General features: G+C 39.8%; 7 protein-coding genes across 8 annotated transcripts in view; 5 read left to right on the top strand and 2 right to left on the bottom strand.

Moving 5' to 3' along the window:
* Positions 1–1,286, bottom strand: part of poglut3 (protein O-glucosyltransferase 3) — a 7,641-nt gene extending 6,355 nt beyond the window's left edge. Inside the window, exons 1-2 of the mRNA XM_052588517.1 lie at positions 823–1,286; positions 1–43 (exon numbers count right to left, since the gene is read on the bottom strand). The exon at positions 1–43 is cut by the window's left edge and continues 152 nt beyond it. Of these exons, the coding sequence (XP_052444477.1) occupies positions 1–43; positions 823–1,045 (266 nt within the window). The 5' untranslated portion in view covers positions 1,046–1,286. The remainder of the gene's footprint in view (positions 44–822) is intronic.
* A 5,084-nt stretch (positions 1,287–6,370) lies between these two features.
* LOC127986523 (lipase member H) lies at positions 6,371–16,439 on the top strand. Its single transcript, XM_052588803.1, has 11 exons — positions 6,371–6,625; positions 7,987–8,047; positions 10,379–10,749; positions 13,519–13,627; positions 13,715–13,816; positions 13,896–13,985; positions 14,834–15,001; positions 15,080–15,169; positions 15,305–15,413; positions 15,499–15,672; positions 16,246–16,439. The coding sequence occupies exons 1-11, from the start codon at positions 6,386–6,388 to the stop codon at positions 16,328–16,330; spliced, it is 1,599 nt and encodes a 532-aa protein (XP_052444763.1). The 5' UTR covers positions 6,371–6,385; the 3' UTR covers positions 16,331–16,439.
* Positions 16,440–28,526: 12,087 nt separating this feature from the next.
* Positions 28,527–133,748, bottom strand: cdc23 (CDC23 (cell division cycle 23, yeast, homolog)). 2 transcript variants are annotated; one of them, XM_052587664.1, is made up of 16 exons: positions 38,720–38,894; positions 37,967–38,039; positions 37,748–37,885; positions 37,609–37,651; positions 37,424–37,529; positions 36,215–36,347; positions 35,928–36,105; positions 33,190–33,287; positions 32,923–33,004; positions 31,934–32,087; positions 31,629–31,748; positions 31,436–31,511; positions 31,280–31,341; positions 31,121–31,199; positions 30,330–30,449; positions 28,527–28,759 (listed from the first exon to the last, which is right to left on the bottom strand). In XM_052587664.1, the coding sequence occupies exons 1-16, from the start codon at positions 38,827–38,829 to the stop codon at positions 28,592–28,594; spliced, it is 1,740 nt and encodes a 579-aa protein (XP_052443624.1). In that variant the 5' UTR covers positions 38,830–38,894; the 3' UTR covers positions 28,527–28,591. The 2 variants fall into 2 exon arrangements, with proteins under 2 accessions (XP_052443624.1, XP_052443625.1); XM_052587665.1 differs by lacking the exons at positions 37,609–37,651; positions 37,748–37,885; positions 37,967–38,039; positions 38,720–38,894 and adding an exon at positions 133,600–133,748 and having other exon boundaries at positions 37,424–37,530.
* LOC127985635 (15-hydroxyprostaglandin dehydrogenase [NAD(+)]) lies at positions 40,202–47,611 on the top strand. Its single transcript, XM_052587666.1, has 7 exons — positions 40,202–40,426; positions 41,226–41,349; positions 41,515–41,621; positions 44,821–44,917; positions 46,489–46,565; positions 46,755–46,918; positions 47,026–47,611. Exons 1-7 carry the CDS (start codon positions 40,334–40,336, stop codon positions 47,174–47,176), a joined length of 813 nt encoding a protein of 270 aa, XP_052443626.1. The 5' UTR covers positions 40,202–40,333; the 3' UTR covers positions 47,177–47,611.
* LOC127985638 (uncharacterized) lies at positions 56,931–64,772 on the top strand. Its single transcript, XM_052587669.1, has 2 exons — positions 56,931–58,089; positions 61,863–64,772. Exon 2 carries the CDS (start codon positions 62,155–62,157, stop codon positions 62,824–62,826), a length of 672 nt encoding a protein of 223 aa, XP_052443629.1. The 5' UTR covers positions 56,931–58,089; positions 61,863–62,154; the 3' UTR covers positions 62,827–64,772.
* On the top strand, positions 73,246–108,210 carry LOC127985637 (15-hydroxyprostaglandin dehydrogenase [NAD(+)]-like). The gene is made up of 8 exons (XM_052587668.1): positions 73,246–73,390; positions 104,254–104,358; positions 105,086–105,209; positions 105,375–105,481; positions 105,651–105,747; positions 107,231–107,307; positions 107,388–107,551; positions 107,659–108,210. The coding sequence occupies exons 2-8, from the start codon at positions 104,266–104,268 to the stop codon at positions 107,807–107,809; spliced, it is 813 nt and encodes a 270-aa protein (XP_052443628.1). The 5' UTR covers positions 73,246–73,390; positions 104,254–104,265; the 3' UTR covers positions 107,810–108,210.
* Positions 73,281–83,764, top strand: LOC127985636 (15-hydroxyprostaglandin dehydrogenase [NAD(+)]-like). The gene is made up of 7 exons (XM_052587667.1): positions 73,281–73,495; positions 78,735–78,858; positions 79,024–79,130; positions 79,404–79,500; positions 82,434–82,510; positions 82,601–82,764; positions 82,872–83,764. The coding sequence occupies exons 1-7, from the start codon at positions 73,403–73,405 to the stop codon at positions 83,020–83,022; spliced, it is 813 nt and encodes a 270-aa protein (XP_052443627.1). The 5' UTR covers positions 73,281–73,402; the 3' UTR covers positions 83,023–83,764.
* Positions 133,749–144,179: the final 10,431 nt, after the last annotated feature.

Genomic DNA, 144,179 nt, shown 5'->3' with positions numbered 1-144,179 from the left:
TCCTTCTCCAGAGACCAGACCTTCACTCTGAACGAGTCTGGAGCTGAAACCAACACACACACACACAACACACACACACAACACACACACACAACACAACACACACAAACACAACACACAGAGGAATAAAGAAACAGCAACTAAACACTGCTATAAACTTTCACAAACTATATATATATATATATATATATATATATATATATATATTCTACAACATTTATTTATTTATTATTATTATTTTTTTTTTTCAAATATACTTTTAAATACATATAAAAAATGGACAAAAATATTTTGGATAAAAAATGCTTCAAAATTAATTTGCATAAATATATTTTCTACCAATATATTGTTTAAGTATGTTTATTAAGTTATTAATATATGTATATTAAATTCATACAACATTCAATTAAAATTGAAAAAAATATATATTTAGGGGTATATAGTTTTCTTGAATAAAAAAAGATATATATAATACCAAATACCCCAAAATATATTTGTTACATTTTAATTTTTTTTTTGTATAAAATCATGAAAAAATATTATAATATTATAATAATAATAAATATATATTATGTTAACCATATGTATATATTATTTTTATTTAGTTTTATTTATTTGACCTCTTGGCTATTCCATCCACAGTTGCAACTAGCCTAGAAATGTATTTTCTTGTCCCTGAAATACATTTTAAAATATATTTTTATTTATTATTTATACATTTTATTTATTATTTGTATTTGAGAGTTGAAACTAAATATATTTTCAATATTAACAATATACTTAATTGCGCTCCACAGTATATTTGTCACATGTTTCTCTCACCGGGAGACGCGCTGATGTTGTGTCCCTGGGAGTCCACGCTCTGGATGTAGAAGTATCTGACCGGAAGTACAGCATCGGGACTCAGTCCAGGACCCCAAACTAAACATTTCTGCGCGTCAATCTCTACACTCCCACTAAAGCCCACACTTACACAGACTGCAGCGACGAGCGAGGCGAAGACAACATTTGAGAAAGCGTTTCTGATCTTTAAACGAGGGACCATTTTCACTGCAGCTCCCGTCGATCAGAGCAACGGGGGACTGAACAAATACTAAACTACAGCTAAAGTTCGCTGCACAACTGCTAATGATTTGTTGACATAACTAATACAGACGTGTTTTGCTTTTTCGAGCGTTATAGAACGGGACTTGATGCATCAAAGTAGGAAGTAACACTTTAAGAGTAATTAGGGTGGATTTTGAGTGAGGCGCTTGTGCCGCGGTGCGCCTCAAAAATAAATCCGGCGAGTTTCAAAAAGTATTCAAGAGTTCCGGATCTTCTGTTCCGAATCAGCCAGTCGGAGCCGATTCATTTCAATGGTTCGTGAATCTGTGAACGCCTTTTGGTTTTAACTATTGCTGGGTCAGTTTTACAATTTAGGTTTGTTTTTAAATTACTTTAACTTACATGTTAATAGTTATGCGTGATTAACATAAAGCCAAGCTCCACCCACAACAAGGACTAGAAAAAATAAAAAATAAAATAAACACACAAATTTTACAGAACCATCATTAATTGATGGCTTAATTTATGGTACTTCATTGTTATATTACACATTAATTTAAACATGTATAGCTTAGTATGTAAAAGGTATCAACCATATAAAATGCATGTTGCGTATGTATTATTATTATTTTTTTTTTCATTGTTTTTGAAAGGTTTTAAGCAGCTGTTTTAATTTGTAATTTGTTAATGTAATTCAGCTTTTCGAAAAACTTTGTTTTAATGCAATAATGCAATTATTTGAATGGTTTTTAATGAAAAAAATGCATGTGCCTATCTTTTAATTATTTTTGTTTTAGAAAATTTTGTTTTTTATTTAGTTCATAGGTAAAATGTGACATGGACTGAACACATTCTTGAAAAGTTTGTTATTGGGTGAGAAATGCACTGCTTGATCTGTCTTTTGTTCATTAATTGTGAAAAGTTGTGCATTTTTTTACTCAAAGCTCAAAAGTTCTCAAACATTACAAAAATAAGACTTTAATAAAGTCTTAATTGATTATGCACTGTTAAACAACTGTATTTTACAGTGAATAATTAATCTAATTAAGTTGACAGAATTAACCGATGCACTGTCCATTCTGTTACACTATGACACATTGATACTCTACCTTGGTAACAGAGTTTGATGGTAACAGATTTGACAATTTTATTTAATTTTTTGCCAGAAACTCCACTTGCTAGCATAAATGTTAAGAGCACATGGCACTAATGTAATCATGATTAAAATACCTTTAAATAATTCAATGTGTGATCAGTAATACATTTTGTTTCCCTTTTGATATTGTGGTAACAGCGTTGACGTTCTTCAAAATAACTCCTGGTGTAAGAACTTTCTAGATTTAAATATTTTCTCAGAGAGAGCTCACAGACTGTTCAGTGCTTCAGGTCTTATCAGTGAGGGAGAGTGACATCATTTCCTGTATCCTACTGTATCCTATTAAAGACCTTTTTTACACAATTTTTTATCTTGTTATTGACTGTAGAAACTTGTAATTCATAACAATATGTAACAAATTTAAAAAAAAAAATGTGCCTGCAATTATAGAATCATCCGTATATACTGAAGTGTTCATCTGTTCATGCTTTTCTAGCAAAATATGACCCACAAACAGTGTTGGGGAGAAACTAGTTACATGTATCGGCGTTACGTAATTTAATTACAAAATAAATGTAACTGTAATCAGTTAATGTTACTATGAATAAAAATGTGTCATTAAATTACAGTTACTTATGAAAATGTAAACGATTACAAAGGGGATTACACTTGAGTCACTTCAAGAGCATTTGACTTATTTTGAGAAAACTATCATCATATTATATACAAAGAGACAGCAGTTTCAAGAAAAAACACCAATGTTTCAGGAGTTCAGTACAAAAAAATAGGACACATGCTATTTAGATAACTTTATTTGAGATGTATATGCTTTTATTTGTTGTCATTTTTAATTAAATATTTTATCCAAACCATTGTTAGATGCAGTGTTTCCTGTAGTTATGCAAAGATCAGTAAACTATTTATTATGATTTTAAATCTGCGTTGAACTCCAGATCAATCTAAAAGTGAAAGGCAGAACTAAAGTCTAATGGGGATGTGTCCAAATGTGATCATCTGAATTCAAGTGATGAAGGATTGTCAAACTCTGACAGTGTTGAGCACTACTGTAAGGTTAACCCTGCATACTGTAAATGTTTGACAATGATTAACAGTTGAAAATAAACATTCATTAGAAATTTAGAAAAGTAAAGTAATCAGTAACATTAATAAAGTAATTGAAATAGTTACACTACTATAACATTTTAAACAGGGTAACCTGTAATCTGTAACCTATTACAGTTACACAGTAAGCTTCCCAGCACTGGACACAGAGCAACAGAAGAGGTGAGTCTTGGTGAATGAATTTAAAGCAATGATTAGAGGTACTCTGGGGAAGCAAGACCCCAGTTTATGACCTCTGAATATGAACATTATGAACATTATTAACAGAACAACTGTTGTGTTTTTGTAATCTGACACACCTGTCTGCTATCAGTCCTGTCCCCGTGTGGTATGCAAACACCTCATTTCTACGATATCATGCATCTAAAAATGGATGTTGAAGATAATGCACAAACACATATTTGATATCCTCTGGTTTGCTGCTGTGACCTGATTGGTTGCCCATAGAGCCACATCCATACCGTCCCTCTCTGAATATACTCACCTCGTCGACTGGACCAGATATGAAAATATGGGTTTGGAGAGAGAATCACACATTACACATTTAAACAGAAAAATATATATATATTATATTTATTTTTAACAGACCCTCATAGCGTGCTTTGAGCTTGCTTTCTTTGTATAAAAATTATTTATATTTGTATCTGTATTTATATGTATTTATATATATCTGTCAAGAACTTGTTGTTGAGTTTTATAATTTTGAAAGTTACATTTTAATAAAATGAAATAACCAGGGGGGGGGGGGTATTTCAAATGAGAGGAAGCAATGCCTCCATCACGATATTCGTATGTGATTGGTCCATGCAATATAGTGTTTATATAGTCTGAATGAAATATATTATAGCGTTGATGGTAAGACTTACTTAAAAAACTAAGTAAACAACTCACACACTTAGATTTGACCACCTTGTTACGTCAAATAAAGACTTGAGACAGCCTGAGAACATTATCTGTGTGAGTTTTTAGTGAGTAATCATCTTGGTGAAATTTAAAGTAAATCTCTGTGTCTGTGAACAATAGTTACCCAGCTTTGATGACTGATGAAACGAAAAATTCAATTATTAAAAAGTATAGCTGAACATTTAAATTGTTACTGCGTGGAGTTATTATTTCAGAATAGACGTAAATAATTAGGACCCAGCTAACAGAATTTTGTTACAAGAATGTTCTATAAATATTCAGTGTTGGTTCTAGGAACATGAAAATGTCCAGTTTCCTTAATGTTAGTAGAATGTTATTTAAAGGTTAGGATGATGTTCCTGAAACGTTCAATCATTCAAACACCTGCTGTGAACAAGCTCTGAAAGAAAGAGAAATAAGAAAACAAACTTTCTTCAGCCACAGCCTTAGATGAACTGAAGATACAAGACTTTAAACCAAGATCTGAAAAAAATCTCCACAAACAGCATCACCAGCTTCAGTTTCTGTTAACTGTCTACAGAAGAATTGACAGGTTTAGATGTTGACGTCTGAATGAAAATGTTATTTAAAGTCACCATCACAGAGATCAGTGTTTGATTTAGTTTAAGGTGGGAGCCCTGAATGTGTTTTGTGTGCTGGTGTGAAGTATGTCACCATTGTTGTGATTCATACGCTTAATGTTGATGTCAGTGAGTGTATTAATGATGCAAAACATCTTTTAAACAAAAAGTTAACAAAGACCATATTTACACACTCCCAAGCATCAACATTCAGCATCTGAATTGCAATAAGAGCATAACAAGGTTTTTTTTTCACATTGTTTGAGCAACTCAACCTACTTTAATGCAGTCATTTGTCTGTCACTAAATCAGACATGGTAAGCTGATTTATCAACAAAGAGATGTTTTCTGAAGATATCTGCAACTGTTGCAAAAGAAGCAACTCAATAAAAGTCAAGGGTCAAGAACACAACTAAATCAAACACTGATCCCCATGATGGTGATGTCAAACATTTTCAATAAGACGTCAACATCTAAACCTCTGTTTACTCACAATAAGGAATTTTTATCGAATGTTTCAGGAACGCCATACTAACCTTTAAATAACATTCTACTAACATTAAGGAAACTGGACATTTTTATGTTATTGGAATATTACAAATCAATGTTCCTAGAATGCTGAATTTTAAGTCAAATTTAAGTTGAAATAATGTTTGAAGAACAACATACCTTTTAAAAACGTTCATTTTTATGTTCCTAGAACCAACACTGAATATTTTGGGGAATGTTCTTGTAACAAAATTCTGTTAGCTGGGGAGGTGTTTTGCTAGTGGAACATGTTCATAGTTTGTGATGAACTGCACCTGTTGTGGCTCTGATAAATCTCCAGTGTGAATTTATTGACAACAACTTTGAAAAAGCGAGAGGAGAAGACAAAGATGAGGGAGGGTGTCCGGACCTCTTTTATATGACTTCAGAACAAAACATCTTGTGATCTGAGCTGAAGCCACGTCTCAATATAGATAAGGGACATCGATCAAAAGGAACTAGACTTTACAAAAATAACCAGATATGCTTTTCAGTCCAGTTTCGCTTTCTCTTTCAGAAGGCCGAAACGTTTTATGACTGCCAATACTTGGAATTAAGTTCCCTATATGGAACAGGATCAGTTGAATACATGGTCACAAATACATACAAAGCATGTGCTTTTCTTTACAAACCAGACATAGCAAAAGAATAAATAACTGAATGTAACAGACATTTTGGAGCAAATACAGATCTACTGTCTAAGCTGTCTTCCATCACGTGGCTGCAGTGGTCTACAGAGACCTCAGGAAGGAAACTATTATTGAAGCAAGGTATATTTGAACACGTAGCAGGTTAACACGTGGCAGAAGTCAGAAGTTAATACACCAACATGTAACTTGAAAATGTAAAGTACAATAAAAGTCAACAGACGTCCCGAGTCGAATCCCGACTCCCGCCTCTCATCGCTCTCTCACTTCACTTCCGGTCAGTTATGATCAGCACTATAGTCATAAAAAGGCGAAAATAAAATAAAATAAATAAAAATACAATGCAGTAAAAAATGTATTAATTACATTTTAATTTGAATGCTATTGCATAATTGTATAAATGTGTACCTATATTAAGAATATTTTAACTGGATAGTTCTTTAAAGCTCTGCTGGTCCTGCATGCAGTGCATCTGTGCCTCCACAGTCCCCTGCTGTCACCAGTTTGAGCTTTTGTCTGGTCTTGCTGTTCCTCAGTGCAGGAATGTGACACCTGTAGGCGGATGTTTGTGGACGTGGTGGGTGGAGCTGTGTAAGTGTGTCATCTTACTATTTCCTGGAGTCTTCAGAGGAATTGTCAGCAACCCTGACAGAATAAAGCCTCACTGTCAGACAGAAACCTCCCCTCACTCGTCCAACATGGTAAGACGTCTCTCTTGTAAACTGTGTCTTGTAGCAGATAGTTGTAACATGTGCTCTTTGTCTGAGTGTGTGTTTAAGTCTGTTGGTCGTATGAGTGAATGGCTGGCTGTGTGTGTTTGTGTGATTGTTCACATGAGTGGTCAGTCAGGTTCACTGCGTGCTGTTTCGTGTTTGAGGTCATGGTAGAGGTAAATGTTGGTGGGATTTCTTCTGCCTGTTTTAATGAAAGCACATTCTTATTCCCTTCACGTGACAGCAGCTTCAAACCAGTTTGTCTTCTTTTCAGCTTTTCAGACTCCCTATAATGTCCCTTTACACAACCACACAATAACTCTCCAAAAACAAACACACACACACACACACACACACACAGAGGGAGAGACGGTTTGTGTGTGTTACTGTTCAGTATGTGCCATTTCTATTCAATTCAATCTTTTAATCGTAAGATAATAATACTGAGTCTGTTATCCCTTAAACTGTGTCTTCAGACAAACCTTGCTTTTTTTATGTTTTAATGAAAACATTATTCAGCAGTATTTAAAGTAAACATTGTTTATATTTAGTAAGCTGTTTTCATCATAGGAATTTTTTTTTAGTTGTAATACATTTGGTCTCCAGAATCCAAAATGTAAGCAAAACCTGAGACATACACGTGAGAGTAAAACTGAAACCACCTAAATAAATTTATAAATAAACAAGCGAAAGACATTTTTCATGTCTATTCAGTTTAAGAACAAAATCAACTAATGAAATCAACAATCTGAATGAACGAAATAAACTTAATGAAAAAGATACAGACGTATGTAAAAACAAACCATAAACTAAACACATCAAAATTACTAAATCAAAGAGTAGAAAAATTAATGAAAATATTAACAAAAACAATTATTGTATATCAATGATGCCAAAACATTACACACCCTATTATTCTACAGTAATGAGCTTCACGGAAACTGTGTGTGTGTGCGTGTGTGTGTGTGTGTGTGTGTGTGTGTGTGTGTGTGTGTCGGCAGGGGTCTTTAGAAACTTGTGGTTTCATCATGAGCAAAATGTGATATGTGGCTTTCCAAAAACTGCTTAATAGTTTTATTGAATATGAAAGCAAAGGGTTATTTTTTTCTTCTTTTCACTGCTGCTCTATAAAAGCATATAAAGTGAGAGAAAAGGCTGCTAGATGAGAAGTGTGTGATATCCGCTGTACAAACTTTCACACTTTCTGAGGTTCCCCTCTCTCTCTCTCTCTCCCTCTCTCTCTCTCTCTCCCTCTCTCTCTCTCTCTCTCTCTCTCTCTCTCCCTCTCTCTGTCTCTCTGTCTCTCTCTCTCTCTCTCTCTCTCTCTCTCTCTCTCTCTCTCTCTGCAGGTCTGCAGGACGTTGTTTTGGAGGCTTGTGTTTGTGACGTTGATGTTTGAAGCTCACAGAGGTAATGTTGATCTAAATCCACATCCACTGCCTTTCATATCACTTTTTTTGCAATTTGTAATAATCTGTTTATTTTAATTAGCGAGTTAGAAGAAACCACCTGACATTATTCCCAATGCTTACACTTCATTGTGTTTACCCATTGTGGTGTGAATGCAGACGCAGTCTCATTTAATGTGGGTGTTACTGTAGAATTTCTCTTGAAATGTTAACATAACCCCCACAGATGGAGCATTAGTCCCCCTTTTCCTGTAAAATCCAAAACACACACACACACACATATTTTTTTCACCTAGTGTAGATGTAATTATCATGTATGTTAGGTGCTTTCAAGTGTTGGGGAAAGTAACTTAAAAAAAATGATGCATTATCTGTGTTACTCGCTTAAAATTTTACAAATTCTGTTACTTGGTTATTTTTTTATTTTTTTCAACCACTGTACACAGAAATCTTTACTCCTCCACAAGCTCAGTGTCCCTTCCGTGTATTACAGTAGTAGAGACAGAAATAGCAAACTTTTCAGAGTCTATAATCATGTCTTTGCTCTTAGCTATATTTAAGTTACGCAACGAGAAACAAAATCCTCCACCACAGATCCAAGAGATGGCTTTTTTCTTTACTTTTATCCTTTTAAAAGCCCTAGTCACTGTAAGAGCATCAATATCAAATGCTGCATTATTTTGAATTAGTGATAGACCGATATTGATTTTATATAACAGATACCGATACCAATTATTTGCGTGTTTATGTAACCGATAACCGATATGCAGAACCGATATTTATTTACCGTTATTACGTAAATAAATGACTGAGTGAAGGAAGAACTTACTTCACTTTGGTTTTTCCTCTTTTCAGTTCTTTTCAACTTTTTTTTTTTTTTAATTGTTGGAAATTAGCAGTCTTTCATGTTAAATTTAATCTTCAAATTTTAATTATAAAAAGCATCAACAGCAGCAAAACTCTTAACAATAAGCAGAATAAATGGAGAACATAAATAAATGACAGTCATATCAGTAGGTAGGTCAGTAGGTTTATAGGTTTATTTATATATATATATATATATATATATATATATATATATATATATATATATATATATATATATATATATATTAGTAGGTTAATAAGCTGTTTAATAGCTGCAGAGTCTAGGGAATATTGGAATATAGCAAACAAAACAGTATTGTATTGCATTTCTCAAATTAAATGTCATATAAGAATTATTAATAATGTTTGTGTCCTTTTAGATTGTGCATTTACACAAAACTATACACTCAAACTACGATCACTCACTAAGGTAAAAAAATAGGCTTATTAATTTTCATTGAGTTGTATTTATTTAGATGTTTATTAGCAAAATAATGGTTATATAGGAAATGTTAATACAATTTAGGGTGTTTTAAACAAGTTAATCTTGTTAAAAGTTACATGCGGTGGCCGTGCTGGAGCATTTCCTGAGCATCAACCACGTCATTAACATGAAAGTGGCTTCACGAGACTAATGATGACCACAGACAACAGAGAGAGAATTAAATTAAGCACTTTTATTTACAACATGCGCTCATTCATGGCTGTATTATTTAACATAACTCATACAAAGTTCCGTCTTGGGACAGGATTTGACGGATTATTTTACATGACTCTGTGAGTTGGTCTCTATTTCTGAAAGCCAAGCTGCATAAACTACATATCAAGCATTCATGTAATGCATCTAATTTGTGTATAAATGGCTTTTATGTTAAATACAGTTGACTAACTATGTAATATTAAGTACCTGCACACCGTTGTTGTTGTCTGGTCTCCCCTCAGTAATGGCGATCCCCACAAGATGGCACTTTTATCGGTAAACCCGCTATTACAAAACCGATATCCGATTTTGGAAAAATGCTTAAAAATTAGGGAAAATATCGGTAAACCGATATATCGGTTGAACTCTACTTTTAATCATATTTAAAGTTATCGTGAATGGAAAAAACTGTGGAACTCTAGTACTCTCTATTCTAATTCTATTCTTAAAAAGAATAAGACTTGCACTATATTTATTTACTGTTTGTTTTCTTTAAAAAAAACGAACCCCAGCTTCTCTAATCTTTTTGTATTCTGTTTTCTTTTTATTTGTTTTATAACAAAAACATGTACACTGTGTTAAGCTAATTGAGACTTGTTATAGCACTTGTATATCATTGCTCTTTTGTCGATTTTGATTGCTTCTGTTGCCTTCATTTGTGATTGGCTTTGGATAAAAACATCTGCTGAATGACTGAATGTGGATACCTCTGTGAGGGATGTGTGCGAGCGGCAGTGAAGAGCTGTGTTTGTGGTCTCCCTGCAGCTGAGGAGTGTAAGGAGATGACAGACCTGGACCTGAAGCACTCTCTGACCGGGACGTCTTTGAAAGTGAGGTTACTGCTCTACACTCGGCTCAATGTGTCCTGTGGTCAGCTGCTGTCCCACCAAGAGCCCTTCAGCAACCCTGGCTTCAACCTCAGCTCCCCGACGACCTTCCTCATCCACGGCTACCGGCCCACCGGCTCGCCCCCCGTCTGGCTCACAGAGTTCGTGAAGCTCCTCCTGGTGCGTCGCGACATGAACGTCATCGTGGTGGACTGGAACCATGGAGCCACCAACATCAACTACTGGAAAGTGGTGGATAACACACGCAAGGTTGCTGCAAACCTTACAGACCTCATCCAGAAGATGAAGGTAAGAGGAAAACTACTCAGTGCCATCGAGTCACCTTCATCTCAACAGCAGAGAGCAGCCTTTGTAGAATATTACTATCAATATAATACACAGAACTATAGATCTACATCAGAGTATTCTATTATTAATACATAAGAGGATACTATTATTAATTCAAAGCTTGAAAAACACTCATAAATTAAAGGAATCTGTTCAGGAGCTTGAAATACAAACATGATAGTTACTGATCATCCTTCAATAACTCATAGTTATTGAAGGATGCACAGTAGCACAGGTGTATCTGTAGCAATAGACAACAATACATTGTTTGGGTCAAAATTATACATTTCTCTTTTATGCCAAAAATCATTAGGATATTAAGTAAAGATCATGTTCCATGAAGATATTATGTTGATTTTCAACTGTAAATACATAAAAACGTAATGTTTGTTTAGTAATATTCATTGCTAAGAACTTCATTTGAAAAACTTTAAAGATGATTTTCTCATTATTTAGAGTTTTTTGCTCCCTCAGATTCCAGATTTTCAAATAGTTGTATCCCAATGGTCCTTGAAATCCTTGAAAATTTGTGAACCTGAACATTTTTTTTCAAGGTCCTGAAAAGTTTTTGAAAATGAACATACATTGATGCAGGACCTTGAAAGTGCCTGAATTTATTTTGTGCAAGAAGTTTTCTGGAAAAAAATCCATATTATTCCCTCTGGTCTGTTAATGTGTAATTTTGTGGCCTATGCTTATAAGCTTGCTTGATTTACATTAATTACGTGCATTTACGTGTTAAGTGTTTTGTGCATGAGGTACTTTGTGTTATACATTGCCATGACGTAAGAGTGAACAAATTTCCTCTTTTTGGACCAAAAAAAAAAAATGGCCGGGATTTCTGAATTGCCCAAAATGTGGAATTCTTCTTTTTCTTTCTACAGTCTCCAGTGCATTTTTGGTAGTAGAGCGCTGCGAGGTACTGTTTTCTTAATCCCGCTCTTACTGAATTTCTGACCATTATTGCCTGCTCCCATGATTTTTGTGTCCAAACCCTAATGTTGCATAATTTTCGCACATCAGGAAACCTCTATCAATCTGCAGAGTATTTAAATCTCTTTTAAATCAGCCATCTCTCCCTCCTCATCAAATCTGATTCCAACTCATGTTATATGTAGGGTTGCCAAATCCACCTTTGTCCTGTGGCTACTTTTAAACTGTTAATGGGTTGATTTTCCCCGCAGGTTAAAGGTTTGAAATGTTGCTTAATTACATTTGACTAAAATATAAAAAGAAAAACTTAAAAGCATATTCATATATCTTTAAACATCTGGTTACATGAGCCTAAGCTCTTTTCAATAAAATCAGAAGTCAAAAGTGACCCTGCTCAAAAGTTTACACCCCCTTGATTTTGAATTTGCATCAATGTTTTGAATTGAAGATCAGGCTAAATTTAACTTTTTTTTCTTTTGGGAAACAAGCAACGCGCGTGTGTGTGTGTGTTATGTAACAGTTTTTATTTTGTTATTTTAGTACTTCAACTTAAAGTAAACTAAATGGAAATGAGAAATGTTGCATGGGCACCTAGCTGAAATAAAATGTTTTTAATATCTTAAGTAATTTTACTTATTTGTTTATTTATTTCTTACAATTTCTATTTATTTATATAGTAGTTTTAGTTACAGTAATGATGTTGAAGGTGTGCTGCTTCTCCAGGACAGGTGTCAGGTTTGTCTGTGCACAGGTGAAGTATGCAGATAAAGTGTAAAACATTAACTTCTTCAGGTGGAGACCTGAACAAACAGCAGGTGACCGTCTTCTTTAAGGTCAGCATGAAACAGAACTGTGAGCGACCGTGAGATGTATATTTGAGAGAAAGCTGAGGCTTCTTGAATGAGGAGAGGGATTGAGTACAGGGCCTGATTTGGTTAATCAGGAATCAATTGAGTCATAGTGTTTTTGTGTTTCCCGTTCATTTTATATGTTCTGACCGTGAAGAGCAAAGTGTGTTTTTTATTCGACCCTTTGACATATTTCCGGATTGTGTCCATGATTTGTTTGTGTGTGTTCACAGCGCTAATGCCACAGATATATATATATATATATATATATATATGAAAAAATAATAATATTTTGGTCAAAAGTGACTGAAGAGGCCCAAAGACTCAAAGAAGATACCGGCACTGCATGTTTGTTTAATATGTGCATGCATGAACCATTTACATTTTCATGAAACGTTAGAATGATTCATTGTTATTTTTCATGATGTCTTCAGGGGGTTAATTAGCAGAATCAGAGTCCCATTCGTTTGTCGTATCATCTTCTGTGAACAGTTCACCACAGTGTTTCCTGTGACTGACTTTCTGAAGCTTTCTCTCATATTCATCTGTGAAGTAAACGTGTGTGTATGTGTGTGTTTATATCAGTGAGTGTGTGTGTGTGTAAGCTAGTTTCTGTGGTTAATGAGGAAACAAATTTGTATAATGACATGGGTATGACACAGGTATTACAATGAGGAGGTGGTTTATGAGGACATTTTTAGTGTCCCTGTAATTCAAAATGCTTATAAATCACACAGAATTAGTTATTTTGAAAATCCAAAAATGCACAAAGTTTCCTGTGAGGGTTAGGGTTAGGTGTAGGGTTGGGGTAGGGCCATAGAATATACAGTTTGTACAGAATTAAACCCATTACACCTATGGAGAGCCCCCATAAACCGCATATACCAACATGCGTGTGTGTGTGTGTGTGTGTGTGTGTGTGTGTGTGTGTGTGTGTTTGACATCACAGGAGAAAGGGGCAGATCTGGGCTCCATACACATGATTGGTGTCAGTCTAGGGGCCCACATCTCAGGGTTCACGGGGGCCAATTTTAACGGCAGCATTGGCAGGATAACAGGTGAGACTGATCCGTTCTCCTGAAGCTCGAGGCGAGTGTTTCAGTGTGTGATGGTGATGTGTGTGTGTGTGTGTGTGTGTGTGTCAGCGCTGGATCCGGCGGGGCCCCAGTTTAACGGTCGGCCCGTCAGCGAGCGTCTCGACCCGTCTGATGCACAGTTCGTGGAGGCGCTGCACACAGACATGGACGGTGTGTTTCTCTCACACATGACACTCTATATCACACCAGTCTCTAGACGAGGTTAACTCTGGCTGGTGTTTCCTCGCAGCGCTGGGCTACCGTGATGTCCTGGGTCACATCGATTATTACGCCAACGGTGGAGCGGATCAGCCTGGATGCCCCAGAACCATCTTTTCAGGTCAGCCTTAACCATTTTAATCTAACATCAGTTAAAAACAGAATTACACAAAACACACACTGTGTGTTAAAGTGTAATGTATTTCTGTGATGCTCCGCTGTATTTTCAGCATCATTCCTCCAGTCTTCGGTGTCACATGATCTTCAGAAATCAGAATAATATGATGATTCACTGCTCAAGAAACATTTCTAAAACAGTTTATTTCAAATAGAAATATTTTGTAACGATGTAAGTCTTTACTAGTCTTTGCTGAAGTATAAAAAGTATTAATTATATTAAAGGAAAAAAGATTGACTAACTCCAAACTGTTAAACTATTGTATTATTGTAAGATATAAATTATATATATATATATATATATATATATATATATATATATATATATATATATATATATATATATATATATATATAATATTTTTTTATTTTATTATTTTTTTATTTATCAAATAAATGCAGCCTTAATGAGCAGAAAAGACTTTAAAAAACATAAAAAATAACTTAACTTTTGAATGGCGGTGTGTATTTTTGTGTACTCTTTAAACTTAAAAATGCTTGTCAAATGAAATAAATACTGAAAGATATTAAATCAGTGTTTATTCTTTAAGTTTTTACTTGCTTTCAAACAATATCTCTCATAATTTTTAAATGCATGGCATATTAAAGGGTAAGCAATTCCATCATAATTACTTGCAAGAGACTACTCGCGCTCTTAAAGTATCATACTGAATATATGTGTGTGTGTGTGTGTGTGTGTGTGTGTGTGTGTGTGTGTGTGTGTGTGTGTGTGTGTGTGTGTGTGTGTGTGTGTGTGTGTGTTGTCCTGAACTCCTCTCTGGTCCTCCACAGGCTCGCAGTATTTCAAGTGTGACCATCAGAGGTCCGTGTTCCTCTACATGAGCTCACTGAACGGCTCGTGTCCCATCACTGCGTACCCCTGTGACTCCTACACACTCTTCCAGGACGGGAAGTGCATGGACTGTGGGAGGTTCGCTCCGGACGGATGCCCTGTTTTCGGTAAACTCTGAACACTGAGTGAACTCTGTGTGATCAGGGGCTTGTTCTGAGACAGACGTGTTTCACTGCTGTGTGCAGGTTATGATGCTGTGCGCTGGAGAGACCGTCTGCTGCAGCTGGGACAAACCAGGACGTACTTCCAGACTAATAAAGATTTGCCGTTCTGCAGTGAGCATCTCTTTATTATATGTATTGTTGTCTATTTCTACAAATACACCTGTGCTACTGATGACTGCTTCTGTGCTCACAGATCTATATGTATATAATGTAACAGCTTATTCATGTAATCTTTGACTCCGCTAGAGTTCGGTTACAAGGTTGATATTATCACATGGAACCAGAAAACACACTGGGGATATTTAACCATTAAATTGAGCGATGGACAGGAAGAGGCACGAGTTGAGCTCAATCAGTAAGTGTGTGAGCGTCTCCGTCTCGTATCAGGAGTATTCCCAGATCGATCTTCTGGATGCTGATGTTGGTGCTCTCTCTTCCAGTAAGACCCTGATGTTTGAGAGGTTTGTGGAGAGCAGTATTCTGGCTCAGTTTGAGCGAGACGTCCAGCCTGTGAAAGAGATCACGCTCCGGTTCTGTACGGGGAAAGGACTCCGGCCGCGGACGAAACTCCGGATCCTGAGCATCCGGCTCACTCCTCTCCAGAACCAGCTCAGGTCTGTGTGCCTTCATCTGAGGGAACAGTTCACGTCTGAGCTCTTCTCTTACACACTTTTATTCATCTAGACTGCATTATATTGATCAGAAGTGACATTAATGACATGTGTAATGTTAGAAAACCTTCTGCATTTCAAATAAATGCAATATTAATCTGATTTCTGAAGATCATGTGACACTGAAGACTGGAGGAATGATGCTGGAAATAAACCGGAGCATCACAGAAATAAATTACACTTTAACACAGATTCACACAGAAAAAAGATGTTTTAAATAGTAAAAATATTTCACATTTTTTCCTGTTTTTTTTTGTCCTTGCTGAGCAGAAGGGACGTCTTTGAGAAACACTAAAGTATCTTACAGACCCCAGACTTTTAGACTGAAACATTCATCAATGTACATGAGATTGGGAAATGCCACAGGCTAGATTCTGTGTGAATTAAATCAGCGGTACGCTCAAAACAGTTCTTCAGACATAGAGGTTAAACGGATGCTCGTCAGGACACGTCTCAGAGACTTTCCCAGGATGCACCTGCAGCGAGTCACTGAACGCTTGTCTTGTGTTTCTTCAGGCCTCTGTGTCGCTATGATCTTCTGCTGAAGGAAAATAAAGACGTGACGTTCAGACCGATTCCCTGTGAAGACTCCAACTTCTGATCGTCTCTCAGAAATGTGATTTACAGTCTGTTGCTTGAGTCTCTTCGTGATGACACAGCTACACTTTCTTAGATTTTATGTCATGTAAATAAATATTTTTTTGTAAATATTTATTTGTCTTGTTTTTGCCTCAGCGATATTATTTATGGTATTGCTTTAGTTTTCTTAGTATTTTTCTTACAGGAACTTATGCCTTGCCTTTCTGCTCACTGCATATACAAATGAAATTGTGATATACCCATTCATATATAAATATAATAGCATTGTTAATACATTTCATCACATCCTACTTTTTAAAAGTTGGTTGTCCAGTAACATTTTTTTTTAAGATGTTTTTTTTTTTAATTGATCGAAAGAGATATTTGTATTGTGACAAAAATTATATTTTAAAAAATGCTAGTTCTTCTAAACAAACCTGAATAAACATGACAGTTTCCACAAAAACATTAATTGTTTTCAATAGTATTAATAATAAGTAAATGCAGTAATAAATGCAGTAAATCATCATATTATTCTGATTTCTGAAGATCATGTGACACTGAAGACTGGAGGAATGATGCTGAAAATACAGCGGAGCATCACATGAATACATTACACTTTAACACAGATTCACACAGAAAACAGATGATTTACATTATAATAATATTTCACAAATGTTACTGTATTTTTGAACAAATAAATGCAGCCCTGATGAGCAGAAGAGACGCCTGATCCCAAACTGAACAGCAGTGTGTGTTTTGTGTAATACTGTTTCACACAAATTCTTTTTTTTTTACGAAAAACTGACCCTAACATTATTCTTCGAGCTTTAGAATCCTCTTTGTAAATGGCTGTTATATATAAAGATTAAATTAAATATAAGGTCTGATGTTAAGTCTAAGTAATCAATGCATGTGATTGAAACTCTACACTGTTAAAAAAAAAGAAAAGAAAAAAAAAAGGTTGCGTTAACTTAAAAAATAAGGCAACTTATCGCAGGCGCTTTTTTTAATAAACTTAACAAATGAGGACTAAAGTCCACCCAACTTTAAATAATAACTTAATATCACAAGTTGTTACAACATTAATAATCAAATTAACCTAAAAAATATCAGAACAAAAAAAAAAATTTGTTAACTGAACACAAGGCGTATTATCTGTAAGCATACACAATTTTAAAGTGACGTGACATTCAGCCAAATATGGTGACTTCTACTCAGAATTCATGCTTTGCATTTAACCCATCCAACGTGCACACACACACACACACACACACACACACACACACTGTGAACACAAGAAGTAACTGGACCAAAATCCCAACTAAACACTGATCACCACAACGGTGACTTCAAATGAATCAAGTATCAACATTTAAACCTCTGTTAATTCTCAATAAGAGCTTCTCTAGATGTCTGACAGAAATAAAGTCACAGAGCCTTGTAAGGAGGAGCTGTGAACGTCTATATCGAAAATAAAAAAACATAATAATAAAACATAATAAATAAAAAATAATAAGACATAATAAAAACATTCTGTCACCTCAGTGGACGTCTTTTCAACGCCTGCAAAGACATAAAAAGATGTCCACTGGACGTAACTTTGCCCAGGGGACCAACTAGTATTGACTTGATATTATTACTCAACACAGCATGAAAAACAGGTCTTTGGATGGAGAAGCATGAGGGGACATCCTTTCTGTGTGTTTTAGATCAGTCTGCATAGGAACTGCTGATAAATGGTCAGTCTAATCTTTCTGAGCATCTGTCTTCATATTTTTATCAATGCAACATGCCTCACCCTTACACAAGGAAAATATATTTACCAATATATTTCTTAAAATATATTGTGATATATTGTAATATATTATTTTCCCTTTTATTTTCTAATATTTTATATATTTGAGTACATTTTGATAATATATTGATGATACATATACCTAATATATTACATGATATTTTCCAATATAGTGCAATATATTTTTGTTTCATAAGGGCAGACTCTGAAGGTCATAAACGTGAAAGGAAACTCACATGCAGGCGTCAAACCAAACACTCTTTTGTGATTTATTCAGCCTTAATGCCTTAATCATTTGTGCTTGGAAACCACATCGTTTATTTTCACAAAATATCCGACATCAAAACTGGTGTAACTTGAGACTCAGGTAATGCCAGACAAGCTTGGCAAACACACACACACACACACACACACACACACACACACATGAACAATAGGAAATGGTCATATAGGCCATCATTACTTCACTTTCACACACAGAAACATGAGCTATTGCCCTTATGAACATCAACCATGGATTTATGATAGAAAAAGTGCTGTAACCATGTTTTTTTTATTTTATTTTTTTACTTTTAAGCTATGGTTAGCAGTTTTGGGAAAAAATACTTTTAAAGATAATGCATTACAATACTGCATTACTTCCTAAAAATAACTGATACTTTTTCTCGTCTGGCATTGGGCTTGCGTTACAATAAGTCCTAATAGAATATGTCTCAAAACACACTACTGAAAAGCATTTTTAATGGTTTTAATGGTTAAAAGTATTACTATTGTATAGTATAGTATATAAATAAGGCAGGGTTAACCTCATAGTAAAACTCAACACTGATTAGTAGTAGTGAGCACTGTTATAGCCATTAATCATAATGCTTTACTGTTCTACTAATAACCATAAAAGCTACAGCTGTCATAAAACCAGAGAGAAATGATGCATGGCTAGAAAACCACTGATCAACTGAACGGGCAAGTAGCAACTGTTAAAATGTTTGGGCAAATTTTGGGCACGATACTTTAAATATAGTTGGTTGTAGACTATTTTTTGTTTATTTGATTGTTTAAATTCCATTTTTATTTTTGGACTAATAATCAGTCATATATAGATCAGTGGATGCAATGATACGATTTCTTTCAGAACCAATGCTAACTCATTATTGACCTGATCATCACTCGTGTTATGTGTTAAACATAAATTAATCACGACATAATCACAATCCATGACAAAAAATATATATAGTATATTATAAACTAGGTTAATAGATAATTCAGCAGCAAACGTTATTCTAGAAAAATCATGAGTGCTCAATAATTTTAAAAAAATATTAAAGTAAACATTTGGTGAAACAACATTATTCTGTGTATGAATAAATCTGGAGAAATGTTACATATTGCTCTTTATATTTTTGAAAAATACATTCATGTAAAACAAGCGTGTGTGTGTGTGTGTGTATGTATGTATATATATATATATATATTAGGGCCGGGACTTGATTAAAAAAATTAATCTAATTAATTAGAGGCTTTGTAATTAATTAATCGAAATTAATCGCATTTTAATCGCATATTAATATTTGACCTGAGAACAGTGAGAAGTAATTTTTTTCACATGGATTTATAGTATACCATTGAATAATGACTGAATACATAAGCTTAAGCAACAAAATATTGTTTATTTTTGTTCAACCAAGTCTAGCAGACCAGTGCAATTTTTGCCATGAAGTGTAGCAATAGCATATTTAGAAACAATTTAGAAATATTACATTTCAGAAATTCAGGAAGCTTATAGGTGCTGGAACCTTCTGTAAAGTGTTTTTTTTTTTTTTTTTTTTAAGTAAAACACAATACTGTCAAGTACATTCAGAACAAACAAAACATCGCTCAGTTGCTTCAGAGGCCATAAAATAACAAGTCCAACTCTCAATAACCTTGGCCAAAACAATAAAGAGTTCAACATAAAGTGCCAGTTGCACCAACAAAATAATACATAGTTCAACATAAAGTGTACCATTTAAAATAAAATAAAGTGCCAGTGATTGACCTCAGTCCCCATTCTTCCAATATCCTGATGAAAAATAAATCTCTGTTGCTTTAATCAACATTTCAGTAACAACAACCCCATTGGCCTCAGGATACCTCTATGACTATTTCTTGTACTTTTTGTGTGATTTCCCAGGCCTCTGCCACAGACTCAAAATCTCCTGCCACGTTTTCAGCAAAGTGCCTAGTGGTGGTCTTCTGGATAGTTAAGGCAAATGAGTGAAGACGCTACTTGACGTCAATAAAGTGTGCCGTCACACCGAAGTAATTTGAATTGCTTACCGAGGTCCAATGATCCCCAGTCAGGGCAACAAACTCGGCTTTCTCCAATAAATTCTCTTTATCTTCCTTTTCATTGTCATAAAGCTGCTGGACTCTTTTTGTCACTGTCTTTCTGGATGGCAGCTCGTATGTTGTGTCAGACGACGCAATCTGTAGTACATTTTGCAGGCCCTTATCTTCTACCACTCCAAGTGGTCTACAGTCGAGTGCAATCCAGTGAGCCAGGGCGTTGGTTATTTTTTCCGAAGTGGACTTAGTTACCCTGGTCCTTAAACCAGTCATCTGGTGGAGTGTGGGTTGGGTGTGTCAACGCTAGCTGCTATGTGTTTTGCGTTGAGGTGATACTTAAGGCTCGACGTGCTGCGGTGATATGCGAATTCCTTGTTGCATAGCTTGCAGACAACCATGCTCTTATCGACGCTTCCATCCGTCCGTCTTTTAAACAAAATTTCCCCTGCAAGGGGCCAACCAAAGCGGTCTCGTCTGCTTCCTCGTTCATGTTCACTGTGGTTTGTTGTTGTCTGAAGTCATGAACGCTAGATGGTGCTCCAGTATAATCGGTCCGCAGAAACTCATCCAGTGAGAAACGTTCCTCGGTGCAAAAATAAGTTATTCAAAATGCAGATTTTTTTTTATTTATTAATTAATCTTAATTAACGCGTTATTTTTGTGTAAATAATTAATCTCAATTAACGTGTTAAAGTCCCGGCCCTAATATATATATATATATATATATATATATATATATATTTATATACAGTATATACTATAAAATGTAAATATAGAGCATAGATGTATCCTTCGCTGTCTTTGATTTCCCACAATCCTGTGCATTCCATTCTGTGACAGTTAAGCCCAAAAATAAATTTGCTGCAGTGACTGAACTCCAGCTATGGTCATTTTGCTTTATGAAACCAAATCAAGTGAAAATAAGTCAGACTAACTGAAATAAGCCTGGTTTATTTGGCAAACTTGTTTCATGAAACAGCCCCAAGATCAATAAAATAAACTGTTATTCTGTCAAAATACTGTTAATTTGTTCTCACATCGTTTAACGACCTGCAAAAAACAGTGCCCTTGAACTGAAACGCAGCTATCTAACCGAATGACTCGTGTTTAGTAACGTTAGTTCATTCAGAAACGTCCTGACAGTAAATAATGTGTGTTTTCAGGTGTTTATATTTGTTTGTTGAAGGATATAAATGCATAATCTAATATTGAAATATTGTGATTTAAAGGCTTCGAGGATTAATGAGGTTAATTAGGCAAGCCATTGAATAACAGTGGTCTGCTCTGTAGCCAATCAAACAGTTCATTTCTTAAGAGGAATAACAATATTGACTTTAGCAGCTTTTTAAATTTTTACATAATTATTATATTCCAGGCAAATTGATATAAATACATTTTTCTCCAGATTAAAAATGTAATAAGAAATACTGTTAAAATTCCTTGCTCTGTTAAACATCACTTGGGAAATATCTGAAAACGAACTGATATTTCACATGGGGGGGGGGGGTGATTTTGTCACATGCTAGAATCTAATGTAAGTGATAGAGACTAGAGCTTATTCAGTCCTCATTATAGAAATAAGAGGCTGAAGGTTTTCCTTTTCCTTTTTTGATAATGTCGTGGTTAAAACTATGATATTATCACGGACCCACACACCCCTAGCATCCACCGTGAAGGAGATCATCAATAGTGAAAAGGCTCTTGAAGTTATTCTTACTGAGGAGCTTCACTCTGAGATGCAGCGGCACGCTTTGCTCAAAGAGGTAAAGAGAGAGTAGTGTTTAATGGTTTACAGATTACAAGTTACTCTAGTTAAAATGTAAGAAGTAGTCCCAGCTAACAGAATCATTCAAACACCTGCTGTGAACAAGCTCTGAAAGAAAGAGAAATAAGAAATAAACTACAACTTTCTTCAGCCACAGCCTTAGATGAACTGAAGATACAAGACTTTAAATCTCTCAAGATCTGATTAAACATCTCCACAAACAGCATCAGCAGCTTCAGTTATTACTAACCAGATTGACTTTATTTCTGTTAACCGTCTACAGAAGATCTTATTGAGAATTAATAGAGGATTAGATGTTGACCGCTTGTTGAAAATGTTTTATTTGTTTAAAGTCAGAGTTGTTCGGTTGGACTCTTGACCCTTGACTTATACTGTTGCTTTTTTTCCAGCATTTGCAGGTGTTTTCAGAAAATATTTATGTGTTGAAAAAGCAGACATGTCTGTTTTAATAACAGGCAAAATGACAGCTTTAAAGTAGTTTAGACAACAGTTATTTTGCTTTATTTTGGAATTGAAATGTTAAATGGGAAGAAAACATTAAACTCAAATGTGGAAAAAAAATAATTTATACACACTTAAGTGATTATTATGATTATAATGATTATTTTTATTGCAACAATGCATGCTGAACAAAAGTCAAGGATCAAGAGCACAACTAAATCAAACACTGATCTCCATGATGGTGATGACAAACATTTTCAATGAGACGTCAACATCTAAATCTCTATTAATTCTCAATAAGATCTTCTGTAGATGTTTAACAGAAATAAAGTCAGTCTGGTTAGTAATAACTGAAGCTGGTGATGCTGTTTGTGGAGATGTTTAATCAGATCTTGAGAGATTTAAAGCCTTGTATCTTCAGTTCATCTAAGTGAGCAGCGCATAAAAACTATAGAGCAGTAAATACTTCCAATGCACTTTTTTTCATCTACATTAGCATTTCAGAAAAATTTAGATTAATAATTGGATTTTTTTTTTTTTTTTTTTGATGTTAAGGAAAGACAAGTTACCAGTTTTTTTTTTTTTTTTTTTTTTAATGATACAACTTTAGTAATTGTAACCAAAACGTAAAAAAAATTGATGTATGCATATTTGTATTATTAAAAATGTAGAGAATTATGAGCAGGTGGTGATTCTTGAGACATTATTGGACATGTTTCTATAAAAATCACTTGGAATAATACTAGTTATTGTCCTTTACTGAGTCCGTTTTGTCCCTCAGGAGTTTCAGGTTGTTTTTGGCCATCTCTGAGTGTCTCTGTGATGTCCAGGAGGAAAGCACGTCTCGGCTGACAGCGGGTTCATCCTGGGACAGCGATGTCAGTGGACTCTCAGTGAAACAACACAGCTGGACGGCGAGGAGATATACGACATCCAGCCTGGGAATTATTCACACTCGGCCCAGACTTCACTTGAACTGAATACTGATGTTAGGACACAACAAAGAGACTGCCTTTCTGATTATAAAAAGTGTTTAAGATTCATTTAATGTCCACATCTCAAAATCCTGCCCTAGAACTAAAATCCTTGTCCTACACTTTCTTTCTTTTCTAATGATCTGTAAGAGTCAGATGCACATCATTAAGCAGAAGAACAGATGACTTTAGCTTCAAGCTGCTGACACATTTACCATTGTTCTGAGAAGTTCAGTCATTTCAATGTGAATCCACACAACTAATAATAATAATAATAATAATACATTTTATTTGTAATACCTCTTTCTTAATACTCAAAGCGCTATAATTGGACATAGATTTAGTCAGGATCAGTGAATGATTTTCTTTTGTCCTTTGATTAACATTAGTAAGGCAGTGTGTTTATCAGACTGCCGTCTCTTTAACACCGAACACACACAGATCTAAAAATACTGTACACAAGTGTTTTCTTTCTCATGTTTAAGCTCAACTTGAGATTAAATGTCTTTGTTTTTGAATATATACTGATGTAGTTTTCTGCTCACTGGTTGTTAAAGATGAAATAAGTCACTCTCTGTGCTTAAATAGTTTTAAATCACATAAAGATGAACGCTGGGATCGTTAAGCAGAATGATATGCACACGTCTCTGATGGATAAATTAGATGGCAAACACACTTTAGGACCAAACTCATTTATCACATTGATTTAACTTTGAATACTCTTGTACGAGAAAGAGAGAGTTGTTATTAACAGCATTAAACATTGCATTATGTCAAGGTTTCTCAAATGGGTTCATGAAAGAACTGCTAATGAATTACACAACAATATCAAATCAAAATAAGTCATTTTATAATGATAACAATCAAAATAAAGTGCTTAATAAAAAAGATGAAAAACTGTATTTGTTTACCTGCATGTCATGTGACCATAAACCATCGTTTAATATATTAGGTGAAAGAAGTTTGAGAATCCCTGCATTACATTGAATTTGAGCATTTAAATCTTTCTGAAAGACAAAAGCTTCCCAAAGACGTGATGATACATGGTTAAATAACCCATAATTCTGTTAAACATGAATGTGTTCGTCAGTAGCTGATGCAATGCTGAGAAAACACTTCTTATGTGGAGGATTTGTGTAAATCCAGTGCTCAGATGCTGTGTGGCGTCTGTTTTCTGTGTAATTACATCCGTCTGACAAGTGACTGGTCTCTGTGTGAATGTTCACGAAGCTGGAAGACTTTCTGAGTGTGTGTGTGTGTGTGTGTGTGTGAGAGAGAGAGTTGTATGATATTTTAGAAAGGAACATGTAAATAAAGAATTAGGTAGAATCAATACATTACAATTAAATTATTACTATGGTGTGAATATGTAATCATCAAATCAATAAAGATTACAAAATATTTAAAAATGCAGTTTAATCTAATTACAAGTGCTTCATTTTTGGAATCTGACTGTCATTAACCACCTGTAATCAGTCAGGACCCAGAGATTGTGTGATTGATCAGCAAGTGTGAAGATGTGGAACTGTGCTGTGTTCAAAGCTGAATATCCAGCATCATATATCTCATCTCTTTACTAACTCTATTCTTTAAAAAGAAAAGAAAAAAACGTGCTACTTTTAGTCTTGCACTCTTTTTATCAATTGCTTGTTTTCTAAAAAAAAAAAAAAAAAAATCATCTAACACTAGCTTCTCTAGTTATTGACCATTATTTCAATATTCTAGTGTTTTCAAACCTTATGCTATTGTTTGTGCGATGAAGTAATGGTGATTGGTTGGAACTATTTCAAATAAAAACTGCTAATACAAGAGACAGTGTTCCTTAAGGTTTCTTTGCTTAAAAAGGTCTTCCCCGACTGGATGGAGATGTTAGTTTGAGTGTGAGATGAAGATCCTGTTTGCTCCTCCGGGGGGCGCTTGATGGCACAGAGTCAGACCTGATCTCCAGCAATGAGCTTGTTTCCTGACACTGACTGTGTGTGTGTGTGTGTGTGTGTGTGTGTGTGTGTGTGTGTTGTAGAAGCTGAAGGAGCTCCTGATGCTGGGTGTGTAGCTGCAGTCTGGAGAGCGAGCGTGCGGTCGAAACACTGATTCATCTAAATGTGATCTCACATTTTCACAGATTTCATCTGTGTCTGATTTGAAGCAGGCAGAATGCTAAAGCTAACGAGTCGTAGCTGACCCTTCCAGTCTTACGTTTCACTGTAAACATCATTATCAGTGCTGACAAGTGACCATGGTATAATCGCAATAATCCACGGTTAGCTGTGCGTTAAATTATTTTAGTGTGCGTCGGATGGATCTTTGCTCTTAAAATTGTTTCATTGTGCAACTGTCATTTGAAGAGCAAAAGCTATAGCACTATTCGGATGGGACTAGTTTTCTAAACTACGTTTGAGTTTCAATTCTTATCACCTGACGTCTGTGATTTTCATGTACCAATTCAGACGGGACTAGTATCTCCGTGTTTATTACAGAGGTGGGAGGGTCTGATTTGTGCATCTGGGCGTCACAGAGATCACGCGCTCTGTATGCGTGCATTGCATTCATTCAGAATGATTGCCTTAGTATTATTACACAATAAATACTAAATGGCTAGTATAACAAAACCATGTTAATGTGTGGTTCCTTTAGTTTCACTTGTTTTCCTTTTTTTATTATTATTAAATGTAATTAAAACATTATGTAACTGAACGTGAGTAATCTTACCTGATGCTGACATTACAATAGCCGGTATTAACAGTTTACGCGATCTTGCTCTTGATTTTATTATTTGTATTATTTTTTTTATTATTATTTATTTGCCGCTAAGCAAATATATCAAACATGCGCGCGTAAGAGCATCTACGGTAATTCACGTTGGCCAAAACACACAAGGAGACGCGTTGTGAAATAAAATATCACCGGCAATCACAGACATTCGCATTCGGACGGGATTAGTTTTCTCAGAGGATCACTGAGTTTGCTGAAAAACGGTAGGTAATTTGCTCTGGAATTATCACAGAGGTTGTGTGAGAAAACACAGACGTGGCAGATTCGGACGGGATTAAAATCACCGAGTACGTCTGTGAAACGCAGATTTCTCTAACGACCCCCTGTAAAACTTGTCCCGTCCGAATAGGGCTTATTACCGGTTTTATTTTCCTTACATGTTGATTGTTTATTATTATTATTAGGGGCCAAGCACCGAAGGCCCATAGAACCGATTGCGGGAAAATGTATAATTTGGCACACAGATAGAAGACAGTCCCAACATTAACTATAGCAAATTTGAAGTCTCTAAATCCAACTCTCTAGCGCCACCACTTGTCCAAATTTCAATATTTTTTATGCTAATAACTTTTGAACTGTAAGCCAGAAAATGTTAATTATTTCTTCCTCTGAATCCTTGGCTTATGCCAAATCGATTTAACCCCAAAATTTAAAAAAATCACAAGGTTTAGTTGTTCTATTTTACATTTTTCGAAAAACCTACATTTTCGAACTCGTGGTTAGTCCGATTTTCACGAAAATTGGCTCAGATCATTTTCAGACCATGCTGGCAAGAAGTTATGGAATTCAAGTTGATTTTTCCAACCGTTCTTGAATGACACATGAACAAATTTGACGAAAAGCACGCAAAAATGCATGCGAGGCTATATTTCAGCAACGGTTTGGCATATTGAGACCAAACTTGGTGTGTGTTAAAATAAGCATGACCTGAGACTACCTGCAGTGTTTCGACACAGCTCCACCTAGTGGTCAGGAGATATGAAAAATGCATATTTTGGCTTATAACTTCTAAATGGTTCGGCCAAAAATCACACAACTGGTCTCTTTAGATTCAGTGAGTCAGGTTGAGTCGAATGATATCCAGATTTCCCGTATCAGCCATTCTAGGCGTTGGCCATTTTAAATTATGATTTAAAATGCTGTATTTTTTTAACGCATTATCGTATCAATATGAAAATAATTACAAAAATATTCGGCTCCATGACACCATAGTATGTTACTAGACACCAAATATGCCAGAGTAAGCAGAACTTCTGGTCCGCCATATTGATCCATGTTGAAAACCTACTTTTTCAAACTCCTCATCAACTGTTGGTCTGATTTTCACCAATTCTAATCAGATGATCTTCGTACTGTGCTGACACAAAGATACGGATTTTGTGTCGATAGACAAAACCATTTTCACATACCTCCGCGACGAATTTGAGGCATCATGCCAAAATGACACTTGAGGCTGTATCGCTGCAATGCTTTGGCATATTGACACCAAACTTTGTGTGTGCCATTGTCATCTCTCACAGAACACGCCAAAATGATTTGATAACAGCGCCACCTCTTGGTCAAAAGTGAGAAGCCATTTAATCATATTACTAGTGGTTCTGTTATGATTTTTTTAGCCATTTCAATTACAATCATCCTAAAATTGCTGTAATTGCTCACTGTTGCATTTGGTGTGGTCCTTCATGCCATGCTTAGCTCCTTAATTTACCGGTGGAGTGCTTGGCCCCGTAATTGCTGCTTGCAGCTATAATTTTGTATGTTATGCAAAATAAATCAAAAAAGAAGCAAGATAGAAGTATTGATTCCAAATAGTAACCTACATTCCATTTGTCTTCCAAAAATGTAGCCTGTAAAACTCTTTGATGGTTGCCGCTTTATCAGTTTCAAAATGTTTGAGAATGAGTAAGTGTTATTACCAAACACACACACACACGTCTTGTTCTTTGATGTGTTTGTAAATGGTCAAATGCAGATTTTAGCACTACATTCTTGCTTTGGCTCCTCTTTTGCACATTTTGCATGCGTTTGGGAAAGTCTCTGTGGTCGGAGATGTTGGTTTGTCACTTCTGGATGTCTTTCCACTGTACAATATGGGTGAGATTTGTAATCAAACACTCAACTGTCAATGTTGGACCAGTTTATTTGTTATAGCAGGCAGCGGTGTTATTTACAGTGTGTAGAGGAGTGTCAGGGTGTGACGGAGGACAGGTCAAGCGGAGACACCCTCCTGACGGGTGTGGTGTTGTTAGACAGCGGGTTGAAGACGCAGGGCACAGTCAGGTCTGTGGAGGAAGGCTCTCCTTGCTCACGCACCGCAGAGATCTGCCTCAACAAAGCCTTGCCTTCCTCTCGCGCCTGAAAACCACAGGTTACACAGGTTACACCACTAATTATCACAAGTGCCTCTTTATTCCATGGTGCAGTGATTCTATCAAAGTAGTACACACTCAAATCTAAACACACACAAGTAATCTGTTCTGCCTTTAACCTAGCTGTCTGTCAAAGATATGCTAACGTGTTAAAACATGTTACCGTACTACCAACTTCTTAAAAAAAAAAAAAAAAAAACGGTAACAATCTTAATACAACCCAGCAACTCCTAAAAAAATTATACCAATTTATTACACCTGCTAACAACATGATAGCATACTATTAACTTAGAGAAAAAAAACTACAACTACATCCTAAAAACACGTTTACAACAGTGTATCAACTTTAAAAAAGGTTAAAACATGATCATCTAAAAACAACCTGAAATACGGTAACGATATTAAAACATGCGAGCGACATCTTTATACGTTTACATTCCATCAACTTATAGAAAAATGTTAAAACATGTTCAAACATAGTAAAACGTCAACAACTTGATGTTAAAACATGCTAACGATATGTTAGTTAACCAAATGCTAAATCATCTTAAAAAAAAGTTAAATTACATCAACTTTTAGAAAAATACTAAAACATGCCGTCATCTACGTACATCCTAAAATTATGTAACGATGTTAAAACATGCTAGCAGCACGTGTAATTATACTAGCCAAATTCTGAAACATGCTAATGACATGATAACTAATGCTAACCAAGTGCTAAAATATTCTGGCAATATTAAAGCATGCTAGCAACACTAAACTAATTTAGCTCAAAGGTTCCGACGACATGCTGGATGTTAACAACCTTCAACTATATGCTGAAAACACGTTCCTCTGCAAATTCTACTAGATCTAGTTAGTGTTGATCAGAAATATTTAATATGCAGTAAACCTTCCTGTCATCAGTTTTAGTTCTCAGAGATGCAAACTCATCAGGAGATGAAGAAAGTGATGGATTCTGACTAACATACAGTAAACACCTCTGATTGGTCAATGCTTTCCAGAGACGCCTGTGATTGGCTGTGATACTCAACATTAAGGTTTAAAGCATAAATAGAAACTTCTGCATCTGTAATTCTAAACCGGAGCACACACACAAATACACAATTGGACTGCTTCTATACGGTTCCTGCTGGTGTAATGCAATTCCACCCGATGTGGAACATCCTGGAAAGAGGCTTAGGGTCCACTGGATCATGATTTTGGCGCAATCTGGATAGCCAATTTACCCAGGAACGTGATTAGGCCAGTTTTGAGTAGCACTTCAGCTGAATTTGTTACACAGTCCTGGAAACCCAGTTTGAAATCACTTGTATTTGAGCGGGAACAGAACTGATTTGGTACTTCATTTGACTGATAATACAGCTAGGCTGACGCACACTGGCCGATATTATCGGTGCCGATTACTCCGCAGAACCGATTAATCGGTCGACCTCTAGTGGAAAGAGTCACCAGATCTGCACGAATCACCTGTTCTGGATTCAAAATGACAATTGTTCTGAAAGGTGACAAGTTTGCATCCCTGAGTTGTGAGTGGATGATGAAGAGGAACTCACGTCGTTATAATCGCAGCAGCGCTGAGCGCAGAGAGACGCCTCGTCGTACAGCTTGTTCTTGAAGTAGTACTGACCCAGATACCTGAGAGCGGTGCTGACCTCGGCGTGCTCCAGCTGCTCCTGACACACACACACACACACACACACACCTTTACTCAGCAGATCACACAAGTCTTCCCAGTTTTACATGCATTCATGTTTTTTTCTGCTGGATTACACAGTATTTTTTTCTCAACATAAGGGTATACTTACAATTCAAGATCTTTATAAAGAAGGAACATTTAGTACTTTCGAACTAAAACAATACTATGCGCTCGTATGGAGTTTATTATATGACAAAACTATTTTCTATTTCTATTGTATAAATTTGAATTATTGACAAGTGGCATTTATCAAAACTGAATTTTGTGTGGCATTTAACATAGTTCTGAATTATGATGATTTTTAGCTTGAATACTTGAAATTTTACACAACTGATTTTTTATATAGCAGAGTTTTGTATCTTCGATTCTGAATTCTTAGACTGCAGATAATCGTGTAGATCTTGAACTGCACACGCATGCAAGAAAAATACTAAGTGCCCAAAACACTTCGTTTGACTTTTCGGCGATAATCTGCTCTTCCCTGTGGTTTATCTCTGATATAAAGGAATGTTAGATTAACGTTCAAATAATATTCTATAAAATAAAAACTAAGGTTCTGGGAAGTGAACGTTGTCAGCTGTGAATAAGTCTTCCTACAGAACATTCACTAGTCAAACGCTGCTGCAGTGTGAGGTTTCAGGTACTTACTCCACATGAGAAAATGTCCTGGATGTAGATGATGTAGCATTGTGCAGCGTCGTCAGATTCATTCAGCTGCTCGTGAAGCCTGAAAACACACACACACAGGGTTTCAGTGAAAGCATCATCAGCACTAACACAACACACTCCTGAGGAAAACACACTCACTTGGCCAGCTTCAGAAGGGCCATTCTCTCCACATCGCCCACCGAATACGCCCTCCAGTAACACTGAAGACGCCAGAGCAGAGCGTTAGCATTACTACACACACACACACACACACACACATACACTCTGCAGAAAAATCAAGAGTCACCACTTTACCTTTTTGGCCTCCACTTGCTGAGACAGTTTCTCGTAACATTCCCCGAGAGCGACGAGCATTCGCGAGTCATTAGGCCTGAAACCATCACACACACACACACACACACACACACACACACACACACACACACACACACAGTAAGCCAGCAGATCCTGAGGAACACACACTGAACGATCCTCGAGACCTCTTCACCTCAGCTGATGAGCTTTTCTGTAGTAGTAGAGCGAGTAGAAGGGCATTTTGAGGATCTCGTAGGTCTGTCCGAGTCCGTACCAGGCTCTGTAGTCTCTCTTGTTCACTTCAATCGCATGTCTATCACACAAGAAGGAAACGAGTAATAGATTCATATTATTTATTATGAGAAAGCTGACTAATGTGACGTGCGTTGGACTGAAAGTCTTAGTGAAGCAGTCCGGAGTTAAATGTGCTCCAGTGTGCTGATGGGAATGATGCACAGCACTGATCTGGTTCGTCTCTGAGCTGCGAGCGGATGATACCTGTAGGCCTGGATGGCAGCGGAGGTGTTCTTCATCTCCATGTACTCGTGACCCATGAGGGTCCAGGCCCCCAGACAGCGTGGATTCAGCTTCAGAGCCCGCTGGAAATACAGAGCGGCCTTCTCGTGCTGAGACCGCAGGCTGTAGTAGTTTCCTGCCAGTGGACACAAAACACAGATTAAATGATTACAGAGATACGTTATTTTACAGTTTCCTCAACAAACTGGATTTTCTAGTTTGTTTGATTTTCTCACACCCCTGTTATGAAATCAAACACGTGCTAACTGGAAGCCAGACTGTTTTGAGCACATGCACTTGTGCTGTGGGCCATTATGTTTTGGCACAGTATCTGTCAAATGAAATAAAACTGAAAGAAATCAAGCATCTGTTAACTTCCATGGAGAACTGATAAGCCTCTCAACAAGCTCTTCACGATCCTGCCGAACCCTCTGGGACTCTTTAGTCAGAACTGAACTAAAAATATTATGTTTTCAATTCTGCTTCATCAGAATGCGATGAGACTTGGTGAAAACATGAACACGATCCAGAAAAAGAATTGTTTTCTTCCTTAGTATTTCAGTCTTGTTTTTTAATATAAATATCAAAAAATTATTGAATCAGGATGCATTTGGGGTAAAGAAAAAGTATCTTAATCCAAACCCATTTGCAGATATTTCTTCTTGTTTTTTAACTATATTTGGATCTTTTTTTAAGACAATTTCATAAGACATCCTAATTTTTAGTTGTTTTATGAAAAACAAAAACTAATAAAAATTATAACTATTGCATTGTATCATGAAATCCCCCTCAAGATTCTAAATAGTAATCAAAAAATATTGTTGAGCAAAAATACACTACATTGATTTTCTTGAAAACAAAAGAAGTTAAATTTCACGGTTTGACCGCGAAGACACAAGTGTGAGCGAGAGAGGTTAAGAATCAGACGTGTTCAGAGATGAACCACAGAGCTTTAACAGCTGGTTTCTCACCGATGACGCAGCACGTCTCCACTCGGTACTTATCGATCTCCACCAGATTGTGTGCCAGGTAACTGAGCTCCGGCTTCATGCTCTGACAGCACACAGACACAGTCAATGCACGGATGCAGTTCAGTGTAAGAAAGGGCTGGGTTTAAGCAGACTAAACAACTGAATGCATGTTATCTTTACTGAAAGAGATACAGCATTGATTAAACATGTTAAAGTCATTTAAACCTGCATAGTAAGATGTATAACGTGCATTCAGAAAGCTCTCACCCGCACATAGAGCAGGTTGGAGAAGGTGTCCATGTTCTCGATGCGGAAAGGATCCTGTTCCCGGAGCTCATTGAACAGATATAAGGCCTGATCAATATCTGGAGAAACAATGAAGTAGATAATATTAAGATAATCGCCTTTTACTCAAACACTCGACTGATGTATTTAAGTAGTTTTGAACTAGAAGCACATCACTTAATGTTTCTTTCTGACAACAGGCTCACACACACTGCAAACCGTATCGCATGCATGCTAACGTTGTAAATTGATTACCCCTGTAAGGTAAACCATTATCACACTTAAAAAAATATACAAATAAAAATCTACTTAAATGTCATAAATTGAATAACTGACTTCAATCTAAGCCTTGTCTGTGAAACCAGGATTAATGTTATGTAAAGTAATGTTAACATTATCAAGGTTCGTACAGAAACTGCTAAATAAAATCCCAGGACTTTCAAGGACTTAAGCACAATTTATTTTGGCTTTCAAGGACTAAAATCTAACTTCTCAAACTATATTGTTATTATCTCTAAAATTCTTATAAACTAATACAACTAAATAGCACAAATAAAATAGCACAAAAGCATGCAATGACTGTGACAACTTTAACATTTGAAAGGATATTATGACAAAGTCATCGCTTCTCTTATTCAAACCGATTTTTTTTTCATGAATATGATTGACTTGTAGATTGAAAACTGTATCAAACACTTGTTAAATTATGAGCTTTATCACCACCACAATACATTTAGCTCATGAGATATACACATACTTGGTTCACTAGAATAAGACATTATTTTAATACCATTTTTAAGATTTTTTAACTAGGCTATAACTAGGACTGGGACAACGCGTCGTCGACCCGTTTTTATTTCTTTAAAAAAACGTTTGCAAAACGTTTACCTTATGTGTGCTGAATATACGCGATGGCCGGATCAACATTGTGTCCAACATTATATAACCAATCCAGGGGTTTTTCTGCATTGATCTTTTTTTTTTGGCGGCTGTCATAGCCTTATTTGATCGGTGAGTGATGTAGAATAGAATGACAGGGCGCGTACGAGAGAGAGAGAGAGAGCCCTGGCTGCGCGCACACACTCACAGTCTTCAAACTACACGAGCGCTTCTTGCTCGCTCTCTCTCTCTCTCTCTCTCTCTCTCTCTCCCTCCCTCGTGCATATTAATCAAAATCATTAAACACGATAGAAAAAGGGCGAAACACCAAAGATTCAAGCGCTCGCGCACTCACAGTCTTCAAACTACACGACCGCTTCTTGCTCGCTCTCGCTCTCTCTCTCTCTCTCCCTCGTGCATATTAACCAAAATCATTAGACACGATAGAAAAAGGGCGGAACGCCAAAGTTTCACGTGGAGCATTCAGAGATTTTTTCTCCATGACAGGCTGCTGGCTCCCACTGTTAATTTTTATTTCTTTTGGAAAAGCACTCTCTGTATTAGCTTAAAGCCCTCAAGTTTACATTGGTTACTGTATTCTTTCAATTGCTCTAAACAAGTATTTTGGGTGACCTTTTTATTGAATGCTAGACATCAAGTTGTTGTTATTTTCATCTGAAAGAATAACTTTTTTTCAGTAAGCTAGGCCCTATGTGTTCAGTAAGCTTGTTTCAGTAAGCTATGCGTTTTCAAGGCTTCAAGGTTTTATTGAATGCTATCTCTATACAAGTGCAAAGTAATGCATTCTTAGTCAGACTTTTATTTTGTAATTTTAAGAGCAATAAACATATATTGCAATGTTAAGGAATTCATGTTTTTTTCATTCAGATATGTAAATCAACATGTATAAATTGTTAGTAGTCAATTAATGGGGAGATAATCGAAATCAAATCGGTCTGAAAAAATTAATCGCTAGATTAATCGTTAAAAAAAATCGTTTATCCCAGCCCTAGCTATAACTTATAATTGTTTTAGGAATCAAGTAATCTGCTGATTATTTTTACAATTTAGTGATCTGATATTTTCCTGTGATGCAGGTGAAAAACAGGCTTTCAAAACAATGTGGCAATAATCATTTGTTCAAATAAAGTATCCAAACCAAGTAATAACATGGTTTTATTAAACAACCATGATAAAATAGGTCTACGTAATAAACCTACACAAAATATGAACATAGTCCACTTTAGTTTATTATGTGTTATAGCAAACACCTGTAGAGGGCGCCAACGGACTGGCCACGCTTCACTTCACAGCGTCATTCAAAGTTTAAATCCATGTAGTTTGAATATTTGGCCACATCTAAACTCAAGAGCGAGGGTTTGGACATTTATTTTGGAATAGCGATGTACAAGAAATCGCATATTTAGAAATACGTTGATGAATTCTCCTGTGTTGGCATAGGTTTATACATGATATACGTTACAAATCTAGTAAGATAACATGCGCGGTTTAACCAGAGGAATGTTAAGCAACACAAGCTCACAGTATATTCATCGTTAACTTTGCATAAAAGATTGTTTTATCGAAGGAAATTACACTTATTTCATAAATACTGCACTTCAAACATTCAAGTACTTTTCAAGCACCTTCTCAAAAATCTGGCTGTTTTCAAGGGTTTTCCATGATTTTAGATTTCAAAATCAAGCACTTTAAGCACTCTGTACGAACCCCGCGATATATTCACATTTCAATGGTCTTAAAACCATGTGTATAAACAATCAGTGAAAGAATAACCGAGCATCCTGACTTAGGTTTCGGTCTCTTCTGCATGCACCCCTCACCTCGTATGTTATGGTAAGCCACGGCGATCTGAGAGATGATGTAAGTGCTCTTGGAGAAGCCTGCTTCCATGAGGCTCTGGTACTTCTGCAGCGCTTCTTTGATCATCTGCAGCTCGGTGAACATGTGTGCCATGAAGAAGTCCCTCACCCAGCACTCCGGCAGAGACAGGGACTTCAGCTGAGACACACACACACACACACACACACACACACACACACACACAGCGGTCTCGGTTTCAGCGTACACGCTTCACACTACACACAGTGTGCTTCAGAAGGAGAAGTACCATCTCGATGTTGGTGATGAGATTGCAGAGCTCCAGCCACGATCCCCAGTGCAGAGGAAGAGCGTGTGTCGCCGCCACGAAGATCTCCACCGCCTCCTTCAGCAAGTCCAGCTTCCGCAGAACCACTCCGTAACTGAATAAAGATGACGTTCAGAGACGCACCAAACATTACTCAGACTCATGATAGTTTCTCACTAGAGGACGCAGGACACTACACTTCACTTGTGTAAGAGAGGACAGCAAAATAAAGTTACTGCGGCATATTATACCCCAAAAAAATCTTCATACAGTGGACTACAAGTAATATTTGGGACCAAAAACACTTGAACACAAGCATGTTTTTCTAATGCAACCTTTAAGCTAAATTGTTTGAGCTAAATTGGTACTAATTATGATCTTAAATTTAACAGCTGAATTAAATACATACCTTTCTATCAAAGTAATCTGACATTATCGAGATGAATGTTTACAGTTCAACTCTGAGTTCTAGTCATATTTTATTACCATGTTCTCGGTTTAATTTAATTGTAATTTTGTTTTTCTTGACCAAAAAATAAACATCATACATTTTCCTCTGATTTACAGAAGAGACTAAAATGTAATTCGGTGTAACGGTCTTGTCAGGTATATTTACAGCAAAAATCTATTTATTCCATATTAAAAGAATAATTACTCTCACCACAAATACTAATTAGTTATAATTTTACTTTTTTGGGGGGTTGTTATAATGTCCCAACATCCTAAGTTTCAGACATTTGTCAGTAAGACATTTCCACTCATTTAAAACCCAATGAAATGTAATATGTTCCATTATTCTTTTATATATCTTAATATGTACACGTCAGAATAAGCATATTTTTACAGAAATTTCAACCAAATATTGACCATTTACCCTCCGAAAACTTTTCGGAACCTTAAAAGTAGAGACTTTACTCACATTCAATGTTCTTTCTATGGACATAAAATCACTTTTGTAAATTTCTTATGATGTGGATATCTTAACGTCTTTGACCCAGTTATACTTTATGTGCGGTGTGTCAAAAAATCGAGAAAAACAGACTGATGTGCTGAATCTTCTAGAAAATCACTGCTTTTTTTTACAACCAGTGGTTCTCAGATATTTTCTGCTGGGTACTCAATCAATCAGGACAGACCTTCACTCTGTTTCTGGGCCACGACCCAGTACGTGAGAACTAATGTGCTGCTTACAGATAGAGCGCAAACCCGTCCAGCTCTCCGGCGCTGTGTTTCTTGCTCAGCTCCACCCTGAGCTCTCGCAGGGCTTCGTTTCGGACCTGACCCTTCTCCAGAGGACCTGCAGACAACCAAACACATGCTGATGAAGACGAGAGAGCGGAAACCATCTCTGCCAGGTTTAAAACACTCACTCTTACCCAGACTGTCGACGGTCTCGTCATCTTTCTTCTTTTCACCTGACTGAGAAAATAAAGGATATTGCTTTCTTCACATTTCATCTCGTAAGAGAACAGATCTAAAATATTCACATAAGAAAACAAGAGAGAAATATCTCACTAGGTAGCGTGAATACATGTAGAGAAAATATGCTTTCTGACTCCGGCAGCCGCGGAGGAAGTATGCAGCTCGGTCATATTCCTTCAGATCGAAGTATGATTTGGCCAGACACAGTGCATCCAGGTCCCGAGCGTCCTCCTGGAAGAGAGAAGACATGTCTGTTATACACACGTGTCTGTTTCTCTATCTGTTCACTGGGAGCGAGGGCTTCAGACGGACCTCGGTGAGCTCCGGCGCTGGAGGGATCTCCTTCAGAGGAAGCGGATCCAAAGAAAACGCCAGCTCAGATGCCCTGAAACACAAACGACACGTTTATTGTTGTTTTTACACCCTGAAGAACAATTAAAAAAACTCTTTTCATTTGCATACACTACCAGTCACAAGTGTTTGATTAGGAAGAGTTTTATAATTATTATTTTTTTTTTAAGTTTCTTTTGCTCACCAAACCTGAATTTATTTGATCAGAAATACAGCAAAAACAGGAATATTGTGAAATATTTTTATTATTTAAAACAGCTGTTTTCTGTGTGAATCTGTGTTAAAGTGTAATGTATTTCTGTGATGTGGAGTTGTATTTTCAGCATCATTCCTCCAGTCTTCAGTGTCACTTGATCTTCAGAAATCAGAATAATATAATGATTTACTGCTCAAGAAACATGTTGAACTGTTGAACACAGCATAACATACATCAAAACAGTGTTAGTGAAGGACAGAGGGGCGTATGGGGAGTGTATTTACATATTTATATCCCAAGGCATATTTTTAGAGGGTACAGTGTGTGTTATTATAGAACGTGTCACATTACACGATACTGTCAGGGAACAGTTAGTGTATGATACTCTAAACAGATCGAATATCTCTGTATTTCATGATGCTAGCTGTCATGCTAACGAACGCTCACACATTAAGATGTGTAATATAATAACGGTTTGTATTCCTCACGTGTTGAATTATAAATAGAATCTGCGTTACCATTTCACACTGTGGACGAGTCCTCTTTCCTTACACTGCGCTGTAATAGAAATAAGTTGCTTTTTAATTTGAACCAAATCGCCGAACTCACTGCTACGCGTAGCCGCCATTTTTCATAAATACGTCATGCCGACGTCACCCGAGCGCAAGCGCTGATTGGTCAAACAGCTGCCTCCAAGAAGACCGTGACAAAGACGTAAATTATATTTTTAGTTTTTATTTTTATTTTTTTTTAATTATTTTTTTTAATAGAAAGAACGGTTGCAATGAATAATCTGTGAGACATTATTTAGAAACATTTCTCAAATGCGATTTAACTGATTACATTTCTCAAATGCGTTTTAACTGATTAGATTTTTTTTACGACGGTAAATATGAAAACGAATTATAATATATGTGCTAATCATAATAAATATCTGAGTGGGAACATTACCTAGACTTCAACCGGTATTCTATTAGATTGATGATATTTGTCTTTGTGTGTGTGTGTGTGTGCGTGTGTGTTTGTGTGTGTGTGTGTTATAGCAGACAATTAAAAGTCAGGTTATAATAATAAACCAAACTGATGTTGTTATTTGTGCACTGTTTCAAAACTTGTGTTGTGTGATTTTATTTGAACTGCTCTCTTCCCAATCAACACAATCTATGGTGTTTTAATTCAAATCCCATTTCATTAATTTACATTCAGATTTGCATATTTGTCAGATACTTCTATCCAAAGCAGTCTCTTAGAGCTCAAAATGAGAGTTTCTTTCCTCTTCCTTACACGTCAGGTCTGTTGTTAATTATCATCACCAAGCCTCTTGTTTTGCTCTCTTTCCAGGAAATGTGGATAATCACTCACAGCTGAGGCTCGGTTTCTGTGAGATGGCATGAGTCTCGGACACTGTGTACTGGTTTGTACACACAGGATGTACAGTAATCAGGCAGGAAGCACAGAAAGGGTTAATGCAACCAATGTGTCATTCATTGGAGGAAGTTCTTAAAAGTTTGTAGACTTTTTAAGTGTCATGACCTCATCTGTTGTCTGGAAATGATCTTTAACATGTGTGATTTACCAGATGGTGAAAGCATCATTACCGTGCAATGCATTACATGTGACTTTATATACAATAGTGGCCCTAAATGTCATTTCCAGCCGCTAAAAAGTCATTTATTTCTATTGTTTGCTGTAGTGTGTCTGTGGGAAATAACAGTTAACATTGCCAAACATTCATTTTGCTATTAATTGTAATAATGCAGTAATTTTTTTGTGATCTGATCCTCATTGGTCTGTCTGGAGTGACATGAAGAAACAGAACAAACTGAGACAGACTCGATCCACAAGAACTGTGTCTCCAGGATGCTTTGACAAACCTATCAGGATGTTTACAATGAACACAGGTTTTATTAAAGTGTTTTTAGAAGGACACACTGACAATCGTTTCCTCACACATCTGTGGCAGAGCCGCTATATACAGTGTGTGTGTGTGTGTGTGGTGTGTGTGGTGTGTAACTCCTCCCACTCACCCAAGCCTCTTGCCTCTGTCCTGGTAACTGTTAGTTATTCAACAGATAGTTTTTAGTCATTAGTGCTGCTGTGTTTTCTGGTTTCTGTGACAGGTGTGTGTTGTGATGGATCTGAAGGAGAAAGTGGCTGTGGTGACCGGAGCAGCTCAGGGTTTGGGCAGAAGCTTTGTCGAAATACTCCTGAAAAACGGGGCAAAGGTAAAAAAAAATAATAATAAAAAAAATAAAAATATATATATATATCCTTTTGTGCTTATATTTGTATTAACGACAAGTAGCAGAATTCAACGATACAGTGTTGTAAAGGCTGTTGTAATGTTTGTTCGCATGACAAGGAATCCGCCCTCTAGAACGACAAATAATATGCTACAGGACTTTGCGATACAGATAAAAAGCAGGTTGAACATTGATCTAGACAGAAGTATCTATATGCACAGTAAGATCGTTTGACAGTGTCTAGGAAAATTGTAACAGTGATGCAGATAAGTATAGTGAGGCGTCTTCGTAATGTTAACCGTTTATAAAACCTTGTTGCCATGAAAAAGTAAAAAAGCAAAATAATTTCTCTTCATCAAGATTTAGATCTAAGTCTGTTTAAAAAAACAAACAACTGTCATCGATTAGAAAGATGGGCGTCAAATTGTGTCAAAGTTGAAAAGCGTTTTAAAGAACGGAACTGTTCCTGCTCGTCAGATTTGATTGAATTGTGTTGAAACGCCTGAAGAGTAAAGTTCGTTTTCCAATTCATATTCTGACTATTAAAATGTAAAATTCACATTGAGGGAATAAATAGAAACATCTGCTTATATAAAAAATATATATGTACACACACACACACACACACACACACACACATATATATATATATATATTATAATAAAAAAGATGAAATCAAAAAGTGTGAGGGACACAATAGTCACTTGCTCTGCTTTACTGTAGACTTCTGAATCTCAGAGTCCTGTACTGTAATAGCGCTCACAGATTCATTTGATTACAGGTGGCTTTAATCGATGTGAATACATCGCTGGGAAATGAACTGAAGAACACACTTGATCAGGAGTATGGACGGGGCAGGACTGAATTTTACTCAGCCGACGTCACATCAGAGGAAGATTTTAAAGGTTTTTGAACATTTAAGAGAGGTTTTATTGTCTGGGGATGATTACATGATGCTCAGACTGATATGAATTACAGTATCACAATGCTGCTATTACTCAAGTCACTTTATAAGAGCAGTAAATGAGATTGTGGGTATGCTCTGAATGCTTTCATGTTGTCCCTTACAGGAGTTTTGGAAAAAATTGTTAAAACATTTGGCCACATAGACATTTTTTGCAACAACGCAGGGATCATCAATGAAAGGAACTGGGAAAAAACTATTGCAATCAACCTGGTATGAGTTTGTCCGTCAGTGTTTGTGTCAGTCTGTCTGTCTGTCTGTCTCTCTGTCTGTGTTTGTTTGTGACTGTGTCTGTGTCTGTCTGTGTCTGTGACTGTCTGTGTGTGTTTATTTGTGTGTGTCTGTGTTTTCTGTCTGTCTGTCTGTGTGTGTGTGTGTGTGTGTTTGTGTGTGTTGTCATGGGGTGAAGAATCACTCAACAAGGGTTTATGAATTAAATGCCCCGGTGGGTGGATTTATTTAGAGGGTAAGGTGCCTGGTGAAGTGATGTGAACCGCTTCCTGAGTGCTGGTGTGTTCTCCGTGCTCTTCGATGCCAAACCAAAGTGAAAGTGGGTGTCCTGACGTGCTCCAAAGGGGGTGGGCTGTCGGTCACTCCGGCTGCCCCTTCCTGGTCAGGTCTGTCAAGGGGGCGGCTAAAGAGGAGAAGTTGGGGATAAAACATCGGTAATAGCCCGCAAACCCCAAGCATGGATGGCCTCGACCTTTATGTCCTGTGGCCGGATGAGACCTCGGCCGACTTGGAAACCCAGGTACTTGCCCTCAGAGAGGGCTAGGTGGCATTTTCGGGGGTTAGCAGTGAGCCCAGCCCGCCGGAGCTCCGAGAGCACCATCTGCAGACGATCCAGATGTTCTTCCCATGCCTCGGAGTGGATCACGACGTCATCCAGGTAGACGGCTGCTCACACCTGGTTGGGCCACAGGAGGATGTCCATCATCCGCTGGAACATCGCGGGGGCCCCGTGTAGGCCGAAGGGAAGGGTCCGGTACTGCCAATGGCCACTGGGGGTTGAGAAGGCAGTCTTCAGCTTGGCGGCCTCGGAGAGTGGTACCTGCCAATAGCCCTTGGTGAGGTCCAGGGTACTGATGTACCGGGCCCTTCCAAGGCGGTCCAGCAACTCGTCGACCCGAGGCATGGGGTACCCGTCGAACTCGGAGACTTCGTTCAAGTCATTACAAAAGTGGAGGGTGCCATCCGGCTTTGGGACCATCACAATGGGGCTGGACCACGGACTCCGGGATGGTTCTATTACCCCCAACTTCAGCATTTGTTGGACCTCTTCCTCAATAGCCTGCCGATGAGTTTCCGGGACCCGATAGGGCCGTTGCCTGATGACGACTCCTGGGGTGTCCTGATGTGGTGCTGAAGGACGTTGGTCTGGCCGGGCTGGGAGGAGCACACATCCTGGAACTGACTGACCAGGTGCTGCAGCTCCGTCTTCTGGGCAGCCGAGAGGTGGGGGTTGACATCCACAACCACGGGTTCGTTGAGGCTCAGGGCAGCTACTTGGTCCAGGGTCCCCACCCACTTTTTCAGGAGGTTGATGTGATAGAGTTGCTCCGTCTGTCACGGTCCCGGCTGTCTCAGGCGGTATGTGACTGGTCCAATCCTCTCCACTACCGAGTAGGGTCCTTTCCAAGAGGCGAGAAACTTGCAGGCGGAGCTGGGGACCAGGACCATGACGCGGTCTCCGGGTTGGAATTCACGTGGTTGGGCTGCCCGGCCGTAGTGACGTTACTGCGCTTGCTGGGCCCTGGTGAGGTGTTCCCGGACTAACGCCATCAATCGGTCGATCCGTTTTCTTCATTTGTCGAACAGGAGCTCGAAGGGGGTGAAGCCAGTTGAGGCCTGAGGAACTTCGCGGATCCCAAAGAGCACGTAGGGGATCATGAGGTCCCAATCCCGCTTGTCCTCCGCCTCCATTCGTCTGAGCATTTGCTTGAGGGTTTGGTTAAATCTCTCTATGAGTTCATCCGTCTGGGGGTGATAGACTGTGGTCCTCAACTGCTTCACCCGCAGCAGCCTGCAGAGGTCCGCCATTAGCCGGGACATGAACGGGGTTCCCTGGTCAGTCAGGATCTCTGAGGGGAGACTGACTCGGCTGGCCAGCAGAAACAGCTCATGGGTGATGGACTTCGCGGTGGCCTTCCGCAGGGGGACTGCTTCTGGGTACCGGGTGGCATAGTGGACGATGACCAGGATGTGCTCATGCCCTCGGGCAGACTTCAGCAACGGCCCCACTATGTCCATTCCAATCCGCTCGAAGGGCACCTCGATGATAGGCAGCGGGATGAGCGGGCTAGGGGGAGGAGTCATGGGCGACGTGGCCTGACAGGTCATTTTTGGTAATAGGCGGGTGGCTTGTGCCCGAGTCTCAGTCCTTCATCCTCCGTCCTGCCCAGATGAGTGGCGAGGTGTTCCGCTGTTTGCTGCTGGCGGATGCTCACTTCAGCGAGGCGTTGCAGGACATCCTCCATCACGGGGGCGCGCGCCGCCTTCCGTGCTGCTGGTGACACAAACAAGGAGAGGGAAAAAAAATTAGGAGTTGGGGCGGTGACTTGTCGGTAATCCTTCGCTATTTTGCCCGCATTCTCCACCACTGTCGTGGGGTGAAGAATCACTCGACAAGGGTTTGTGCATTAAATGCCCCGGAGGGTGGATTTATTTAGAGGGTAAGGTGCCTGGTGAAGTGATGTGAGCCGCTTCCTGAGTGCTGGTGCTTTCTGTGCGTTCCCCGTGCTCCAAAGGGGGTGGGCTGTCAGTCACTCGCTGCTTTCTGCAGAGAAATGAGAGAGGGATGAGACCAGCGTTGCGTTGGGTTCGAGACCGTCTTCTGAGTGCAGCGTGTGCTGCTTAAGAGAGTGCAGACTGATGGGGAGCAGCTGTGACTGATCAGCCGGTGACGAGGACGTGCAGGTGTTTTCCGTTGGTTGCCAGGGCGACGCTGATTCCTCCAAGGGCGCTCGCCACAGTGTCTATCTGTGTTTGTGTCTGTCTGTGTTTGTTTTTTTTGTTAGTGTCTGTCTGTGTTTGTTTGTTTGTGTCTGTCTATGTTTGTGACTGTGTTTGTGTCTGTGTTTGTGTCTGTCTGTGTTTGCTTGTTTGTGTCTGTGTGTGTTTGTTTGTGTCTGTCTGTCTGTGTGTGTGTGTGTGTGTGTGTTTGTTTGTGTCTGTCTGTTTGTTTGTTTGTGTCTGTCTGTGTTTGTGTCTGTCTGTGTGTGTTTGTTTGTGCCTGTCTGTGTTTTTTTTGTGTCTGTGTTTGTTTGTGACTGTCTGTGTTTGTTTGTGTCTGTATTTGTTTCTGTGTTTGTTTGTGTCTGTATGTGTGAGTCTGTCTGTCTGTCTCTCTCTCTCTCCATCTGTCTCTCTCTGTCCATCTGCTTCAGCTGAAGGTGTTTTGTGTTCATCTCAGGGTGGAGTGGTCAGAGGAACGTATCTCGCTCTAGAACATATGAAGAAGGAAAATGGTGGGAATGGAGGAGTCATTGTCAATGTTTCATCTATGGCAGGTTTGATACAGTCTCTATTTAAAATAAACACAGATCAAATTACAGTTTTACAATTTCCAATTGCTTTGGCACATTTTTTGAAACAGTCGTAACATTAACATTCAAACTGTAAGTGCAGTTGTCACAACTGTTTGCTGTAACAACTCTACTAGTAGCTCATCAAAAACATTTAATTCATGCTTCAAAACTTAGTTATTTTGCCAGGGCCACCAAAAAAAAAAAAAAAATGTTATATGCAAATTTTATTTTATTTTATGTTATATGTTTCATTGTCATTTTATACTTTAGACATGCAATTTTCATTTCATGTTACATGCTAATTTAATTTTGTTATATGCAATTGTTTTCCTCCTTTTTTGACTGAAGGCTTTCTATACTAAAGCATTTTAGATATTAGATACACATTTTAACAGAACAGTAGATAAAAATGTATTGAGAAAAACTGTAGTACACAAACATTTTCATGCAGTACAAATATTTTGCAGAAATGTGCTACATGTAAACTGAAAATTCACCAATGTGTATTTGTCTTCACACACTCTGTTGTCTTTTGCTATCAGCACAACCACACATTCTTATGTCTTCCTGTTGCTCTTTCAGGACAAGCAAGTGTGAATTTTCAGTTTACATGTAACACATTTCTACAAATAAATGTACTGTACAAATATAATGTGTTTATACTCAAGTCAGTCACCTTTATTTACAGTATAAAGTGCTTTTAACAATACAGATTGTGTCAAAGCAACCAAACAACATTACTTAGGAAAATAGTGAGTCAATAATGCAAAATTACAATAGTAAACACTCATTTTCCAGTTAAAGGCAGCTCATCATTGAATTCAGTGATGTCATCATCCAGTTCAGTTCAGTTAAAACAGTTAAAATAGTATCTTTGCAATCATTTGAAATCAAGTCAATGATATCGCTGTAAATGAAGTGTCCCCAGCTAAGCAAGCCAGAGGCGACAGCAGCAAAGAACCAAAACTCATAAATGGTAGTGATTGTGCTGGACAAACTCCATATATATATGCTTCCAGACTGGGTTGATTGAGAAGATTGTGATATTTATAAAGATATTTATAAACATAAATTTTGAAGATTTTGACAATCTCGCTGAGAATCGACTAATCTGTTTTTTATCAATAAGCTACTTGCATTTAGTTATTGTGCAAATTGTGGATTTCTCATTAGCACACATGCCAAAACACATGCAATTTGCCCAAATCAATAGGAAACTCAAATCTGATGTGAACAAGAAGCTTCAGACATCTGAACTACTGTTAAAAAACTATCATTTGAGACCTGAACCAAAGCGACTGAGAAAAACTGTGAAGACGTTCTTAGACCTATAAGGAATTTCTACAATCAATGGATAGTATATCTAAAAACAGAACTTATCTCATCATTTATTAATTTACCTCATGTCATTTGCTTTTGTCCTTACTGTGTAAGTCAATGGGGTCCGACATTGCTCTGGACCCCCAAAAAAACACTGAGAATATTTTTGTAACAACATGAGGTACGTAAATGATGCAGAATTTCCTTTTATTCTGAGAACTGAATCTTTGCAGGTTTGGGGCCTTTCCCGATGGCACCCATCTACACTGCGACCAAACACGGTGTGGTGGGATTCAGTCGTGCCATGGCAGTATGTATTTTCCATATCAAGCATCACAGCTTTTTTGTGAAAGAGAGAAAGTATTTTACTTTTTTTTTTTTTTAATTGCTCATCATCAAGATGATGTGTTATTTGTATCTGATGTGAAGCACTTTGGACACCTTGTGGCTGCTGTAAAGGGCTATAGAAATAAAGTTTGATTGATTGATTGATCAACAGGCCGTTTCCAAGCTGTCTAACTATGGGGTGAGGATCAACATTCTCTGTCCATGGTTTGTGAAGACCAATCTTCTGTCCACCATGAGTTCAGAAGAGCATATCGGAAGTTTCTTTCAACTGAAGGGAATTACAGAGACAATGATGCAGAAGCGCGGCCTTCTGGAGTGAGTTAACAATCCTTCGTATCCAGGGAGAGATACGGAACAGATAAAGTGAAGGTTTGAATTTAACATAAAAGCTGAGAAACTTTGTAATTGTGTTTTCATCGCAGGGCTGATGTTGTTGCCAAGGCTTTTCTTGTTCTCGTGAAAGATGAAAGCAAGAATGGAGATGCTCTGATGATTGATCCTGATGAGGCACTCTTTGTTTCCTTTCCTGAACGGGCCAAAGACTTCCCATCAACTCCAGTCAGTCTCGAGTGACCCTTCAGCTTGGCTCTCAGTGTTTCATCAGAGATCTTAAAACCCAACCAAACCCTGAAGATCTAGACACGACGTAAACCTGAGCACTTCCATTTAGAAAGGTTTTATATGAAGATAATTTGATTAAATCAGCTAGCAAAAAGATTAGTGACAATCTAAAATGTCAGATTTATTCTGTGGTGCTTCTTTGTAATTTCATGTCTGTTACTGATTTGAGAACATTCCAAATCCAGAAAATCTGAGACTCAGTACAAGAGTCACAAATTAGAGAACTAGAAATAATGCAACATCTAAAAACAGTTCTGTAACTTCTTAATAGCAAACAATGCAAACATCAATTTTTTTTACAGATATTGTGCTAAGATATACCTCAAAATATTATGAATAAGTGGTTTGCTTTCAAAATGTGTTTAAATAAATAAGCTACTAACATCATGTGTGTGTCGAAATTTAATTGCAATGAAATTGTACACCTTTATTGCAAAAACATGTATTGTAGTTCCTAGTATAGTGGTTCCTAGATGGGTTAGTGGTTTAGTAGTAATATATAAAACAATACAAACCTTGGTTTCAAATATTTTGTTTAATTTGAACATGAACTTTGTTATTGTAACGATGCACCACTCAAAATGGGATCTATAAGAAAGCTTTATTAGAATCGTGGTCAAACAGGCAATGCTCAAACACTAGTAACAGAGGGCAAACACAATTGTCATCAGTAATCAGGCTTAAAGTCGGGGCAGGCACCAGAGAGTCAAACACAAGGTACAGATAAAGGTACAACAGGCCGGCTATAAAAAGGAAAATGCTCAGAAATGCAAATACAAGACTTTGCAAAGAGATGGTAGGAACAGACTGCTTATATAGGCCAGCTAATGGGCTACAGCTGGGCTGAGTGATCAGTACCTGACACGGGACTGATAGTAAAATGTAGTTTGAGAGTGTAAGAGTCGATATTTGTGTAAGGGGGCCCTCTGATGGTCATAAGAGGGAACCACAGAGTTTCAACACTGTGACAGAACCCCCTCCCTGTGAGCGTTCCTGGCGCAAGGAGGCGGGCGACACTGGGGTCTCCCACATGGTCGGGTGGCCGGACTATTTGGATGGGTGTGGTGGAACTCTTGGGGTCCAGAATGTAATTTGTATTAACCTAAGATCGCTCTGGAACATACCCCTCCCAATCGACCAAATACAGGAGAATTCTCCCCCGGCACCTGGAGTTAAACAGTTCTCGAACTTGGTATGACTCCTCTCCATCTTCCATGACGGGCAGCGTTCCCTGGTCACTGGACACCTCCTCTGCCTCGTCATTCGGACCACCAGCGGGTTTGAGTAGGGGAAAGAAACAGGTGTGATTTGTCTAATAATCTGAAATGGACCCACGTACCTATGACTGAGTCTCTTGCAGGGCAGTCAAAGATGTAATTCTCTTGTGGATAGCCATACTCACTGACCAGGACCATACTCTGGACTAGGATGGTGGTGACGACCAACCTGTTCTCTATGTCGAAGGATGGGATGCTGGTGATGAGTATGAGCCTGATTCCAGGTCTCCTCGCTTCTGTGTAACCAGTCACGGACTGCCGGGACATTATTGGGTTCTCCAGACCAGGGGAAGGGGGGTGGTTGAAATCCAAGGGTGCATTGAAAGGAAGTTAGACCAGTGGAGGTTTTTTGAAGTGAATTCTGAGCATACTCTGCCTGCATAAGGTAGCGACTCCAATCGTTCTGATGTTGACTGCAGTAAGTTTGCAGGAAACGAGTGAGTTCTTGGTTTAATCTTTCAGTTTGACCCTTTGATTGAGGATTATAACCAGATGTCAGGCTCACATTTACTAGTGTCCTGAAGAAGGCTGACCAAACTCGTGAAGTAAACTGGGGACCTCTATCCAAAACTATATCCTCTGGTAGCCCATAGAATCGGAAGACCTTGTTGCAAAGATGTTCAGCTGTCTGTAGGGCAGTCCGATGTTTGGTGAGTGGCATGAGGTGGCAGGCTTTAGAGAATCTATCGATGATGGTGAGGATGGTTGTGTGACAGTTGGAGGCTGGTAAATCGGTGACAAAGTCAATTGTGATATGTGACCAGGGACATTGTGAAATTGGAAGAGGTTGAATCAGTCCAGGGGGTAGTTGACGAGATGGTTTTTGAATATTGCAGGTTTGACATTGGTGGACAACCAAGGCTACCACAAGCGGTTTTGTATCGTGGTCAAACAGGCAATGGTCAAACACCAGCAAACACAGTTGACAGAGGGCAAACACAATCGTCGTCAGTAATCAGGTTTAAAGTCAGGGCAAGCAGCAGAGAGTCAAATACGAGGTACATATAAGGTCACAACAGGCAGACTAGGCCCAGTAACTTTCACTTAAGCTGGCAAACGATCAACGAAAAGTGGTAGTGAATCAACTGATCAAGTGATTCTTAGTACTGTGTTGTTAGCTGAATGATTTCAATGGTTTAGAGATAGTTGTTAATGAGTCTCTAGTTTGTACTGAACAGTTAAACTGTCTGCTTTTTTTTCAGAAAAATCCTTCAGCTCTCACAAATTCTGTGGTTTTCCAGCATTTGTGTGTATTTGAACCCTTTCCAGCAATGATTGTATGATTTTGAGACACATCTGTTCACACTGAGGACAACTGAGGGACTCAAACACAACTATTACATAAGGTTCAAACATTCGCTGATGCTATGAAAGGAGAAAACATGCATTAAGAACTGGGGGTGAAAACTTTTTAAAATTTGAAGATCAGGGTAAATTTAACCTATTTTGTCTTCTGTGAAACAAAGGACAACCTCTTCAAAAAGCCTCCGGCAGAACCATTCAAGTCAAGTCACCTTTATCTGTATAGTGCTTTATGCAATACTGGTTGTGTCAAAGCAGCTTTAAATATTTACAGTGTTGACCCTTGTTCTTCATAACCTCTCATTCACTCTGGCATGCTGGATATTAGCTTCTGGGCCAAATCCTGACTGGTGGTGATCCATTATTTCCTTATTAGTTGATCACAATGTCTGGGCTTCCGCTTATCAGCTCACCTTTTGAGGACTAACCACAGGTACTCTTTGGGATTGAGATTCGAGGAGTTGCCTGGCCACGAATTTAAAGTGACTTGTTTATCACTCTTGCTTTGTGACATGGTGCTCCATTCAGGGAAAAATGCATGGATCATCACCAAATTGCTCATTGATTATTGGAAGACATCGCTCTTGCAGGAAGTTTTGAAAGCATTCTTCCTTCCATTCATTCCTGGGAGTGTTTTTGGCAGAATTATGAGCCCCACTCTCTTAGTTGAAAAGCAACCCCACACATGGATGGTTTCAGGATGCTTCACTGTTGGCACAACACAGGACTCATGGTAGTGTTCACCTTTTCTTTTCAGAACAATCGATTTTCCCAGTCGGAAGGGAGCTTCAGAGAAAATCCTTCTGTCTGTCCTTGATGTTTTTCTTGGAAAGAAGTGGCTTCTTTGCTTCCCTTCTTGAAACCAGGCCATTGTCCAAAAGTCTTCTCCTCACTGTGTGCAAATGCTCTCACACCAAACTGTGGCCATTCCTGAGCAAGCTCTGCACTGCTGGAGACATGATTCTGTAGCTGACTTTTCAGGAGGAGATGGTCCTGTACCGTAACTGACTCCTCAGGAGAAGATGGTCCTGTTCTGTAGCTGACTCCTCAGGAGGAGCTGGTCCTGTTCCATAGCAGACTCCTCAGGAGGAGTTGGTCCTGTTCCGTAGCTGACTCCTCAGGAGGAGACGGTCCTGTTCCATAGCTGACTCCTCAGGAGAAGATGGTCCTGTTCCGTAGCAGACTCCTCAGGAGGAGACGGTCCTGTTCAGTAGCTTACTCCTCATGAGGAGATGGTCATGTTCCATAGCTGACTCCTCAGGAGGAGATGGTTCTGTTCCATAGCTGACTCCTCAGGAGACAGTCCTGTTCTGTAGCTGACTCCTCAAGGGAAGATGGTCCTGTTCCGTAGATGACTCCTCAGGAGAAGATAGTCCTGTTCTGCTGCTTACTCCTCCTCAGGAGACAGACTTGTTCCATAGCTGACTCCTCAGGAGGAGATGGTTCTGTTCCATAGCTGACTCCTCAGGAGACAGTCCTGTTCTGTAGCTGACTCCTCAAGGGAAGATGGTCCTGTTCCGTAGATGACTCCTCAGGAGAAGATAGTGCTGTTCTGCTGCTTACTCCTCCTCAGGAGACAGACTTGTTCCATAGCTGACTCCTCAGGAGGAGATGGTCCTGTTCCGTAGCTCACTCCTCATGAGGAGACGGTCCTGTTCAGTAGCTTACTCCTCATGAGGAGACAATCCTTTTGCATAGTTGACTCCTTAGGAGGAGATGGTCCTGTTTCATAGCTGACTCCTCAGGAGGAGTTGGTCCTGTTCCATAACAGACTCCTCAGGAGGAGTTGGTCCTGTTCCATAGCTGACTCCTCAGGAGGAGTTGGTCCTGTTCCATAGCTGACTCCTCAGGAGGAGACGGTCCTGCTCCGTAGCTGACTCCTCAGGAGAAGATGGTCCTGTTCGGTAGCAGACTCCTCAGGAGGAGACGGTCCTGTTCAGTAGCTTACTCCTCATGAGGAGATGGTTCTGTTCCATAGCTGACTCCTCAGGAGACAGTCCTGTTCTGTAGCTGACTCCTCAAGGGAAGATGGTCCTGTTACGTAGATGACTCCTCAGGAGAAGATAGTCCTCTTCTGCTGCTTACTCCTCCTCAGGAGACAGACTTGTTCCATAGCTGACTCGTCAGGAGGAGACGGTCCTGTTCCGTAGCTCACTCCTCATGAGGAGACGGTCCTGTTCCGTAGTTGACTCCTCAGGAGGAGACGGTCCAGTTCTGTAGCTTACTCCTTTTCAGGAGACAAACCTGTTATGTAGCTGAGTCCTCAGGAAGAGACGGTCCTGCTCCATAACTGAGTCCTCAGGAGATGGTCCTGTTTCATAGCAGACTCCTCAGGAGGATTTGTTCCTGTTCCGTAGCTGACTCCCCATGAGAAGACAGTCCTGCTCCAGTCCTGTCAGCTCCTTAACTGACTCCTCAGGAGATGGTCCTGTTCAATAGCAGACTCCTCAGGAGGAGTTGGTCCTGTTCCATAGCTGAATCCTCAGGAGAAGATGGTCCTGTTCTGTAGCTGACTCCTTAGGAGGAGACAGTCCTGTTCAGTAGCTTACACCTCAGGAGGAAACGGTCCTGTTCCATAGCCAAATCCTTAGGAGACAGTCCTGTTCTGTAGCTGAGTTCTCAGGAGGAGACAGTCCTGCTCTGCAGTTGAGTCCTCAAGAGGAGACGATCCTGTTCTGTACCTAACTCCTCATGAAGAGACAGTCCTGTTCCATAGCTGACTCCTCAGGAGATGGTCCTGTTCCGTAGCTGACTCCTCAAGAGGAGACTGTCCAGTTATGTAGCTTACTCTTAAGGAGACAGTCCTGTTATGTTGCTGTGTCCTCAGGAAGAGACGGGCCTGCTCCATAACTGACTCCTTAGGAGGAGACAGTCCTGTTCTGTAGCTGACTCCTCAGGAGGAGACAATCCTTTTCCGTAGTTGACTCCTTAGTAGGAGATGGTCCTATTTCATAGCAGACTCCTCAGGAAGAGTTGGTCCTATTCCATAACAGACTCCTCAGGAGACGATGGTCCGGTTCTGTAGCTGAGTCCTCAGGAGGAGACTGTCGTGTTCCGTAGTTGACTCCTTAAGAGGAGATGGTCCTGTTCCATAAATGACTCCTCCTTACTCCTCTTTAGGAGACAGTCCTGTTCCATAGCTGAGTTCCCAGGAGACAGTCCTGTTTTGTAGCTGACTCCTCAGGAGTAGACGGTCCTGTTCAATAGCTGACTCCTCAGGAGACAGTTGTGTTCTGTAACTGACTCCTCATGAGGAGACAGTCCTGTTCCATAGTTGACTCCTTAGGAGGAGTTGGTCATGTTCCATAGATGACTCCTCAGGAGGAGACAATCATGTTATGTAGCTGACTCCTCAGGAGACGATCCTGTTCCGTAGCTGACTCCTCAGGAGGAGACTGTCCAGTTATGTACCTTACTCCTCTTAAGGAGACAGTCCTGTTATGTATCTGAGTCCATAGGAAGAGACGGTCCTGTTCTATAGTTGACTCCTTAGGAGGAGACAATCCAGTTCTGTAGCTTACTCCTTTTCAGGAGACAAACCTATTCCTTAGCTGAGTCCTCAGGAAGAGACAGTCCTGCTCCATAGTTGACTCCTTAGGAGGAGATGGTCATGTTCCATAGATGACTCCTCAGGAGGAGACAATCATGTTATGTAGCTGACTCCTCAGGAGACGGTCCTGTTCCGTAGCTGACTCCTCAGGAGGAGACTGTCCAGTTATGTACCTTACTCCTCTTAAGGAGACAGTCCTGGTATGTATCTGAGTCCATAGGAAGAGACGGTCCTGTTCTATAGTTGACTCCTTAGGAGGAGACAATCCAGTTCTTTAGCTTACTCCTTTTCAGGAGACAAACCTATTCCTTAGCTGAGTCCTCAGGAAGAGACAGTCCTGCTCCATAACTGAGTCAATCATGTTACGTAGCTGACTCCTCAGGAGACGGTCCTGTTCCATAGCTGACTCCTCTTAAGGAGACAGTCCTGTTATGTAGCTGAATCCTCAGGAAGAGACGGTCCTGCTCCATAACTGACTCCTCAGGAGATGGTCCTGTTCTGTAGCTGACTCCACAGAAGGAGACAATCCTTTTCCATAGTTGACTCCTAAGGAGGAGATGGTCCTGTTTCATAGCAGACTACTCAGGAGGAGTTGGTCCTATTCCGTAGCTGACTCCACAGGAGAAGATGGTCCTGTTCTGTAGCTGACTCCTCAGGAGGAGACGTCCTGTTCTGTAGCAGACTCCTCAAGAGGAGACGATCCTGTTCCATAGCTTACTCCTCCTTAAGACACAGTCCTGTTCTGTAGCTGAGTTCTCAGGAGGAGACAGTCCTGCTCTGCAGTTGATTCCTCAAGAGAAGATGATCCTGTTCTGTAGCTGACTCCTCAAGAGGAGACTGTCCAGTTATGTAGCTTACTCTTAAGGAGACAGTCCTGTTATGTTGCTGTGTCCTCAGGAAGAGACGGGCCTGCTCCATAACTGACTCCTTAGGAGGAGACGGTCCTGTTCTGTAGCTGACTCCTCAGGAGGAGACAATCCTTTTCTGTAGTTGACTCCTTAGTAGGAGATGGTCCTGTTTCATAGCAGACTCCTCAGGAAGAGTTGGTCCTATTCCATAACAGACTCCTCAGGAGACGATGGTCCGGTTCTGTAGCTGAGTCCTCAGGAGGAGACTGTCCTTTTCCGTAGTTGACTCCTTAAGAGGAGATGGTCCTGTTCCATAAATGACTTCTCAGGAGTAGACAGTCATGTTATGTAGTTGCCCCCTTTAGGAGGAGACGGTCCAGTTCTGTAGCTTACTCCTCTTTAGGAGACAGTCCTGTTCCATAGCTGAGTTCCCAGGAGACAGTCCTGTTTTGTAGCTGACTCCTCAGGAGTAGACGGTCCTGTTCAATAGCTGACTCCTCAGGAGACAGTTGTGTTCTGTAGCTGACTCCTCAAGGGGAGATGGTCCTGTTCCGTAGTTGAGTCCTCAGGAGGAGACAGTCCTGCTCTGCAGATTAGTCCTCAAGAGAAGACGATCCTGTTCTGTAACTGACTCCTCATGAGGAGACAGTCCTGTTCCATAGTTGACTCCTTAGGAGGAGATGGTCATGTTCTATAGATGACTCCTCAGGAGGAGACAATCATGTTATGTAGCTGACTCCTCAGGAGACGGTCCTGTTCCGTAGCTGACTCCTCAGGAGGAGACTGTCCAGTTATGTAGCTTACTCCTCTTAAGGAGACAGTCCTGTTATGTAGCTTACTCCTTTTCAGGAGACAAACCTGTTATGTAGCTGAGTCCTCAGGAAGGGACGGTCCTGCTCCATAACTGAGTCCTCAGGAGATGATCCTGTTTCATAGCAGACTCCTCAGGAGGATTTGTTCCTGTTCCGTAGCTGACTCCCCATGAGAAGACAGTCCTGCTCCAGTCCTGTCAGCTCCTTAACTGACTCCTCAGGAGATGGTCCTGTTCAAGGAACAGTCCTCAGGAAGAGACAGTCCTGTTCTATAGTTGACTATAGTTGACTCCTTAGGAGGAGACAATCCAGTTCTGTAGCTTACTCCTTTTCAGGAGACAAACCTATTCCTTAGCTGAGTCCTCAGGAAGAGACAGTCCTGCTCCATAACTGAGTCAATCATGTTATGTAGCTGACTCCTCAGGAGACGGTCCTGTTCCATAGCTGACTCCTCAGGAGGAGACGGTCCAGTTATGTAGCTTACTCCTCTTAAGGAGACAGTCCTGTTATGTTGCTGAATCCTCAGGAGGAGACGGTCCTGCTCCATAACTGACTCCTCAGGAGATGGTCCTGTTCTGTAGCTGACTCCACAGGAGGAGACAATCCTTTTCCATAGTTCACTCCTAAGGAGGAGATGGTCCTGTTTCATAGCAGACTCCTCAGGAAGAGTTGGTCCTATTCCGTAGCTGACTCCACAGGAGAAGATGGTCCTGTTCCGTAGCTGACTCCTCAGGAGGAGACGTCCTGTTCTGTAGCAGACTCCTCAGGAGTAGACGGTCCTGTTCCATAGCTTACTCCTCAGGAAGAGACAGTCTTCCTTGTGCTTCCTTGACACTCTGACACGTTCTGAAGACTTCTGCACTGCAGTTGAACCTATCTCCTTGATGTCTTGAAGATCCGGTAAATGGTTCTTCCAGGTGATATATTCTTTGAAGCAGTTTCCTTAAATGTGAGGCCAAATTAATGCAAAGCGCTGATGGGAACACGTTAGTTAATGCGTGGGTCATCTCATAACCTTACCAGGCACTTCATTTTTCTTTTATCTGCACCTGAGATCTTCCATGCATGCATATGGGCTTCCTTGGGGTTCTAATATTCCCAGTCTTACTCTGCACTCTTGCTTACCTCATATGGAAACACAAGGGGGATGGTTTCTTCATTATACATTATGTTTTTGGAAGCCTCTTATAAGAGGTTACATGTGGTGGAAATTTGGCACATGGATATTTATTAGTCTGATTCTGAAAACAGTACTGACATATGTTGGGACTCCGTATGGGCTAACCTCAAACATGTCTCTAAAAATCCTAATCATCAACTGATCCATTTCAAGATGTTTCATAGGATGTATCTCACTCCCAGGAAGCATAATTTAATGAAGCTTTCCTCCTCTCCTAAATGTGACTTGTGTTCGAGTGGGTGTATAGGGACATATATGCACGTTTTGGGATTGCCATGAAGTCAATTATTTTTGGAGACAGGTTACCATTACATTAAAGGACATTTTGGAGCTGGAGATATCATGCTGTCCAAGACTCTTGATTCTAAATGATGACTCCTATTATACTCTCTCTTTAACTCAGAAGAAGTTACTTTTCTGTGGACTTACTGCTGCAAAGAAAATGCTTGCCTTAGGCTGGAAACCACCACATTCTCTAGCATTGACTCACTGGATGCACTCTTTCTTGGACATTGCGAACATGGAGCTCTCAGTGGCAAGATTACATGGAGCTTCTCAGAAAACTATTTCAACATGGTCAGGGGTCATTTTAAATATTAAGGAGTGTCTTTAAGACCTATATTTCATGTTGTTATTTTTACTTATTGTATTTGGAGTTTGTTCTTCACTGATTATGTATGCTCTGAATGTACCTTTGGGAGATGGGGTGGGGGGGGGGGGGTTGGTCTCCTTGGGTATGTGGGAGAAAAAAAAAAGGAGTGTTCACAAGGATGTTTATTTTACTTTTTGTTTCTGTACAATAACATTGTGTAGCTCAATAAAAATTTGTTCAAAAAAACAAAAAACAAAAACAAATCACATGCCCGGTCACATCTCATACTCGAAGGCTATTTGCCCGAGGTTGATTAATTCTTTGACAGGATGAAACCATTGACAGAAATACCCGGGTTCACCGAGCTGTGCTTGCACTGCTGTGGAGGGAGGAACTTCAGTGAATTAGAAATATGAGTAATGGATTAGGAATGAACCATCACTAGTGCAATTCCCTACAGTATAGCCTATATTATATATTTGGAATATATATTTTCATGTTTTATTAGGTTCTTTGATAAGGTTACAATATGAAGAAGTACCAACATAACTTGCGTGATGTCCCCGATGTGCAGGTCATCTTGTAACTGCATGTTCTGTTCTTTAGACAGACAGATGAACATGATTTTATTCAACTGCCTTAAGTAACAAAGTATAGACACGTAACTCTGGATGTCATTATATCAGATGACCACTAGATGTCCTCATAACCTCATATATGTATAACATATACAATATGTTACACCCCCCTTAACTACATTCCTTTATACTGATGCATAGAACTTCTGCACAAACTTTTAAACACAACATTTGAGTGTCATTTACCAAACTTTCAGCATAACTACAAAATTATTCAACACATTTTCAAAAATGCATATATACTCATAAACTATTGCATTTCAATGTATTACACATCCAACAATGCACATACATTGTAGTAGCTTTCAGTCTTTGTATTTTTCAGGTATTTTTCCAATTCTTCCAGACCTTGTACGGTAAGCTTGCTCTTTCTCTATGCTTTCATTGACATTTCTTTCATTTGAAATGTTCTTACTGTCATAAGTGCATTGCACTGTGATGCATCAACCGACTGCTGACTATCAGTATCCATGTCAATGCTTTTCTCAAATGTTGAAGAGTTTGTTTCTCTTGTTTTTCTTAAATGTCTACGATTTTGTCTGAACAGCTTTCCGTCAGGAGTCTTTACTATAAAAGAACGTGGCTGTTCATGCTTTTCTAGAACAACAGCTGGCTTCCATGAATCTCCCTTTTGGATCCTTACTCCTTCTCCAGGTTGCAGATCAGGTATTTTGCCATCCTGGCATAGTACTGCTTCTGTTTCTTCTGTCTCTGCTTAAGTTGCTCATGCACTTGTGACATTGTCACCATGGTAAGTAATGCAGATGATGTTTGTAGCTTTGTCTTGAGACGTCTCCCCATCAGTTATTGTGCAGGTGATAATCCTATCTCTTCCACTGGCATGTTATGGTACTCCAGTAGTGTTATGTAAGGATCACATTGACTACTCTGCGCTTTCTGTAAGAGATTTTTCACTGTTCAGCACTTCCATACTGAGGTCCATTGTCAGATACGACTATATCTGCAATCCCATGTCTTGCATAGATGGATTTCATTTCCCTGATGACTCCACAGCTTGTCGTAGTTTTACCACAATGTACTTTGAAAAGTAGTCCACACATAACAGAAATGCTGAACCACTATAGTAAAAAATGTCTGTAGCCATTTTTTTCCAAGGTTGTCCTGGCACTTCATGTTGTTGCTCCTGTTATCATTGCAGGTAGCACATCTGGATACTGCATCCTCAATTTGTGTCGACATACCTGGCCAGTACAAAATGTCTCTGCCTCTTGCCTTACATTTGACAATTCCCAGGTGTGACTCATGTATTTTGTTGATCATTTCCTGTCTAAGCTGATTTGGAACAATGAGCTTATTTGCTTTAAATAACAGACCATCTTCATAACTGATTTCCTCTCGAAATGTCCAGTATTGCTGTATTGATCTTGGCATCACTGATCTTTTTTTCACCCATCCATTCAGCGCTGTCTTTTTTTAAATTTGTATCTCTGCATCATCTACTGTTGCTTTTTTGAAAGCATCCAGTATCTGTTCTGAAATAGGAAGTTGTGACGTAATCCAGTTGACTGCTAGATCCTCTTCCAGCCGATTTTCCTTCTGTTCATGTAGATAAGCATGACTTAGAGCATCTGCTATGTATAGTTCCTCACCAGGTTTGTACATCACCTTCAGATTGTATCAATGTAGTCTTAGAAGCATTCTTTGTAATCTCATAGGAGCCTGTTGCAGCAGCTTCTTAAATATGCTCTTTAATGGCTTGTGATCATTTTCAATCATGATTTCCTTTCCGTACACATACTGGTGAAATTTCTCACATCCAAAAACTATGGCTAACAACTCCTTTTCAGTTTGTCATAAGCCATAAGCCACTGGCCTTCCTTCTTGCAGAATCACAGCTCCTATTCCTTCTGAACTGAAATCTACCGACAATGTGATCGGTTTGCTCACATCAAAGAATTTCAAAGTTGGACTATATTTCAGTTTTTCAGTCTTTGCTGTTGAGCATCCTCCCAGTGCCACTCTGTCTCTTTCTCCAGCAATTTCAAATGTGCACTTATGTCAGACATATTTGAAATGAACTTTGCCAGATATTGCAATAGTCATATCTAATGAAAGACATTTCATATGTTGGAAAATTAAAGACCATTTATTTTGGAATACATCTGGTTTCAGTTGTAATAATGCTGTTGTATGCTCCATGTTATAAACTGTTATTGTTGGATTCTTTCCCTCCATTGTGCAACTGTTGGACGGTGTGACTTCAGCCAGGAAGCTGACCTTAACGTATGTGCTATTAAAAGAAGGACTTTCAGCAAACATGTTTGGCTATTCTCTTCAAGGTCAGCTGGCAGTACCCCATAACAAAGTAGGATGGTACCATAATTTTACAATAAATGTCTCTATACAGAGACATTTTTTATTTCTTTTTGTACATTTTGCCAGTATTCTGATATCTTTGGGCATTCCCAAAATATATGCGTGTGGTCTCCCACCAAGCCACAGCCGTCTGAGGTGTTGCTCCATTTTGATGTTATGAACTAGAAGTTCTAAAATATCTCATTTTAATTTTCCATCCAAATTCCTTGCAGTTAGGACTACTGGTTACCCTGTGTCCTTGACTGCATGAAGTCTCCCACTGCTTATCTGTTATTATTGTGTTCATTTCTAGCTCCCATTTTTTCTGTAATAACTTAATTATTTTCTTAAAATCTTTCCCACAATATTTTGTAAATATGTGAAATAAATTTTGACTTCACTATTCTTTCTGTTACTGATATGAAGAAGCGCTCTATTTTGGTTGGTAGAGAGCAGAGCTTTCCCCGTTCTTGATGATTTTGGAGGTAATGTCTAATTTGTAAGTACCTAAAGAAATCTTGATTTGGTCAATCATTATAGCTCTGGAAATAGTTATGGGAAGTTGTAGTTTTTTCCTCACAATTGACCATATTTTTAAGGTGTTTTTTTTTACTCCATATATTAGTAATCTTCTTTCCCCCTGATATGTTTTGGTTTAGGAATTAAATTGAATCTAATGGCAAATTTGGGCATTCACTCTGATCCATTCCAACCCATATAGTGTCTTGGGACATCCACACAAACCATTGATCTCAGTTGGGTTGCCCAATAGTATGATTTAAAGGGGGGGTGAAATGCTCGTTTTCACTCAATATCCTTTTAATCTTGAGTAGCTATAGAGTAGTACTGCATCCTTCATAACTCCAAAAAGTCTTTAGTTTTATTATATTCATAAGAGAAAGATAGTCTGCACCGATTTTTCCCGGAAAAACACGAGCCGCTGGAGGCGTGACGTGTGGGCGGAGCTAAAGAATCACGAGCGCCAGTAAGCTTTTGCGTTGAGAGCGTTTGGAAGCTGTGACATTACCGTGAGGAAAAAAACATCATCCAAAACAAACCATGGCTAACAGTCAGATTCAGCCGTTTATTTATGATCCAGAATCAGATCCAGAGGCTGAAATTTAACAAGAGCAGCAGCATCAACGACGTCTCTATGTGGTATGTACTGAAACTATATATATTTGCTTAGCGGTTTTGGAAAATGACTAAGTTCCACTTTATGTGTTTTTATTTTTTATTTTTTATTTTTTTTTTAAGCTGTACATGTGGAAAGTGCAGTTTGATGACAACATCGCATGTTGTTTACTTGATGTGCTTACGCGCCGATAGCTAAGTTAACAACACAGAGATATTTGAAGCAGTTTTACTCACCGCCTGCGGTTCCAACACACGATCATGACCCTTTTTCGTTGGGATTGCATTATCCTTAAGAAATAAATGATGTGCAAATCCGGCGTCAAACTGGGCTTTGTTTGTAAAACAAGCATCTTCGAAATGCAGGGAACAAACAAAAACACTTGCACAACTCCGTTGATGCTCTGTAAAAATAAACTCCATCCATCATTTTTTTGCAACAAAAATACTCCTTCAAACGTGCAACTTAATTTTTGAAACTTTGTCCATGTTTAGCATGGGAATCCAACTCTTTAACAGTGTAAAAACTCAGTATGCATGAAATAGCATTTCACCCCCCCCCCCCCCCCCCCCTTTAAGGCTGGTCAAGTCCAGACCTCCATTTTCCTTTGGGCAAAGTAGTCTTTTAAATTTAAGTCTGGGTCACTTTCCTTGAATAAACTTGGATAGCCATTTATCTAATGTGGTATTTCCCATGTCTTTTATTTCCTCATTCTGTCTTATAGATGCTGCTAATTGTTCATTATTTATAGCAAAGAGCAGTCCCCTTGCCTCACCCAACTCTGTAGCTTAAAAAATTTAGAACAAGCATCAGTTTACTCTGACATAAGATTTTGGATTTCTGTAAATAACTGACTCAATCTACAAGTTTTGGGTGGAGTCCCATTACTGATAGCGTTTTGTACAGAAAATCCCAATTTACAGTGTCGATTGCTTTCTACTGTATGCATCAAAACTTGTTAACATTAATGTTTGTTTGTCTCTTTTAGTGTCAGGGATCTAGGAAGGAGGACCCAGTTGCAGTGAGATATAAGGGTTTGACAAAAGACTGATAGAAGAGGGTGGTGAAGTGCACGATACAACAACAGGAACACAATAAACAGGAACAGCTAGGGAAGGCCACTGGGAAGGCTTCAGGAAACAACTGGCAGAATACATTGGCATCAGGGGCAGCAAGGTGGTAACCTCTTTAATATCAAGAGACTGCAATCAACCATCGTATCTCACTCTCCACAAGACCTCCAGTCTGTCCTAGATGCAGCAGTGAGGGTGTATAGCAGGATGGGGCTGACCATCAACACCGCCAAAACAGTGGTAATCTGCAAGTGGAGTGCCAACATCCCAACCGCACCACCCATCTTCTATGTTGCAGATGAAAAACTATCAATTGTGCCATCATTCAAATACCTGGGGAGTATTATCTCTGAAGACAATAGCATTGACAATGAGCTCCAGAACAGAATCAAACAAGCATCAGCTGCCTTTGGGAGACTCCGGCGGCGGGTTTTTCAGAACCAGAACCTTCATCTCAACACAAAAATATGCATCTACCAAGCAGTCTGCATCACCACCCTCCTCTACAGCTGTGAAGCATGGGTTACTTACAGCCCCCACATCAAGTCCCTGGAACACTTCCACATCTGCTGTCTCCAGCTCATCCTGGGAATCACTCGGTGTGACAGAGTGCCTCACACTGAGATCCTGAGGAGAGCAGGCTGCAAGAGTATTGAGGCCACAATCACCCAGCACCAACTGCGCTGGCTGGGACATGTCATAAGAATGCCCTACAACCTTCTGCCCCGCAGAGTGCTATATGGCCAGCTACAACTAGGCCAGCGCTCTGCTGGAGGCCAGAAGAAACGCTTTAAAGACCAAATAAAAACAGCGCTTAAGAGGTGCAAAATAAAACCTGGGGACTTGGAGAACATGGCTGCTGACCGTAACACCTGGTAACACCAGCAGTGTTTAGATGGGACCCAAGCACTGGAGGAGGAAAGGAGAGTTAGGAGGCAACAAAGAAGGCTCAGGAGAAACACACCCATAAATACCAGTAACACCGATAGCATGTATATATGCCCCACCTGCAATAGAACCTGTGGATCCAGGATCGGATTATTCAGCCATCAGAAAACTCACCGTTAAAAGACAGAAGTGGACGTCATCATCGGATTTGATGGACAACCGCAAGCAAGCGTGTGTGAAATATTTACTTTGTGAGATGTGGGCTGCGATTTATCTTCGTTAATGTCCACTTGTCAGTTGTGCACATACATCAGTTTGTTTCATCTTTATTTTCACAACATATTTTAATATTTTATACAGTTAAATTTGCATCAAACATATTTTTTTTTTATGAAAAAAATGGCCTGTAAAATGATATAACTAATACATGACTAATTTTAATATTTGTTTTATCTGATAATTAATGTCAAAGAAATTGTGAAAATATACATGCATTGGTAATAGACAGATAATGATTTATGTTGCAGATCGTTTACAAAACAGATAAATATTGATAAAAATACACATGAATGCAAACACCAATCTTTTAATTAATGTAAACATACCATAATTATATTATGTTAAATTGTACTGTTAAAGATTTTGTAAAAAAAAAAAAAAAACTGTAAAAATTATGTTATCAAGTAAAGTTAAAAAAGCATACGTGCTTTATCAGAAATCTGTCTCACTTGACAGTGAGAAACCTTATGATCTCAAAAGATAACCGTCAGAACAAAATCAGCTTGAAAATGTTAAGTATTGTGCATTTGAGTGGTTTGTGTTTGAATTAAAAGATCCCCGTGGACTGATTAACCTGACGCTGATCTGCATAATCAACAGATGAATAAATAAAGCTTTCTCCACGTTGTATCTTGATGAATTTCCACATAGGGGTATGCAACAACGTAGGGAGGATGTTTTATTATGTCTTGATAATAAACCACTATCCGCTGTTTAATTTGAAAACATTAATTATATCCATCTAGCCAAGATTCGTAAGTTTCCCTTACAGTAAATGAGTATGCACACACTCGCTTCACTGAATATCACCGGCCCAATCTTGTGCGGCGAGCCCATTGACAAACCTACTTCAAAACATTCAAAATATATTTAAATTTCAGACTTAGATTTGAGTGTTGTCATGTTTGTTTGTTCTCCCCCCAAAATCATTGTTTTTGTTTTTTGATTTTAGGATTTTTTTCTTTAGTTTAGCCCAGGTGAAAAAAATTTACATTTTAATTGTCTGTACAGCCATATTCATATAAGCCATATTTACACAGTTATATTCATGTACTTTTATTTTCTTTCAATTGTCTTCTTACAGATTGGTGCTGAGTTTATGCGCCTGGTTTCTACGGATCTCCAGCAGTCTTTCTTTGATGGACTTGACAATTATGTCCCAAGACTTTTACAGATGTACAGAGTGCGAACTAGTAGCAGTTGATGATTTTATTTATGTTTGATCACAGGACCTTAACCAAAAAAAACACTCTCTCGTCTCTTCTAGAAGTAGGCAATCATTGTTAGAGGGTGACTGATGTGTGTGGGTCCCTGGACGATGCTGATATTTAGAAATCAGGGTTGCTGATATATGATACTGATATGCTACCCCCCCCCCCCATCTCATAAAATCAGATGATTCCAAATGTTTGTGGTATTTTTAGTCTTTCCTTCACCTGCTATCATGTTCAGGTTCTATTTCTGTTCAGCCACCAGTCTATAATTAACAAAGATTAGATTCCAAAGATAAAAAACAAGATGAGTAAGTCACCTTGTCTGTAATTATATTAGTACTACATCTACATGTTTTGAGCATAAACGAGTGATTGAGAGAGTTTGAATAAATTTAAATTGCATGGTACAAGACAGTATAGTAGTACAAACCCGATTCCAAAAAAGCTGGGACACTATACAAATTGTGAATAAAAACAGAATGCAATGATGTGGAAGTTTCAAATTTCAATATTTTATAGATTAGAATAGATAAGTTGATTTTAAATTTCATGGCATCAACACATCTCGAAGTTGGGACAAGGCCATGTTTACCAATGTGTGGCTTCCCCTCTTCTTTTTATAACAGTCTGAAAATGTCTGGGGACTGAGGAGACAAGCTGCTCAAGTTTAGGAATAGGAATGTCCCATTAATTTACGTTTACATTTAATCATTTAGCAGACACTTTTATCCAAAGCGACTTACAAATGAGAACAATAGAAACAGTCAGATCAACCAGAGAACAACAACAGTATACAAGTGCCATGACAAGTCTCAGTTAGTCTAGTACAGAACGCATAGCCAGGTTATAGTTTTTGTTTTATAAACGTATGAAATTGCATAAGTGCTGGCGGAAAGAGGAGTCTTTAGATGTCTCTTGAAAATGAGTAAAGACTCATTGAGATTGGGAGGTCATTCCACCAGCTGGGCGCAGTCCAGGAAAAGGTCTGTGAGAGTGATTTTGAACTTCTTTGGGAGGGCACCAAAAGGCGTCATTCACTTGCAGAGTGCCAGCTTCTGGAGGGCACATAAGATTTAACCAGTGAGTTTAGGTAAGTTGGTGCCGTGCCAGTGGTTGTCTTGTAGGCAAGCATCAGTAACTTGAATTATGCAAGCGGCTACTGGTAGCCAGTGTAACCTGATGAGGAGAGGAGTAACATGAGCTTTTTTTTGGCTCATTGAAGACAACCCTCGCTGCTGCATTCTGGATCATTTGCAGAGGCTTGACAGTACATGCAGGAAGAGCCAGGAGAGCATTACAATAGTCCAGTCTGGAGAGAACAAGAGCTTGGACAAGAAGTTGGGTTGCTTGCTCTGACAGGAAGGGTCTAATCTTCCTAATGTTGTATAAGGCAAACCTGCAGGACCGGGTCGTTGTAGCAATGTGGTCAGTGAAGCTTAACTGATGATCCATCACAACTCCTAGGTTTCTGACTCTCCTGGAAGGAGTTATGGTTGATGAACCCAGCTGTATAGAGAAGTTGTGATTAAATGATTTGAAACATCACCCCTCCAAGACACCCTGAAGGATCTATCGGAGAGTAGAAAAGTGCGGTTCCAGAGATGCCCATCTTTCTGAGGGTGGACAGGAGAATCTGGTGATTAACAGTGTCAGAAGCAGCAGACAGGTCCAGTAAGATAAGTACTGAGGATTTTGAAGCTACTCTTGCTAGTCGCAGGGCTTCAGTAACCGAGAGCAGAGTCTCAGTTGAGTGGCCACTTTTGAAGCCAGATTGGTTGCTGTCCAGGAGATTGTTCTGCACAAGGAACATAGAAAGCTGGTTGAACACAACTTGCTCAAGTGTCTTTGCAATGAATGGAAGTAGGGATAACGGTCTGTAGTGGATACGCGGATACGCGTTATGAGTCATTTTCTACTGATAACCCTGAAAATAATTTAAATTACACTTTCAGTTTTAATTGTACAGATAAGAGCAATACATCAATCAAATCTGTAAAGGGTCTACTTTTTTTTGGATACAGACATACTAACAACAAAACTTTGTGCACTTATAAAATAAAGATAACAAACAAGGTGTGCTGGCTCCAGCCTTTGTCTGCGCTGATCTTCATTTACAAACACGTCATTAAAATGAACTGTAACTCAGTGAATACTCAACAAAGAGACATGAGAGAGATATCTATAGAAAGCTTGACATGTCTACTTTAAAACTAAACAAGTGCTGCCGGAAACAGATATTCTGTGATAAAGTAATCCATAAGAAAACAACGCGATGTCCGTTTTTCATGTCTCTTTTCATTATATCTAATGTGACCACGCCCCCGCGCTGAACGCTCTATTCAGATTCAAACTGAAGCACGTAGCTTGAATACGCCCACACAGAAGAAAAAGTAGCGAGACTGTTCTTCAAGTTCTTTTTATTTTACTGCTTGCTTGGCGATAAGAGGAACAAGACATAATTCATCCCAATAAGATGTGACGTGGTTGAGGATTTGATAAATGGATTTCCTCAGAAAAAAAGAACGAAGCACTTTATTCACCAGAGATCATAAACATGAGTAAGTCTCTTTTTATTTATTTATATACTTGTACTTAAATGCTGAGGGAAAAGTTCCAGAGTGAAGAGAGGAGTTGATAATGTAAGTAAGTGAAGGTATCACTGAAGAAGAGATCGCTTGAAGGAGGTGAGTGGGGATCGGATCAAGTGGACAAGTAGAAGGATGATTGGATGTTCACAGAGAACCTCTGTCCAAGCAAAAGGTTAGAGTGGAGCAAAGAGTGTCCGTAGCACTGTTTGTGTCCAGAACTGAAAACTGAGAGAGTGCAGGAAGTGTGGATGAAACCACAGAAGATAGGCGAGATGGAGAGAGTGAGCGTAGGTTCCGTCAAAAGGTGACCTGCGTTGGACTGTGTGCGGCTTCAGGAGTAAGTATCTAAGTGGATGTTGAAGTCACCAAGCAGTACCAGAGGAGTACCATCCTCAGGAAAGTTTCATAGCAGCACATCCAACTCCTCCAAGAAGTTTCCCAATTGAACTGGGGGACGATAGATGACCACAAAGTGGATTTTAACAGGGTGGGTTACAGTAATGGCATGTGATTCAAATGAACCAGTACCTGTAGGTGATGGTTGAAGATCAAATTTTCATTCTTTGGATATAAGGAGACGAGTACCTCCACCCCTCCCAGTCATACGAGGAGTATGGGAACAAGTGAAATTTGTGGAGAGGGCTGCTGGAGTGGCAGTGTCTTCATGGCACTGACTGAGACTTGGATCAAACCTGAAGTTGAGACCGGAATGAATAGCAATAGAAGAAATTAAGTCAGCTTTGTTAACAGCAGACTGGCAGTTCCAGAGACCAACAGGAATCGAAAGCATAGAAGTAGAGGTCAGAGGGACAGACTGTAGATTTGTCAGACAGGCCTTCCTTCGACGTACACTGCATGCTCTTCGAATGTGACTAGTAATAGTAGAGATCTGATAGCACACAGTGACTATAAGTTACCTAAATAAGTATTTGAGAACAAGCTATACAAGAATTAAAAAGGGGAGAAAAGAAATCCTCAAGAGCCCTGTCAGTGTCCTTCCTCGGTGGAGTCGCGCAGGTAGAGTCAATGGTCTTTACACTCGTCGGTCTTCGCATGAGGAGGATTCACACGAGGTCTGCCGCGGTGAAACCAACCGCTTTTATATTTGCCTGATTACCTGTAATTGAAGTCAGCTGGCCATGCCTCACTATTTAGTAGACCGAAACTGGGCAGTCCCGTAAACGCAAAACCAAGCGCCACTTTCAGCACGTATTTACCAGGGTAAGACATACAATTTAAACCAAACTTTCCTAGCAATGATGATCACACAGTAGTCTAATAAAAAACAAGGCTAAAACACTTACAACTGCTGTTCTTCTTTGTTGCTCGGCTGTTTCTTCATTCTTGTCTAATACAGGCTTCTAGCTGCTCAACTGTTTCAGGTCTTCTTTGTCGCATCTTCCTCTTTATGATGAGCCAAATGTTTTCTATGGGTGAAAGATCTGTACCCGGATCCTTCTTCTACGCAGCCATGATGTTGTAATTGATGCAGTGTGTGGTCTGGCATTGTCATGTTGAAAAATGCAAGGTCTTCCCTGAAAGAGACGACGTCAGGATGGGAGAATATGCTGTTCTAGGATAAGGATATACCTTTTAGCATTGATGGTGCCTTTCCAGATGTGTAAGCTGCCCATGCCACACACACTCATGTAACCCCATACCATCAGAGATGCAGGCTTCTGAACTGAATGCTGATAACAAACTTGGTTGTCCTTGTCCTCTTTAGTCCGGATGACATGGCGTCCCAGTTTTCCAAAAAAACTTCAAATTTTGATTAGTCTGACCACAGAACAGTTTTCCACTTGGCCACAGTCCATTCTAAATGAGCCTTGGCCCAGAGAAAAAGCCTGCACTTCTGGATCATGTTTAGATATGGCTTCTTTTTTGACCTATAGAGTTTTAGCCTGTTCTGTCGATTTGTCCTACGCTGTCAGATTTTCCTACCTCCCACTAAAACAGTGGGTAGTACAATTCCACAACAAAAAATGCTACTGTAAAGTTATGGTTTATTAACATCTACACCTACCACAACCCTAATCATACCCTTACAGTACTGCAAATACAGTAAATATGTGTTATATTCGCGGTTGTAGCTAGAAGGGATACAGCTACAGGAAACCAAAAATAAATATTGTCTACCAATTAGATTGCGTTTTTATTAAAGTATACACCTACCCCAACCCTAAACCTACCCTTACAGTAATGCAGATACATTAAATATCGTTGTTTAGCATGAGACAAAGGACGCGATATTGATGTGCGCGTGCGCAGTAAACCCGGGTAGGAAAATCTGACAGGGTAGGATAAAATGTCAGGACACCGGCAACGGCGAATGGCACAGGGGATTGTGTTCACCGACAATGTTTTCTGGAAGTATTCATGAGCCCATGATGTGATTTCCATTACGGTAGTTTTTCTGTATGTGATGTAGTGCCGTCTAAGGGCCTGAAGATCACGTGCATCACAGAGAGGGTACAGAAATGCAGTGCTTGATTTGTGCTCTTTTCATTCAATAAAGTTTACGTTCACATCACAATCATGACTTTAGAGGTCTGTGTATAATATTGTGATGATCCCATGACTCACCTGTTATCTAGCAAACACCAGACTGTGTCAGCTTCAGCCGAGTATTCAGGCAGAATTATTCCTTTGTTCGTTATTCGTTTTCGAAGCCATTATCCGTGCCATTCCGAATCCGCTTCAGGCACAACCCTAACTACATGACATATTTTACTTTTACATGCAACATAGATAAGGTCATAGAAAGCAATGCTCGAGTAGTTGATTGTTTATGACAGCACTCGACTCGTCTATGAAAGCCCTATACATTATGACAAAAATGTTGCTGTATTTATGTGTGTATGCCAAGTAGATCCAAACGTATCCTTTAGCTTTAACCGTGCACATGCACCATATCACAAGCTTTTCATGTGTGTGTGTGTGCTGCGCCAAGGCATCAGTCATTTTAATTTTTGACCACAGACATAATGTCAGCAACAGCAACATTATAAACTCAATAAAATGTAAATAAAGTGCATAAAATTATTTGACCCTACAGCTCCAAACTCGGTCCTAGAGGGCCAGTGTTCTTCAGAATTTAGCTCTAACCCTAACACACTTGAACCAGCTAATCAAGCTCTTACTAGACACACTACAAACTTCCAGATAGTGTTTAGGCCAGTTGGAGCTAAACTTTTCAGGGCATTGGCCCTCCAGAATCTAGTTTGTAGACCCCTGCCCTACAGAGTTGTTACTTTGCACATGCTTTTTGATCATTACAAAAATAATTATAAAATTATTTTCTTAGAATAGGAGATATGCTGTCTCTCACATCACATACATTATCAGTAATTAAGTGTGTGGTCTTGAAGAGGATCCTTTTTTTCTCTCATTTGGACTCTGTCTTGACTTGGACTCAAACCTCTCGACTAGTCCTGGTCTTGAACATGACTTGGACTCGACAAAGCTGGACTTGACTACAGCTCTGGATATGTTATCTAAATTCTATTGTGAATAAAATATAAATTAATGAGATTAACTTAAATTTTTACTCCCAAATTGTTCAGTGTCCCAACTTTTTTGGAATCGGGTTTGTAGTATTAGCAGCAGCCTAATTCCCTATTCAGACAGGATTAGTTTTACATGGAGAGGTGGGTAAATTCATTTTTAGCAGAGCTTCCTAGTGATTTTAGTCTCGTCTGAATGTGCCATCACAGTAATAATTATAGATGATGTCAGTAAAGATTACGGCGACTTTTCCCTTCTATAAAAACGTCCGGAAGAAAAACCCAGGTAATACTAATTCCTTGTGAATAGACCAGCTGTAAAAATGTACGTAAATATTCTGTAATTTATTATTTTTGTCCAGACCTGATAAGTTTTTGAAAAAGGGTGGCAGGGGTACTCAGTGACCAGTAAATTTACCACACGCGTGCCTTACTGTTTTGCATGTGTCTGTGAGACAGAGCTATTTGACTGTACATGAGTTTAATCAATACCACACACACACTCTACTCAGTGTTCTTCAAAAGCAGTGATATCATAATTATGAAGCTGATGTTGGCATTCTCATCACTGAAGACGGCGGGAGCAGCAGAGTGTTGCTAGAAAGGGAGATGGTGGATGTTGCTGTGGTTCTGGAGGAGCAGACTGTCAAACATGACCTAGGAGATATTGCTAATGCCTTTGCTACACTCATGGGTCTTCTTTATTGTCTTTATATAGACTATCCCAAGAGACTGAAGTACACATTCGAGGTGATGCAAAAAGTGTTCATGGTCACTGGCAGTTAATGCCATCAATACAGTTTCAGTGGGTAGCATTGATTTGTTAGTTACACAAATGTTTACTGTTTGTACACTAATCAGTAGCTGCGTCACACTACCATTTTACATGGTTATAAAAAAGCTTAACATATTTGTTCTAAAATGCCACTGAGTTAATCTTAGCAACCAAAACATGTTGCATGTACTAGTTTTCATACTTTCTTTTAGATAATTGTTTCCACAGTTAATATGAAATGTGCTAAACACTAAATAGTATGCTGTCAGTTTTGAAATAGAATAAAATACATTGCATGTTCTTAAATGTCCACTCCGTTTTTATGTGGTATTATAAAATAGAAACTTGAGTTGTGTGGGCAAATTACATAGTTCGGCCAGTTGAGTGAACTTAACATTACGAGTGAGATGAACTATTATTGAAAAAGTAACCTGGCTGCCTTCAAAATATAAGTTAATTCAACAAGACGCTTAGTTTGGACAATTTGTATTTAGTTTGCACAACTTATACTTACAAGATTATTCAACAAAATGCTTAGTTCAAACAACTCAACGTTTGTTGGTCTCACTAATTTTATGTTTCAACTTGAATTTAGGTTAGCACAACGTTCTCGTCTATTTGGGGTAACTTAAAAAATGTTGGTTACACAAAATATAAAGTTGATTCAGCTTCACCTTTGTTACCCCAACTATACTAATAACTCCAATATATGTGTAAACAACAAATGTTTTTTAACTTATTGAACAAATTTTTTTAAGGCAGCCAGGTTACAAATTATTTTAAGTTGAATCAACTATTTTGTTTTTTGCGTACCAGAGAAAACCTGACACTTTGAGAACAACTGCTTTAAACAATCTTAATTCAATTAAATTGTACCGACATTTTCACTTATATATTTCAGATACATGTTATCTTTGAGACTATTATAAAAAAAATTATATGTATATAACACACCTAATGCATTGGATTCCTATCAGGAAAATGTTGAAAAATCTCTAAAAAAACCGACACTGACACATAACTTACCAGCAACACAACATCAGATGAGCATCTGAGCATCTGTGATAAAGCAATACACAAATACACACACAGGTAGGCTATTTATCTTCTTCAGTTTACATTTTTACCCATTTGTAAACTCTGGTAACGTTAAACTTTACTATTTTCAAAAGATAATAAAGATAACGATTTTCTTACCCCATTTTGCCAGCATGTTTGCAGGACCTCGCAGAACACATCTGACCATGTTCACAGTTTTGTTCTCCATTGACATGTCATGACTCAAATTTGATCAAAATAAAAATTAACAGGCAAATATTAAATAATTTGAGACTGACCGAGCAGTTACAACAAGCAGCTATCATGTCCTTGCTTATGTGGGTTTGTTCATATATAAAACATCAGAGGAGAGCACTGTGACTGACGATCAGCTTTAATACCGCACTAGAACACACACCGACAGGATGCAACAACTTCTACACATCCACAACAGAACACTGCCCTCTAGCGGGACATTAATGTAACTAGCATCACAGACTTGAGTTTCTTTAATTACCTACTGTGTATGTAGCGGCATATACTAGAGCAGCAGCTCACAGCTGCCTCACTCACAGAAAGACGATAATAACGGTCATATTTTCAAATTTAAGAAGGCGGGATTCGTTTCATTGTCCAGTTTCCTGGACGACAGCCAGATTAAACAATCATGATCAAATAAATATAGTAAAACAACCAATAAGAACGCTGTTTCAGCGTGATAAAGCAGCGAAATTATTGTTGCTAATAATGACAATATTTAACATATAGCTTCAGATTTAAAATATTGTAAAATGCTATTAAAATAATACTAATAATAATAATCTTAAATAATTTAATATAGTTAATTATAAAGTCAGACATTTATCTTGTATGCTGTTGGAGACATTAAGTTGATTCAACATACATATCTTATAAAATAAAATATGTTCATTAACAAGTGGTAATTAAGTGTTACAAGCACTAAACATGTTTCAACGTTAGAACAACAGCTGACCTTATTTCAACCATATTTCAACTTTGAAGGTTGTTCATCAGCTGGCTGGGTCCTCCCACTCACCCAAGCCTCTTGTCTCTGTTCTGGTAACTGTGTTAGTTATTCAACAGATCGTCTTTAGACACCGTTAGTGCTGCTGTGTCTTCTGGTTACTGTGACAGGTGTGTGTTGTGATGGATCTGAAGGAGAAAGTGGCTGTGGTGACCGGAGCAGCTCAGGGTTTGGGCAGAAGCTTTGTCGAAATACTCCTGAAAAACGGGGCAAAGGTAAAAAAAAAAATATATATATATATATATATATATATATATATATATATATATATATATATATATATATATATATGTGTGTATATATATATATATATATATATGTGTGTATATATATATATATGTGTGTATATATATAGCCTACTGTACGTTTGTCTCGCGTCAGGATTTCAACGCGCCGCGCTATACACACACACACACACACGCACACACGCACAATAAGATAGTTTGACACCGTCTAGGAAACGTTGTAAAAGTGATGCAGATAAGTATAATAAATTATTACAAAATTAATGCTGGCTTATTCGTAACGTTTAATATTTTAGAAAACCCTCTCAGCTAACACAAAAGGTCCCCAGGACGTCCCCTAAATAGCCTCTACGAACGTACCCCGGTCGTCAGCGTGTAGGGTCCCCCTCCCCCGGACATTCACGGGGACGTTCACAGGACGCAGCGGCCATTCGGACGTTTAAGGGACTTTCGCTTTATGTCCTCTGAATTTCATTTTATTCACTTTTAGGCTAATCAAGGAAATTAGACATGTACGTGCATGAAGCAAAATAGCTTTATTTTAATTGAACAATTGTAAAGTTGTATTCGTAAAATGTAAGCATAATACACATTGGTTACGGTAGCTATAATGTCTATATAAAAGTAAATGTCTGAGGGAATCACTGTCACTAAGCAGCTGAGCGTTGCCATGGATACACGCTGCGTGCCCTCACTCGTGCTCATTTGATCGACACTCCTTGGTCCTATCTCCCAATGTGGTTACATTACTTCTTTTTTTCTTTTTTTTACTGCATGCAGTATAGCTCTATGACTGCGTTTTAGTGCCATGTTGAAAAAAATTTGATTAAAAGATTAGGACATTAAAGTCGAAATATACTTTGAGAATAAACTCGAAATATTATGAGAATAAAATCACAATGTTTTGAGAATAGAGTCGAAATGTTTTGAGAATAGAGTCGAAATGTTTTGAGAATAAAGTCGAAATGTTTTGAGAATAAAGTCGAAATACTTTGTGAATAAAGTCAAGATACTTCGAGAATAAAGTCGAAATATTACGAGAATAAAGTCGAAATACTTTTGGAATAAAGTCGAAATACTTTGAGAATAATGTAAATATACTTTGAGAATAAAATCGAAATACTTTGAGAATAAAGTCAAAATATTACGAGAATAAAGTCGAAATAATTTTGGAATAAAGTCGAAATACTTTGTGAATAAAGTCAAGATACTTCGAGAATAAAGTCGAAATATTACGAGAATAAAGTCGAAATACTTTTGGAATAAAGTCGAAATGTTTTGAGAATAAAGTCGAAATACTTTGTGAATAAAGTCAAGATACTTCGAGAATAAAGTCGAAATATTACGAGAATAAAGTCGAAATACTTTTGGAATAAAGTCGAAATACTTTGAGAATAATGTAAATATACTTTGAGAATAAAATCGAAATACTTTGAGAATAAAGTCAAAATATTACGAGAATAAAGTCGAAATACTTTTGGAATAAAGTCGAAATACTTTGAGAATAATGTAAATATACTTTGAGAATAAAATCAAAATACTTTGAGAATAAAGTCAAAATATTACGAGAATAAAGTCGAAATACTTTTGGAATAAAGTCGAAATACTTTGAGAATAATGTAAATATACTTTGAGAATAAAATCGAAATACTTTGAGAATAAAGTCAAAATATTACAAGAAAAAAGTTGAAATGTTTTGAGAATAAAGTCGAAATATTATGAGAATAAAGTCAAGATACTTTGAGAATAAAGTCGAAATACTTTGAGAATAAAGTCAAGATACTTTGAGAATAAAGTCGAAATACTTTGAGAATAAAGTCAAGATACTTCGAGAATAAAGTTGAAATACTTTGAGAATAATGTAAATATACTTTGAGAATAAAATCGAAATACTTCGAGAATAAAGTCAAAATATTACAAAAAAAAAAGTTGAAATGTTTTGAGAATAAAGTCGAAATATTATGAGAATTAAGTCGAAATGTTTCGAGAATGAATTCGAAAAACTACGAGAATAAAGTCTAAATAATTTTAGAATAACCTTGAAATATTAAGAGAATAAACTTGAAATACCTCGAGAATAAAGTCTAAATACTACGAGAAGTCTAAATACTACGAGAACAAAGTCTAATTGTTTATAGGATTTAAAGAATAGAAAAAAAAGTAATATTATTATGAGAATATAGCCTTTATTGCACATGTAAATGTCACGGATTGAGAGCGATGGGAGAAGGTGCAGACCACCGGGTTTGATTTGAATACTGTTGTGTCCGAGCGGCCGCAGCATCTAACTGGGATGAGGAAGAGTCAATTTTAAGGACTCGCGGAAACATCTTAATATCAAGAATATGATATTTATTAACAGACTGAACAGGAAATTTTTATCTTAACATCAGTTCACACACCAAATCGACATTCCTTTGGGGGGCGCTGTAGCTCTCTTATTTTATGTTTTTTTTTAGTTGTAAAATACATCTAAGATGCTGCCATACACCCATTTCTAATGAATGAAGCCTTGGCCTGGGAGAGAGGTCATCAGGTTGTTTAAATACACTATAAATATATGTGAGGTTATTAGCATAAATCATACCATGTGGCATACTCGTGGGGACAGTATGCTTGGAAATAATATTTCATATCTTCCATTGCATTCGTTATTTGTAGTGTGCCAGCCACCCAATAGTAATAAGATTTGTACTTTTGATAGACCCACTTTTAATGTCTCAGCTTTCCAAATCAGTTATGTGTCTTACAATAATAATAATGTGTAATAATGTGTTTTTCAAGATATTTAATGATCAGATCGCCTATATGTTCAGTTATATTATTTAAGATATTTATTTAGCATTATGATTTTGATGTTTAAAACCGGCTTTACTGACGAGATGCGCATAACGATCGGCCGATCGTGATCGGAGCACCCCTATCATGAAATGTAATTTTAAAAGTATTTCAGGTGAGAATGTACTTGTTTAAAACTCAAATCTGTGGTTTATTTATATAGACAGCGCCTATTTAAAAATGTGTTTCGCCGATCTCTGAAACGGTGAACTCCACGCGATCAGTCCTCATGTATCCACCGAGAAGCAGCCTCACCTCGGCTAGACCTTCTGATATGTGCTGCTGGCTCTGATGTCTCTTTAGTGGTTAAACATAACATATAATTCGTTTTGGGTAAATCTAACAGGTAATCTTTGGTCTGTATTAAATTTATCTATATGTCAAAATGAAAATAAAAAAGACAAATTTATATATCATTGTAATGGCTGTATATATACACATATCCCTGAAATAAGTATATTTCTGCAGCTGTTATTATGTTTAAAAGAAAACGAAAGGAGGCAGTGGTATTTGATATCATATTTCGTTTTATTGTAAATATACAGAGAGGAAAATTGCAGTAGCCATGGTCAGCTGACTGAAGTTATCAAGTATGCTGCTGTTTGCAGAATTACCAGATTTGCGTCGTCGCAGACATCACACTCCTGAGTTGAATGCACAAAGTTTGATCTACCGAGGATGCTCGCCCAAATTCAGCGTACTTTGTACTGAGAAACACGTGCAGACCTACGTCACCAGTCTATATGCCTAATCTTCCCGGTACTTTACACCACGGTGGAAACGCAGAAAGCAACAGGTCTGGGGGGAAAAAGTTCCTGAGGCTCTTCTTTGAGCCTCGTTAACTGCCTCCGGCACTGAGTGAAGCCAGGTCTCCTCTCGTTTAGAGAGTTGTTACGAGCTCCCCTACCAGGGTTGAGCAGGGTAGGTACCCTCTCATTTAGAGATCCATCCTGCTGAAGCCTCCGCTCCCCGAGGCATTGCTTAGGAAGTTAAGTACACCCACTGAGCATCTGTGTACTTCCTGAAATACACATAAGTGTTCAGTGCGCATGCAAGACTCTGCGCACTGGTTAGACCCTGGTTCCTTGGGCTCCACTCAACCAATGTGTCTCTACTAACACACTTTGAAGCATCGCTCCCCTCAGCATGGAGGGCTATGGTGAGCAGGGTGCTCCTGTTGACTTCCTCTCTGTTAGGAGTGTCTTTCTGCTGAAGCCTCAGATCTCCAGATCTCTGCTAGAGAGTACTGAAGAATGTAGGCTCCTTTTTTTATGAGCCTCAATGACTTTATTTAGCACTAAGTGTTGTCAGACCTCCTCTCGGTTTAGAGAGCTGTTATGCTGAGGCCTCCACTCTTAAGAGCTCCCCTACTAGGGCAAGCATGTTAGGCTTCCTCTCGTTTCAGAGAGACATCCTGCTGAAGCTTCTGCTCCCCAGAGCTCCACCTAGGCAGTAATAGGAGTGTAGGCTCTTCTAATTTGAGCCTCACTTACTGCCTTTGACACTGAGTGTGGCTAGGTCTCCTCACGTTTTAGAGAGTCGTTATGCTGAGGCCTCCACTCTTAAGAGCTCAATCTAGGATTGAGTTTGGAAGTTTCCTCTCATTTAAGAGAGTCATTCTGCTGAAGCCTCTGTTCTCCATATCTCCATATTTATTATTTAGCTCATTTACTGACGTCATAAGTTTCCACCTGCCAATGTCAGGTTCATTGTCATTATTTCATTCATGCTTCAGACACCGGTCAACGCTTCAGACAGCGTTCCTGTAGCACCCTCTAGAGGATGCAGCGTCTTGTTCCCTATTTTCAGGGAACCATGGTTACATACGTAACCTGAGACATTCGGAAAGTCCGGGGTACATCCCCTGTTTGCTGTATTTTTCATTTATCTTAATTAAAATTTATATCTAATTCTTTTTCCTTTTTTTACTGGCATCGATTAGAAAGATGGGCGTTAGATTGTGTCAAAGTTGAAAAGTGTTTCAAAGAATGGAACTGGTCATCAAATTTGATTCTATTATGTTCAAACGCCTGAAGAGTAAAGTTCATTATCATCATAGTCAGTCATTACAAAGTCTTAACTTCAAGGTGCTTATTTGTAAATGAGTTATTTCTTCAGATGCCCTGTTTTTAAATTCATATTCTGACTATTTAAATGTAAAATATACATTGAGAGAATAAATAGAAACATATGCTTATATTAAAATATATATGTTTATATACAAACGTACACACACAAACATATATTATAATAAAAAAGATGAAATCAAAATGTGTGAGGGACACAATAGTCACTTGCTCTGCTTTACTGTAGACTTCTGAATCTCAGAGTCCTGTACTGTAATAGCGCTCACAGATTCATTTGATTACAGGTGGCTTTAATCGATGTGAATACATCGCTGGGAAATGAACTGAAGAGCACACTTGATCAGGAGTATGGACGGGGCAGGACTGAATTTTACTCAGCCGACGTCACATCAGAGGAAGATTTTAAAGGTTTTTTAACATTTAAGAGAGGTTTTATTGTCTGGGAATGATTACATGATGCTCAGACTGATATGAATTACAGTATCACAATGCTGCTATTACTCAAGTCACTTTATAAGAGCAGTAAATGAGATTGTGGGTATGCTCTGAATGCTTTCATGTTGTCCCTTACAGGAGTTTTTGAAAAAATTGTTAAAACATTTGGCCGCATAGACATTTTTTGCAACAATGCAGGGATCATCAATGAAAGGAACTGGGAAAAAACTATTGCAATCAACCTGGTATGAGTCTGTCCGTCAGTGTTTGTGTCTGTGTTAATGTGTGTGTGTGTGTGTGTGTTTGTGTGTGTCTGTCTGTCAGTGTTTGTGTCTGTGTTAATGTGTGTGTGTGTGTGTGTTTGTGTGTCTGTCTGTCAGTGTGTGTGTGTTTGTGTGTGTGTATCTGTCTGTCAGTGTTTGTGTCTGTGTTTGTGTCTCTCTCTCTCTCTCTCTCTCTCTCCATCTGTCTCTATCTCTCCATCTGCTTCAGCTGAAGGTGTTTTGTGTTCATCTCAGGGTGGAGTGGTCAGAGGAACGTATCTAGCTCTAGAACATATGAAGAAGGAAAATGGTGGGAATGGAGGAGTCATTGTCAATGTTTCATCTATAGCAGGTTTGATACCATCTCTATTTAAAATAAACACAGATTAAATAATTACAGTTTTACAATTTTCAATTGCTTTGGCACATTTTTCGAATCATCTTAACATCAACAGACAACTGTAAGTGAATTTGGTACAACTGATACACAGCCAGTATCTCTAGACAATTGATATGCCATGTCAGATGGTGATCACTCCACAGACCACAGGCAGGGTGGCTACTCATGATTGCACCCTAGCTGGTGAGGAAAACATCCATTACTACTGTCACAAAGACAGGGAGCTCACGGCACTGGGCCCTGATTCAAGAACCAAGGTTACTTCCACATGTCTAAGGCACGAAGGGATCATTGCATGACCTTGATAGCTCAACTTGGATTCCCCCTCTGGGAAAATCCCTTGGTCTTGAGCCACCACTGTAGGGGTCTCATGTACAGCAGGCCAATCGGTATCGCATTCGATGCAGCTGCCCTCAGACCCAACAGTCTCTGAAACTGTTTGACGGTGAGTGACTGACCTTCTTTGACTCTCTTGACTGACATGAGGATCGACTCGATATGAGCAGGAGACAGACGTGCCTGCATCGTGGTCAAATCCCACACTATGCCTAGATAGGTGGCTCTCTGAACTGGAGAAAGAACACTTGGCATTCAGTCTTTAACCCAGCTTTAAACCAAGCTTCACTTCTTGTTCCATAACCAGACCCTGCTGGGGTCCGACCAACGTCGGAATAACCCCATTGAATTTCGGCAGTAAGAGCCGAACTGAATGCAATAGCCTTTCTACCATATGCAGGACCCATTGAGATACATTTGGCAGTCATTCAAATGCTGTTAAATAATCTACTAAGGGAGTCAGTCTGTCAAGACTGACCTCTGGTCTAACTGAGGCATCTAAATCGTTGCCTGAAGTAGAGCACCATTCCCAGCAACTCAGCTACGCTCGTGGGTGGAAGATACTGAGAACAGCTCGTTGGAAGCCGCTGCACCCTGGAATTCTGGCAGCGTTGGTAGATCAATTTCCCGAGGGCACTGAGAAGAGATGGGTACCGTGTAATTCGTATAAACACCGCTCTACCCCAGCAGGGGCCACCCTCTGCAGTCCTGACCAACCCTCATCAGGATTTCTTGGCCGAGGACCTACTAACCTGAAGTACGGCCATCAGATACGGCTTAGGCTGGGAAGTCGCTGGCCCAGAGCGTTGCTTTGGGGGAGTACATGGGGGAGTGCATGTTTCTGCGCCTCCCTGTGCAAGGAGCCAGTACATGGAGGGGGCTGCTCCCAGCAGACCCTGGAGCTAGAGAGCGGCGAGGGAGGAAATGTCGCCGCTTGTCTACGGGCCTCCTGGTACCAGTTGATGATTGATTTGACAGCATCGCTGAACCGGCCAGAAGGCGCAAGCAGGGCATCGAGGAGAAACACCTTGTCTTTATCCTTCATGTTGGACAAGGTTAACCAGAGATGTCCCTCCACTGCCACCATAGCTGACACGGACCACCCAATGACACAGGCAGTCTCCTTGGTGGCACGGAGAGCAAGATCAGCGGTTCTCCTCAGCTTTATGATGTTATCAGAGCTCAGCCCCTCTCCCTCATCAAGCTCCTTAAGCAGGTCTGCCTAGTACGCCTGTTACACAGACATTGTGTGCAGACACGCACTGGCTTGACCTGCTGCCGTGTACCACTTGCCCACCAGCGCTGACATTGTACGCAGTGGCTTGGAGGGCAGTGCCGGAGCGTTCAGGGATGATGCCGCACCTGGGGACAGATAGCTGACAAGCGTCTGTTCAACCCGGGGCATTGCACTGTAACGGCGATCACTCAGCCCTGCCACATTTCAATAATAATCAGAAGTAGGCATGAAGAGGTGGATCGAGAATGGCTTAGCCCACGACCTCAACACCTAGGTGTGTAGGTTGGGAAAAAATGGCAGGCATCGACATGGAGGTGGTGTCCTTGACCTCAGGAAGCATTCATCCAACTTGCTTTGCTGCGGCTTGGTCTGACTGTCGGCGGGCCAATCGTTATTTAACCGGGCTACCGCACGAGTAACCACCTCGACTAGATTCTCATACAGGGGCGCGAGTGAGACCTCATTGACGCTCTCTACATCAACCTCCTCAGAGGAAGACAGGCTAAGTGCCGAGCCTTCACCCTGGGAGGAAGTAGGAAGTAGCCGCGGTGCAGGCTTCCGAACACAGAGATTGGGCAGATCTGTTGGGAGAGGAAGAAGATAGGCACGCACTCGTGTCCGTTCCTTCCAGCAGAAAGATCCCCACGAATGTAGCCGCCGCTTCGCCTCGGCGGAAGTGGGACCAGTACCGCGAGGAACGCAATACAGGCAGTCGGCCCCCTCGAGAGCCAACTGTGCTGCACATAGAGAAAAACGTGACTCGGTCTCACCCTTATGCTTCTTTTTAGACTGAGCTTTCAGCATATTGGAGCTTATTCAGGGGTTCTGTAGGACAGACAACAGCAAATAAGACTCACAACACAGATTGAGACTGACAATACACAGAGCGCGTGCTGAAATGACAGAAGGCTGATGCTGGCACTGCCGCACGTGCTTTTAAGCTTCCTGGTCAATGACGTCACCTGCCTATGACATCTCGGCTTTCCATTGGGCTGATTACACATGTGATTCAGAGCACGGTCATGCAGAGGGCGTTTCCCATAGCGTTTCGACGCAGCTCGAGTTCATGAAGAGTAACTGTGAAGACTTAGACCTATAAGTAATTTCTACACTCAGTTGAAACTACATCTAAAAATATAAATCTCTGATCATTTATTAATTTACCTCATGTCAACTGTTTTTGTCCTTACAGTGTAAGTCAGTGGGGTCCGACATTACTCTGGACCTCCAAAAAACACTGAGAATATTTTTGTATCAACATGAAGTAAATGATGCAGTATTTCCAGTTATCATGAGAACTGAATCTTTGCAGGTTTGGGGCCTTTACCGATGTTGCCCATCTACACTGCAACCAAACACGGTGTGGTGGGATTCAGTCGTGCCATGGCAGTATGTATTTTCCATATCAAGCATTACAGCTTTTTTTGTGAAAGAGAGGAAGTCGGAAATCTTTGACTTTTTTAAATTGCTCATCAACAGGCCGTTTCCAAGCTGTCTAACTATGGGGTGAGGATCAACATTCTCTGTCCGTGGTATGTGAAGACCAATCTTCTGTCCAACTTGAGTTCAGAAGAGCATATCGGAGGTTTCTTTCAACTGAAGGGAATTGCAGAGACAATGATGCAGGACAGCGGCTGTCTGGAGTGAGTTAACAATCCTTCGTATCAGGGGAGAGATACGGAACAGATAAAGCAAGGGTTTGAATTTAACATAAAAATTGAGAAACGTTGTAATTTTGTTTTTATCGCAGGGCTGATGCTGTTGCCAAGGCTTTTCTTATTCTCATTAAAGATGAGAGCAAGAATGGAGAAGCTCTGATGATTGATCCTGACAAGGCAGCTTTTGTTACTCTTCCTGAACAAGCCAAAGACTTCCCATCAACTCCAGTCAGTCTCGAGTGACCCTTCAGCTTGGCTCTCAGTGTTTCCTCAGAGATCTTGATATAAGATCTTGAATAAGGGTTTTGCTTTCAAATGTGTTTAAATTAATAAGCTGTTAACATCATGTGTGTGTCAAGATTTAATTACAATGAAATGTTGCACCTTAATTGCAAAAATGTATTGTAGTTCCTAGTATAGTGGTTCCTAGACAAGTCAGTGGTTTAGTAGTAATACATAAAACACAATACAAATCGTGTTACTTGAACGAGCACTTGACAAAGAAGAACGCCGAAATAGCCTGGAAGGCAAGAGACCTCAAGAAACAACATAAAATACAAAACACATGGGTAATCAACTGCAAATATTTTATCAAGTTGAATTGCTCAGCGGAGGAAGAGAAGATTCTCACCGTGAGACATTTGGAGGAACTAGACAAGTATCAGTGAATGTAAAGAGTCTGCGCATATGCCTCAGTGAATACATCAAGGTAACTTCTGATTTACAGTTGAACCATGATAACTATACATTATGTCCAATCCAAAGAACAATAATACTGAACTATTGCAGAGAATCCATGAACTCCAACTGCTGGACCTGAATATGTTTAGATATACAGAATACAACAATCATGACACAGAGACAGACATTGACCCGGATAACAATTTTCTTTCTTCTGCTAATATTAATTGCAAGTATTATACTAATGCACAGTATAAAGTTGAAGTCGAAGTTTGTGCTCCAATTAAAGTGAAATATGTGACTATTTAGAGTCATTTGTTCATCCTTTTAGTGTCATAGCAATATCCGAAACTTGGTTTAATGATGACAAAGGAACCAACTTAAAATCAATGACTATGATCTCAACTATGTCTATAGACAAAACAAAACAGGTGGTGGTGTAGCATTGTACATCCACAAAACAATACACTTTTCAATAGTAAATAGTTTGTCATAAGCACTTGATAATGTAATGGAATGTATAACTATCGTAACTGTTCATATCAAAATGAAAATCAAAAGAATATTATCATAAGTTGTGTCTATAGGTCACCTGGATCAAGCGTAGACTTATTCAATGAATGGATGGTGAAATTGTTTTCTGAAGTAATAAATAAGCCCTTATTTAAATGTGGTAATTTAAATATTGACCTTTTGAACTCAAACAAACACAAACCTACCTGTGAATTTGTTGATAGACCAATGTGAATCATAGACGAGTACGAATTGAGGAAGCTATTAATGGGTTTAATGAATAATTAAGGTCACAAGATTGGAACACTATTTATGGAAAGATGCAGACTGATGTGGCTTACAATAATTTTATAGAAATATTTACTTCCTTGTACAACAAGCACTGTCCCATCAGAGTACTTAGTAAACCGAAAAAAGAAAAAAAAAATTAGATAAAATGCCCTTGCATTTCCAAATGCCTGTAGAATGCATGCCAGAAGAAAAACAATCTTTATAAATTGTTTGTTAAATCAAAAACCAAAGAAGCTGAGGATAGATACAAGCTGTACAAAAATTAAATGACAGCTATAATGAGAATGGTGGAAAAACAATGTTATGAAAAATTATTACTTGCTAATAAATCTAACATGATAAATAAACCTGGGCACCCATTAAGCAAGGATATAATAAAACGGATTTTCCAGAATATTTTATTGACTCTAATGGAGAAAACTACTGTATGACATGAATGAATTAGTAAATGATTTCAATATTTTTTGGTAAACGTTGGCCCTGATTTAGCAGCCAATATTCCAAACCAAGAATTGGAGCTGAATTCTGAAAGAAACGACCATCCTATTTCCCTCTCTTCTGCAGTGGTGGTAAGTAACGAAGTAAAAATACTTTGTTACTTTACTTAAGTATTTTTTTCGGGGATCTGTACTTTACTTGACTACATTTTATTTGCATCTACTTTCACTTTTACTCCACTACTATATTAAAGACAAAGTTTACTTTTTACTCCGATACATTTCCCCATGCCCTCTCCAAGTATTTATTACACTGATTTTACAAACCAATTAAAAATGTGGTTTTCTTTTGAAAAAAAAAAAGAACGGGCAACTTCGCGAGTTCTTTGCAAACATACGCTCACGCAGCAGTTAGTTTGAGGTGGAAGATGACTGCTGAAACAGGTGATCCCGAGATTCCCGACAGGGATCACCCATGGCCATATCTTTAGGATATGTTGGAATTCACTGAAGTCAAGGGAGATTCTTATCGGCTGAAATGTTTTCTTTGCCTGCCACGGGTGAATTAAATTTCAGTAGGGCTGTACAAAAAATCGAATGCGATTTTCATGAGCATCTCATCAGTAAAGACGCTCCTGAAATTAGAAGTATATCTCCAGCATGTGCATTCAGATCAGGGTTGCCAGGTTTTCACAACAAATCCTGCCAAGCTCAAATGTGACTTACTTAATTTATTTCTAAATGAGAAATAGTTGTGTAGACAAATAATATATTTTTTAGGGCTGCAACAACTAATCGATAAGGTAAATAATCAAGAAAAAATTAATTATCGATTAGTTGGATCTGTGACATCACTGTGTAAAATTCCAGTCAGTGATGTCACTTCACAATGGCACCCTCGAATCTGAGAAAACATATTGAGGTGAGTTGACGTTAATGTTGTTACTATTGCTAGCCAAGTGATTTCATATTGAAACGTGCCTTGTAAATAGCAAGCTAACGTTAGTCAAGTTAGCTAACACATGTCTATTGAAAGTTCAACCCCTACTGCGATAAGGTGCTTCATTTTTCTCTTTTGATTGTAAATCTAACAAATTCTTAATTGCAGTATCTGATCTCATTATTTGTTCAATTAAAACATTGCATATCACTCCCAAAACAACTGATCTGCTTAATTATTGATATTTAAAGTTAATTTGAACATTAACTTTTTACTTACGGTACTTAAGTATGTTTTAAATCGGATACTTTTGTACTTTTACTCAAGTGAAGTTTGAATGGAGGACTTTCTACTTTTACTGGAGTAATTTTTTATTTAGATACATCTACTTTTACTTGAGTATGACTTTTGAGTACTTTTACCACCCCTGCTCTTCTGTCAGTGAGTGTGAAATAACGAATATTGTTCAAAAATCAAATAAGTTATCTGCAGACTGTCACTCAATCAATATGGTATTAATAAAAAAGACAATTAAAAGTATCATAAAGCCTCTAACACATATCTGTAACCTGTCACTTAAAAACGGCTGTGTCCCAAGAAAAATGAAAATTGCTAAGGTCATACCATTGTTCAAAAATTGAAAAAGGAATCACTTCACTAATTACAGACCCATTTCAATACTTCCCCAGTTTTCAAAAATCCCTGAAAAAGTTTTTGACAAATGGTTAGAAAACTTCATACATAAGCATAAGCTAATTAATGAAGGACAATTTGGGTTCAGACCCAATAGATCCACTTCAATGGCCATAATTGATGCCACAGAAGAAATATCGAAGGCATTAACAAATAAAAACAATTGCAATAGGAATTTTTATTGATCTCAAAAAAGCATATAAGCATATGAGCATTTGATACCATCAACCATGAAATACTACTTAAGAAATTAGAACGATTTGGAATACTGGGGGTGGCTGGGAAATGGTTGAGAAGTTACAGTACAGTATGTCCAAATGGGTGAGCTCTCTTCTGAATGTCTTGACATTGCTTGTGGTGTCCCCCAGGGGTTAGCACTTGGCCGCAAATTATTTAATATGTATATTAATGATATTTTTTATGTTTCTCAATTGGTTAAATGTGTATTGTTTGCTGATGATACAAACATTTTCTATAGTGACGACAATTTGGAGTGGCTAATCAGCGTTGTAAATAAAGAATTAAGTAAATTTAAAAAATGGATAGAAAGTAATAAATTATCCTTAAACATAGATAAATCTAAAGTGATGTTTTTTGGAAAGTATCAAGCCAATTCACAGAAACTGGTTGAGATAGATGGAGTACACATTGAAAATGTTCAGGAAATAAATTTTTTGGTGTAATGATAGACCATAAGTTAAGTTGGAATGCCCACATCGGACATATAGTTACTAAAGTCTCTAAAAGCCTCGCTATAATTAGTAGAGTTAAACATATTGTAATAATAAAATCTCCATATTCATCGGGAAGAAGGAGGCGGGAACTGGCGCACAATCAAAATTAAACTTTAATAATCACAAAATAAACAAAACCTCACGGACAACTGATGTGCGCAAATAAAAAGCAAAACATAAAATATAGCCCAGGCTTCGTCCTCTCTCGTCCTTCACTATTGTCGCTCCAGTTTTATATCCTTCCATCTCCTACGTGGGACTCGAGACTGGCGGTGGGTCGCAGGTGTAGCTCATCTCCAATCACTACACCTGGCCTCACTCCTCGTTCCCATGTCCCTCGGCCCCGCCCCACTCGCCACATACCCCCATCACCCCTCGCAGGCCGGGGGGTACCCTCGAGACTGCGCTCTACTCCCAGCCCCTCCCTCTGGGGGGGACTGCTCACGGGGACCTGCGGGAACCTGGGGGTAGGACAGACGAGGCGAGAGAAAAGGAGATGGAAGGAGGAGCGACAGAGACGAGAGAGGGGAGAGAGGAAAAAAAATAAAAATTCTGGTTCCCAGACGCACTGCTGCTCGGCCCTCCACCAGCTGGGTGATCTCCTCTGCGGTGCCTGGCGGTGGCACTGGACGGCCCTCGGCGGACGGCACGACACTCCTCCGCCGCCCGGTGGACGGTGACGGCTCCTTCGGTTTTGGGCAGCCGACAGGAGTCCCCCGTTCCCTGCTCCTCCGCGTTCCAGCGGATGGCAGCAGGCTCCGGCCCCCTGGCGAACGGCGCCGACTCCTCCGCTCCCTCACAGACGGCAGCCGCCCCTCCACATCGCAGGCGGCCGGCAGTGAGCTCGCCCGTCCCCGGCAACTCACTCCATCCCACCGCCTCTAGCGTCCATGGCGGCACACTCCTCGCCAGCTCGAGGGCACCGCGGATTCACCACAGCGGCGAGGGATCTTCAGCAGCGCGTCCCTCCTTCTCCCGGGTTTCGGCACCACTGTAATAATAAAATCTCCATATTGATCGAGAAGAAGGAAGCGGGAAGCGGGAACCGGCGCACAATCAAAATGAAACTTTAATAATCACAAAATAAACAAAACCTCACGGACGACTGATGTGCGCAAATAAAAAGCAAAACATAAAGCATGCACAGTTCATGTTTAAGTATCACTATTTATTACCTGTGAACAAAATATGTTTTCTCATAAAGAGCAGTCGTACAGTTTGAGAGGATCTGGAAACTTTGTGGTCCTAATGGTGGGGTCCAGCAGGAGGACGTTTTCTATGTCTGTATGTGGGGTTAATTGTGGAATAATTTGGGGCTTAAATTAAAGGAATGTCGAAGCATTCACCTTTTCAAACGTCTTTACAAACAAAAGGTCTGGTCCCGTTACAATGATAATGGGGTTTGATTGTATTAATGTGTGGAGTGTTGGATTAGTTGTTATTTACCATGTGTATTTAACTTATGGTGTTCCGTCTACCATGTTGGTAGCAGTTCATCATTGTTATGTATCCTTGTGGTACTCCGTTTACCTTTGGTGGTATTTGATAATCTTTGTTACCTGAGGTCATATCTGTATATTATGAATATGTATAGTATGTATGTGTGGTTTTGCACATATGCAACTATAATTTCTTAATGAGGTACTATTATTAATATTATTTATTTTATATATATATATATATATATATATATATATTTATTTTGTTCTTTGAGATAATTGAAGAAAGCAGCAGCTATTTTGTTTGTATACATACTTTGACAGACTGGGGTGGGGTTCAATAAGTTTTACTTCTCCCCACTCCATTTCAAGCATAAGTTATTATTATTATTATTATTATTATTATTATTATATGTATTCTTCTGTTGTCACACCATTTGCTTGAAATAAAAATAAAAAATGAAAAAATAAAGCTTTGTTTCAAATACTATGTGTTTAATATGAACATGAATTTTATTATATTCTTTACCCAAGAAATGCCTGCTTTTGTGTTGAGATTTATTATAAACAAATAATATGACAGCATGGATTCTAAAATTATATATCATACAAATACATAACTGATTTAGAAAATAGACACGAAATATACAAATGACAACCCAAATTTTGCAAGAGTTGTTGCAAAAAATTATTTTCCATTGCTTCCACTGTCACTGTCGTCTTCTTCTTCTTCCTGTTTTTTACTCTTTTTCTTCAGTCGAGTCTAAAAATCCGGTGAAGAAATCCTGTCTTGTATCGAAAGTTTTGTTGCTCATTGCTTTGAGGTGTCTGTCTTTTGCTGAGTCTGTTGTCTGGGAAGCTGGAGATAGAGTTGGGTCCGAGTCCACCTTTGTCGAGTACGAGTCAAGACCAAGTCCACAAACATCGAGTCCAAGTCCGAGTCCGAGTCCAAAAGGGGCCGAGTTGGACTCAAGTCCGAGTTCTTAAAGGCCGAGTCCGAGTCGAGTCCGCCCGAGTCCAGAAAGTAATTAATTTAAAAAAGATTATAAATTGGAATTGTACATTTTTACATTATATTAATATTTTAACCTTTCAACCCATTAAACCAATGGCAATATAAAAATGTAATAAAAAAATACCACTGTTACATCTAGTCATTGCCATTGAACATTTTTATTTTATGTCAACAGAACTAGTTTCCTATCAAAAAAGTTTTCAAAGGTTTTATTGTATTACAAGTGCATGGAAATACAAATGAACCTATTTTATTATTGTATCACACTATATTGTCCTCCAGTTAAAGATGACATTTCAGTTATTTAATGCCTCTCCCCCACATTTGACCTAGGTAAAGTGCAGCCAATGAGGAGATCCTTAATGATGACATTATGAATTTCTTGTTGTCTTGGAGAACTTGCATCATAAAGTTGCATTGCTTGTTTGGTCAGTTCTGGTCTTGCAAATCCTGCAATGCTGAGCTGTGCAGCATCCGTTGATTGCTGCTGCTGTCTCTGGTAGTCGGTTGCATCGGTTTTCGGATCACCAGTAAACTGAACCGAAAACCGTTTCTTTCGGAGGCGTCCGATTTGAGAACCGATGAACTGATGATACTGCGCATGCGTGTAATTTTTCAAGTATTTTGTTAAACATCGGAAAGTGTGATAAACTATAAAAAAAAAATATGTATATATATATATATATATATATATATATATATATATATATATATATATATATATATATATGTGTGTTTTTTTTTTTTTAAGATAGGGGCTTCATGTTTCTAATCCGTATATTGTAGATTATGTATGGGCCAAAGGGGTTTTCAGGGAAGTTGGACAATAATTAAGACTCTAAATGTGAAAATATGAATAAGGGATGATTTATGAAATATCTGTACTGTATTTATAGTTAATGATGACAGATTCACAAACTGTGAGTTTGTAGTAAACAGAACACGAGTAGAGCAGCTGATGATACTGAACTGCAGCATGTGCCGGTGTCCTGACATTTTATCCTACCCTGTCAGATTTTCCTACCCGGGTTTTGAGCGATTCTCGTTCTCGAGTCAAGAACCGGTTGTATCAGTTTTCAGATCATCAATAAACTGAACCGAAAACCGTTTCTTTCGGACGCATCCGATTCGAGAACCGAGGAGCTGATGATACTGCGCATTCGTGATTCAGCATGAACCCGAATGACTCACAGCGCGTCTGAACCGAACTGATTCTTTTGGTGATTGATTCTGAACTGATTTTGTGCTAATGTAATGAGTGCGGGTAAACCGAGGGCTTGAATGAAGGGCAATCTGACGAAACGTAAGTTCATTTAATAACAAATACATCGCAATGGATTATGTATCCGGTGAACTGTTTTTTTTTTCAACCGGTTTATTGAATCAAACCGTCCGAAAGAACCGGTTCGCGGAAAAGAATCGAACTTCCCATCACTAATCCACATTGATATCCAGTGAGTGGTGCGTGTGTTTCGTCTGCAAGCATGAGACTTCTGCCTGCCGGTGTGGTGCAGTAAAATGACAGAAGGGGAGACATTCATTAATTTATCATTTCAATTTTATGCTGGTTTTATTGTTACACATGACGTGGACTCGACTGTACTCTGAATATTTTCCGAGTCCAAAATGTTCAAGTCCGTGTCAAGTCCGAGTACAAATTCACCCGAGTGCGTGACAAGTCCGAGTTCATTCAAAATTGGACTCGAGTCCGAGTCCAAGTTCGAGTACCCCAACTCTAGCTGGAGATGTCCAGAACTTGACAAGCTGATCATGAGCACAGCTAGCCAGGAAGCGTGTGTCTCTGGATCTCGTTCTCCTCAATCGAGTCGTTAGGTGCTGCCCAGAACACGGTTCGGCAGGACACTCACAGCTCTGCAAACAGACGATGGAGTCATTTGTTTCAGAAGAGAAGATCTGGAGGAGTTTTACTGATACACAGGTGTGCAACCAAAACAATTACTGTAAGGTTAACTAAAGTTGAGGTCAAAAGTTTACATCCCCACTAGTCGTGGCCTAGTGGTTAGAGAGTTTGACTGCTAACCCTAGGGTTATTGTGAAATTGTGTTAGTGCACCAGTCGACCCGGGGGTTGTGTTTAAAGAGCCACGGGTGTCCCAAAACCACTGGTGCAAGTGGTGAGTCCATGAGGAAAAATGAGAGGGTTTCAGTGTGATTTCCAGAAGTGATGAGGGTGATACTTTCGGTGGCATGAGTGATCCGGGGAAGTTCTTGTCCATTGAGTGCTTTGTCGGTGTGTCATGTGTGTGTGTCGTTATTGCGCACTGCTGTTCGTAAACTAGCTCCATTGCTCATTGCTGCGATGCTAAATGATAGCAACTCACCAGGACACTTCAACTCTCCACTCATTCTCCTCGGACCATGCATAGGCTTTGACGGACATCAGTTCTTGGCAATTCCTCATTTGACCTCTCACGGCTGGCTCGTTTGAAATTACACAGCTGCGGGCCATCATACATGTTTGCTCTCGCCATCTCTTCCTTATCCCAGTCAGTCGCTATAGTTCTGATGCTGCGTTCAAGGCAGGTTTTTGAGCTCGTAATCACTATTTCATACCACTACTAACGACTTTGTACCATTCCAGGCAAGTTACGCCAAACTTTCTGAGCACAAGGAATTGTAACTAGATTATTTATTTTATTGCAACGTTGCATTGACCTAAAATAGTTTTTTCAACATGTACCACTTGCATAAACACAGCATCCGTAGGCAGTATTATTCGTAGGGGCTGTCATCGTTGTTTTGCGTGCTGTGTGACCTCTGAACTCGGAGTACATCGATCTAGTATGAGACACGAGTTCACGGGTGGGAAGTCACGGATTTGATTGCCGTTCCAGTGCACTTTCACGGGTTTATGGTTGGAAAAACACTGGTTACGGGTTGCCTGGAACGCAGCATCATACTAGATTGGGGCTACCTTTCCTCACTCTCCCCAACATGACGTCATCGCCGAGTTGTGTAAAAAAAACGTTAATACCCAAAACTTAAAAAATAGGTCTTTAAGCCCATTTTTGAGACATTTTAAAAATGATGTACATATCTTGAGTGATTTATGTACCCATTAATCGAACTGCAACATGGCCTTTAACCCTGCGACAACCACATTGTTACGTTATTTACATCCACAATACTTTGCAGTCTCATTGAAAATTTATATGATCGCCAGGTCAGATAAGGGTCTAATGTTAGTCTACCTCTTTGTGTGTGTTTAAACTACTGCTGTCACAAAATTGGCATGCATCGACTTTCCCAGCATCTATGAATATCCAATTTTTATGAAAAATGGTCGACATGCCAAATTTAACTGACATATCTAAGCGGTGTCATAAGCTGGTAATGCACAAGCACTGCACGTTTGACTCACATGGACTGTAGTGTAAAGAACAAAACACATTAAATGAAAACCGTAGCATTTTAAATTATGAATAATGCCCATGGCCTATTGGCCTCCCTCCTGAAACCTCATGCCACCCCTTTGCCACCCCAGGAAAAAATCTCTAGATCCGCAGATAATTCCAAAAAAATCTGTGATTTTCTCTCGAGAAAGCACACTCCTGCATTCTTTTATTTGATCATACACTCTCGCATCAAGTTCCCTTGTCTCTGCTTCAGTCCAGTTTGTGGAAATTTTTAATTAATTAAATTAATTATTTTATTTCATTTATTTATTTTTTATCTCTGCATTTAAATCACCTGCTCAAAGTGTCAACTACATTGTCACTATGACACAACCTTTCCAGGATTGGTCTTGTCTTTTGTACACACAGGCCACATTCTGGGACCAGTTGCGGATCTAGAGATTTTTTCCTGGGGTGGCAAAATTTAATTTAAACACCCCTTTGTCACCCCAGGAAAAAATCTCTAGATCCGCAACTGGTCCCAGAATGTGGCCTGTGTTTGCAAAAGACAAGACCAATCGTCACTCCATGGTGACGCGATCGGCCTTAAAATGCGATCTTCGGAGGGAGCATTCTGACTTTGGGACAGCTTACATTGTGATGCTGTGACACGAATCACACTTCACATCTGCACTTTCGAAGACCAACACATTTGGGACAGCCTTCGTTGCACTGCTGTGATGCATTTGCACTTCAAATGCGCACTCCAGAGTCCATGCACTTAACTTTGGGACGCAACTCCAGTCCCTAATCAGCACAGCATCTCCCCTTACTGTCCACTGAGATTACTACACATCATAATTAAACCTAATAACAGCAATTTTAAAAACATTAAGTCTAACAAAATAATCAAACAGAAGAAAAAAAAAATCCCTGGCAAAATAAATGGCTCCAAACATAACTGACCCCTGAACTCTTATAAACAGTTTTCACAATAACACAAACATTCTACTTACACTGCAACCAACTTCAAGAATTCTGTGTGAAGGTGTAATTTGTAAGTGTTTTCAGTGTTCACGTTCATGTCTGTGTAAGTGTCTTAATTCTGTTTTCTTGTAGATACTAATTCACTACCACAAAAGGCAGTATAAGATGATAAAGTAAGATGGGACAGAAATGTAGTAGGGACAAAAGCACAAGTCACATATAATGGTCCCTGTACCCCATTACGGTAATATGGTAACTGCTGTGTTGGCATAAATTGAGCAAGCCCAATCTCAGTTCATAATTGGGCTGACCCAATGAAGGGTAAGTAAAGATCTGTGTGTGTTTTATTTTTCTCTGCTGGATCTTCTCACATATCTATTTTCGGCAGCTTTTCCCACTGACCTCACCATTTGTCTACCTCCATCCACAGATACCATCTCTCCCTTCTCATCCTCCTCTCATCCTCCATCACCTCAGGTTCAAGGGTAGCAGGTAAGTCAGTTGATAAGTGAGTTTCCACCAACTCAGGTAAGTATTCTTCCTCTACTTATTCTACTTCTTCCTCTATCCTCACCCTTTCTCCATCTCCGATCTTCTCTTTCATAAGTGTCAGGTATAGTCCTTCTCTCCTTAGATGTCTGCTCACATGCACAGTTCTCTCCCAATATGACCTCAACTGTCCAGGCCCCCCTCGTTCACTTAGGTTCCAAACCAGAACTCGATCTCCGGGTTGCAGCACAACACCACGAATGTGCTGGTTATAGTATTTCTTATTCCGCACACTCACTTGTTTACGGTTGTCCGCAGCTAGTTTATAAGCATCAGCCATATGTTGGGCCCACTTCTCTGCATACTTTTGAGGTGAGTATTGATCATCCTCTGATCTTCGACCAAACAACAAGTCGATGGGCAAAAGAGGGTGATGTCCATACAGGAGGAAGTATGGAGAGAACCCTGTCACCTCATGCTTAGTGCAATTGCAAGTGTGCACTAGCTTTGGCAGGTGGTCTTTCCAAATGTCTTTTTCTTTCTCTTCCAGTGTCCTCAACATTTGTAGCAGGGTGCAAATGAAGCGTTCTGCTGGATTTGATTGGGGCTGACAGCCGTCAACCGCTGCAAATTCGCAAAGAGCTGGTTCTCGAATTCACGACCTTTGTCATGATGAAGCCGACAAGGGTAACCAAATCTTGGGATATAGTCATTAAATATTCTCTCAGCTGCCGTCCTTACCGACTTGTCTCTTGTCGGGTACACCTGGGCGAATGTGGTAAAATGGTCCACCATGATCAGAATATATTTGTATCCACCACATCTCCACTCCAGTTTCAGGAAGTCAGTGGACATGAAATCCAGTGGGCAACTTGAAGTAAGACTTCCCATCGGGGCTCTGATCTTCACCATTGGTTTCTTTTGCTTCACGCAATGGCAGGTGCTGGGTGACATAGTACTCGATCTCCTTCTTCATAAAAGGCCAGTAGAATCTGCTCTTTGCTAAGTCTAGAACTCGTTCCATCCCCACATAACCCATGTCATTGAGTGGGGCAGCTGTGGCCTAGTGGTTAGAGAGACTAGTTACCCGAAGGTCACCGGTTCGAGTCTTGGTCAGGAGTTGTATGTGGGGGGAGTGAATGAACAGCACTCTCTTCCACCCTCAATACCCAATGCTGAAGTTCCCTTGAGCAAGGCACGGAAGCCAGAGTTGCTCCCTGGGAGCTGGATATATAGCTGCCTACTGCTCCGGGTGTGTGTTCATGGTGTGTTCACATCTCACTGCTGTGTGCACTTGGATGGGTTAAATGCAGAGGACCAATTCCGAGTATGGGTTACCATACTTGGCAAATGTCACGACTTTCACTTTTTTTCACTTTCATTGTGTAGCTGGTTCTAGGCCACCTCCTTAAACTTAACTGGAAGAACAAGTTGAGATCTGTGATTGGTCTTATGATAGAGCAGTCCCTCTTGGAGATCCAATTCCAATTCTCCACTCATACAACAGTCTCTTGAGGCCTCCTTTCACAATTTTCATAATCTCAGGTGTCAGTTCTCCACCACTCTCCTTTAATTCTGTCACCTTACCAACAACAGGAACTTCAGTCTGTGTGGCTCTCACCTCAGAGTGGTCAAGCATCATGAACCTCTTTCCAAATCGGCACTCTACATCGTGCATGTATTTGACATGCATTAAAAGCCTCAACCCAGGTAACATCATTCTCTTGGTTAACCTTTAGTCCTTCCCATGTAGCCCGAACAACCTCCTCTGTAAGAACTCTAGTGCATGCCATTATAAACTTTGATATCGAGGGGATATTGAGAGAGCATGTCGACATCCATGTTTACTTTGCCTGGTCTGTAGCTTAGCGATCCTTGAAAAGTCCTGGATGAAGGTGTGGTATAACTGAGGAACCCCAACAATCACCGTAACTCCCCAACATTGCCAAACTTCTTTTTTTTAGGGAGAGGACCACTTCTAGGTATTTTGGGTCAATGCAGAAACCATAATCTGAAACTAGTCCCCATGTATCTGACCTCCTTCTTGAAGAGCTGGCCTCACCTTTACTCCATGATCCTTCAGATCCAATCCAAAATGTATGTACACCCACTCAAATAGTCCCCAAGGGGTCGTGAAAGCAGTAAGGTGTCGAGATTCCTCTGCCATTAATTCCTCATGGTAAGCCTTCACCTTATCTAAGATTGAAAACCAACAGTATCCTCGAAGAGTGTCGATAAGGTCCTGAATCCGGGGAAGTGGATGTCGGTCTGGGACTGTCTTCTGATTCAACAATCTGTAGTCTATACACAGTCTCAGCGTACCATCTTTCTTCCAGACGCACACCACCGACGCTGCATACAGAGACTTTGACTTGACCACCCAACTCCGAGCTAGTAAATCCTGGACGTATTCCTTGACCAGCTTATACAGGGGTTTTGGGATGTAAGCATAAGCTTGCTGAACAGGCATGTCATCTCTCAGGTTAATCATCATCTGTAAACTTGGGATGCAACCAATATCATCATCCCCACGGGAGAACACATTGGATTCTTCATAAAGTATGTCTTTGACTAATTTTTGCTGTTCTTCTTCCAGATGACTTAACTTGACCGGAGGATGCCACAAATATATATATATATATATATATATATATATATATGTGTGTGTATGTATATACAATTATTATTATTATTGAAAAGAGCTGAGAAGCGGGGGTTAAATTGAAAAAGAGACTTACTCATTTTTCTGATCTCTATTGAATAAAGCGATAAATTCTTTTTTTTTTTTCTGAGAAAATCCAAATGTCAAATCCTGTGGTAATCCACATCACATCTTTTTGGGGTGAATTATGTCTTTTTCTTCTCATTGCGAAGCAAACAGTAAAATAAAAAAACTTGAACAGTCTCACTGTTTTCTGGGGCGTATTCAAGACGCACGCTTCAGTGAAACATTATAATCTCAAAAGAGCGTTCAGCATTGGTAAGTGTAGCTTGTTGTTGTGGTGTAGGTGTAAGTCTCCCTATTGTTCAACAACAGACACTAGAGCCCTGCATTTCAGCTCAAGCTTAATGGGCCGACTTTTTCACATCCTTCGAACCCGGCTTTGGGCCAATTTTCATGTCATAGTTCAGACGCGGGCCAGGCCTCCCGCCTGCTTTAAACTTCTCTTTACTTTATATTTTAGGCATCCATTAATTAGTGAAGAAAAAATTTGCCACCCTGGTGGAAACAACACGAGACCATGCTATCGCAATTATCAAGAGTGGCTTGACAGTGTTTATTTTTGCGCCATCAACACAGCTGAACAGTTCTGTGTTCAAATACACACAATAGGAACATTTTCTGATCATCATTAATGCCCTGTCTTTCCTCTCTTGCTTGTCAGATCGTTGTTTGAGGTCCTCAGTGCTTCATGTCTGTTTCCCCACTGCTCAGCAATTCTTTGTGTGTCTTCGTTCCTGTTTGGTGTTCAGTGGATTACATCATCATCACCCGGATCTCTCATCATCTCTCACCTACGCACTCTACTCACCTACTCACCGAACTTTGCTGTCATCGAAGTCCCTATGCCACCCACCATCAACCCAGCCTGACTTTTTCGTGATATAATACATCTTGTTACTTGCAACTTGCTTCCTGTCATTTATGTCCTGACAGAGGTGCTAAACCATTCAGGGTTTTATAAGTAATAAGCAATATTTTAAAATCTATACGATGTTTGATAGGGAGCCAGTGCAGTGTTGACAGGACCGGCCTAATATGGTCATACTTCCTGGTTCTAGTAAGAACTCTTGCTGCATTTTGGACTAGCTGTAGTTTGTTTACTAAGCGTGCAGAACAACCACCCAATAAAGCATTACAGTACTCTAACCTTGAGGTCATAAATGCATGGATTAACATTTCTGCATTTGACATTGAGAGCATAGGCCATAATTTAGATATATTTTTGAGATGGAAAAATGCAGTTGTACAAATGCTAGAAACGTGGCTTTCTAATGAAACATTGCTATCAAATAGTAGTCAAATAATCAAATAATAGTTTCCTAACTGATGTCGAAGAATTGACAGAGCAGCCATCAAGTCTTAGACATTGTTCTAGGTTATTACATGCAGAGTTTTTAGGTCCTATAATTAACACCTCTGTTTTTTTTTTCAGAATTTAGCAGTAAGAAATTACTCATCATCCAGTTTTTTTTTTTTTATATATCAACTATGCATTCCATTAGTTTTTCAAAATGGTGTGTTTCACCGGGCCGTTAAGAAATATAGAGCTGAGTATCATCAGTAAAGCACTGCATTTCAGATGCAAAAAACATGTTTGATAGAAAAACAAACATAGAAAGACATTTCATAACCTCATAACTTTCAGAATCTGATAATTCAACCCGTTATAATTAAACTGACATACTGACATGACAGTCTCCCACACGCATGCACACGTGCTGTCAAGATTGCAACTGTCAAGACTGGCTCGCTCTGTGTTTAGTGTCTTCAGCGCAGCGGGAAGAGTGATAGAAGAGAGGAGGACTGGGTCAAAACCTTCCACTCTGGAGGCTATTCTTTTTCTCCACGATGCTCTGTAAGAGACTGTTCTAACTTTTCATTTGACTGGACTTGATTTTCGTTTAACTGTTGGAAACTAATGGAAAAAGAATGGACATGTTCTGTGGTGCATTTTTGAGGTAAGATAACCTGCAAGTTTGTTTTTAATTAATTTAATTTGTTTAGATTGTTGGCTATTTCTCATTTCGTTTGTGAGCGCTGTTGTGAGCCTGCCTCAGTATTTCAATTTTTTTATTTTATTTTACTCACTGTAGTTTCATAAATAAACATTTATTAAACTGTCTGTGTGATATGCTTGAAGTGTTTTATATATGGATTTTATTGTAGCCAAGCAAAGTTTTAGCGTCAATTTGAGAGGCTTAATTGATTAAATATGTTTTAGACTACTCGCTGTCGGCTCGGCTGTTTAACATTAATCGTCATTTAAAAAAAATTAATTAACTTGATAAAGAAATGAAAAGAAACATAACACAAAACTGACCCATTTTTTAATTGTTGCAAATAGGGCAGGCTTCCGCTGTGTAATAAAATAAATATGTAAAGCAAGAAGAGTAGCAGCCCTTGTACTGAGCCTTGAGGTACACCATACTGCACTTGTGATCGATATGAAAGCTCTTCATTCACTGCTACGAATTGATGGCTATCATATAAGTATGATTTAAACTATGATATTACACTTCCATTAATGCCAAAAGTGTTCTAGTCTATGCAAAAGAATGTTGTGGTCAATAGTGTCAAACGCAGCACTAAGATCCAATAAAACTAATAGAGAGATACACCCACGATCAGATGATAAGAGCAGATCATTTGTAACTCTAAGGAGAGTAGTCTCAGTACTATGATATGGTCTAAATCCTGACTGGAAATCCTCACACACACCATTTTTCTCTAAGAAGGAATATAATTGTGAGGATACCACCTTTTCTAGTATCTTGGACAGAAAAGGGAGATTCGAGATTGGTCTATAATTAACAAGTTCTTTGGGGTCAAGTTGTGTTTTTTTATGAGAGGCTTAATAACAGCCAGTTTGAAGGTTTTGGGGACATATCCTAATGACAATGAGGAATTAATAATAGTCAGAAGAGGGTCTATGACTTCTGGAAGCACCTCTTTTAGGAGCTTAGATGGTATAGGGTCTAACATACATGTTGTTGATTTAGATGATTTAACAAGTTTATACAATTCTTTGTCTCCTATAGTAGAGAATGAGTGGAACTGTTCCTCAGGGGGTCAATAGTGCACTGTCTGATGCGATACAGTTGCTGATGGCTGAATGGTTAAAATTTTATCTCTAATAGTATCGATTTTAGAAGTAAACTAGTTCATAAAGTCATTATATATATATTGTCACATTTTGCAAGATAAAGCACAGCCTATCACAGCTAAGTCTGAAATCTCTTCTAGCACTCTGTACACAGTACCCAATAACCAACCAAAGCAGACAGACAGATAACTGATTCAGTTACGCCAAATTATGTGACCTGATCAGGATGTGAAACCAGGATGTGAAACCAAGAGTTGTCCTTGATCTGTAATTGTAAAGGGTTTAGCCAGATCGGTGCCCTGTAAAATATATCTATATAAGTATATTGTCACTAACATTGATATAAATATGTTGTTATATTTTTTTCTTATGTATACTGATTGTTTCATTGGTGGGTTATTATACCTTAATGATTTGCACAGCTGCAATATTTTGTTCATTGACATAGTAAGTTGTTGAATATAGATTTGTAATTCTGATGTGTTATGTAGTTCCCGCATATAGGCACTAGGGGACAATGGAGAACTAGGATGTGAGGAGTGCATGAAAGAAAATAATATTATAAAAGTGGAACTGCAAGTGTTGAAACTGATCTGTCTCTAGTCATCTTTTCACAAATAATACAGTATTTGTGCTCCATGCAGAGATGTGATCTGATCCTCATCAGTCTATCTGGAGTGACATGAAGAAACAGAACAGAGTGTTGAGTGTCTCAATTAAAAGTGTCTCCTTTGTTTTCCACACTTACATCTCACTTCTTTTCTTTTCTTTTCTTGTTGCAAACAACAATTACTGCAAAAGTTCAGTTGGTGTGCACTGTGTTGTAGCATGTGGCGTTGCATGGTGTGCCTGCAGAAAGTATTTGTTGAACTCCTTCCACCCTCTTCCTTCCAGCATAGCAGTTTGTAAACTATCCTTTAAGCTGCGATTAAAACGTTCAACTTCTCCGTTTGCTCTTGGGTAATACACAGATGATGTCCTGTGTAAGATTCCTCTGTTTTGCAAGAACAGCCTGAAGTCGTGCAAAGTGAACTGTACTCCATTATCAGAAATCAGCTCTTTCAGATTCCCTTCCCTGCTAAACACTGTAGACAAAAACTGTATCACGGCCTGGGTGGTAGGATGTGAGACAAATGCTATCTCAGGCCACTTACTGTAATAGTCCACCAAAGTGACCAGAAAACGACAATCAGCAGGTGCTGCATTAAAAGGACCCATGATTGTCTATGGCCATTTTCTCCAAGGCGTCAGTAGAATAAGGTTCAGGTTGGAGTGGAGTGGTATGTATAACAGCTGATCTGTCACGTAACTGACAAGTGACACAAGTTTTGACAGCTGTTTCTACTTGTTTGTCCATGCCAGGCCACCAGTAGAGCTCTCTCAGCTTCCTTTTTGTCCTCACAATGCCCTGATGTGTATCATGTGCGAGTGCAATGAACTTGGGCTGGAAACCTTCTGGAACCAGAAGGCGTGTGGTTCCCCGCACCACACAACCATCCTGAAGTGAAAGTTCATGGCGCAAAAGCATACGGCTTTAAAATACGGCTTCAAAAAGGATCCTGTGCCTTTGCACACTTTGGCCATTTTGAGGTGAGCATTCTGTGTAGCTCAGCTTGGATAGGACAAGGATCACATGCTGCTTTGACTTCTAAATCATGTTCCAATCTAGGTTCAATGCTAGGGAGTGGTAAGCGAGATAGACAGTCTGCAGTGACGTTCTCATGGCCCGGCTTATACGGAATATCATAGGTAAATGCCATCTGCCTAGCTGACCATCTTGCTATGCGCATACCTGCTCTGCCTTGACCCTTGGATGACAGAAGGGTGGTCAGAGGGCTGTGATCCGTACGCAGTGTGAAGTGTCGTCCCCACAAGTAGGTTCTCCATTGCTCTGTGGCCCAAACACATGCTAGCTCAAAGCTCTCCTTAGCCTCAGGTGACCAAACAAATGGAGTAGAGCCTTGTAAAAGCACACGCAATGGCTCCACTACTGTAGCATAATTTGGTATGAATATAGAATACCAGGAAGTGAGACCCAGAAATGAACGAAGGCTAACCCCATCAGCAGAAGGTGGTGCATCGGACACTGCAGAGACATGGGAAGCATCAGGCTGTAATCCCTTCTCAGACAGGGTGTGACCCAGGAATGACAGTTCTGCTTTTCTGAAGTGGCACTTTGCCATGTTCAATTGGAGGCCTGCTTCATCAATTCGCTGGAGCACAGCTTCTAGATTTTCATCAAGTTCCTTGAGCATTGCTCCTGTGACCATGATGTCATCCAAGTAACAATGAGCTCCAGACTGACCTTTAAGGATTTCAGAGATCATCCTCTGGAAGCAACTTGGAGATGAGGCCATTCCATATGGAACCCTTTGGAAACGAAAAAGCCCATCATGCATGATAAACGCAGTAAGGTTTTGACTGTCCTCATGCAACTTTACCTGGTGATATGTACATTGGAGGTCTAATGTGGAAACCACTGTTGCTCCACACAGGTTTGCAAACATCTCCTCCATAAGCTGTCTACTACCACTGCCTTGTTAGGCTCGCATTAGTCGACACAGAGCCGAATCCCCCCACCTTTTTTTCCAGAGACAACTATTGGAGAGACCCACTCAGATGCATCCACAGGCTCGATCACATCCTGTTGTACAAGCTTCTGTAAATCCTTGGATTGAGAAAGGTAATCGCCTCAGTTTCTGCTGCACAGGCTGAATACCAGGCCAAATGTGAACACGGTGCACAAATCCTCTTGCACATCCCAGCTTGTTTTCTGACTTTGCATCTATAGCTAAGGCAGTATGTGTGCACTGGTCCGTACTGACCTGACCATCACAGAGTTGTAAGCACAGTCCAGTAAAGAGGTCTCTGCCTAGCACAGCTGATCCCTTTTGAATAATGTTTAAGTCTGTGGAAGTTCAATGGCCTCCATACGAGATGTTGGCTGGCAGGCATCCTTTCACTTCAATTGCATCACCCCCAAAACTAACTAGACTGAGATCCGGGAATCCGGGAAAATTGGTTGCACAGTGCTGCGCAGATCCGCAACAGTAGCAAGTATGTGCACGGGTAAATTTCAGAGGTCCCCGCAAGGCGTAGATTTGTCTTTTGCTCCGTCAAACCGTGTTATGTTGTTGAACTGCTTGTACTGAGCTGTTGGATGACGCAATCATTGCATTTGCCTCCGCCATAGTAGTTTCAATTTGCCGGGCGACAGTCACAGCTTTCTTAAGGTGGAGTGGCACTTCCAGCAACAGCCGTTCTCTAATGCGAGATTAATTGTCTTTTCGAACAGCTGATCGTGTATCATCTCGTCCTCCATCACGCCAAATTTGCAGGTGACAGCCAGTTCACATAGTTCACATAACGTTCAGCAACTACATTAACTTTAGGAACATAAAAACTCCCTTATTGCACTCAAAGCAGAAGCGTACGTATCATCTGCCTGATCACGCATGGTCAGGGTGTAGATCAATCTTTGATTCTTGGCTCCAGGGCAGTGTATTAGAAGTGCGCGCTTCCTAGCATTAGGAAATTGAAAGTTTTGATCCACGGTGGTTCACCCAGTGTTTGTAGGAATAGGGCAGGTTGGCGCAGACTCAAAGCCATCCTCGTCGCCAATATGTTGAGTGTCTCAATTAAAAGCAAATGCACTCCGTCTCAAACTGTGTGTAACCTCCTTTATTTTCCACACTTACATCTCACTTCTTTTCTTATCGCTCTCTCTACCTTCACTCAAACTGAGAGCTCCCTCTAGAGGCTAACTCAGAACACCACACTGAGACAGACTCAAACCAAAAGAACTGTGTCTCCAGGATACTTTGAGAAACCTATCAGGATTTTTACAATACACACAGGTTTTATTAGAGTGCTTTTAAAAAAATGTTGCATCAAGACACATTGGCACGCGTTTCCTCATACATCTGTGGCAAAGCCGTTATATACAGTGTGTGTGTGTGTGGGTTTGTGCAACTCCTCCCACTCACCCTTGCCTCTGTCCTGGTAACTGTTAGTTATTCAACAGATAGTTTTTAGTCATTAGTGCTGCTGTGTCTTCTGGTTTCTGTGACAGGTGTGTGTTGTGATGGATCTGAAGGAGAAAGTGGCTGTGGTGACCGGAGCAGCTCAGGGTTTGGGCAGAAGCTTTGTCGAAATACTTCTAAAAAACGGGGCAAAGGTAAAAAAGAATATATATATATATATATAAACCTTTCTGTATTATCGATACAGTTTTGTAAATGCACCCCGCAAGGAATGCGCGCGCCAGAACGACAAATAATATACAAGTTTGCGATGCAGAATAAAAGCAGGTTGAACATTGATCTGGACAAAAGTATCTATATATGCACAATAAGATAGTTTGACACTGTCTAGGAAAAGTCGTAAAAGCGATACAGATAAGTATCATAAATTATTAAAAAAAAAACAATGAGGCGTCTTCTTAACGTTTAACCATTTAGAAAACCTTGTTGCCTTGAAAAAAAGTAAACAGGCAAAATAATTTATCTCCATCAAAATTTAGATTCTAAATCTGTAAAAAAAACGATAAGAAAGATGAGCCTGAAATTGTGTCAAAGTTGAAAAGTGTTTTAGAGAACGGAACTGTTCCTGCTCGTCAGATTTGATTGTATTTTGTTAAAACGCCTGAAGAATAAAATTAATTTAGTCAGTCATTGCAAAGTCTTAACTACCAGGTGCTTATTTGTAAATGACTTATTTCTTCAGATGCCCTGTTTTCAAATTCATATTCTAACTATTAAAATGTAAAATACACATAATGAGAGAATAAATAGAAACAATTAAAATGTGTGAGGGACACAAAGTCACTTGCTCTGCTTTACTGTAGACTTCTGAATCTCAGAGTCCTGTACTGTAATAGCGCTCACAGATTCATTTGATTACAGGTGGCTTTAATCGATGTGAATACATCGCTGGGAAATGAACTGAAGAACACACTTGATCAGGAGTATGGACGGGGCAGGACTGAATTTTACTCAGCCGACGTCACATCAGAGGAAGATTTTAAAGGTTTCTGAACATTTAAGAGAGGTTTTATTGTCTGGGAATGATTACATGATGATCAGACTGATATGAATTACAGTATCACAATGCTGCTATTACTCAAGTCACTTTATAAGAGCAGTAAATGAGATTGTGGGTATGCTCTGAATGCTTTCATGTTGTCCCTTACAGGAGTTTTGGAAAAAATTGTTAAAACATTTGGCCGCATAGACATTTTGTGCAACAACGCAGGGATCATCAATGAAAGGAACTGGGAAAAAACTATTGCAGTCAACCTGGTATGAGTTTGTCCGTCAGTGTCTGTGTCTGTCCGTGTTTGTGTCTGTTTGTCTGTGTTGGAGTCTGTCTGCCTGCCTGTCTGTCTGTCTCTCTTTCTCTCTCTCTCTCTCTCCATCTGTCTCTCTCTGTCCATCTGCTTCAGCTGAAGGTGTTTTGTGCTCATCTCAGGGTGGAGTGGTCAGAGGAACGTATCTCGCTCTAGAACATATGAAGAAGGAAAATGGTGGGAATGGAGGAGTCATTGTTAATGTTTCATCTATGGCAGGTTTGATACCATCTCTATTTAAAATAATTACATTATTACAATTTTTCTTAATTGCTTTGGCACATTTTTCGAAACAGTCTTAACATTCTCTAAACTGTAAGTGCTGCTATCACAACTGTTTGCTGGAACATCAGAACTCTAACTCATCAGGAACATTTAATTCATGCTTCAAAGCCTAGCTATTTTGTCAGTGAGTTGGCCGGGGCCACCAAAAAGAAATTATAAAATAAATAAATAAATAATAATAATAATAATAATAATAATAATAATAATTGTTATATGCACATTTAATGTTATTTCATGTTATATGTCTTGTGTACATTTTATGGATTACTCATATGCAATTTTCATTTCATTTCATTTTATGTTAAAGGCAAATTTAATTTTGTTATATGCAATTGTTTTCTTCTTGTGTTCTTTTTGTTGACAGACAGCTTTCTATACTAAAGAAGAGCATCAGTTTTGATTTTAGCATTTAACAGTAGATAAAAATGTATTGGGTAAAACGGTAGTACACAAATAGATTTTTTTTTTTTTTTCATACAGTACAAATCTTTTGCAGAAATGTGTTACATGTAAACTGAAAATTCACCAATGCTTATTCATCTTCACACACTCTGTTGTCTTCTGCTATCACCACAACCACACATTCTTACATGTCTTCCTGTTGCTTTTTCAGGACAAGCAAGTGTGAATTTCACAGTTTACATGTAACACATTTCTGCAGATAAAAGTACTGTAAAATATAATGTGTTTATTGAGCACTGCTGCAGCCGCTGCTGGTCAAGTAATGTTCTTCTTTGTTCAATAAACACACTCCATAAATATGATTCATAATTCATTCCAGTGGCAAGTAGGGCTGCAAAGGGATGGAAATATACAAAAACAAAAAATTATAATTTGAAAGTTTCCAAAAAAGTTTCCAGAAGTCATGTGCCAACTCAGCAGAAATTACAACCATTCCATGTAAGATATTTATAAACATAAGTTTTGAAGAGTTTGACAATCTTACTGAGAGTCAACTCATCCAGTTTTATTGTGGATTTCTCATTAGCATATGTGCCAAAATGCGTGCAATTTGCCTAAATCAGTAGGAAACTCAAATCTGATGTGAACAATAAAATTCAGACATCCAAACTACTATTTAAGAAAAAAAAAAATACTCTCATTTGAGAACCAAGCCAAAGCGACTGAGAAAAACTGTAAAAACTTTCTTAGATCTATAAGGAAATTCTACTCTCAATGGTTAGTTTATCTAAAAATAGAACTTCTCTCATCATTTAATAATTTAATCATGTCATCTGCTGGGCACAAATGACTACTGCTTTTGTCCTTACAGTGTAAGTCAATGGGGTCCGACATTGCTCTGGACCCCCAAGAAACACAGAGAATATATATTTTTTATTTTTTTTATTTTTTGTTGTAACAGCATGAAGTAAATGATGCAGAATTTCCATTTATTCTCTGAAGTGAATCTTTGCAGGTTTGGGACCTTTGCCGACGGCACCCATCTACACTGCAACCAAACACGGTGTGGTGGGATTCAGTCGTGCCATGGCAGTATGTATTTTATATATCAAGCATCACAGATTTTTTGTGAGAGAGAGAAAGTCTGTGACGTTTTAATTGTTCATCAACAGGCCGTTTCCAAGCTGTCTAACTATGGGGTGAGGATCAACATTCTCTGTCCATGGTTTGTGAAGACCAGTCTTCTGTCCACCATGAATTCAGAAGAGCATGCTGGAAGTTTCTTACCACTGAAGGGAATTGCAGAGAAGATGATGCAGGACCACGGCTGCCTGGAGTGAGTTAACAATCCTTCGTATCCAGGGAGAGATACGGAACAGATAAAGCAAGGGTCTGAATTTAACATCGAAACTGAGAAACTTTGTAATTATGTTTTCATCGCAGGGCTGATGTTGTTGCCAAGGCTTTTCTTGTTCTCGTGAAAGATGAGAGCAAGAATGGAGATGCTCTGATGATTGATCCTGATGAGGCAGTTTTTGTTTCCTTTCCTGAACGGGCCAAAGACTTCCCATCAACTCCAGTCAGTCTCGAGTGACCCTTTAGCTTGGCTCTCAGTGTTTCATCAGAGATCTTAAAACCCAACCAAACCCTGAAGATCTAGACACGACGTAAACCTGAGCACTTCCACTAAGAATGCCTTTATATAAAGATAATTTGACTAAATCAGCCAGCAAAAAGATTGAAAATGTAAAATGTCTGATTTATTCTGGGTTGCTTCTTTGTAATTTCATTTCTGTTACTGATTTGAGAATATTCCAAATCCAGGAAATCTGACACTCAGTACAGGAGTCAGAACAAGAGTCAGAATGTCACAAATTAGGGAACTAGAAATAATGCAGCATCTGAAAACAGTTTTGTAATTTTCAAATATAAATGCAAACATCACATTCATGGATTTTTATTTAATGAATCTAAAAATATTCTAAAATATACCTCTAAATATTATGAATAAGTGGTTTGCTTTCAAAATGTGTTTAAATAAGCTAGTAACATCATGTGTGTCAAAATTTAATTACGATTACATTTTACACCTTAATTGCAAAAAATGTATTGTAGTTCCTAGTATAGTGGTTCCTAGATGGGTTAGTGGTTTAGTAGTAATAAATAAAACTCAAAACAAACCTTTGTTTCAAATACTTTGTTTAATTTGAACATGAACTTTGTTATTGTAACGAGGAATCATTTAAAGTGGGATCCATAACCAGGCTTTATTAGAATCGTGGTCAAACAGGCAATGGTCAAACACCAGCAAACACAGTAACAGAGGGCAAACACAATCATCGTCAGTAATCAGGCTTAAAGTCGGGGCAGGCAGCAGGGAGTCAAACACAGGGTACAGACAAGGTCACAACAGGCAAGCTCTACAAAGGAAAATGCTCAGAAAAGCAAACAACGTTAATAGAAGACTTCGCAATGAGATGGTAGGAACAGACTGCTTATATACTGTAGGCCAGCTAATGGGCTACAGCCAGGCTGAGTGATCAGTGCTAGACACGGGGCTGATGGGAAATGTAGTGTGAGAGTGTAAAGCCCCTTTCACACTGCAATTCCGGAAAATACATTGGTAATGTGCCCCAGCAATTGTTCCGGGGTTGCTAGATTTTGCCCCTTTCACACTGCCAGTGATTACCCGGAATCTGTGCGTGCGTTCACACACAACCTGTCACGATCCCCACACAAGAACAGAGGACAGGTAGATCCAAATGCAGTCTTTATTAGGGTAATCCAAATTGTAATCCAGTCCACCAGGCAGGGGTCAAAACCAAAGTAGCAAATCAAACATAAACAGACACAAATCAAACGGGCAAGAACAGGGGCCTGTACCATGAAGCTGGATTAGGTGGCTAGCCAGCTATGTTTCAGCTTAGTTTCCGCCAACCCTGGGTTTTAGGTACTATGAAAGTAGCTCGGCTTTAATCGGTGTTCGTTGCCATGGTATCTTACGCTGCACGGCGTAATATATAGAAGTCTGGCTTTAATGATAATAACTGAGTAATTTTATGATTTATATAATTATTGTGATTCATATTATTATTTATCTCTTACATACAAGCAATTTTAGTTTAACAGCTATTATAAATTATTTTAAATACATATTAATGTATACACATCATGTAATATAAATAAGCTTTAGTATCAAAAGATTGCACTATTTTAAAAATTACAAATCTCAACTTACATGTTCAAGTCTCTATCACTATATATTTTCAAATGTATAAACTAAGTTAACAAGTTCCACTTGTGACTACACTGATGGAGCAAGATCATTTATTTTATTAGTCCTCCTTTATTTTTCTCATGATGTTTAAATTTGTCATATTCTTCAATCTCTTAAACATTAGCAAAACCTTTAACCTTTAGTTTTGAATCTCGCTGGGTCTCTCGCGAGAAGTAAATCAAACTTGCTTTGGGTTGCAAGGCTCATGATTGGCTGTTCGCCAGTGATGTCACACAATCATGTGCACACGCTCCACAAACTCAGGATCAAAGCCTGAATTGACAAAGAAAGTTGATGAACAGCATCATGGTACCAACAAGGCCGGATTGGAGGGGTTTGGTTTTGTCAACTCAAAACTAATCCTGTAACTCTGAATTTGTTCAGCTACCATCATGGTACAGGCCCCAGGACTTATAAGTGGCGTGATAACAACAAGGACTCCGTAACACATCCTAAAACAGACAGGGTATATATACACAGGGAAATGAAGATGATAATGGGGAATAGACTGTGTGCAATGATTAATGAACAGGGACAGCTGAGTGCAATGATGAGACATGGATAATGGGGAATGAGGACATCTAGTGGTTACCCAGGGCACACAAACCATACACTGTGACACAACCCATAAAGGTCCCGTAAAGACATGTGACTTCAGAATGTTACATGTAATGTCCGAGCCGAAAATGCTAGGCACGGTAACTTTCACTTAGGCCCCGTCCACGAGGAGATGCGTTTCTGTGAATACGCACAAATGTTTTATTGGATAGGCATTTCGTCCACACAAATCTGGCATTTTCGTGTGGACGGGGCCATCCGTATATTTTCTGAAACGATGATGTCATCACCCCACGTGTCGACCGATACGTCACGTAAAGAGCAACAACAACAATGGTTTGTATACAGCGCGCAAGGTTTATGCACATGCTGCAAATCTTCTTCATTTTTAGTGTATCTCTGTGGCAAAATTACTGCGCCACATACTGACCTGGCATGTATACTACATAGTTTTCTAGTGGTGGGAGGTAACAAACTACAACTACTCACGTTATGGTAATTAAGTAGTTTTTTCACGTACTTGTACTTTTTTGAGTATATTTGTAAAGCTGTACTTTTACTTATACTTAAGTACAAATTGTGACCCATCACGGAAACCAGTGACACAAGTCGGCAGCACAACTTTCGAGAAAAATGAGAAAGAAGCGGGGTTTTTTTTCAAAATTGGTGATTTTCGTTTTTTTTGCAGAATCTGTTAGTTGAGATCACGAAGAAGCCTCTCCGTGTTTGAGATAGCAGTATTGGTATATTTAAAAGCGTACATTTTGAGGTTGAAATCGGCTTGTTTTTTGGAGATTCTAGCATGCAGTAGGGGAGTTTCATTGTCTGTCTGTATTTCCATACTGGATAAGCCGGCTTTTGTTTCTTTTGTTATTGCCCCCGCCCTCCGAGGGAAGCGTGGCTACTTAGTATGCAGCGCTCTGGCCGGCTCTAGCTGATATCAAAATTCAATGAAGATGGACGCCGCAAAGATGATCGCAGACGAGCTGAACCGTGGCCGTTACACCGAAAATGTTTTGCAGTACTTCTTCGACAAGCCGGATGTTTATGAACAAGCACTCACAGATTCTGAAGACGATCTGAGCGACGATGAAAGCAGCATAATAATAAGACTGTATAATATCCCTAATCTACAACTGAGCGAAGATGAAGACGAGGAAGAATGTATTGGACTGGCATCACACGAGTTAGACCGTAAGATATCAGAGGCTATATCGATAGTAACATTTGATGGGGATAAACACAGAGAAATGGGGAAAATCCGTAACTTTGACTGTAAATGCTAAACGAGGAGAAAAGAGAACTCTCTGCATGGGAGACAGTCCTGTAGCCAGAAGCTTTCTTCAGACATTATGTACAACATACGGCTGGATTCTTTAGCTGCGGAAAAAGAGTGGCAGGACATGCAAATTATTGGACAAACAGACGCACAGTGCAAACTTTGGAGATGGTAACATCCACAAAGGAGACCCCGACAAAGAGAAAGAGTGACCGAACGATTTATTTCATTGGAGGCATCGAGATCTGCAAGAATACTTTTCTGTTTCTTATGGGGTGAGTTTCCATACACATCAAAGTTTGTCGTTTTGTGTTCATTCTAAGAACACGTACACGTTATCTCATGTTTATTCCATGTTTAGACCTTCCCATATCTACCTATTGTTATTAGCTAGCTCAGGACTGTCGTTGACCAAATGACCAAAATGATCACGGTTATCACAGAATCCTGTTCAAAAAGTCCTTATGCTACACAATGAAATCAATTCACCAAGTTTTATGTAAAAAACCAGCAAATAACAAATACAATTAGCATCAATATGTACTTTTTGTTTACATAAACATTAAAATAATAACATAAAAAATGATGGCCAGATTTTAAAGGAGTGTCTTGCAACATTATCTACACTGCACAAGTTCAAATAGAGTTTTGACAAAAAAGGTTTTATAAAAAGATAAAACTCACATATTTCAGCCTCTAAATCATTTTTTTTAAAGTCAAAAAAGATAAATTACTGACATTTACAATGCACATTCTTCTTTATTATTAATAGTATGCGGTCCGATTTTTCCCCAGCTTTACAGGGGGAGCTTTACAGGGGGTATGGCTTATCTAAATGAGATGTAAATGAGCCCTATTGTCACTCCCAGAAGGTAAGAACAGGTGAGAACTGCACAATGTTTAGAGGCCATTTTTCTCCCTTTTGAGCTTTTTTGAGAGCCTACCTTCAAATGGCCACAACTTCTCCAAATATTATCAGATTTCCATGTGTTACACATCGTTGGAAAGCTTGGAGACTACACTTTCAGAATCTGTGAATAACTCAAAATGCCCCAGAACTGACTTGTGTCCCTACTTTCCGTGATTGGTCACAATTAAGCAAAATAATCTACTTTGTTACTTTTAAATGATAGTTCATTACTGAGTATGCACACATTTTGAATTGATATTCAAATTTTTGACAACACTTCATTAGCCAATAAAAATATCCAATCGTAAACCGCTGATAAAAAGTGCCGCTGCAGCAGGTGAAGAACTGATCAGACAGTGAGGGAGCTCAGAGCTTGTAGAAACTAACTAGCTACATGGTAATGTTATTATAAATATCTATATTTTGATGCCGATACTGAAATATCTGACACGGTTCCATGACTCATTTTCCCATGTCTCCTGTCAATACGGATTGGGCGCTGCATTGCATTCTGGGACGTGGAGGCCATGTTGATGGCCTTGCGAATGTAAACATACAGCAAGTCGAACGAGAAGAAGCAGAGTTTGGAGGGGAAAAAAAGATGTTAAAATCGTGAAAAGGTTGTGGGATTTACAGGGATACACTAAATAGGGATGCCATACAGTAATACAGTAATCTGGACAAAGGTAAGCTGCGCTCCACCTAGCTGCTATTTTAGTAACCGTTAGTGCTAACAACCATTCACACATGTACTTTTAACTATGTGTTTTAAAAGTGTAGTGTGGCGAGTGGGGCGGGGCCGAGAGGCGTGGGAACGAGGAGTGAGGCCAGGTGTAGTGATTGGAGATGACACAATGATTAATGTACAAAATAAATATTAAAAATAAACACAAAACAGCGCGTCAGCCCCTCACGGCGACTGACGCGCACAAATAAAAGCCAAAACATAAAATAATGTCCCAGGCCTGGTCCTCTCTCGTCCTTCACTATAGTCGCTCCAGTTTTATATCCTTCCATCTCCTACGTGGGACTCGATACTGGCGGTGGGGCGCAGGTGTAGCTCATCTCCAATCACTACACCTGGCCTCACTCCTCGTTCCCACGCCTCTCGGCCCCGCCCCACTCGCCACATGTAGTTAGTAGCTTTTTTCCCGCTTCGCATTTTAGTATTTTCCTGTAAAATATCCCATAAGCCCTTCCATCGGACCTGTCGAGAAGGGTCTGGCTGCAGACCATGGGCAAGTGGAGCTCCATTCTCGAACTGGAAATACGTCACCTCCACTTGAAAACATCAAGATGGCATTGCCGTGAGTTCTTCAAACTTAAACTCAGTTACTTTTATCTCAGCATCGCTAAAATGGTGAACTGACACTGTTGTAACGTGCAGTGTAAGAAAAATGCACAGGGCTTGCGTGAAATTACTCACAAAAGGATTAATAAACACTATAAATTTATAGATTTCTTTTATATCATGAGCCATGTTGATGTCTGGCCACTGATCTATAAATCATATATACACCAGATATAGTCTTGTGTAGATCAGTGTGTCTGGCCAAGTTTTTATTTTTTATTTTTTATTATTATTATTACGTTATCAAGTTCAATTACAAACCTTTACGGCACATTTCAACAACTGAACACATATTATTAGTGTTGATACAGCCAAATAGAAAGAAAAAAGATGAAAAGAGTTCCTGGGCGTTCCTGTCCATTATGTAATAAAGAGACTTTTCAAATATCTTTAGTTCATTCTTCCATCAGCTGAAGTGAGGTTTAACCTTTAAAAATTTACATCTATGAATATAGTATTTGCACAAAGTAATTAAGTTATTTATCAAAAAAGTCTAGGATCTTTTACTTCAATAATAGTCCAACCTTAAACGAGATCACAGTCAAAGGGTGTATTGATATCTGTTTGGAATGAAGGCATTTTTGAAATACAATCCAAAAAGTCTGTATAGATTCACATTGGAAAAACATATGATCTACAGTTTCAATATCATTCTCACAGAACCCGCATGAATTGTAGATGTCATTTAAAATTTTAAACGTTACTTATTTGGCTTTAGGAAGAACTGGATAAGTAAAATAGCGCTTCCTTATTTTCTTTGCCTCTTCTTCACTAAATTCTTGAAGAACATACTTTCTTTTCAGTTGATTGGGGAAGTACAGTTTGGATAATACATTTCTGATAAAATTATTTGTTAATTGTTTGCTCTTTAAATTTTTACCTTGAGTACATGACGGATAGCATAGGTGTAACTTTTTGTGTTTTTGTTGGCTTGTGTTAAAATAACTTAGAGAATAATGAAAGGACATGATCGTTTTATATGTGTATGCCTCTAGCATTTGTTATATAATGTTAAAAAGGTCATATGAGGAGGTTGTTTTCATATTTAATTTTTCATTCACTTCCAGGGATAGGATTGGCAGAAGATGCAGCACTCTTTACATTTTAAATATATGTTGCCACCTTAGAAGTAAAAGTCTTTTTACATGTGACATTAACATGTACATATTCTTTTTTTCTATTTTGTTGTTCTATTATTCTATTAACTGACACATGAAAATGTATTTATTTATTTGATACTGAACAGGTGCAGTGAAGATATTTAAAGAGACACTATCACTATCTTAAGTACAGAAAGCCTTACATCATCTCTAGGTACAGTCGCCTACAGTGTAGCCAGCTTCACAAAGACTGTGGGTCTGGTTACCAGGAAAATGGACAACAGGGAGAGTTTTTTGGGTTTTACTCCTCAGATGACCACCCTGTCTACTGGAGCTGGGATTGCTTCACAGACGATGGAGGTCTTTAAGAGTAAAGTGTGTGTGCGCTTGCAGTTCATGTGTTTTCAGTGTAGTGTAAGATGTAGTGTTTATTATTGTTATTACTCAAAAACAATTAAAACTGCTAAATTGTCGAAATTATTCTTCATTATTTTACTGTGGTTTATTTGTGTATTCTGTATGTTGTTTTTTGCTTAAAATTCTAAATTCAACACACAAAATTCTGGTTGAGGTATTATTTTAATAATTTATTTAATATTTCATTTATTTTTCACTGCTAAATATATAAAACATAAGGTTAACTTTCTAAAATGTATGGAATGTTACATTGGCATTTGTACATTGGCAAAACAAATATGAACAAACGGCAGAAGCCCTCAAAATATGGATTTTGGTTGTCTGTGGTGCAAATAGCTGGGGGGATATTAAAAAACGCTGTTGTGTCATAAACCGTAAAGATTAGTATATATTATTATTTTTCTTATTATTTCTACTAGGTAAAAGTAACAAAGATAAAAGTACAGAACATATTAACATAACGTACAAAGAGGTGACATAACTTGCAAAGCACCCTTTATACATGTATATAACAATTAATAATACAAAACGAAAGTTTGGTGGAGGTGACGTAATTCTATGGAAAGTGTTGCCCGAAACAACATGGCGGCGGCGTCGCTAGTGGAGTTGACGTATTTCTGCTCTTGAATGGAGCTCCACTCGGCCCTATGTCTGCAGCCAAATTAACCCTACTTGCTTTTTAGTGCACTGTACTAGTCTTGTAGCAAATAGTTGAACCATGCAAGTGAATACACTGTGGGAAAAAAAATTGTCTGCCGTCGCTTCCGGCTCTGGAATGGCGTTCTTGCTCTAATGAAGTCAGTTTGATGGCTTGGGAGAACTATGACGTAAGAACTGCTGTTTCTGGGTCCAAGCCTCTACTCATTTCACTTGAGAATACTATCCATTATCTCAGCTGCCATTTATTAACACTATTTCATTAATATTATTTATTTAAGCTAAGCGTAATTTGCTGTGCACACTACAGTCTCCGTGCTCACAGTGTCTCAGACACTCATATTTTAGCTGAATCAGTTTGTTGTTTTTGGGGGGCGTCTGGCAGAGCATTAGGTCCCAGAAGTGGTGAAGGATGATGTCAGACGTAACAAGCAGATATTCTTAAAGGGTCCTATTATGATGTATGTTCAGTATGTTAGTATGTTTGGGTATAACAAAGATCTACAAAGTTAAAATTCTCAAAGTCCACTCCAAAGGGAGATATTTCATTTTTTTTAAATCCCTTTTCAAGAACTACAATAAACGGCTTGTGTGGACTACAGAGTTGTTTTCCAAAACAATATCAAATTGATATGGCAATATTGGTGTCATCCTTATCAGAGGGAACTTGCTGCTTTGGCAAGGGGCGGGCAGTACTGAAACACCGTCTGAGCTTTTCTGCATCAGAAATAGGTGACATGTTTCGTAGCCTGGAAATATTTCTAAGATGGAAGAATGCAGTTTTTGTAACATGGGAAATATGATTTTCAAAAGACAAGTTTCTGTCAGGCATGAAGAGAGAGGACTCAAACGCAGAGGATAAGTGAAACAGTTTATTTGGTACAACCGTGAATCCAAAAATAATCCAATGTGTGAGAGACACCCACGAACAAAAACCCAAGTGTAACAACTCCAGAGCCTTCCGTACAGTCACCTGCGGACACAGGCTGTGGAGATCACCACTGGTGCAATGCCCAACGGGACGTGGAAAAACGAGACAGAGGATCTCGGGCACATGGCCAACGTAAGACTCCTCGTCTAGACGTCCTGAGCAACAGAGTGGAAAACAGGTAATGAAACAGAGACACAGTACTGTCACAAAGTCACCACGAAATCTACTGTCAACAAGGGACAAACACAGCAGGGAATATAAGGGAAATTGGGAACAAGCGACAGGTGAGGGCAATCTGCTCTTGATCTGCACACACCAGCGCCGATGTATCAACGCTGATTACACAGGTCATGAGCTGCAGACAATGACAGGACACAGACAACAGGGAATGCCGATGAAGCACACTGAACCGTGACAGTTGCTGTCTAATATAACACCCAGATTTTTGACTCTAGAGTAAGTAACAGTACTTTACATCCGTCTAGTTGCAAATTGTAATCTACAAGATTCTGTGTACTGTTTTTTGGTCCAATAATTAATATCTCTGTCTTATCCGAATTTAATAAGAGAAAATGATTGGTCATCCAATCTTTTACATTTTTAACACACTCTGTTAGCTTAGATAATTTAGAAGTTTAATCTGGTCTCGTTGAGTATCATCAGCATAACAGTGGAAACTAATCCCGTATTTTCTAATAATATTACCAAGGGGCAACATGTATATTGAAAATATAAGTGGACCTAGGACGGATCCTTGTGGCACTACATATTTTACTGGTGATAAATGAGATGAATCCCCATTTAAATAAACAAAATGGTAGCGATCGGACAGGTAGGATCTAAACCATCTTAGAGCCTGCCCTTGAATACCTGTATAGGTTTGTAATCGATCTATGAGTATGTCATGATCTATGGTGTCGAACACAACAATAAGGTCAAGTAAAACTAGAAATGATATGCAGCCTTAATATGACGCAAGAAGCAAGTCATTTGTAATTTTAACAAGTGCAGTTTCTGTTCTATGGTGGGGTCTGAAACCTAACTGAAATTCTTCATACAGATCTTTTTTTTTTTTTGCAGGAAGGAGCTCAATTCAGCAGACACAACTTTTTTCTAAAATTTTAGACATAAAAGAAAGATTTGAAATAGGCCTATAATTTGCCTATTCACTATGATCTAGTTTTGGTTTCTTAATAAGAGGTTTAATAACCGCCAGCTTGGATGGTTTTGGGATGTGACCTAAAGATAACAACAAGTTAATAATATTGAGAAGCGATTCTTCGGCTACAGGTAACAACTTTTTCAGTAATTTAGTGGGTACAGGATCTTGTAAACATGTTGTTGGTTTAGATACAGTGATGAGTTTATTTAGCTCTTCCTGTCCTATAGTTGTAAAGCACTGCATTTTATCTTTGGGTGCAATGGATGAAACTGAAGTGTTAGACGCTGTAGAATCTACATTCGCTATTGTATTTCTAATGTTTACTATTAAACGTTGATGGAATATTTGAATCGGGTGGCATCTGGTTATTTGTTAATTTAGCCACTGTGCTTATTAAAAACCTTGGATTGTTTTGGTTATTTTCTATGAGTTTGTGGATATGCTCTGCCCTAGCAGTTTTTAGAGCCTGTCTAAAGCTGGACATACTGTTTTTCCATGCAATTCTAAAAACTTTCAAGTTAGTTTTTCTCCATTTGCGTTCAAGACTACAAGTTTCTGTCTTGAGAGAGTGAGTATTACTGTTATACCATGGCGCAGCGCAGTATGTTTTACTCTAACCTTTTTCAATTTGATGGGGGCAACAGCTTCTAATGTATTAGAGAACATACAGTAGTGCCCATGTTGCCAGTCATTTCGTCTAGTTCATGTGTATTTTTGGGTACAAATAGCAGTTGAGATAGATCAGGCAGGTTATTTGTGATTCTGTTTTTGGTGGCTGGAACAATAGTTCTGCCCAGACAATAACGCTGTGACATATAGTTAATATCAGTGATACGCAGCATGCACAATATAAGGAAATGTTCTGTAACATCATCATTTTGAGGTACAATATCTATATCAGTAAGATCAATTCCATGCGATATAATTAAATCTAGTGTAATGATGAGTGGGCCCCGTGACATTTTGCTTGACTCCAAAAGAGATTATTAGGTCAGTAAACGCAAGTCCTAATGCATCATTTGTATTATCAACGTGAATATTAAAATCCCTGGTGGTCTATACACAGTAGCCAGAGCATAAGATACGTTAGATTTCTTTTGCATGTCTTACAGTGTAACATTAAGCAGAAGTATTTCAAATGAGTTAAACCTGTATCCTGTTTTCTGGGTAACATTGAGAATATCACTATATATTGTTGCAAAACCTCCTCCACAAAAAGTCTGACAGGGCTCATGCTTATAACAGTAGTTTGGTGGAGTGGACTCATTTAGACCAATATAATCATTTGGTTTTAGCCAGGTTTCAATCAAGCAGAGTACTATCAAAACTATTATCTGTGATCATTTTATTTACAATAACTGCTTTGGGTGTGTGATCTAATATTTATGAGCCCAAACTTTAAAAATTGTTTTTGTTCATTTACTTTCCATTTTTCATCAGCCAATGAAGCCTCATTCATCAGCCAATTTCCTTGCCACACCTGCACCTCATTTACACACACATATAAGCACCACAATCACTATCACTCACTGCAAAGTTTTGTTTAGCCTGTCTAACATTTCCGAACGTTTTCACTTGTATTTGTTCTTCCCGTGTCTGATCTTGGATTGTGCATTTCGATTCTGATTATCTGCTGCCTGTCCCGATCTCTGCTTGGTTCTGTTCTCGAATCTGTTTTACCCTAACATACCTGACGCCATTCCTGATTTCTTCCTGTCAGACCATTTTCTGAATTAAGTTCTGCAAATTTATCTGAACGCCTTTGACTCTCTTCATAACAGAAGACTTCGCCACTCAGGATCCAGCAGCTTTTCGTATGGACACTGGTCAGGTATGGAGATGGCAAGCCTATTAGCCCTCAAGCAGGGCACTGGATCGCTCGAGGACTATGTACAAGAGTACTTAGGCCTCACTTATTTCTATGATCTGCTGGATTTTGTAATCCAGTAATCAGTGAGGGTCCCCGCTCATCTCTTGGTCAGTTTATGGACTATGCATTGCTGATTGTTGGCTCAGCATTCACTATGGGTGTAGAGGAGGCACATGACTCTGGACTCACTCACGTCATGGTCACCAGCCCAACGCCACTGCACATCAGTTCCCTGTTGATTTCCCTGAGTCAAGTCAGGTGATACGATCGGAGACCCAGGGAAACACAGGAGACAAGGGATCCAATCGCAATGTGGGTTTTAATGGGTAATCCAAATCGAAATCAACAAGCAGGGGTCAAAACCATAAATCCATCCAACAAATAAACAAACAGGAAAGGAACAGGAACTCAGAAGATGAGGAACTCGGAAGGCGAGGAAACTGGGTGACGGAATGAAAGGACTCCATGAAGACAAACAGAATAAGACCGGTTTATATAGGCAGGGTAATAACTATCAAGTGGAGTGGAACAAGAAGAGACCAAGTAACACAGAGACCAGAAGGGAGGTGGAGCGGCGGAGGACCAGGGGGAGGGACGGAGGACCAGGTAAAATGGGGAAACAGAGACAAGAAGTGCAAAAACGAAAACAAGGAGCCCAGGAGGGAGGTGGACCGGCGGAGGATCAGACAGAAGCCCATCAGGGTGGTGCAGAAGACCACCACATCCGTGCGCTCGGGACAGATGCCCACAAATGCGGCGCAGAAGACCACCACATCCATGCGGTCGAGACAGAAGCCCACAAGGGTGGTGTAGAAGACCACCACAGTGGGATCGATGACACAGGAGAGCAAGTCTGGTTAGGCAAGTCTGAAACAGAGAACATGAACAAGTTAAGGGTGGACTCCGTGGCCACGACAGGATCAGTCGAGCGCTCAGAGAGTTCGGCTGAGACGTAACGAGGCTCTGGAAGTTCCACAGAGACGAGGAGAGGGTCTAGAAGTTCCACAGAGACGTGGAGAGGCTCTGGTGGTTCAGCAGACATGTGGGGAGGCTCTGTTAGTTCCATAGAGACGTGGACAGACTCTGGTAATTCCGTGGTGTTTAGACTGGATTCAGGAAGATCAATGGTGACTTGACTCTGCTCATGAAGATCATTGGTGACTTGACTCTGCTCATGAAGATCATTGGTGACTTGACTCTGCCCATGAAGATTACCGGTGACTTGACTCTGGAGTGTCAAAGGTGACCAGCCCTGACTCTGGAGTGTCAAAGGTGACTAGCCCTGACTCTGGAATGTCAACGGTGACTAGCCCTGACTCTGAAGTGTCAACGGTGACTAGCCCTGACTCTGGAGTGTCAACTGTGACTTGACCTGACTCTGGAAGGTCAACGCTGATTAGCCCTGACTCTGGAAGGTCAACGCTTGACTTGACTCTGCTCATGAAGATCATTGGTGACTTGACTCTGCTCATGAAGATCATTGGTGACTTGACTCTGCCCATGAAGATTACCGGTGACTTGACTCTGGAGTGTCAAAGGTGACCAGCCCTGACTCTGGAGTGTCAAAGGTGACTAGCCCTGACTCTGGAATGTCAACGGTGACTAGCCCTGACTCTGAAGTGTCAACGGTGACTAGCCCTGACTCTGGAGGGTCAACTGTGACTTGACCTGACTCTGGAAGGTCAACGCTGATTAGCCCTGACTCTGGAAGGTCAACGCTTGACTTGACTCTGCTCATGAAGATCATTGGTGACTTGACTCTGCTCATGAAGATCATTGGTGACTTGACTCTGCCCATGAAGATTACCGGTGACTTGACTCTGGAGTGTCAAAGGTGACCAGCCCTGACTCTGGAGTGTCAAAGGTGACTAGCCCTGACTCTGGAATGTCAACGGTGACTAGCCCTGACTCTGAAGTGTCAACGGTGACTAGCCCTGACTCTGGAGTGTCAACTGTGACTTGACCTGACTCTGGAAGGTCAACGGTGACTAGCCCTGACTCCAGAGGGTCAATGGGAACCTGACTCGACTCTGGAGGGTCAACAGTAACCTGACTCGACTCTGGAGGGTCAACAGGAACCTGACTCGACTCTGGAGGGTCAACGGGAACCTGACTCGACTCTGGAGGGTCAACGGGAACCTGACTCGACTCTGGAAAGTCAACGGGAACCTGACTCGACTCTGGAGGGTCAACGGGAACCTGACTCGACTCTGGAGGGTCAACGGGAACCTGACTCGACTCTGGAGGGTCAACGGGAACCTGACTCGACTCTGGAAGGTCAACGGGAACCTGACTCGACTCTGGAGGGTCAACGGGAAACTGACTCGACTCTGGAGGGTCAACGGGAACCTGACTCGACACTGGAGGGTCCACTGTGGCTGTCATCTTGTGCCGAGGTGCTGGACCGGCGGCCATCTTGGGCAGTGGCACTGGGCCGGTGGCCATCTTGGGCAATGGCACTGGGCCACCTTGTGCTGTGGCGCTGGGCTGGCAGCCATCTTGTTTTGTGGCGCTGGGTTGGAGGCCATCTTGCACCGTGACGCTGGACTGGCAACCACCTTGTGCTGTGGCGCTGGGCTGGCAGCCATCTTGGACCATGGCGCTGGGCTGGCGACCACCTTGTGCTGTGGCTTTGGGCTGGCGGCCATCTTGTGCAGTGGCACTGGGCTGGTGGTCCTCCTGTTTGTAGACCCCGGTCTAGAATCGGCCATCCCACCGAGAGAGACAGGTGTGGCTGGGGTATTCCACGGAGACCGATGTGGTAAGTAGAAAATGACTTCCCAGAACCCAAACCCGTCCAACTGTTCCATTTCCATGCGAGGTACCGGTTCATTCAGACCGGTGTTGAAAATGTCCTTATGGGCCACTTCATTATATCCCATACCCTCCGCCAAGGTCCAGAACACATGTGCCATGGCACCCACCTCATTGACCTCTTGGCGGAGGGTGGTTAATTTTAAATATTTCGCCCTCCGCTCCACCATAATGGCTGGGGAATGGGAATGAAGTCCCACACCGCTGGATCTTGACATAGATGGAGTCCTTCTGTTACGATAGGAGACCCTGGGAAACACAGGAGACAAGACATCCAATCGCAGTGTGGGTTTTAATGGGTAATCCAAATCGAAATCAACAAGCAGGGGTCAAAACCATAAATCCATCCAACAAATAAACAAACAGGAAAGGAACAGGAATGGGAACAGGAAATCGGAAGACGAGGAACTCGGAAGGCGAGGAAACTGGGTGATGGAATGAAAGGACTCCATGAAGACAAACATAAAAAGAATGGTTAATATAGCAGGGCAATGATGTCTCCACTAACACCCAAGTCAAGTAAAACAGCAGTTAATCTTCATGAGTCAAGTCAGGTCCTCATTGACTTCCCAGAGTCAAGTCAGGTCCCCGTTGATCAGTTCCCTGTAGATCCCAGAGTAAAGTCAAGCCCCCGTTGATTTGCCAGAGTCTAGTCAGGTCATCGCTAACCGTCCAGAGTTAGGTCAGGTCACCGATGATCTTCATGAGCCAAGTCAGGTCACCGCTAACCATCCAGAGTTAGGTCAGGTCAACAATGATTAACTTTCATGAGCCAAGTCAGGTCACCAATGATCTTCATGAGCCAAGTCAATTCACCAATGATCTTCATGAGCCAAGTCAAGTCACCAATGATCATCAGGAACCAAGTCAAGTCAACAATGATCTTCAGGAACCAAGTAAATTCACAGTTGATCTTCAGGAACCAAGTCAATCACAGTTGATCTTCAGGACCCAAGTCAATCACAGTTGATCTTCAGGAATCAAGTCAAGTCACAGTTGACCTTCAGGAGCCAAATCAAGTCACCAACGATCTTCATGAGCCAAGTCAAATCACCAACGACCTTCATGAGCCAATTCAAGTCACCAACGAAGCCCTGACTCTGGAATGTCAACGGTGACTAGCCCTGACTCTGAAGTGTCAACGGTGACTAGCCCTGACTCTGGAGTGTCAACTGTGACTTGACCTGACTCTGGAAGGTCAACGCTGATTAGCCCTGACTCTGGAAGGTCAACGCTTGACTTGACTCTGCTCATGAAGATCATTGGTGACTTGACTCTGCTCATGAAGATCATTGGTGACTTGACTCTGCCCATGAAGATTACCGGTGACTTGACTCTGGAGTGTCAAAGGTGACCAGCCCTGACTCTGGAGTGTCAAAGGTGACTAGCCCTGACTCTGGAATGTCAACGGTGACTAGCCCTGACTCTGAAGTGTCAACGGTGACTAGCCCTGACTCTGGAGTGTCAACTGTGACTTGACCTGACTCTGGAAGGTCAACGGTGACTAGCCCTGACTCCAGAGGGTCAATGGGAACCTGACTCGACTCTGGAGGGTCAACAGTAACCTGACTCGACTCTGGAGGGTCAACGGGAACCTGACTCGACTCTGGAGGGTCAACGGGAACCTGACTCGACTCTGGAGGGTCAACGGGAACCTGACTCGACTCTGGAAAGTCAACGGGAACCTGACTCGACTCTGGAGGGTCAACGGGAACCTGACTCGACTCTGGAGGGTCAACGGGAACCTGACTCGACTCTGGAGGGTCAACGGGAACCTGACTCGACTCTGGAAGGTCAACGGGAACCTGACTCGACTCTGGAAGGTCAACGGGAACCTGACTCGACTCTGGAGGGTCAACGGGAAACTGACTCGACTCTGGAGGGTCAACGGGAACCTGACTCGACACTGGAGGGTCCACTGTGGCTGTCATCTTGTGCCGAGGTGCTGGACCGGCGGCCATCTTGGGCAGTGGCACTGGGCCGGTGGCCATCTTGGGCAATGGCACTGGGCCACCTTGTGCTGTGGCGCTGGGCTGGCAGCCATCTTGTTTTGTGGCGCTGGGTTGGAGGCCATCTTGCACCGTGACGCTGGACTGGCAACCACCTTGTGCTGTGGCGCTGGGCTGGCAGCCATCTTGGACCATGGCGCTGGGCTGGCGACCACCTTGTGCTGTGGCTTTGGGCTGGCGGCCATCTTGTGCAGTGGCACTGGGCTGGTGGTCCTCCTGTTTGTAGACCCCGGTCTAGAATCGGCCATCCCACCGAGAGAGACAGGTGTGGCTGGGGTATTCCACGGAGACCGATGTGGTAAGTAGAAAATGACTTCCCAGAACCCAAACCCGTCCAACTGTTCCATTTCCATGCGAGGTACCGGTTCATTCAGACCGGTGTTGAAAATGTCCTTATGGGCCACCTCATTATATCCCATACCCTCCGCCAAAGTCCAGAACACATGTGCCATGGCACCCACCTCATTGACCTCTTGGCGGAGGGTGGTTAATTTTAAATATTTCGCCCTCCGCTCCACCATAATGGCTGGGGAATGGGAATGAAGTCCCACACCGCTGGATCTTGACATAGATGGAGTCCTTCTGTTACGATAGGAGACCCTGGGAAACACAGGAGACAAGACATCCAATCGCAGTGTGGGTTTTAATGGGTAATCCAAATCGAAATCAACAAGCAGGGGTCAAAACCATAAATCCATCCAACAAATAAACAAACAGGAAAGGAACAGGAATGGGAACAGGAAATCGGAAGACGAGGAACTCGGAAGGCGAGGAAACTGGGTGATGGAATGAAAGGACTCCATGAAGACAAACATAAAAAGAATGGTTAATATAGCAGGGCAATGATGTCTCCACTAACACCCAAGTCAAGTAAAACAGCAGTTAATCTTCATGAGTCAAGTCAGGTCCTCATTGACTTCCCAGAGTCAAGTCAGGTCCCCGTTGATCAGTTCCCTGTAGATCCCAGAGTAAAGTCAAGCCCCCGTTGATTTGCCAGAGTCTAGTCAGGTCATCGCTAACCGTCCAGAGTTAGGTCAGGTCACCGATGATCTTCATGAGCCAAGTCAGGTCACCGCTAACCATCCAGAGTTAGGTCAGGTCAACAATGATTAACTTTCATGAGCCAAGTCAGGTCACCAATGATCTTCATGAGCCAAGTCAATTCACCAATGATCTTCATGAGCCAAGTCAAGTCACCAATGATCATCAGGAACCAAGTAAATTCACAGTTGATCTTCAGGAACCAAGTCAATCACAGTTGATCTTCAGGACCCAAGTCAATCACAGTTGATCTTCAGGAATCAAGTCAAGTCACAGTTGACCTTCAGGAGCCAAATCAAGTCACCAACGATCTTCATGAGCCAAGTCAAATCACCAACGACCTTCATGAGCCAAGTCAAGTCACCAACGATCTTCATGAGCTAAGTCAAGTCACCAACGATCTTCATGAGCCAAGTCAAGTCACCAATGATCTTCATGAGCAAGGTCCATTCACCAATAATCTTCATGGGCAAGGTCAAGTCACCAACGATCTTCATAAACCCAGTCATATCACCATGGATCTACCAAAGCCTTGTCACATCTCAGCCAAACCCCCAGAGCTTTGTCACATCTCAGCAAAACCCCCAGAGCCTCGTCACGTCTCAGCCGAACCCCCAGAGCTTTGTCACGTCTCAGCCAAACCCCCAGAGCCTCGTCACGTCTCAGCCGAACCCCCAGAACCTCATCATGAGCCAAGTCAAGTCACCATTGATCTTCATGAGCCAAGTCAATTCACAGTTGATCTTCAGGACCCAAGTCAATCACAGCTGACATTCAGGAATCAAGTCAAGTCACAGTTGACCTACATGAGCCAAGTCAAGTCACCAACAATCTTCATGAGTCAAGTCAAGTCACCAACAATCTTCATGAGCCAAGTCAAGTCACCAACGATCTTCATGAGCCAAGTCAAGTCACCAACGATCTTCATGAGCCAAGTCAAGTCACCAACGATCTTCATGAGCCAAGTCAAGTCACCAACGATCTTCATGAGCCAAGTCAAGTCACAGTTGATCTTCAGGAACTAAGTCAAGTCACCAACGATCTTCATGAGCAAGGTCAAGTAACCAACGAATCTTCATGGGCAAGGTCAAGTCACCAACAATCTTCATGAACCCAGCACCATGGAACTACCAGAGCCTTGCCACGTCTCCTGTTTCCTGAGTTAGGCCCCGGTCCCAGCCCCTCATCTTCCCCACAGACCTGGCCCTCCATCCCTCCCCCTGTTCCGCCTCCGCTCCACCGCCCTTCTAGATTGTTTTTTTTTTGGGGGGGGCTATGTCACGATCATTAGCTCGAGTGCCCACGAACTTCAGTAGAGGGCACTCCACTCAGGACCATTCCACCCATCAACCACTGGATGTCACCATATCATCACTTGGACACTAGCATCTATCATACTGTTGCACCACACCCAAACTACATCTCCCATGAGTCACTGCATCACAATCACCTTGCCGCTCCCGCACCTCATTCATCAGCCAATTTCCTTGCCACACCTACACCTCATTTACACACACATATAAGCACCACAATCACTCTCACTCACTGCAAAGTCTTGTTTAGCCTGTCTAGCATTTCTGAGCGTTTTCTCTTGTATTTGTTCTTCCCGTGTATGATCTTGGATTGTGTATTTCGACTCTGATTCTCTGCTGCCTGCCGCGATCTCTGCTTGGTTCTGTTTTCGATTCTGGTTACCCCTAAAATACCTGACACCATTCCTGATTTCTGCCTGTCCTACCATTCTCTGAATAAAGTTCTGCAAATGGATCCGAATGCCTCTGACTCTCTTCAAAACACTAGTCATATGGAGCGAAGTGTCCAGGATATGTTCTTCAACAGGAGTTCTGCTCCAATTCTGCTGGGGTGCAGGCCATCAGGATGAAAAAAAGCCTAGGACGCTCCCAGAAAAGATTCCAATTATTAATAAATAGCAGTTTCTGTTCTTTACACCATGACAACAACCATTCATTTAAAACAACAATTCTACTGAAACTGTCCTCATCGATACGTGGGCAGTGGTCCTGACAAGATGATTGTCACCGCGGGCGTCGTGCTCTGAACCGTCTCGATCAGGCTCCTCAAATCTGCTTCTCCACTGCCTCCAGCTTGAGCTGCACTGAATGCAGCTCGAACGTGTCCTCACCTGCAATCAAAGGTAGACATTCATCCACAATTAAAGCAAGTAACAGTGAGTAAAGCAATGGTAATGTGTGTGAATAGATAATAAAAATAATAATAGCCTTCTATGCACCTATATTACGTAAAAGACACAATCAATGGACTGTGGGATGATATGGGATAATAACATTGGTAAAATACATAATGTAGACTAATACAAAGTAAACTATTTATGTGCATAACATGTTATTACAAATACCTGCAAAGGGAGCCAAATGCCATGTAATTGCTGCTGCTACACTAACAGGACGATCAAATCCTTGTTTAAGCTACTGACCAAACACTTATTTCAAATATTCACTTAATCTTTCATTTTTGGCCAGCTTTCTTTTTATAGATGACACAGCCTTTATAATTTCTTCAACAAAAAAAAATTGCATATTAAAACCCTTCCAAAAATAAACCATGCTTTTATCATAGTAAAACTGCTTAATTTTATTTTGCATATCATAATAAAGTTATAGTCCATGGTTAATTGTCAAGAGGTACAATTGCAATTTTTAAATAAAACAATTTATTCATTTACTTTTTTCTTTTGTTAAAGTTCTATTTTAACCCCTATAGAATGTGTTATATATATATATATATATATATATATATATATATATACACGAGGAGAGATAAGCTATGAAACCCTTTGTGACAAGTGGGATGGGGCTGAGAGCCGTGGGAACAGAGCGAGGCCGGTGAATTGGGAAATGAGTGACACCTGCTCCACTCACCGGTCTCGAGTCCCACGGAGGAGATTAAAAGGATACAAAAGAGGAGCAACGACAGTGAAGGAAGAGAGAGGACAACTCATGGTTATCTGTGAATTAAACATTAATCAATGCTTATTAGTGCAGCAGTATTGTTAAGTGTTCTCATAATGGTCAATCTAATCATATCTTTGAGCTGCTTTTAAATGGTCTCTCATGAGTAATGCAGAGCTTCTTAAGAACTAAATTATTCATTAATGATTACATCAGCAACTAATCAAGAGTCTGTCTCATTAATAGATTAAGTAATATATCAATTGCATTTAATTAAAAGTGTTACCATGTATTAAACCCATAATAACATATAGTATTGACTAATTTAATGTGTTAATTATCACAACGGGTCAAATCTATGCATTTCAGTTTACAGTTATCTGCTTTAATTAATCATTAGCTAATAATTTGTAAAGATATAATTATGGATATAATTATCCTTCAGCAGATCCAGACACACCGGACACATGAACTCATCGTTAGAAACTCTGGCTTCTGCCATTTTACTGCATTAATACAGAGACGCAAACACACAACAGCTCAACCACACTTCAGTTTCTCTTTCCCTGAACTCAGTCCAACGGCATGAGTCAGCACTAGTTCAGCAGGAGATGTTGATGGCTAAACACTCACAGTTGCTGTCTGATCTCATGACTTCTGTCCGTCAGATCTTTGACCAGCTGCCCTATACCTCAGTTACTGCTTCTACTGCTGCCTCTGTATCCCTTCCAGATATGGTATTAAACCACTTGTTTAAACTCACTTTCATAATGCAAACAGACGTAAGATCTCCATTCTGGAACTCGGAAAGCAGTTCAAACCTCCATATTTTTATCTTGAGCCCTCCCATAGTGCCACCACACTACAGATAAAACAGAAAGTCATATATATATATATATATATATATATATATATATATATTAGGGGTGTAACGGTTCACAAAATTCACGGTTCGGTTCGATACGATACACTGATGTCACGGTTCGGTTCGGTTCGGTTCGATACGTTTTAGATACAGCAAAATGTAAAAACATCTCAACTTTTCAGAATGCCGCAAGCGCACCGCGGGTCATGTGACAAGAACCAACCAATCAGCTTCATCCTTTCCCGTAACAACGTTGAGAGCTCAGCCAAGATGAAGGAACAGCTGATCATAGTTGTATATGGATTGCAATTTTGAAATAAATTCAGTAGCAGAGCTACTGCAAGCGATTTTTAGAGCTGCAAATCCATTTATCCTTCGCTGAAATTTCCGCGTCTCATGGAGAGAGCACGTCATTGTTGCTTAGCAAAGACAGACGCCTCATGAGCGCTTCTGCCCGAGCGCTTTGGAAAGGAGGAGAAAGACGCGCTTAGCGTTTTCCATGCGTTTTTAGGCACGATATGTGAACGGCCCCTAAGGCGCTCGCTCACTCAGCACGCGCTGAAGGCTCGTTGCAAAATGTCTAATGCATTTAACAGACCAGAAATATAAGATCCTAAAATAACCAACAGGTCTGGTGTTTGGGTTGGATTCCCTGTAAGCTATAGTGTCTAAATGCTGCAGGGATAGTTTGCTGCGTGCATGTTTCTCCTTTTTTTCGTCTTTTCCCAGATAGTACTGACGCATTTATCCCAGATATTCCCGCTGTTTTTTTTTTTTTTTTTTTTTTGTATTCCCGCTGGTGTACCCTGTCATGTTGCAGATGCGACATACCGTTGTTTTTTTATCCACCACTCTCTTGCCATCACCATTATAGCTTAAAGGGAATCCAAAGTGCACCCAAACACCAGACCTGTTGGTTATTGGGGGATCTTCTCATTTCTAGTCTGTTAAACGCATTGGCTATTTTGCAACGAGCCTTCAGCGTGTACTGAGTGAGCGAGCGCCTGCTGAGTAGCCTAACATAAACATATAAGATGGTGTTTTTTTCTTCTTCGGGAGTGTCAGGGGCGTTGCCTGTTACGTTGTTTGGGTTATTGGGCTACCTTGTTGAACGCATATCATTATATTTCTTTCTCTCTCTTTTTTTTTTTTTTTTCAAATATAATTAATTACTCCAACGAACCGTTCGGTATACATAATGCGTACCGCGTACCGAACCGAAAGCGTCGTACCGAACGGTTCAATACGAATACGCGTATCGTTACACCCCTAATATATATATATATATATATATATATATATATATATATATATATATATATATATATACCATGACATCGTCAGATCAAACATCAGACCGCATCAGGGCTCTGAACCGGTTCAAGGAACAAAAAACAAAAACTGGAAACAAATTAAACTGAACATAACCAGAAATTAACCAAATTAAATTGAATAGTTGTAGTTTTAGGCCTTCATTTAAGTGAAAGTGAATAGCAAGAAATATTCAGCTTGTTGTGTGTTTTAAACAAGCAAAAATGGCAGGACAGTGTAACATAACATGAAACAACATGGTAACACACACCTGCAGCGCTTCCAGTAACAGAGAAAACAGAATAAAACTGTACACATAAAAATAAATATATAGGCTTATGCATGAAATATAGTTCACTTATATCATCAATAGATTAAAAAAACAAATGAAAATTGCTGAGTTTAGATTAGATTAGATTAGATTCAACTTTATTGTCACTGCACACGTAGGTACAAGGCAACGAAATGCAGTTAGCATCTAACCAGAAGTGCAATAAGCAGTAAGTACAGAATAAAGGTCTATAATATGTACAATAACTATACAGGTAAGTATTATGGACATAATTTACAGATATTAAATACTATAAGCACGATATACAGATAGGTGTACTATGAACATACTATACAGATGGGCTCTGTAAAAGTGTATGTACACTATAGGCAGAACTATGAACATAATTTACGGTATTGCAATGGACAGTAAAGTGCATAGAAAAAAATATTTCAATGTGCAAATGGATTATACAGTGTTCCTGGATGAACAGGCAGTAGTGCAAGTAATAACAAGTTACTTTTTGCTTGTTGTGAGTAAATAAATAAATCAGAGTGTTGAAGAGGGGGAGGAGTCTATGTGTGGTGTGGGGGGTGTTGAGGGGTGTCAGAGGGCAGAGTTCAGCAAGGAGACAGCTTTAGGGAAAAAGCTGTTCCTGAATATTGTGGTCCTTGTCCGGAGGCTCCTGAAACGCCTCCCGGAGGGGAGGAGGTTAAACAGTTCGTGGTCAGGGTGAGAGGAGTCCTTGAGAATGCTGCGAGCTCGACGTAGACAGAGTTTCCTCTGGATGTCCTCAAGAGCAGGAAGTGGTGTCCCTGTGATTCGTTGGGCAGTTTTCACCACCCTCTGCAGTGCCTTGCGGTCAGCCACTGAGCAGTTCCCATACCAGACTGTGATGCAACTGGTCAGGATGCTCTCGATCGCACACAGGGAAGAGGTACAGCACCTGGTAAAAGTTCACCAGGATGGTTGAAGACAGCTGGTTCTTCTTCAGTGTCCTGAGGAAGAAAAGGCGCTGGTGAGCCTTTTTGACGAGGCTGGAGGTGTTTGTAGTCCAGGACAGGTCCTCCGAGATGGTGGTTCCCAGGAACTTGAAGCTGGAGACACGTTCAACAACCATCCCGTTAATGTGGATGGGGTCATGCGTGCTTCCTTTCTTCTTCCTGAAGTCCACAATGAGCTCCTTGGTCTTATTGGTGTTAAGGAGCAGGTTATTGTCAGCGCACCATGTGGCCAGCTGCTGTATCTCTTCCCTGTAGGCAGTCTCATCGTTGTCACTGATGAGGCCAATCACCGTGGTGTCATCTGCAAACTTAATGATGGAGTTGGATCCATGCACAGGCTTGCAGTCGTGGGTGTAAAGGGAGTAGAGGAATGGGCTCAGCACACAGCCCTGTGGTACGCCAGTGTTAAGTGTGATGGTGGTGGAGTGGTTGTGGCCTGACCGAACATGCTGAGGCCTGTTGGTCAGAAAGTCCATAATCCAGTTGCAGAGGGAGGTGTTAATGTCCAGGTCTCCAAGTTTTGTGGTCAGCTTGGAGGGAATGACGGTGTTAAATGCTGAACTGAAGTCAACAAACAACATCCTAACATACGTGTTGTTATGGTCCAGGTGTGTGAGTGCAGAGTGCAGCACTGTGCATACTGCATCCTCTGTGCTCCTATTTCTGCGGTAGGCAAATTGGTGTGGGTCCAGTGTGGGTGGGAGGCAGTCTTTGAGATGTGCTAGGACCAGTCGCTCGAAACACTTCATAATGATGGGTGTGAGTGCTACGTGGCGATAGTCATTGAGGCACGTTGGGGAGGAGTGTTTTGGTACTGGCACAATGGATGTGGACTTAAAACATGTAGGCACAGTTGCTTAGATGAGGGACATGTTGAAAATGTCTGTGAAGACCCCTGCAAGCTGCTCTGCACATGCCCTAAGCACACGTCCAGGAATGCCATCCGGGCCAGCAGCCTTGCGTGTGTTGATCCGGCTCAGTGCAGTGTGGACATCTGAGGGGGTGAGTTTGAGAGGTTGGTGGTCTGAAGAGGCTGAGATTTTGGTGGCCGTCTCCTTGCTGTCGCTGTTGAAGCGAGCATAAAAGTCATTTAGCTCGTTAAGGAAGGAGACGCCTGTGACTGTTGGTGTGGAGTTGCTTGACTTGTAGTCACTGATGATCTGGATGCCCTGCCACATGCGTCGGGGGTCAGAGTTGGAAAAGTGTTCCTCTACCTTCAACTTGTAGCAGTACTTCGCCTTTTTGATGCCCCTTTTCAGGTTAGCCCTGGATTTACTGTAGGCCTGAGCGTCGTCTGACCTGAAAGCGGTGTTGCGGGCTTTCAGCAGAAGTCGCACCTCCTTGTTCATCCATGGCTTCTGATTAGGGTATGTTGTTATCTGTTTTTCTGTTGTTACACTGTCAATGGTGGAGTTGATGTGATCTAGTACAGAGGAGGTGTAGATATCAATGTCCGTGTGAGAGCCACAGGCAGCCTGTGAAGCAAACATACTCCAGTCAGTGTGTTGAAACCTGTCTTGAAGTAAAGAGTCTGCTCCAGTTGGCCACACTTTGATGGTCCTCACTGATGGCTTCACACGGTTGATGAGGGGTGAATACTTAGGGGTGAGAAACAAAGAAAGGTGATCAGACTGTCCGAGGTGGGGGAGGGGGCTCGCGATGTAAGCTCCATTAATGTTTGTATAAACATGATCCAAAGTTTTGTCTCCTCTGGTGTGGCAGGAAACATGCTGGTGAAATTTGGGGAGTACTGTTTTTAATTTGCAGTGATTAAAATCACCCGCGACAATAAAAGCAGCCTCCGGGTGAGCAGTCTGTTAATGGCTGCATGAAGTTCGTTCAAAGCAAGCTTGGCATTAGCATCCGGTGGAATATAGACTGCGGTTATTATGGTGGAAGTGAACTCCCGTGGCAGATAAAAAGGTCTACATTTAACCATGAGAAACTCTAGGTTAGCTGAGCAGTGTCTCCCAACAATGACAGTGTTCGTACACCAAGCTTTGTTGACATAAATGCACAATCCACCACCTCTTGTCTTGCCGGAGTCATCTGCCGTTCTATCTGCCCGGAGCGTGTAGCGTCCTGCTAGCTCAATAGCATTGTTGGGTACGTCGCTGTGTAGCCATGTTTCTGTGAAAACCATGACATTGCAGTCCAGAAGTCTCTTACTGTGGGTGATGCGGAGTCGTAACTCATCCATTTTGTTCACCAGTGACCGCACATTAGCGAGGAAAATGCTGGGTAAAGAGAGCCGGAGCGGTGTTAGCTTTAGCTTGGCTCTTAGACCTCCGCGCTTCCCCCGCCTTTGTTTACGATCTCGACGCCGCCTGCGAGCACTTCCGCCCGGCCGGGTAGAGTGCGAAGCCTCGGTTGTTCTAGCGATCTCAGGGATGAGTCAAAGATTGGTGATAAAACTGCTGGTAAAGTCCTCACCGATATCCAAAAGCTCCTGTCGGGTGTATGATGTTAAAGCAAAGCTGTTCAGTACGAACAGACCCGAGATGAGCAGGAATAAAACTGCAAAATTGCAAAAAAGAGTTTAGGTTCATTGTGACATGTTCCAAAGCTAGACAATTACACACAACATATTTTTTCTACCTTGACATCATAGTTTGTTCTCTATTTAGCTTAGTTGTGTTTATAACATTTGTAAACATTTACCTTTACCGGTATCTTAGCCTACATTATTTCTAAAGGTAATAATAAAATGCAACGTACAGCCTACGCCGCTTTAGTTGTTTCCTCTTTAAAACACAATTTTATACAGGTAGCATTTAATCATTTTTTAATTTCTTGAAAAAAAATACTTTGATGTTTTTAAAGCATTGACAGATTTTCTTTTGTTTAATAATAATTTTTGGCCAAAATCTAGAAAATCTAGCTGCTGTAGTGGCCTATTGGATATGAATATGTGCATGATTGTTACCAAATCAAGACTCTCTATGTGTTTTTTTTCTTTTTTGAGTAAAGAAAACTCTGTACTTTATTATTATTATTACATCACACATCTTCATTATGGTGACTGGCAAAATTTCTCAGTTCAACAAGTCAATCCAGTATTCCATTCAAAACAGTGGCATAAGTTTGTTTTGAAAATTGGTGGGGACACCTCGCAACTTGTTTTGCTAGTTTTTTATTTAATAACCCAATTTATTTGGGGACTGGGTTTAGAGTTTTAAAAACTTAATTTCCACTTTTCAAAAAAGCATCGATGTACCAGGGATAGCACCAAATAATTTTTAACAGGTGCTGAGGGGGTGCTAGATCATTGACGGGGAGCTTGGCCACTCAGGGCTCCAAACTCATTTTCCCCACTGGTCGCTCTTTTGCAACTAACTTTTATTGGTTCCTTGCACAAGCACAGTTTATTTTTTTATTATTATTATTTTATACAATATGCTATTAATTAACATTCAACCCGTTCTGAAAGCTTCTGATGTCAGGATAAATAAGGAGGATTCAGTAGCGAGTGAAATCTTTTTTATTGAGAAACAAAGAGTTCTAGCGGTGGGTCAGGCGGGAGCAAGTGCACGATAGTCCTCTCCTGGCAGCACAGGGACGCAAATGAGCAACCAGTCTTCCGTGGAACACAATAACGGAGCGACCATGAAAACAACACAGAAACCAGAACAATATCGCGGGAATAAGACAGCCAGGGACAAGACGACTCACAGAAAATTCCAACGATCTGACAATGAAAGTGAGATGAGAACATATATAGGCCGGTGAAAGTGACTGCATCTACGAGTCGTGACGGGGGAGGAACCGGAGCAGGCGGAGTAATGTGGGAATTAAATACTGGCTTAATTTGGAAACATGTAATACGAGTTGAATCCTCCCATACGCTGGAGGCAGTGAGGCAGACTGTTACCGGATATAAGGATCTTGGGAACAGAGCAATGAATTTAGGAGCAACCTTATTACACACGGAGCAGAGAGGAATATTTCTTGATGAAAGTTACACTTATTGACCTACAACGTAGATGGGAGGCCTATACTGGTGGCGATCGACTTGAGCCTTGGTGCGTGCCCCCACCTGGAGCAGAGTCTCATGGGCTCTATTCCATGTGTGATGACACCTCTGGACGAAGGCATAATCGGAGGGGACCGTGACTTCGGATTCCAGACTAGGAAAAATAGGTGGCTGGTAACCTAAACTAGCTTCAAACGGAGAGAGGCCCGTGGACGACACTGGTAATGAGTTATGTGCATTCTCAACCCAAGAGAGCTGTTGGCTCCAGAAGGAAGGATTCTTGGACACCAAACTTTGCAACACTCTCTCAAGATGAGTTGCTCCCCATTGCTCTGGGGATGGAAATGCAAGGACGGACTCACACTCACCCCCAGTAATCTACAAAACTCCTTCCAGAATTTGGATATAAATTGGGGCCCTCTGTCTGAAATGACATCTATCGGGAGGCCATGTATATGAAAGACATGATCTAGGACACCCACCACTGTCTCCTTAGCAGAAGGTAATTTGGGCAAGGGAATAAAATGAGCCTCCTTTGAGAAGCGGTCCACAACGGTCAAAATGACCATCTTGCCGTCGGAGGACGGAAACAAAATCGAGCACAGTGTGGGACCAGGGTCTCAAAGGGACTGGTAGTGGTTGGAGCAACACATCTGGAGGTCGATTGGTAGTCTTACCACATGCACAAACCGAACAGGCTAAAACAAAATCACGAATGTCGCAAGCCATACCTGGCCACCAAAATCATTGCTTTACCAAAAAATTGGTTCAAGTAACTCAGAGATGACATGCCACATTGGAGCAATGACCCCATAGATTCACATCTGACTGTAATTTCCCAGGCATGCTGGAAAAATGCTCTTCTTACTAAGTGTTTTTTTAGTAAGAAGAACCCAAGAACAAATAAAAAAGTTAATAAAATGAAGATTGATGTCATATATAAGAAAATGATATGAGATACTTAGTCTTGTTTCCTGGGGGGATCTAAATTAAGTGCATTTTACTTAAGTAAAGTTATATGCCAGTGTGGTAATAAAAATAATCTTAATGCAAATGGAAAACAAGATTATTCTGAGTGTCTATTGGGCACGGAAAACTAGCTTGACGCGTTGATTGGGTTAGAGTCCTGCTTTTGCCGAGCTTGTTTTTCTCACTTTTCCCATCATCACATGTCACATTAGAATTTATTTTTAATAAAAATGAACAAAATGTTCTAAAAGAGGAAGTAAAGTGCCTAACGAGTGTTTAATAATGATACAACTATTTATAATTGTAATAAATATAATCATTTACAATCTGTCATTATTGCATCCTGTTAATGTGTAACAATACTGAGGTGCAAATGTTTCTGCCAGAATAATGTATAACTAGCATCTCATTATTATTTACACTTGGCCTGTTGCAAAGAACTGCTACTTTTACATGGTAAATAGAATATATCAGGATTTTCACTGTACAATGTTTCTGTAAATAGCATCTAGAGCTACTCGCACATAGCCTACTGTAAATAGGTTCTATTGCTAAGAAAGTATGTTAATTCCACTTTTATTTTTCTTACTCTATTGGCAGATCATTTGTAAAATAAGAAAAATGCACTTAAAATATTATTATTAATATTATTATTTTATATACATTTTTTGCCCATGAGATACCATAAAATGATTAGCTATTAGTTCATTAAGCCTGTGATATTATAACAGTGATAAGAATTACATTTGTATCGAATCTGACGTATGCAGACGGCTTTTTGGCGGGAGCTGTTGCCATGGTGAACCGTAATATCGGCGCTCCATTGATAATGGCTTTTTATTGTTGTGTGGTACACGCGCTTAACTCAGAGTCAGTCAATTTAGAGTTGATTAAACCAACACATTTCAGCTGTTCTGTAACCGAAAACTCAGAGTTTCCCATTTCAGGGTAAGTCAACTCAGAGTTCAAGTTTAAACTCAGAGTTGGTTGAACCTCCATATTGAAATGGGCCTCTGGTAAATTGTCCTTTCTATTTTATTTTTATTATATGCTTTTATGTTTGCTGTTTTTGTTATGACTTTAGTTTTTATATATATATATATATATATATATATATATATATATATATACAAGATCCATTTGATCAGATATTAGTCTCTGAATGAGATCAGTCCGCTAATTAATGATTGTCATCTCAAATAAACTATAACCAACACCTGATGATATTTCCTTTGGGCTTTTGTGTTATAAAATATGTTTCAGGAACACATGGTTATAACCATAGACATAAACACCTAGACGCCTCTTTGGCCGCTGTCAGCTGTTGCTGCGATTCGTCAACACGTCCGCCATGTTTGTGAGGGCATGACTGCCTTAAAAATAAATGGAAGTAAATGGGGGAGCTGCGTTTTTTCTGAATAAAAACATAATAATATTCACATTTATCAACCGATTTCGAAGATTTGTGTTCTACATTCAGTTAAAAATAACTTTATTATTTAGTTAGGTTTGTAAAATTATTAATTTTCATAAGAAATTGAGAAAGCTCACACTTGTCTCACTTGTTGATTTTGTTGATTTTCTTCAGTTTACAATTCTAATGTTAATGTAGTACAACTGTGACATATACATTTATTGTAATTTGAATGTACATTAAATGAAATTACATCTACACGTACATCTCAGAGACGTCTATTTGACGTGTGCATTTACATCTGCAAGACGTATTTTTTAGTGTTTGCTCATCTGTAATACGTCTATACGGACGTTTCCTCTTAGATGTCAAATAGATGTCTATTAGATGTCTTTAAGATGTTTATGATTTAGAATGTATGCAAAACTGACATCTGAAAGACGACTGTCAGACGTTTGTAGACAGCAGATGTTTTCCAGACCAAGATATCTTTAACAGACATCTTGCAGACGTACGTGTGCTATCTGTTCCTTCAATTAAACTTACATCGCAGTCTGTTCATTATGAAAATTAAATAGTCAACTAAACATTTAAAAGGTTACACTGGTCAGTTTTAATATACCAGTATACCGGTCCACTCTGCTGTTATGCCAAGGACGTTTTTGCTAATTTGAAGAGGGTCATCTTTTCCGTCTACAAGGGCGCCCCCAAGGGGTAAAAACTCTGGCCCAAGAGTATGTTCCTGCACAACCGGAGGCTGCAGTTTCAGGACGGCAGATCTAGGACCCTGTTGGTTCAGTTTGTAGTCATGTTTGTATATAGCATCAATATATTAATCTCAGTAGTATTTGTTTTTAAATGTGATTTTTGATTCAAAGTGCAGCAGAGGTTAATTACTAAGTGTGCTTTGAGTCAAAGTTAAATTCTGCATGGATAGAATGGCTGCAACAGATATATATCTGATTTAACACTTATGCACTGTTGGAGTTTTAGAGAGAGAGCCAAACAGAATATTCATTTTACTGACATCTAATTACAAACTTCAAAAGTGTAAGTACATAAGAGCAATACCCACCAATTGAATGATCTCCCTTCTTTCCTCAGTTGTTTGTCTGGCTAGATTCACTTATAATACTTCGTCATTAAAACTGTTAGCAGACTAGTTTGCATACGCATTTATAGTGCGTTCTTTCACTGGAGAATTAGAATTATAAATTTTTTCAAGATATAGGACAGAAAATGTATAAATCTATATAAATTCATAAGCAGTTAATATCGAGAGACATATGTTTAAGACAACATATTGCCTTTTTTGCTCCATTTCTAAAACAAAAATCATTCCAAACACAGCACTGTTTGTTTCTCTGAGTAACATGATAGTCTTTTGTTCCTGTATGAATCAACCGTTTAAATGATTCGGTTCAAACGCAATGAATCACTTATTAACTACTGGAGGTTTTAATTTCACATTTAAGGTACCTTTTCATTTTAAAAATGATTTCAAACATCAGTTTTCAATGTTTTATGTTTAAAATATCAAAACATAATTTATTCATGTGTAACTGCAGGATAAAGTATTCCATGTCCATCTGCATTAAAGAGTGTGTAAAAACTGCATTGCAAACATCAATTTTGTTGATACTTATTGCATTTGCTTGTTAACAGGCCAAATGCAAGTATTAGACCTAAAAGATGGTGCACACTTTTAGAAAAAATGGCGTAAAGAAAAAAAAAAAAAAAAGAAATTAGGAGTCAGCTGTCAAATAAGATATGAGCATAAAAACACACTCAGCAAATATTGTTATCGATACAATCAAAGAAATCAATGAGATATCTTTTATTTATTTTTTTTCAATATTGCAAACCCTTATTTTTTTTCTTTATTTTTATGTGCCACCCCAAGATTTACTGTGGCCTCATCTGGCCACCCCTATTAACATTTTCTGGGGGCACCACTGTATGCAAATGTGTGTTAAGTAAAAGCCTAGTAGTTTACATTATAAATAAAAGTTTAACATTTAAATACATTGAAAATATCATGTATTTGATAACTGATCTCTCAAAGCAATTGACACCATCTTTTGGGTTCGGGGAAACATGACTGCCCTGCCGGAGCGTTCACAGCTGGCTACACGATGGACGCGTGGGTGAGATGGCGGGTCGTGTGTCTGGTGGCTCTTTCTGTGGAGGACATTATATCTACCTATTCAGAACCATGATAACAAGTATTCTGCTGATTGGATTTGGCATTGTCCTGGTTTATCGAGGAATTCAGAAAACGGTGACAGCTGTCAAAGGCTTACAAGGTCGCCCGTCATGATCGAAGCAGTGGCGGTCAGCATTGAGACTGAGACTATTAACCGCAATATGGATAACAACATGGAGATGAAATGCAACATGGAAAAAATCATGGAGAAGCTCACGGCTTTGGAAAAAGCAATTGGATCGATCGGAGACCAGTAATGGACAAACAGAGTAGCCGTGGAATTGGAATGCGGCTACTCACCCCAAGACCAAACGATTGCAATCTTATCTTCTTTCGGCTTCCATCTACCAGCAATGGTCTCGGCCAAGGCCACTGCTGGAACAGCAACAACCCTGGAAGAGGTCTGGAGTGAGATGCTCTCGCGTAATTTTACTTTAAATGCCATAATTTCAGTTGAAAACATTGCAATTGTGTTTTAAAATACAAGGTAGGAAACATTCAACAAAGTAAAATGATCTCAAACGTATGGCACGTATGGAGTATGGAGAATAATAGCGTATATATATGTATATATACTTGTATACTTATATATACCTCTTGGCAGGTCTTCCAGCCAGTTCTATCAAACCTTTACAATTAATTCAGAACGCGGCAGCAAGATTAATTTTTAATGAGCCAAAAAGAATACACGTCACACCTCTGTTTATCAATTTGCACTGGCTTCCAGTAGCTGCTCGCATAAAATTCAAGGCACTGATGTTTGCCTACAAAACTACCACTGGCTCTGCACCCATTTACCTAAATTCATTACTTCAGACTTATGTGCCTCTAGAAGCTTGTGTTCTGCAAGTGAACGTCGCTTGATTGTGCCATTCCAAAGAAGCACAAAGTCACTTTTACGGACTTTTATATTAAATGTTCCCTTCTGGTGGAATGACCTCCCCAACTCAATCCGAGCAGCTGAGTCCTTAGCCATCTTCAAGAATCGGCTTAAAACACATCTCTTCCATCTTTATTTGACCCTCTAACTTTAACACTCACTATTCTAATTATATTCTTTAAAAAAATTCTAATCTTTTTGTATTCAATTTTCTTTTAATTTATTATGCAATTGTATATGTATGTGTGTGTGTGTATGTGTAAAGACCTCTAACTAGCTTGCTCTATTCTTTTATTTTTTTATTCTATCTGTTTTCCTTTTATTTTATTATATTAGTTAAAATCCCTTGCAACGTGTACTGTGTTAACCTAACTGAGACTCGTTATAGCACTTATATATCATTGCTCTTTTTGTTGTTTTTGATTGCTTCCACTGTCTTCATCTGTAAGTCGCTTTGGATAAAAGCGTCTGCTAAATGAATAAATGTAAATATAAATGTAAATGTATATATATGCAAAACGTTTTCCAATTGAAAATTAAAGTATTGAGGAAAAAAAAATTGCAAAACATATAAGAAACAGTGTGAAAGCAATGATTTTGCAATATATATTTTCCATGGTAATATCTATTCATTTATTTGTAACGCTGCTTTTATTTTGTGTCTCCGTTTAGTTTGAGCTTGCGATACGGTTTTTCCCTTTGCACATTTTTCTGCGCGTCTCTCTTTGTGGCACTGTTTTGACGTGGGGGCGGAGTCAAGGGACAGGGGCGTGTACAACATGCCTCCCTGGAAGTGACGTCATTGGCCCGAGATGCAGCTCACTGATCCAAGTCCTGTCATGATGAGCAGAGGCTTGCGAGTGAATCGTTTCTTTTTATTAACTAGCATTAAAGGTCCCATTCTTCGTGATCCCATGTTTCAAACTTTAGTTAGTGTGTAATGTTGTTGTTGTTAGAGTATAAATAATATCTGTAAAATTCTAAAGCTAAAAGTTCAATGCCAAGCAAGATATTTTATTTAACAGAATTCGCCTACATCGAACGACCAGTTTGGACTACATCCCTCTAGTTCCTGCAGTAATGATGTCACTAAAACAGTTTTTTGACTAACCTCCGCCCACAGGAATACACAAAAAGGGGGCGTGGTCTTGCTGCGCTCGCACGGAGAAGTGAAGAGTTGCTTTTGTGTTTGTCGCCATGTCGTTGAAACACTGTTATTTTCATCTCGGAGTCCAATCATCTTTGTTTGGGCTTCCCAGGGACACTGTCCTTAGAGATTAATGGTTACAATTTATGTTTAACTCGGTTCCGAAAATTATAATCCACATGTAAAACTATGTGCAGCACATTTTGCCTGGACAGCTTCCTCAATCTCAATCAGTTTAATGCCGGTGTTCTGTCAATGTAGCACACTTTGTCAGAATAGCATACCGGAAGTTGAGTTTTATAGCGGAGTTTGTCAATTTAGCCTACTTTGTCTGTATTAAAAATACAGTTAATACTAGGGTATGCTTTTTTGATAGGCCTTGGTTTAATATAAAGGGGTATGCTGTTTACCGCTTGTAATCCTAGGCTGAAATGATGTTTAAATTTAACGCATGCCCAATTCCACCAATTTCACTGCTGCGCTCACGCATTAACCAAAGTTATCCCATTCTGATGGGTATGATGTTCCTTAACAAAGATTATTCCTGAAAGATGGAGCAGTTCACTCTTTGTCTGGAGAAGGCGTTGTTTATGGACCACAACCGGTAAGTGTATTTTATTATTTAAGTTGATGTGTTTAACAATCCTTATTACACAAAGGACAATGCTGTTTAGCTTTGTTAACTAGATGTTAGGGCTGTGCAAAAAAATCAATTAAAAGGGGAAATAAGCATAACAATATATATAAAAATATAGCCCTATTTAATATAATATTATTATCAATTATTATATACGGTTAGCCTATATGAATAAATGAATGATGCATTTATATAGCACTTTATTGTGTATTGTGGTACACCCAAAGCACTGTACAATCATGTGGGGGGGGGGGGTCTCTTCTCAACCACCAACAGTGTGCAGCATCCACTTGGATATAATATATATACAGAGGTGTCAAGTAACGAAGTACAAATACTTCATTACTGTACTTAAGTAGAAATTTGGGGTATCTATACTTTACTTGAGTAATTATTTTTCAGCCGACTTTTTACTTCTACTCCTTACATTTTCACGCAAGTATCTGTACTTTCTACTCCTTACATTTTAAAAATAGCTTCGTTACTGGTATTTCATTTCGCCTTGTTTTCATTCCGGCTTGTCATCACTCAAAAAAAAAAAAAAAAAACTATCCAGATAAATCGCGCCATCCGGATGGAGTGAATTTGATTGTGGTTGGATGAGAAGTATAAACAGATACCATCCCGACACCCTATTGGTTTGTATGCGATCCATCGCACCTGCACATGACACAAATTACATCACCCTCCAGCAAGGGCATAGACAGTTTTTGGTTCGTTTATCATAAAATGTATTTCTTAAAAGTAGGGTTGGGTATGGAACCTGTATCCGATCGTCTCAGAGTCAGTTCGCTTAAATTTCATATGAAACCGGCGTCAGACCGGTCTCCTCCCCGTCTTTCAGCGCGCTCTTCAATCCGCAGACCGCGGCGGAGCAGCACGAGCTCAAACAGAGACAGAGGACATAAGGTGTGTGTTTATCAATAGATTGTTAGAATCTGTATCAGTGAAGTTATTTGTCATAAATACAGTTTACAAAAG

This window comes from Carassius gibelio, chromosome B21, assembly GCF_023724105.1.
Source record: "Carassius gibelio isolate Cgi1373 ecotype wild population from Czech Republic chromosome B21, carGib1.2-hapl.c, whole genome shotgun sequence".
NCBI classification, from domain to species: domain Eukaryota; kingdom Metazoa; phylum Chordata; class Actinopteri; order Cypriniformes; family Cyprinidae; genus Carassius; species Carassius gibelio.
This window is presented reverse-complemented; position numbering and strand designations above follow the sequence as displayed.

Excerpts from the sequence above, each read along its gene's own strand:
- LOC127986523 (XM_052588803.1), top strand. The coding sequence starts at position 6,386 with ATGCAGTGCATCTGTGCCTCCACAGTCCCCTGCTGTCACCAGTTTGAG. Across the intron at positions 8,048-10,378 it reads GATGTTTGAAGCTCACAGAG|CTGAGGAGTGTAAGGAGATG; the intron begins GTAATGTTGATC and ends GTCTCCCTGCAG. Across the intron at positions 10,750-13,518 it reads ACCTCATCCAGAAGATGAAG|GAGAAAGGGGCAGATCTGGG; the intron begins GTAAGAGGAAAA and ends TTGACATCACAG.
- cdc23 (XM_052587664.1), bottom strand. The coding sequence starts at position 38,829 with ATGGCGGCTACGCGTAGCAGTGAGTTCGGCGATTTGGTTCAAATTAAA. Across the intron at positions 37,886-37,966 it reads CAGCGCCGGAGCTCACCGAG|GAGGACGCTCGGGACCTGGA; the intron begins GTCCGTCTGAAG and ends TCTCTCTTCCAG. Across the intron at positions 28,760-30,329 it reads GCTGCTGCGATTATAACGAC|GCGCGAGAGGAAGGCAAGGC; the intron begins GTGAGTTCCTCT and ends TGTGGTTTTCAG.
- LOC127985635 (XM_052587666.1), top strand. The coding sequence starts at position 40,334 with ATGGATCTGAAGGAGAAAGTGGCTGTGGTGACCGGAGCAGCTCAGGGT. Across the intron at positions 40,427-41,225 it reads TCCTGAAAAACGGGGCAAAG|GTGGCTTTAATCGATGTGAA; the intron begins GTAAAAAAAAAT and ends ATTTGATTACAG. Across the intron at positions 41,350-41,514 it reads ATCAGAGGAAGATTTTAAAG|GAGTTTTGGAAAAAATTGTT; the intron begins GTTTTTGAACAT and ends TGTCCCTTACAG.
- LOC127985638 (XM_052587669.1), top strand. The coding sequence starts at position 62,155 with ATGGGGCTGACCATCAACACCGCCAAAACAGTGGTAATCTGCAAGTGG.
- LOC127985636 (XM_052587667.1), top strand. The coding sequence starts at position 73,403 with ATGGATCTGAAGGAGAAAGTGGCTGTGGTGACCGGAGCAGCTCAGGGT. Across the intron at positions 73,496-78,734 it reads TCCTGAAAAACGGGGCAAAG|GTGGCTTTAATCGATGTGAA; the intron begins GTAAAAAAAAAA and ends ATTTGATTACAG. Across the intron at positions 82,511-82,600 it reads GATTCAGTCGTGCCATGGCA|GCCGTTTCCAAGCTGTCTAA; the intron begins GTATGTATTTTC and ends GCTCATCAACAG.
- LOC127985637 (XM_052587668.1), top strand. The coding sequence starts at position 104,266 with ATGGATCTGAAGGAGAAAGTGGCTGTGGTGACCGGAGCAGCTCAGGGT. Across the intron at positions 104,359-105,085 it reads TTCTAAAAAACGGGGCAAAG|GTGGCTTTAATCGATGTGAA; the intron begins GTAAAAAAGAAT and ends ATTTGATTACAG. Across the intron at positions 105,210-105,374 it reads ATCAGAGGAAGATTTTAAAG|GAGTTTTGGAAAAAATTGTT; the intron begins GTTTCTGAACAT and ends TGTCCCTTACAG.